At 45.9% G+C, this 118,967-nt stretch overlaps 1 long non-coding RNA gene across 1 annotated transcript; it reads left to right on the forward strand.

Annotated features, from left to right (window-relative positions):
* The first annotated feature begins 12,675 nt into the window (after positions 1-12,675).
* Positions 12,676-115,010, forward strand: LOC143441752 (uncharacterized). Its single transcript, XR_013109414.1, has 5 exons — positions 12,676-12,726; positions 23,346-23,412; positions 101,048-101,134; positions 105,351-105,430; positions 114,495-115,010. It is a non-coding gene; the product is annotated as an uncharacterized LOC143441752 (long non-coding RNA).
* The last annotated feature ends 3,957 nt before the right edge of the window (positions 115,011-118,967 follow it).

A 118,967-nucleotide genomic window follows, 5' to 3' on the forward strand; every position in this document is an offset into this window, starting at 1 on the left:
ATTCTAACACAAGACAAAATAGTGAGGGAGTCTTCCAGGGCTGGAAAGATAACTAAGAAATTCACCTGCCATGTGAATCTCCGGCAGCCACTCTGCTAAACATACTTCTGACTGCAGGGAACTCACTTCCACTCCAGAGGGTCCATTTTATTTGCAGGCCCCTGTGATCTTCACCCTCACCCCTGTGCTGCAGGCAATAGATATCCACACGCTCTGAGCCCCGAGCACTGAAGTGGAGGATAAATACACTTCACAGCATAGAAACTGCAGCTTGTGGGTATTGCCTCACTCCCGTCTTCCTGAAGCCTTCCATCTCAAGCTGAACTGTTCCAGGGCATCACAAGCTCCCTAATGTGAGCTCTGGTCTCTCTATTTTCCCTTCCATCTTTCTACTGTGCCACTGGATGATCTGGGCTCTTCCTGGCCTTTTACCTCTCTTTCCACTGCCCTCAGTTTCCCTCTGCAGGAAACTGGTCAGGTTGGTACATAGACTAACACTGGACCTCTGAACCTTTACACAAGCTTCTTCATCTACAGTGTTCTTTCTTCCTTTATCTGTCTGATGAACTCCTATAGATCTTGCAGAACCCTTGTGTAATGTGTGTCACTTCTATGAAGCTATCCTTGGTAGATTTCCAACCTCTGTTCTGGAAAGAATTGAATACATCTTCTTCCTGAAGTACTCCACTCTTCATAAGGGCGTGTTATCGTTCAATACAGTGAAATGGGGTACAGGAGGTATCCTAGTTTGCTTTCTGTCTCTGTGATAAGCAAATTGGGGGTGTGTGTTATTTAGCTTAAGGTTCATTATTGAGGGAAGCTAGGACAGGATTTTAGAACAAAAACTATGGAGGAACACTCCTTACTGGTTTACTTTTGTGGCTCCAATACCTTTCTTAAACAACTTAGGACCAAACTCTCCAGGAATGGCTCTGCATACAGAGAACTGGGTTCTCCTACATCAGTCATTAACCAGGAATACACTCCTCAGACACACACATGGGCCAATCTGAAGGAGGCAATTCCTTGCTTGAGATTTCCTCTCCCCAGATGTGTCTAGGTTTGTGTCAAGTTAACGAAACTAACTGTGACAAGAGGGGTTCACCAAACTTGGAGGCCCCCAGGGACGCCAGGTTAGACTGTTTTCTGACTACCATCATACAAATCTGTAGGTGTAAAGTCCAGCCTATAGCCCCTTCCCTTGATCATCAAAAGCTACAACACTGTACTCAGTCCTCCCAGACGAGATTTTTTGATATATCCAGTATTCATTGCCTAAAGAGGGTAGACTTACAGCTTTGGAGCAGGAGAAAAGAGGAGTGAGGGACAGCAGACACTCTCCATGTACCACAGGCTGCATTATTCTAAGCCCTATGAATTTACAACCTTTTTGTAAAGGAATTTTTATTGCAATTTATTTCTGGGGCCAAAGGCATTCACTTTGTGAAATATAAGCAATTGAAAATCATGTACTGTGACCTTGACTTGTCATTAAAGCATTTATCAATGGGGATTGGTGATGAGGACTTGATTCACATCATCGCTGATGAACTGTGTATGTGTGTGTGTGTGTGTGTGTGTGTGTGTGTGTGTGTGTGTGTGTGTGCGGTGGGTAAGAGGTCAACTTCAGATATGGTTCTACCTTGTTTTGAGACAGGGTCTCTCACTGTTCTAGAACTTGCTAATTCAGCAAGGCTGGCTGGCCAGCAAGCTCCAGAGACTTTTCTCTCCCTGCCTTCTCAGCCCTGGAACTATAGCCCATGTCACCATGCCTGGCCTTTTTTATGGGGGCAGGAGGTTGGAGCTCAAACTTGGGTTTTGTATAGTCCCATCTCACCCTCCAATAAATCTCTCGAGTGAGGTCTGTTGTATGTGTGATTCTGTGGCATTCCTTTCCTCTCAGAATGCTACAAAAAACAAACAAACAAACAAAAAACCAAACAAACCAACAAAAACAAAACCAAAAAAAACCCCCTTACAGCTTGGGCAAGTTCAAAATTGGCTTAAATAAAAAGAAATCCACTTTGATTCTAGAAACTCCTACTGGACCAGGAGTCATTAGGTCATCACTTCCCAGGACCTCACAGGGGTGGAACATTGATGTCATGCAGGAGTGGATGACTTCTGATGGGTCCATTTATATTAGTAACTCTGACACATTGAGTGCTTGCTGTGGGCCAAATACTCAGGTGAGCATATGGACCATTGTTTCTAGCCTTGACTATGACTCTAGGAGAATGGAGGTGGAAGGGACTCCTAGGATCCATTTTGCAGTTCAGGAATTGAGTAGAAATATCTCAAGAATCCAACTGGGAAGCTACACAGCTGGCATTCACACTCCGGCTACCTAGGTGAAGATTTGGAAAGGAAGCTGGGTTTGGTTGCTGTTGCTGCTGTTTTGTGGCAGATTGACCTGGATTGATTTGAAACTTATTTGTGGCCCAAACCGGCCTTGAGCTCACAGTAATTCTCCAATGTCAGCCTCTTCAGTTCTAGGATTACAGGTAGGAGCCACCATACCTGGCTAACACATGTTTTTAATTGGCATATTTTCCACCCTCTTTCCAAGCTCAATGTCCCTTATCTAAAATGCTTGGGGCTAGAAATATTTTGGAATCCAGACCCCTCCACCCAGATTCTGGGATATTTGCATACATGTAATGAGACATCCTGGGGATTAGAATCAAATGTAATCATAAAAGTAGCTGTTTTGCAGGGCCTCTATATGTGGCATTGGAGCAATAGGTCTGCCCATGTTTGTACTGAAGTCTGTCAAGAGAGATCAGGTGTGGAATTTTCCACACATAACATTATGTGGGTGCTCCAGAAGTTTTGCTTGTGGACCATTTTGTATCTCCAACTTTAGGATGTGGCATGTCAGCTTGTACTACAGAATCTAAATAAGCTCTGCCTCCAGCCGTGCTCATGGGGCCTCCTTGCTGGTCTTCTTGTCTCCACTCCTGTCCTCCAAATGACTCCCAATAAGCAGTCAGGTGACACTTCAACCAAAAGTGTCATTAGATCACCCCAGAAAACAGAACCCAGGTTTCCAATGACTCCTGGGGTTAAATCAGGATTCTTAAATAGTTTCTGCAAAACCAGAAGAACATACCGTTCCTTCACCTGCCATCCCCCATACCAGGGGCTAGAAATCAATGCTGTGCCTCATGACCTGCATATTCTTAAATCAAAGAAAGAGAACAGGCTCTCTTTCTCTCTCTCTCTCTCTCTCTCTCTCTCTCTCTCTCTCTCTCTCTTTCTGTGTGTGTATGCTTGTGTGTGTTATGTATAGTCACAATATGGGAAGGGTGACTGTCTCATCCATCTTTTAAATTACTTACATGCAGGTAAAAAGAGTGTGTGTTTCATGGGAGACACCAAACACTGTTCTCATGAAGGTATCTTCGACAGTGTAGGAGTCCAGTGGTCTAGAAGTTCCTGGTCTGACCTTGTCTGACCTATAGCCTGGACTCTCAACCTCTATCTACACTGATCAACTTGGAGGCAGCCTTCAGAGAGGCTTTTGTCTGGGAAGGGCTGTCTCTTTGTCTCTTTCTCTTTTCCATCTCTAGCTAAGCACCACTCCAGCTGGAAGCCCTTTCTCCCCTCTTCCTCCTCCCCCACCCTCAGCACCAGGGCCGTCCTCTTCAGCACATAACACACTATATTTCCTAAGTGTCTCCTGTGCTTACCATGTCAACGTCAGTGGCCTCCTCCAGACTGTATGCTCCACAGAGGGTGTCATCCTGGGGGAGGACATCTGTTAGCCCGACAGGTGTCAGGACAGGTTCATTTCTGCTTACTATTACTTCTTAGGTCTTCTTACCCCCACGCCTAGAACATGCATTGAGCAAACATGTGGAGAACATAAATTGTAAAAGGTAGATTACTGTGATTTTTTTATAAATGAGAAAACTGAGGCTCAAGTGGGCCCTCAAGTGTGTGTCTGAGGTACCAGGCAGGTGACCCATGGGAGTCTGGTTCTCTATGAAGGTCCCGGAGTCCCTGGTTTTGTTTGCCCTTCTCAATTTCCTGTTCATATCCCTTGAAGGTATCTCTGGGCCACAGGCTCACAGAGTGCATCCTCCCCCACCCCCTTCAGCTGAGCTGAGCTGAGCTGAGCTTGATGCACAGGGGTGGCTGGGGAAGACACAACTCAGACAGTGACAGCGACAATATTAGGAGCGAAAGAGATCAATTAAGCCCATCGAGCTGATTTGTGAAGCTGATTAAATTAGGAGCCTCCCTGGGGGCAGCTTCCCTCTCAGGTTGACAGGCCAGCTGCTTGCTGCCGGGATGGGGGTGCTCACCAGCCCCCAGAGAGCACTGGGGCCACTTTACTGTGCTTGATGTATGGAGAGAGGATGAAGAGAAGCCACAATGAGACTGCTCAGGGAGCTTAGGACTTGGCCCTCCCCTTGAGCTTCACATGGGATCTCTTGGAGGACCTGGGGAAATGAGGAAAGGGACTGGCCTGGCTTACAATAAGAAACTGGCCTTTTGAGAAGTATGCTAGTCTGTGTAGGACCCGCAGGTTTGGAGGTTCAGCTAAGTGGTGGAGTGGGAAAGGGAGCTCAGGACTTCTGGCTTCTTCTGAATTCTGGTACCACTTTGGACTTCAGCATCCTGGTTGGTTTATTTCTCCATTTTTTTCCATACTCAAGGCTCTGGTTCTCCCTCCTCAACCCCACCCCCCACTGACTGGATATAATCAGATTATCTCTCTAGTAACCTGACCCCCTCTGCCTGGCCTCAGGACTCCCTTTCAAGGACTGTCCCCAGGGCAGTTTGGCAAGAATATCCTTATATTTCAGAATGTACCCCCTCTCCTGGCCCCTGGGTAGGGGGCTGGGAAGTGAATTTGGACAAAGGTCTTGTGTGTGCATAGGGACAATGGATGGGGGAGGTTACAGAAATGAGGTCACAGGCTTCTCCAGAGCGTGAGGGCTGAGAAGGGAGATGCTTTAAATGCAACTGAAGAAATTGACCCCTTATCCTTAGTGACAGCAGAAGTTGTGACACTCTGAAACACCAGGTAGCCATTGTGTGCTGTATTTCTGGATGGAAATGGGATGGATGGTAGGTCCTGAGAGCCCCGGATGCCTGGAGAGGAGCACTCAAGGCACAGAATGATGGAGGACTTCCTAGAAGAGGTGGCCTGAGGCTGGGAGACAAAGATCAAAGCCCATGAGGGGAACAAAGTATTTCAAGAAGCCTGAGGGTCCCTTTAGTGAGTGGCCAGAGAGGAGTCAGTCTACTGGGAGAGCATCTGGCCCATCCAGAGCCTGGCTTCTTCTCAGCCATCCTTCTTTCTCTGTACAGGTCACACTAGAACACAATCAGTTGAAAAATATCCATGCAAGCCAAAAGATGCTCAGGGCAGTGTGTCCCCAAGTGGTAGCAGCAGGATTTGCACCCAGGTCTATGGGGCTTTGGGAGCCTCAGTTCTTTTCTGGGCTCACCACTCAAACCTCAGCTGAGAGTGTGTGAAAGAAGGGACAAACCTTCAGAGGCTCACCTGTCTCAAGAGGCAGGACAGGCTGAAGGTAAGAGCATTGGAGAGTCAGACAGGTCCATTCTCTGGGCAATGAGATTCACTTGGCCAACTGAATTTGTCCCCTTGCAGCTTACCCTCTTCCTCCATAAGATGGGCATATGGGAGTACTGGTATCCGGGAGCTATTGTGAGGATTAAATAAAAATACACATACAAAGAGCTTACAGTAGTGCTTGCTGCTCAGTATCTTAACCATTGTGGCTCAGGAGAGAGTCTGGATGTAGGGGGCTCAGGCCTTGAGAGAGCACACCACAGAAATTGCAAGACTCTGAATACCATCCACTGCCCTTCCCATGTTGGTGAATCTGCTCTTGAGTTGGCAGGACACTCCATGTTCTGCAGAAAACACCTCACGCTGAGGGTCACTCACACCCATCTCTGTGTGGAAGAGCCCCTCAGCCTCCTTCCTTGAATACATTCAGAAGCTGAGCTACTTAGAGCATCAGGGTTCTACCCTGGAGCCAGGCTCCTGAGTGCTAGGCCAAGGTCTCTTGGCTCTAAAACAGGTTGTTTTTTGCAGGCAGACACAGGCCTCACAGAGCAGTGTTTGGGCACTCGGATTTGCAACTGCTAATGAGAATCAGGGCTGTTCTCCCACCCAAGCCCAGTCTCGTTTTTTTTTTTTTTTAATCTGTTTCTAGAAACTAGGGAAGATCTTCCTGCCACACTGGTGAAATATTAACCATTATTTCTCGGTTACTTCCCATTGGAAGTCAGTTCTTTATAAGGAGGGCCACAGAGCTCCAGAAGCTGGGAGAAGCCTGGATAGTTAGCTTTTGATCTGTGAACCTTGCTAGCATCTCTGCTCTAAGCAGAGGGCTACACCCGGTGGCAAATGGCTTCATCTTCTCTTTCCACACCTGGCATGCTGCCCAGCTGGGCTTTCTCCACTCAAGGAAGTGAGACAAAGAGCCTCCACTATGGTCTCAGAGCCTCACCTCTATAGCACAGTCAAAGGCCTGAGGGTGCTTTTTCCATGCTGCAATGGCTGCTTCTCTCCCTGTAGCCTACTTCTTAGCCTAAGCTAAGCTTGTCACTCCCCTAGATTGTTTCATGGACATCTTAACTGGCCTCACCACTTCCACCCTCCGCTGCGGGCATAGAAGATGTCTTTAGGATTCTTCTTTAGCACAATCATGTGTCCCTTTCCCTGTCTGTGGGTTCAAATCCAAGGTCAACTAATTCTGGATCAAACATACTTGGAAAAAATGTCAGATCTCCTCTGGACATGGGTTTGTCTTTCTGTCCTCACTGTTTCTGGAACAATACAATGTAATAGCTCTTCCCATAGCACTGAGTCATCTGACTTTGTGTACCAGGGAGGGTGTGTCAGGCTGTATGCAAACACTGCAGCACTTTCATACAGTTGCTTGAATTCTGTAGAGCTTCGTAGCCAGAGGGGACCCAGAGCGTCCTGGATAACAAAAGAAAACAGAACCACTTTGCAGTTTCTGTGAGCCGATGCAGATGCCATAAAGAAGTGCTGCCTACTGGCATGTTTGCTTGCTTGCTTCTCATGGTTTGCCCAACCTTCTTTCTTACAGAACCCAGGACTACCAGCCCAGAGATGGTACCACCCACTATGGACTGGTCCTTCCCTCTCTGATTGAGGGAATTGAGAAAATACCTTACAGCTGAATCTCATGGAGGCACTTCCTTAATGGAAGCTCCTTCCTCTCTGATGACTCTAGCTTATGTTAAAAAAAAAAAAAAAAAAAACCAAAACAAACAAACAAACAAAACCAGCCAGTACACTGGGCAAGTCACATCCCCAGTCCAAGATGTTCCTTTTGAAATTTAAAATACAGAGCCACTGGGGTACCTCAGAAGGTAGAGATAACCTGAGTTTGATCCTCAGAACCCAAGCAATGCAGTGACATAAGCAATTGGGCAAGTCCTCTAACCACCCCCCCCCATACATGTTGTGGAGTGTGACTTCCTCAACTTTTTTCTTCACAGTCCTTACCTCTGACAAGAGTGCCCGTTCCTCAGAATTCTTTCCTGATCACCCCTGTGCCTCCATGAACCTCAGAAGATGAGGTAATTTGGACTCTGAGGCCACTTGAGACTCCTCCACAGAAGCATGCACACTTGTAATCACTGGCTCATTTGTTGGCAGTGCTTTGCTCTCTGACCTGCAGGGCAGTGAGAATGGGCTTTGCTTTTCCAAGCCTTCTGGATGCTTAGCATAGCTGTGATGCTCAATATATGCCTGGATGATGACTAGGGACCAAACGGGAAGGGAGGCACCCAAGGAAGGGACCTTTAAGAAGCCACTCTTGTGTGTATATCCTTATAGGAATACACACAAGAGTAAATAGGAATAGCATATCTCCAAGTCATTCCTGAGACATGAGGGCTCTGAGAGGAGTAGTAACCTGCCCAAGATCACACAACTGGGTGTCAAAGCTTGTAACATTCTGGTGGTAGCTCATACCAAGTAGAGACCCTTCAACAACTGTCCCCCTTCCTGCCTCCATGTCGCATGTTCTCCTTGTTGCAATAGGTAGCTGGAAAGTTGTTGGGGCTGCAGCTTTTCTTTCTCTGGTGTTTCCTTGGGGGTTCATATCTGGACTCTTGTGCTGGCTAGTTTTTATGTAAGCTTGATACAAGCTGGAGTCATCTGGAAAGATGGAATCTTAACCTAGAACATGCCTCTATATTATAGATTTTATACAGTCTACAGGATCAGCCTATAGGCAAGACCGTAAACCATTTGCATGACTGATAATTGATGTGGGAGGGCCCACCTCAACGTGGGAGGAACCATCCTCGCGTTAGTAGTACTGGTTGGTATAAGAAAGCAGGCTGAGCAAGCTAGTAAGTAGCATTCACCCATGGCCTCTGCTTCGGTTCCTGCCTCCAGGTTCTGTGAGTTTCTGCCCTAACTTCCCTCAGTGATAGGGTGTGACCTCGGAGTTCTTTCCTCCTCAGCTTGTTTTGGTTTGTTTCACTGCAGGAATAGAAACCCTAAGACAGCTCCTCTCATGGAGCAAAATGAATCATGTGACCAGCATCCTTTATATGGATTTTATTCTGTTCTGTGCTGGCATAAGCAACATCTAGATTGTGTACTTTATAAAGAACAGAAGGTTAGTTGACTCGTGGGCATTCTGATTACATGGGGCAGGTTTCTGATCTACATCTGGCCAGAGCTTCCTCATGTATCCAAATATGGTAGAGGGCATCACATGGCCAGACAAAACCTGTTGCTAGGTAGAGTATCTCTCCTCCCTTTCTAGGATAACACTAATGCCATAATGGGGGATCTACCCTAGTGACCTGGTCTAGTTCTTTTTCTCTCCTAAAGACCCCACCTCCCATCACCACCAACACACATGACTTAGTTCCACATATGCATTTTGGGGAGGCCTATTTGAACTATACCAATATAGCAATAGCATGAAACTCCGGGCCAGCAGAGAAAGGACTCAGGGCTCTTCTCCCCTCACCATGATTTCTTTATTGATTGCCAACAAGCCTCTCCCAGAGACCAGCTAAGCTGTATGAGAGCACACAGGAGAAAATAATAAAAACGCCCCACCCTCTGTCTGCATATTTTCCAACTTTGGGTCTTACGTTTGTCTTCTCAGAAGCACCCAAGAGGCAGAAAAACCTTAACAGTGAATTCAAATATCTCTTGCTTCTGATGGTACTTGGGTGGTTCATTCAACAGGCATCTTTCTGTAGGACAGGATATGATGCAAACATCAAAAAACAGTGATACGTTAGAAAGGATTGTTCAGACTGTGTTGTGTGAAAAGACAACAAAGTTTAAAATGTAGCCTATCTGTGAAAAATATTGATCTGCACACATAATGTATAATGCACATGTGACAGACCCTAGAAAATGAACACACAATAATATCACTGTTTTTAATGATGGGAGACAAAGTGATTTAAAAATTTCTATTCTATCTATTGTTTTATGTGAATTAATTTTGACAAAAGCTCTTTTAATGAACACCATCTTTTAAAAGAAAAGCAAAAGAGAAGGGTTTGATTCTCTTGCAGATCCAGAAAGCACAGCCATTCCCTGAGAGCCACTATTCTCCTTCTCTGGCTTCCTTGGCAGAAGGCACCTGGCAGGCCGTCAGCACCAGGAAGGGAGCACGAAGGCCTTGCTCCTGATCCTTGACCCCGGAGCCCTGGGGAAGGCTGGGGCCAGCAGACATCAGGCCCTGGTTGTATCTCCCTGTAGAGTTTGCCAAACATCTCAACGTTCAGTTTTCCTTGTTGCTTTCAGTTCTTTTCGTCTGTTCTATAAGGTTCCTGGCCTGCTGGTGATATGGACAGTCTGGAGTCCTTGACCTTTCTAGACAGCCCCATTTATACCTTCTCTGGGAAGAATAACTGAAGGGGACAGAAGAAGCCTGCCATGACATTGGGAACATTTAAGCACAGTCGGATTCTGCATGGACCCAGCTGGCATCGATGAACAACAGTTCACCATGGACAAGGACTGACACAAGCCACCTTGGTTTCCTAGCTGCTGATGTGATACAGGTCTGGGACGTATAGGCTACAATTACCCAACTCTGTCTGCTTGTGCCTGGTCACACATTATGTCAGGGGACATGGGCCCAGGTGCTGATATCTGGATCTATTTTTCTGGACATAAAAACTTGAATTACTAATTTTTGGATGAGTGTCTTAGATCTTAGACACTTAGAGGTCTTTGGCCTTATTTCAGCATCTAAATTCAGGTTCCAGGAAGAGTTCTAGGGTCATGGCATGTGTCATTTCTCATTGCCTGGAAAATTCACTTTAAAACTGAAAGCAAACGGAACTTCATGCAAGGCATGGTGGCACATACCTGTAATTCCAGATACTTCAGAGACTGTGGAAGGAAGAGGGCAAGTTTGAGACTAGCGTGGACAACTTAGGGCCACCTGGTCTTGACTAAAAGGAAACATTACAGGAACAACTAGAGCTTGGGACATTAGTGGCAGAACATGTGATTAGCATATCCAGGCCCTAGGCTCAATCCCAGCACTGCTGGAATGTGCATATATCCATACATAAAATTTATTAAATTTATTAACAACTTGTTTATAAAAATTATTTTTGATTTAAGGCCCCATGCCACAAGATTTCATTACACAGCCCAGGCTAGCCTCAAACTCAGCAATTCTCTTGCTTATGTTTTATGTTTTATAGGCTTCTTTCACCTCATCTGGTTCTGTCTGTCTGTCTGTCTGCCTGCCTGTCTATCCATATCTATCTATCTATCTATCTATCTATCTATCTATCTATCTATCTATTATCTAGCTATGAAGATGCTCAGCTCCTATGAAATGTGTGAGGAGAGAAGCACAGGCTTATGTAACAGAGGTACCTGGAGACAGGTGAGTAGAGGGAAAGCCTTTGACCATCTCAAGCCATGGGGCTCAGTTTTCAAGTGGAGGTGTCTGAGCCCTGAACAGTGAAGGCTCCCAGGTTCTCAGTTATTACCAGAAAAGCAAAACAGGAAGGAAGACATAGAACTCCTAGACCCAACTGAAACTTTGCTGGGTGTGTTTGGAAGCATGGGAGCATGGGGAGCAGGGCATCATGTCACTTGTCTTGTTTTGACTCATCTGAATTTTCTACGATGCAAGAATGACCTTTGTAATAAAGGGTATTGTATTTCCTGTAAAGATGTTTAAATCATCAAGAGTTCACCTGGTCTAATCTTGGCTGGTATAGAAACAGGGGAGCTCCTCTGTCCCTGTCACTGGGGATTCTTGTTCCTACGGGACAGCATAGATCAAAGCTTTCCCTCCTTCCCCCTTCAACTGTTTCCCTGACCTCAGGAGACCAGTGGCTCCATAAAGGGATAAGATTGTACTAGTTCCTCCTCCAGGCAGCACTCCCTGACTACATGGCCATCCTCCCTGGGTATAGAGCTGAGAGTCAGAGGACCTTAGGACCTAAGGTCATCTGCTTTTCTGTACGGAGAGCTCATATCACAACAGCTGCAGTGACACCATCCCCTTTGGTTTGTCATGTTTCAGGTCTGGTGTTATATGCCTTTCTGAGCAAGACCAACCAGTCACCCTGAATGTGTCAGGATAGGAGCAGCAGAGGCTCAGAAGATGTGTTATTTTCCTCAGGGGTCACATAGCCAGGCTAGCGCAAAGCTGGGATTCTACCTCCTATCTATCTGGCACAGGTGACTTGCTTTTCTGTGGCTGTAACTCAGTCTTCTCCCCTTGCTTAAGGTTCTGTGTGTGTACTTGAACTTGCATATAGCCCTGGGGGAGTGCCGTAAGGGATAAGTGGTAGAAACCCATGCACTTCTGGCAGATCTTCAAGAACATTCCAAAGCTATTTCCATGCCCCCTCCCTCCCCCCTCTCAAGGCTTGGTCAAGGTCATGAGCTGCCCAGGGACAAACTGGGACTCCAACCTGGGTGAGTCTGTCTGTTTCTGACCCTAGCCTACAACCATGCCAAGCTTCTTCCTTGAATGCTGTAAGTATGGCCAAGTGAGCTATGCATAAGGACATAGGAACAGAGAGCCCGTCTGTAGCTTGCTTTCATATGGTCTCTGAGCTAAGAATGTTTGCATTTTGAAAGGTTTATAAAAACAAAAATCCAAAGCTCTAGCTCAGATGCATGCTTGGCTGGCAGAACTTAGCCTGTTTACTTCCTGGTCCTCATATATAGAACTTTGGAGGGGGAGCCTGGGACTACTTCCTCACCCCACAAGCTAGTGTAGTAGCCTCAGCATCAGCGCTCCAGTGATGGCGTGGACATATTTAAAATGACCATGAAAGGTCTCTTGCTATGTCAGCCACCATACAAGGGTGCAAGACTCCCTTTTATTTAACTTTTTAATTTTTGGGTGTACAGGGGGGTGGGGAGGATCTGTGCCTAGCGGAGAAAAAAATGCAGCAATTTCATGTTTGGATTTCTGGGGTGAGGGAAGGATTTTTTTTTTTTCTTTCTGAATGGGGTCAAATGTACCACTGAGGAGATAAACTTTATCTTACAGCATCGAAGATCAGAGTTCTAGGTATCAGGCACTTTTCACAGGGCCATAAAATGGGAGTCCCTGTCACACCACACACAGCCCATTCTGTAGTCAAAACAGACATACACATTGAGAGACAGGTTCTGATATTGGAGGAGGGGCAAGAAGGCAAGCAGGAAACGCAGGAGGTGCCGCAGGGATCACGTACTGAAAAGTGAGTGGGCTCTGCCCATAATGGGAAGGGATGTGGAGCAGGTGGTGCTGGGGCCAGGCAAGGGAATGGCCCCAGTAAAAAGCTCCGGATTTGGGCAGCCTGAGTGTGGGCCTAGGGCAGTAGGTGTCAGCAGAGGCGAGGCTTTGGGGTTGGCCGGGTCCGCCCCTCCACCGCGCGGCCATTGTCTGAGCCAGCCGCCGCCTTGGCAGCAGAAGGTGACATCTGGTGACTAATGGCCGCGGCTGCGCGCCGCCCTCCTCCCTCCCGCAGCGCCCAGGGTGCAGCTGCCACACTGCCAGCTCTTCTCTGTTCCCTCCCATTTCCTCCCCACTGCTCCTCTTGCAGGGCTGGGGACAGAGGCGTGAGGGGTGGGGGTGGGGGACAACCGGGGCCTGGAAGCAGGACAGATACCAGGTTTTTTTCCAGCTCGCCAGGCACTCCCTGCGGGTGCCCTGTGTTTTCTGTTTCCTTAGCGCGCAGGCGCCTTGTCTTTCTTGCTGCCGCAGCCACTATCGTGCGCCTCTGTGGACAGTGCCAGCCCTCAGGGACATCTCAGAAAGCAGCTTTGCCCTATGCTGCACCTCTTACGGAGGGCGCAGCCCAGTGGTCATAGGAGTCCACATGTGTAGGCACCAACACACGGGTGTAAGACTCCTTGGTCACAAGAAATGTCATACATTAGATACCTGTGGGTCTTTTCAGTCTTTTGTGCTCATGCACATGGGAGGAATGGTGCTGGCTGACAAACTTGGGGACAGTCTATCTCTGCTTGTGTTTACATAGGCACAGACATTGTTTAGAGACTCCATAGCCCTGGACTGATTCTTTGCTCAAAATAGGAGCTCTTGGGCATGTACCTCCACACTCAACATAGCAGGGGACTGTCCTTGTTAAAGTTTGAGGACAATGACAACAACATAATTCAGATCCTAACCGCTATCTAAGCCAGACTACCTCTTCCCGTGTTCATACTACTGCTAAATTAGATGCACTTATAAAACTGTGTTTAAGTGGCTGAGAGGGTGGCTCAGGGGATGAGATGCTGGTTATTCAAGCATGAAGGCTCTAGTTTAGGTCCCCCCCCCCCCCCCATGGGCTTGTAATTCCTAGAAAAAAGAAAAGAAGAATCCATGGTGTTCGCTGGCAGGCTAGTCTAGAGGAATAGGGGAGTTTCAGGTTCAGTGGGAAGAGATTGAGGAATACACCACACACACACACACACACACACACACACACACACTCACACCAGGAAAGAAGAGATGGGGGGGGCAGGGAGGAGCAGTGGGGAGGAGGAGGACGAGGAAGTACATTTTAATACTTGGCTATATGTCTAGCTTCTCTTACAAGATCAGAAGAGACACCTTTCCAGCTGCTCATTGTGGGTTGTAGCTGGGTTTGAAGTTCTTCTGGCCTCTTCAGCTGCTCACCTCCCTGTTCTGGTAATCTACATCCCCTCCCCTGTGGATACTTGGGCTGTCAGTCCTGTGAGTGGCTGGGCTTCCAGGAGAGTTCTTGGCCTCTAGACAGCAGCCAGAGCCCCAGACCTTTGAAGCTGGTAGTGGAAGTAGGGAGCCTGGTTCTCCTCACTAGCCCCAGCTCTGAAGACCACAGTAAGGAGACTTTCCCCATTGCGTGGTGTTAAGGGACTTGATAGCCAGGGAAGCCCTGTGTCACCCACGGAGTGCCCTCTTCGTGTGATGTCATAGGGTCCTGATGATGGATCTGAGATGCAATACCATAGCTTCCGCCCTAGAGTGATGGAGGCTGGGGATGCAGGGGATGACCACCTAGTTGTGAAGTGCAGCTGCGCACAGCTGCAAAAATCTGTAATCTTGGTAGTTGGGAGGCTGGGGAGGAAAAAGAGTTCAAAGCCAGCCTGTACTATGTTTTGAGACCTGTCTCAACCACAAAGGACCCCATCCCAAACCAAGAAATCAACTAGTTGGAAAGGTAGAAGGACTTAGAGTCCATATTCCCTATATGTAGATGAAGGTGGTACCTCTTACTGTTCAGCTCCTGTGTGGGAGGTAAAGAAGAGCCTAGGAAACATTTTTTTTTTAAGATGTATTTATTTTATTTATATGAGTGGATGTTTTCAGACACACCAGAAGAGGGCACCAAATCCCATTACAGATGGTCGTGAGCCACCATGTGGTTACTGGGAATTGAACTCAGGACCTCTGGAAGAGCAGACAGTGCTCTTACCCACTGAGCCATCTCTCCAGTCACCACGAAGCATTCTTTGTGTTCAGGGAAATGAAGTACTGTCCTGTTTGCATACATCAGACAGTGCCCCTCTGATATGACTCTCCCTGGCCTCCATCTTGCTGAAGAGCCTTGCTTCACAGAGAAAGGTTAATGCCAAAGCCTCTACAGAAAGTACACATGGGAAGCCAAGTGGGTAACATCTCTCCACAGCACTCATCGGCCCTGTCACATTCCCATGTCCTCAAGGGCTCCAGCTGCCCAAGAGCTGACACTGCTCGATGGCTCACTTGTTCCTAGCCAACACATCCTTCTTTCACAGGAAGTCTGAGAGGTCACTGGCTTTCACACTGTCCAAAGTCAAGTGGAAAAGATGGGAGTGACTAAAAGGTTAGGTTTGGGCTCAGATCCCAGCTCTCTTGCTTTTCTAACAGTGCTCCCCGAGCATTGTAGTTTGTGCCTCCATGTCCTCCTCTGCAGGTGAGGCACTACACAACCCATTCTGAGGGCTACTAGCTGGGGACTAATTGAGATTAACTCAAAGAATTGACAGGGGGCGCCCAGAGCAGGTACTCAGTCCATCCTGAGCTTCTAGCCTCTGCCTCCAGTTACTGCTTGCTTTATTGCTCCTGGCCTTGGCTGGGTTTCATTTCTACCAACTTGTTCTTTATCTGGGGTCCCTCTTGTATCTCTCTGTATGTGTGTAGCAGGAATGGCAGGCTTCACTGACAAGGTGATGGCCACCTTTGCATAAACGTCACTATACAGCAAGTGGGGCCTCCATGAAGGCAACATTTGTATGAGGATCAAACTGAAGCCTGCCTGAGAGTCTAGAGATTGATGATGCAGACAGTGACAGCCAATGGGGAACTGCCACTTGGAGGACATGCTTGCTTGGGACCAATGGAATGCAGGTGGAGGGTATAAAGGGCGCTCCATGAGAATTAATAAACAAGCTTGCTGGCCCATTCTCACCTGCTCCCGGAGTCTGGGAGTCTGAGCCATTGATTTCATGCATGCCACCTCAACCCCAACCCCCAAGGGCGAGTCTGGCCCGGTGATGGGCAGTCCAGGGCGTACAGCAGCATATGTGCTCCATAGCTTCTCCTTCCAGCTGGGCCTCTCTAACGTTTCTTCACTTTCTTCTTGCACAAAGCTTGTGTTTGGTTTGGTTTGGTTGGTGGCACCCCTGGCCTGCAGGGATGGCTGTCTTAGCTGGGTTCATTGGTTATACTGACAGTGCTTCTCATCCATTGACCCATGAGTCATCCGTTGACCCCTTTGGGAGTGTCATGCCCCTTTCACAGGGGTCATCTAAGACCTTCAAAAAGCACAGAGATTTACACTATGATTCATAACCGTGGCAAAATTACAGTTATGAAGAGCAATGAAAATAATTTTAGGGTTGGGGGTTCATCACAAATATAAAAATCTATATTGAGGGGGTCACAGAATAGGAAGGTTGAGAACCACTAGGTTATGGGCCCTTTACATTAAAATCTAGACTCATTTGTGTGAATTTGAAATATATATATATATAAAGTGACACACAATACTCAATGTGTAAGTCTGGTCTTGTGAGTTTTATGCTTGGTGACCAGAGGGACACCATGCCTAGCACACTTCCTCCTCTCTGTGCCTTTGCTCAAACTGTACCCTAAGTCTGGATGCCCCTCCTGCATGCAACTTGCCTGATTTTTCTGTCCTGAGATTACCTGTCCAGGTCCTCCATGCTCCCTTCATATTAAAAGTGTTACTTCTCACCCTAGTCTCAGAATACCTTATGCTTTGCCTAGGTTCACTGAATCTCATTGGTCATTTGTCTCTGATTACATGCCACCTCACCCATGGCTGCTTGAAGTTCACTACATAAAGGGATCCTTTCTTAGTGATGACTTGATCCAACAGGACTAGAATGGGGCCCGAGTGTCTGTATATCCAACAAGCAACAGGTGCCATTGGTCTTGGCTTGGAGTTTAGTCAACAGGATCTTGAACAGAGTCTGTAGGAGTGTGGTGACTTGTGTTCAGTTCATGTCAGTACCACTGGTGAGCTTGGTAAGTGGAGAGCTGGGTTCATGTTTGTTGGAACAAAGTGAATGAGTGGGTGGATGGATGGATGGATGGATGGATGGATGGATGAACAGAAGGCATGTTGTCTAGATGGAGAGCCTTCTGAAGGACCTGATGCTCAGTTGAACCCTTAGGGTAGCCAGTGAGAGGAGACACTGATGGTTGGAGACATCCAGATAAAAATCTCGAAGATGTAGAGATGTCTAGGGGGTTAAAGAGCTTGGAATGGACACTCTTGAAGTTTGAATGTGAAATGTCCCCTCACAGAGTCTTATACTGGGTAAATGGCAGCTTGTGGATACTTGGAAAGTGTTTGGAATCTTGAATTCTCTAATCTAACCAATGGACTAGCTCCTTGATGGATTCACAGTTTTATGACATCATTGGGAAAGGATGAAAAGTAGGAGGTGGCACCTTGTTAGAGAAAGTTGGTCATTGGAGGTGAGTTTTAAGCATTACATCTTGACCTGTCATTTTCCTGTCACTCCTTTTCCACTTCCTGTCCACCATGATGTGAACTGTTTAGTTTTACCATACCCTCCCAAGCATGATGAAATGACATCCATGAACCTGTAAGCCACAATAAATAAGTCTTTCTTTTAAGGTTTAGGCTCTGTCAGGTTTCTTATTACTTCTACACAAAGTTAGCTAATTCAGAAGGCTTGAGGTTCAAGAGGGTGAGTGGGGCCAGGTCTCCAGTGGCAAGCAAAGGAGATTTCTCTGGTCTGTGTTACCCTATGCCTCTGAGGACAGTTTTACCTACATTTCTGGGTCAGTCATGGGGAGAAGAGCAGAGAGGAGACTTGAGACTTAGCATGTACTCAGGTGACGGTGCTGTCATCCATAGGGAGTACAGGGAGAGCAGCTAGGACAGTGGGTGAGGACACAGATTAAAGAGGAGCCAGGACAAAGGATGAACAGGCGTCTTTTGAATGGAAGAGAGTGCTTTTCTTGCTACGGGCATCTGACGCACTATGGAGAGAGCCCGGTGCATGGTAGGAGTAACTGGTTTGGGAACAAGAATCAGAGTTTAATTTCAAAGCTTGGAGTGCCCATGGGGCAGGCACAGCATCTGCTCGAGGAGCTCCAGAGACAGCTTGGGGTAGGGATGATGGTTGGGAGGCATCAGCTGGCAGATGCTCAGGAAGGCTTGGGAGAGAACCAGATCATCCTGGGAAATCTTGAAGAAGAAAGGAAGAAAGTGGAGGAGGGACCCTGGAGGAAACACACTCATTTAAAGAGCAAGACTTAATGGCAACCTGTTAGAAGATAAAATAGGAACAGAAAACATTTATAGCCGCAACGAAAAAGATGAAAAACCTAGGAATAAACATAAGAAGAAGTGTGCAAGATCTAAGTAGAGAAAGTATTAAAATGCTTCCAAGCAACAAGAAGCATTTGAATAATGTTCTTGGACATGAAAACGAACATCGTGAAATTGTCTGTTCTCCCTCGGATGATTCAGAAATTAAATAAGAGTCTCGATGGAAACCAAGCCTTTGTTGTCAGTGTTTAGACAAACGGATTCTAACGTTCCTATAGAAAAATAAGTAAGTATCGAGACGATTCTCCACGGACTCCTTAGCTGCTGCACTGGCTGAGCAGAGCCTACCCTTATTCTAAACTCTGTCTGCAATGAGCATGCTTGGCCGTAGACAGTGTTGTTCTCAGGCACAGAGAGAAACTTGCAGACTGCCCACAGGATAAAGATAATGCTTCTCTCTTGGGTAGAGTTTATCAGTCTAGTGGAGATCAGATTTGATTTCCCTGCTAACACAAACACTGCATGAGCAGTGGGCTGCTCATCTCTGCTGTGGCAACCAGGGCTCATGTGACCATCACAAATGTTGCTCCTCTGGCCCTGGCTGCTGATATGTATAGTAAAGCCCCCATGTATGTGTGTATACACATGCAGAGAGCAGAGGACAACCTTGGGTGTCAGCCCTCTCTTCTACCTTGTCTAAGATAGGGCCCTCTTGCTGTTTTGCTGCCTAGTCAAGCAGGCTTGCTGGGCTGGTTTCTGGAGAGGCTCCTATTTCCACCTTCCATCTCCCTGCAGACTGGGATTACAGATGCATGCTACTGTACTCATCATTTATGTGGGTCCCAAGGATTTGAACTCGTGTCTTCATACTTGTAGGCACCTTTACCCAATGAGCCATCTCCTCAGCCCTGATTAAAGAGCAGTCTCTAGCATCTTCTGCCAGAACCCAGGAAACAGGGCTGGCTTGTCTTCCGAAAGAACAAAACCCATGAACTTGTCACAGTCGTCGACAGGGAGAGAAGCTAGGACATAGCCAAAAGGGGAGTAGCCACGAGGGGAACTCACCCACCTGTCAATACGAAGCCACACGGCAACAACAAGATGCTGGGCAGCCTAGCAGTACAAACAAACCCATAACTTACACATGGGAACCTAGCCTAAGGTAATATACCATTTCAAATTGAGTGTGAAAAACATGTTATTCAAGGAATGAAGTCAGGGAAACTGGAGAAGAAAAAAGTTGGACTCACATCTCAAACTTAGTACAAACTCCATGTGAAACAAATACGAGAATGTAACAAAATGAAACCACAAGTGTGACAGAAACACAGAGGGAGGAAGGAGTGCTGCACTCGGAATGAGAGCAACCTAGAAACCAGAAGAGAGGAGACCCGTGACTGACTACTAATCTTAAGAACGCTAGAACTGAGTCGTTCGGGGTTGCACAAATCTGCAATCTTGTCATTAGACAGGTAGAAGCAGAAAGTTCTGGAATTCTAAGACTTAAACGCTTTGGCTACAAAGTGAGTTTGAGGCCAGCCTGAATTACCTAAGACCGTCTCAGACAAGCAATAACAACAAAAACAGATCAACAAACTAAAACTAAAACTCAACAACACAGCAGCAAGTGGCAGGCATGTGTGGTTCTTTGTAACCCGCACTGATGACCAAGGATACATTTCTCTACTAAATAATTTCTACAAACCAGAACAAAACATGTCAACAACTCAAGAGAGAAACACAAAAATGAAGACTGATCAAAGTTCCAGAGGAGATGTCCCCTCCCCATCCCCCAGTGAGAGAAATACCATCTAAGTCCCAAGACAGTGCTTCTCAGCCTTCCTAGAGGCTGTGACCCTAACCATAAATAAATTTCCTCAATACTTCACAACTATAATTTTGCTACTGTTATGAATTGTGATATAAATATCTGATATGCAGGATATCTGTGACCCCTGTGAAAGGGCTGTTCAACCCCAAAGGGGTCACAACCCACAGGTTGACAACCTCTGCACTAAGACATATTTATCTCTTGGAGTGGCCAGGACCAAAACTCTTGGTAACAGCCAGTGTGGGAGACAGTCAGTTGTGCATTGCTGATGGCCTTGGAAACCGTTTAGCTCCAAAGCAGAAACCTAGCAATTGCTACTGACTTTACACATACTCTTGACTTGATGATACAACTTCTAAGGACTCTTCCCTAACTTGAGAAAGGATGCATGTGAGATCCATTATTATACTGGTTTTAAAAGGAAAAGGCAGAAAGCAATAGAAATGGTTATCCACAGAGAGATGCTAAAATAAATCAGGTACGTGCATACAGAATTACATCATACAAGCAGAAGGAAGAGGGAGACACTCGTGATGTACTGATATGGAAAGACTTCTGGAGTGTAGTGTAAAGAAATTCAGATAGTCTTTCCTGTGCAGTGGAATGCTCTTATCTTGTGGGGAAGACAAGGGGTGTCTTTACAGGGGAGATCCGTAGACATACACATATATACATTATACACGTGTGTGTGTGTGTGTGTGTGTGTGTGTATAAGGTATCAGAAAGAACACATGAAGCTGTGTTGCTTGCCTCTGGGTAGGGAAATCTCATCACTGGGAGACAGACACAAAAAAAGGGGTGAGCAGTGAGATAGCTCACTGGGTTAAAAGTTCTTGTCTCTAAGTTGGACAACGTGAGTTCTGTCCTGGGGACCCACATGGTGGAAGGGGGAACTGACTCCTTCAGTATCTTCTCTAATCTCAGCGTGTGTACTTATGCTCAATAAATAAATAAATAAGTATAATTAAAAAATAAAAATAACTAGGAAACTTCCCTATCCACACACCTTTTGAAAGTTGGATGGGAACCTCTCTGTTATTCCCAACCCCCCAGCCCACCACGAAATCAGCACAGTGGGGAGATGATTGATGCTATGAGAGGAAAGAACATGCAGTTAGCTTAGACAGCAGAGGCTTGTTTGTGGAGCCTGCGAGGAAGGCCTTTTAGGAAGGAGGCAGGGCTACAACGTGGGACCTTACAAAGACACTAAAGACTCAAATTCGTGCAGGTAGCTGTACGAATGTGTTCATCAGGCCAACAGGACCCCTGGGAAGGGTGGGTGTGGTTCTTCTCAGTGTGAGAGTATGGAAGAACTCAATTCACAGGTGAGAATGGGGTGTACAAGACTGGAGGCCATCAACACTTTCAAAGAAGAAGAAGAAGGAAAGGCTCCATAAATGGCAAGATGGCGCATCCCCTCTCTCCCTCCTCTTCCCCCTCTCCTTCCTCCCATACCCTCTTCTCTTCTCCCCCATCTCCCCAGCCTTCTTTCTTTTTCTTTCCTATGAACTCCTCTCTCTGTTTTTCTTTCTCTCCTTCCACTTGTATCCATTCCTAATTTCCTTTTCCTTCTCCTGCTTACAGTCCTTACCTTCTAGAACAGAAAGCCATTTGTGCATGATTAATGATGACAAGTCAGCAAAGAAGAATCTATTTGAGCTCCCAGAAGCAGCACAAATTCTCTCAGGGGAAAACCACCTTAAAACTAAAATACACAACATGGCCAATATCAGCTATGATCTGAATTCAGTGTGTCTGTAATTCTGATGCAGCACAGTGACTTGGTTGTGTTGTCTCTGTTCTATGATATCTAGGCTTCCATTAGAGTGGCCTCCACAGCAAGAGATGGCTGGGGAAATCAGAGGCCTTACTAGTTCCTTATGAGTAAGATGGCTTCTTCATTGTCATGTGTCACACTTTGGCTGTGTGGCTGGGACAGGTGGGGTCCACAGAATGCTGAATGGATATAATTGCAGAACAGGAGTGGCTGGAGGCTCCCTGGGCTCCCTGGCTGACCAATGTAGCCAGTCAACAGGCTTCACATTCAGTGAGTGGGCCTGTCTCCAGAGCTAAAGTGGAATGCTATTAAGGAAGACACTGACACTCTACATACATGTACACACATCTGTGAACACACACACACACACACACACACACACACACACACACGAAAGAGAGAAAGAAAAAAGAAAGAAAGAAAGAAAGAAAGAAAGAAAGAAAGAAAGGGAAGGAGAAAGGGAAGGAGGAAGGGAGGAAAGAAGGAAGGAAAGAAGGAAAGAAGTATTTTAGTGGAAGCCAGTCAGTGCTTCATCAGTTGGAGACTAACTAGGCAGGAAAGGGCATCTCCAGTCTCTTTGGGAGATAGAGTAAGAGGAGAGGGTAGGCCTGGATGAAGATAAATGGTCTTAATGAACAGTGTCTTATGCTCCAGTTTTCAGGTGAGAGAGGAAATGAGAGCTTCTGCTTCCATGAGGGCTCATGAGGACCCCGTGGAAAATGAGGTTCGAACTATCTGGGGAGAAGTAGAAAGAAATAAGGGGAGAAAGGAAAAAAGCTCAGGGATAAGTGGTTCACACATTCTTAATGAGAGCCCAACTGAATCCCTGCTGTGGAGTTCAAGGAGTCAGAAAATGGGAACTGGAGATACAGCTAAGTTGGTAGAGTGCTTGCCCAGTGTCTTCCTTAGGGACTTTATCGTTGTGATGAAGCACCATGACCAAAGCAACTGGGAAGGAAAGGGTTTATTTGGCTTATACGTGTACATCACTGTTCATATCAAAGGAAGTCTAGGAACTCAAACAGGCAGGAACCTGGAGGCAGGAGCTGATACAGAGGCCATGGAAGAGTACAGCTTACTGGCTTGCTCCTCATGGCTTGCTCTTTCTAATAGTACCTTGGTCCTCTCCCATCAATCACTAATTAAGAAAATGCCCTATAGGCTTGCCTACAGCTGGATCTTACGAAGTCATTTTCTTAATTGAGGCTCCCTCCTCTCAGGTGATGTTTAGCTTCGGTCAAGTTGACATAACACTATCCAGCACACCTAGAATACACTAAATTCTAGATTGGATGCCATGTTTTGATGGAACTTCTTTTACCATGGAAGAGGGAGACTACAGACACAGTGTTTCTAATGGTTAAGTGTGTGAACACTCTAGCTTTGAATACTAGCTTCATCAGGTACTTCTTGAAGGATTTGGGCACACTGTTCACCCTCTGCTCTTTTCATTTTCCTATTTCTAACCAGGACCTAATGACAATATCTTTGGATGTATGGTTAAGGATCAAATGAGCTAACGACTCGCTGGTTCACAGTAAGTGCTAAAGTCATTTGCAGATATCTCTGTGTAATTGATTGCATGTACTCTGCCACAAAATTCACAGCCCCTAGGTGACTTCTAGCTTGGGGCAAAGAACACTAAGTGATGGGGACATAGAGAGGAGGCTGGTATGTGTCCCAGCCTTCACAGAGTTCCTAGGCTCGGGAGTCAGATACACATTACTAGGATGGCATCTGAAATCACCAACCCTGATCTTGGAGTGAGGGTGGGCTAGTGGAAAGGGTGAAAGTTAGCAGCATGAAGGACCCTCCTGGCTTTGGACATGCCAGGCATTTAGTGTAGCTAGGAAACGGGATGAGACATATTGAGACTCCTGATAGGAAGCAGTCTCAGGAGGACGTTCGTTGGCAAGTAGATGATCTGAGAGATTACTTGTGGGTGGCAGAATCAATAAGCCTCCTTTGGTGTCTGTTATGGTTAGAAGACTCCCTCTGCTCGTCCCCCAGAAGCTCTGGCACACCATATGGAAAGGCACAGGACTGAAAAACTTGGAAGCTCAAGCTGAAAGATGGAGATATACTGGGGTTGAAATCAACTCAAGTGGTTTAGATGAAGGACCTAAACTTGAACCATGTTAGATAGAGCATCATGACCAAGCCCATAAAGGGTACATGGGTGTGGGGGCCCAAAGATGTGTCTAGGATGCTCTAGTACTTCAGTGGTAACTTAGTTAAAGGAGTCATGAGTTATACAGACAGAATCAGAAGCAAGATAGCCCTGGGAAGAGAATGCTAAGGCTTGAATGTCTCCTCTAAAAATTTGTTTGTTGTAAACTTAATTCCCAGAGTCATATGTTAATGTTTTTGGAGGATGGTCGTGTGAAGGATCGTTGGGATCAGATGAGGGTCAGGCAGGTGGGGCCCCATGGCATTATTAGTGGCTTTCTACGAAGAAGGAGACCTGTTCTGGCACACTCACTCCAGCTCACTGTATGAGGCCTCTGCCATGTTTGGATGTAGTAGGAAGTTCATTATTACAGCCTAGTAATGCTCTCTTGGCCTTCCTTGCCTCCAGAACCATGAGCTCAATAGACTCTTATTTATTAATTACCCAGTGTGGGGGTGATTTTATAACAACTTGACATAAGATAGAGTCATTTAGGAAGAGGGAATCTCAGTCAAGGAGTGCATCCATAAGACTTGCCTGTAGGCAAGGCTGTACTGCAAGCTCTTAGTTGATAATTGACTGTGGGTGGTGCTGCCCTTGGCAGGTGGGCCTAAATGGTATAAGAAAATAGATGGAGCAAGCCAGGATGAGCAAGCCAGGAAACAGCTCCTCTGTAGTCTCTGCTTCAGTTCTTACAAGGTTCCTGCCTTGAGTTCCTGGCCTGCCTTCTCTCAGTGACAAATGGTGACCCTAGAGTTGTAAGCTGAAACAACAACACTTTTTCTTCCTCAAATTTCTTTTGGTCATGGTATTTTATCACAGCAACTAACGTCAAATAAACTACCTAGCTTTAGACATTCTGTCAACAGTCTTCTTCCTAGACAGAGGTCTACAGAGCATCCATTGCCCATATTTACATTCGCAGACAACCAATTTCCTTTCTAGGGAAGCCTCTGCTTTTCTCGGTTCCTGTCTGCCTGTCTTGAGTCTGAGCTGATACGATTGGGCCTCAGTGTAATGTAATAATCCCAGGGTTTCAAGTCTTCATTGCAACCATGTCATCCCTAGGCTCTAGCAGTGCCCAGGACAGTTTTCTTGTCTCTACAATGTTGTGACAAGTTGACATCAAAATCTCTCTCTGCTTCCACTTCAAACTTGGGTGCTTGTTCTGTTTCATTAATGTGACAAATACCCTGTCAGAACATGGCATAGAGGAAGAAAGGGTTTATTTGGCTTACAGTTCTAGGTTAGATTCCATAATTTGGAGAAACTCAAGCTCGTCATCACACAGTCAAGAGCAGAGGGAGAGGGAGAGGGAAAGGGGGAGGGGGAGGGGTAAGGATGCATCCTTGCATGCTTGCTGCTTGTGCCCATATGTTCCTCACCTCAGTCTCATATACTTCACTGTGAAACCTAAGGAATGGTAGCACCCACATTCAGGATGGATCTTCCTACTTCCTGTAATAATCAACCCCTCCTCCCATCCCCAGACATATCTATGGGCCAACCTGACCTATATTATTCTCTGGTAAGATGCTCTTCACAGGTGACTCTAGGTTGTGCCAAGTTGACATCTAAAGCTAACTACCACAGGCACAAGGCCAGAATCAGTTGCACGGCAGCTGCAGAAGGTATGCTAGCTAGCCTCATCTTGTAGGTCTCATCTAAACCTCTGTGTCTTTGAATATCTGGACATTCAGCCATTCTTTTATTTCTAGGTCCAAGGTCAATTGAGTGATAAAGAAAGTGAGCAGGTTTGGATACATCAAACACAATCAGGTAGTCCATATCCTCTTTTTATGGTTCACCCCAAAGAGATTGGCACATAGATATGAACTCTTCTGACTCCCATAAGGATCAACCAGAATTAGAGTGGATAGAGAGGGTTGAGGATGAAACAGGCTAATAACTCCGGTATCACCCAAAGAGAGATCTAGAACCAATGGGGCATAGTGGAACAAGTGACAGGGAGCAGAAAGTTCTCTCATCTCCCATACAAAATATCTTCAGAATAGTGTCTAGAACATAGTGGGACCTTGGGCCTGCTTACTAGTTATTTGGTTGCATTTACTGGTTGGCAATTTAGGCCTATGTCTCCAGTTTTCATGACCTTCTTTTAGTACCATGGGCTAGAGTCCTGAGAACTACATTTTCAAAGCTCTTTGAATGAATTTTATAATATTTCAATGGGAGGTAACGGTGTAAGATTCAGAGTTGGAAAGAAAGCAGAAGTTGTATCACTGTCTTCCTCCTGGGATGGGCAGATTAGTGGGACTAGGTAGATAGGATACATTAAAGTCACTGTAATACTAGGAGGGATGTCTGTGGTCACCACGGTGATGTCTGCTGGTCTTCTGCAATGTCTTCCTGACTGTTTGTGCAGAACCTATACGCTTGGGTGGATCAGCACTGTTCATTTGTCTGACCATCCCTAGTGTTCTGTATCAGTTAGAATGCTCTGCACAGGAAACCACCCTCATTCATGGGTGTTTAAAATGACAGTTATATATTTAACTCACCACACTGTGGATGGGACTGGAGCCTGGGCTAGGCTCAACAGGTGGCTTCTCTGGTCATGATGGAGCACACTCACACATCTGAATGTTACAAGGTGACCTAACTGCTGATTGGTTGGACAGTCTCTCATTGCATGGCAGCAACTGATCTTAGCCATGTGTACACGCCACTGTGCAGGGTTCCAGGAGGGCTGGTGTGAAAATGTCAGGTCTCTTGAGGCTTATGCTTATTAGTAATATGACATCTGTCATATTTTCTTAAGCAAACGAAGTCACATGACCTGCCCTCATCTAAATTCACATCCTGTTAGGTGCAGAAAGGAGGGAAATCATGGCCAGTGTTACAATTTACCCACTTCTTATATTAAACCCTTTCCTGCTTGAAAGAGCTAGGTAGTTCCTATTTTCCTGACAGGTACAGTATTAATCTGCATCCAGATGGCAATCGGAGAGAGGAGGCAGCCCCAGCCCTCTTCCCTCACTGTGGTTTTGTTTTGTTTCAGTTACTTGTTGGTTAATCATGTCTTAGAATTATTAGCTGGAAAACTCCAGGCATAAATATTTCAAAGTGTGTGCTACTCCAGGTAGCAGGAAGTAATCTTTCCACTGTGCTCCATTCTGCCTGGGATGTGACTGGTTCCTTTGTCCAGTGCATCCACACTGTGTACACTACCCTCTCACTAGTCACACCATCTCAGTGATCACATCGCAACTGCAGTATTGCAGAGCTTGTGTTCAAGAACTGTACAATGAGATGCCCTTGAAGAGGGAGAAGAACATATTCATGCAACATTTGTTACATAATGTTAAAAGTGCTGTATTTTATCATTAGTTAATATTGTTGATCTATCCCTGACTGGGCCTCATCTCACAGAATTCCTTTGCTTTTCTCTCCAAAGTGGATGAAGTTAAACTCACTGTGAACAGAGTAATGGTTGCAAAAGATGTTTGAATGAGTTCATGGCTGTGGCCTGTGTTTGTGTAAAACCTCCCACCCAGGGGGCTGATGGAGCAGGGCCAAGGGGCAGGGATCTTCTGATGGGAAAGAAACTGGAAAGATGTTTGTCAGTGTTTCTCTATCTGCCTGAGTTCCCTGGAACATTTGGGGACGTACAAGTCAAGAACAGATTGCCAGCCAAACCTTCCATTTGAGGCCTCTGTGTTGGACTCACCCCCAGAGTTTGGGAAAGGCCTAGAATTGCGAGAGCCAAGACAAACTGGAGGGCTGGCATTTCCTTTGCACTCCTCCCATCTGCCCTCTTGGCTCTGGGTGTGGTGAGGCCCTGCTGATCCTGGCTCACATCCTTCCAGGCCTCATGGGCATGGTCTCTTGCAGGACCACTCCCCAGCTCCTCGTTACACCCCAACTCAAGCTGGACGTGAGTCACAGGGAGAATGAGCCTGTAAATAAATTCCTGCTGCATCAGCTCATAGGGCTGGAGGTTAGGCTGGGGATGTGGCCAGAGCAGGCAGAGGGAGCCAGGCCCAGAGATGCAAATGCCCCCTCTCTTCTCTCCAGGGCACACATGCAGAGGGTGCTGAAAGCATCAGAGATCCCGCGACTGGCTCCTCCATTGGCATCTTACACAGGGACAGAGAGCCTGGACCCACACTTCTGTAGCCTAGTCTGTTTTCAGAGTCCAGCTCTGGGGAAGGTTGACGTCTGGCATCCAGGCTTTGCATATGCAGTAGGGTGTAACCAGGCAGGGTGGGGCAGGAGCTTCTGAGAATCAGGGGCTGGCTTTAGGATGATTGGTCTCTGGACTAGGCTACAAGGGAAGAGGAAAAAACCATCCGTCAGAGGCTGGGGAACCTCCTAAAGCATATCAAAGGGCAGAAGCATGAGGTGGGGCCAGGGGTTGATTGGTAATCTTTTGAGACCCTGTCACAATGCCCTTTGTCTCTGAACTGTGTGGAAGGCAACTATTCTGCCTTGGTGTCTGGCTTTGTTTACCTTCAAGTTCTTCCAGCAGCTTTTAAACAACATGCTTGGAATAAAACCATGGAAGGGTTTCCCATACCAGTAACAACACCAGTTCCATTTCACACCATTCCCCCAGTATCTGCTGTGCTTCATGCCCCCTACCTTTCACTTCGATCTGAAAACCCTTTGTAACAGGATTGACTGAGCTGGATCACAGTGACATCAGAGCCCTTGGTCTCAGTGGCTTGTGCCTTTCTGTATGTGTTTTTCCTTCACACAGAGCACTTGATGTGGGTTGGCTGGATGCCCCACATCTGGTGGCCTAGAGGTTCAGGCTCGCTCACTTACCTGCCCCATTTGCTTGTTTCTTCTTTTCCTGTCTGATATCACTTGGCTGCTCTGTTTTCTACCCCTTGACTCAGGGATCCAGGTTCCCTCCATTTATGAGAGTGGTTTCTCAAAACTGGGGCTTCCAGGGCCTGGACAGATGACAGCTCAGTTGGTTAAGAGCATTTGCAGAGGACCTTGGCTCAGTTCTCAGATTCTCCGTGGAGACTCACAATCACTTTTAAGTTCAGATCCAGGGGATCTGACTCCCTCTGGCCTCCTCAGGCACCAGCCACGGGCATGGTGGACATATGTACACGGAGGCCCCAAAGTGTATGAGGTGGTAAATGTGTTAGGTTCAGAACTGGCACTGGTCACTTATGTTCATAGTCGATTGGGTAAAACTAGAACCCAAACACAAAAGCAAAAGAGCCAAGCAGCAAAGTAGGGAGCAAGGGGCTTGGGGTAAACAGTCACCTCTGTTGTGTCTTCTTCTATCTGTCAGGGCTTTGAGTGGCAAGGAGTGGAAAGGAACTTTGGGTGTTCCAAATAGGGAAAAAATGAACCAAGTAACATGGAGGTTAGTAAGGGTTCTGGAGGGCAGAATTAAAACAAGGTTCAGGGCTATCCAGCTAGAGACAACATATGGTCAAGTCACGCTGGAAAGTACCTCTGACACTGCTTGTGAGCATGGTCACCGAGTCAATCCCTGCAGGCAGGATTGGCTCTAGACATGGACTCTGCTGGGAGTCATAGCAACAGCTTCCCTCTACAGACTTGGTTTGGCCACCGAGCTAGGTAGGGCCCCTCTGTCCTCCTGCAGCCTGCAGAGCTCCTGTTTCTTTGTGTCATTCCTCCTGTCCAGTCTGGAGAGGATGTCTGATGGAGGAGCCTGGTGACTAGGGAGGCTGACAAAGCTAGTATCTAGTACTTTTGTCTTATGAAAGGAACCAGGTCCTGACTCATCAGAGAAACCCTGACTAAGAGCAATCAATATTCACAACACAGTGATGGCCATGGCACTTGTTGTTCCCACAGGCTACAGATGCATTTCCTGGTGTCCCCAGAGCTGATTGCTTCTCTGCTCCAATGCCAGTTCTGATGCGAAAATCTCCTTAGCTTGCTTTGATTCCTTCACAGTGTTTATCCTTGCCTCATCCATGTTTGGTTACTCTCAATTGCTGTGAAGAGACACCATAGCCAAGGCATCTCTTTTGAAAGAAAGTATTTAATTGGGGGCTTGTTTAAAGTTTTGAAGGCTTAGTTCATTATCATCATGGCAAAGAGCATGACAATATGCATGCCACTGGAGCAGTAATTGAGAACAACATTCTGGGAGAGAGAGAGAGAGAGAGAGAGAGAGAGAGAGAGAGAGAGAGAGAGAGACAGAGAGAGAGACAGAGAGAGAGACAGAGAGAGAGACAGAGAGAGAGAGAGACAGAGAGAGAGAGAGACAGAGAGAGAGAGAGAGAGATCCTCTGGGCTTTGTATGGACTTCTGAAGCCTCAAGACCCTCTCCCAAGACACATTTCCTCCCATAAGACCATACCTCCTGAGCCTTTTAATCCTTTCAAATAGTGCCACTCCCTGGTGACTAAACCAATGGAGACCATTCTTATTCAAATCACTATAGTTACCCATTTCACTTATGTTAACCCTATAAGTAGATCAAAGCACAGGCCACCATGTCAGGCTCAACTCCTAGCCCTGTCACACACTAGTTATATGTCCTATATGTCCTTGGGCTGCTTCCTTGACTCTATGGTACCTCCTGTTCCTACTGTTGCCAGTGTTATGCACATCCATATCTGGGGACTTAGGGTTGAGTTGACATGTCTGTCTGATGCATACAGCTCTCTCTCTTACTGAATATCGTATGAACTCATAGCCCATTAGGGGTAAATGTCTCATTCTTGCACCTCAGCTTACCCTAAGCTGTGAGAGATAACACAATAGGCTTTGGAGCATCATGAGAAACAATGTAGAGTATACCTGTCTTACTCACAGGTCCCCTTAACATTAGGTCATAGATTTTGGGGGTTTTGGAATACACTGGCTGTTTCTCTAATGGCTGAGATTAGAAAACATCCTTTATGTTATAAATGGATATCCTGACATGATGTCTGGGAAGTTCTTTACAAACTTAGCCTTTGTTTCTTGCTGTGATTATATATCAGAAGGAAGGGACTCGGGCAGAGAGTGGCCTCCACTGACAGGGAGAAGGCAGTTAAGCTCCCAAAGGCTCATAATACCACTTAGAGAGGTCAGGATAAGGGCATATGGCAGGAATAAAGGTGTCACACAGGAAAGCAGGCATCCCTGGGCTCTAGAAATGTACATGGAGAGTATCACACCCTCCTTCTGCCTTTTATGCCTGGCTGTGACACCACAAGGAAAGGGGCTGTGGGGAAGACCCATGGGGAAGCTGGAAAGTCATGTACAGAAGGCCATCTGGGAATTCAGAAGAAGCATGTTTTCTTTGGCCTTATAGGCCTGGCTTCTTTTCCTTAGTGACAGGAAGCTGGATGTTTGAAAGCTTTTATAGGAAAACAGCACAGAGGTGTGTTAATTAGCTTTCTTGCTGCCGTGACAAAATGCCTGGCAAAACAATGTAAGAGCAGGAAAGATTTATGGCATCTCATCGGAGGTGAGAGGAAGGCACAGCGGAGCTGTGTCATTCACAGCCTCTGAGAAGAGTGAAACAGCTATGAGAAAAGACCAAAGCTCCAGGACACACCTCCACTGACATGTCCATCCAAGAAGATCCCAAGTCCACAGTTCTAACATCTCCCAACTATCCATTCAAATGTAGAATCCATCAATAAATCAAACCATCAAGCCATGGAGCCTTTATGATCTGAATGTCTTCAGAAATGTCAGGCACACCCCAGGTACTTTTCAGTCTGAACAAGGTGACCTTGTTCAGAAAGGTGAGCCACTGGGAGAGGAGAGTTTTCTCTGGGATTTAAGCTGTGGGATTCAGATAGGAGAAAGGGTTGAGAGTGAACCGAGGGCTACAACAGTCCAGCATAAACCTGAGTTTCAGTTTGGGACTAGAACTATAATTCTAGGGCCCAGGGAAGCCTAGAAAGAAAGCAGCCCTGATCCTGGACAACAGGGTCTGGAGGAATCACAAAGTCTTGGGCAAGTTTGAGAAGGATATACCTGAGCTTCATGTAAGTCTGCACACACCCTATGTGCAGAGGTTGCTGCATTCCTATGGCAGGCACCTTTGGACCTTGGAAGTGCCTTGCTGTTTTGGAAGAAGATGGAGGTGAGTAGGTAAGAAGCAGGAATGAGCCACCTTTGTATGTGTATGTGCTGGCTAATTTCATGTCAGCCTGACATAGTCATTTGAGAAGAGGAAACTCCAATTAAGAAAATGACTCCATGAGATCAGGCTGTGGGTAAGCCTGTGAGTCATTTTCTTAATTAGTAATTAATGGGGCAGATCCCAGCCCATTGTGGGTGGTACCATCCCTGGGCTAGTAGTCCTGGGTTCTGTAAGAAAGAAGACTGACTAAGCCATAGGAAGCAACCCAGTTAGCAATACTCCTCTATGGCCTGTGTCAGCTCCTGCCTCTGGGTTCCTGTTCTGTTTGGGTTCCTGTCCTGCCTTTCTTCAATAATGGATGGTGATGTGGAAGTATAAGCCAAATAAACCCTTTCCTCTCTAACTCGATTTGTTGCGGTGTTTCATCACAGCAATAAAAACCCTAACCAAGACAATATAGAAAATGCTTTGGCTCATGGGTCTTGGTATCTCTCTTGTACTCTTCAGTGCTATTGTAGATGGAAGGTGAGTGGCCTGATTGGGTTCCAATCAAACCCAGTACAGAGCATGAACTATGAGTCCCAGATTTCAGGAGATGCTCTTCCTGCCTCCATTGTAATTTAAAGTTTGCACAAAATAAGTATTGGGATATACCTGGCCAGCTGCTGGTGATTTGTAGATCTTTGGATTAGAGCATCTTTAAGGTTGGCTCATCTTGAATTTCCTACATCCACAGCAACTGATGATGCCAGAGGTGGGTGTTTGGGCGAGCTAAAAATAATAGAAAACCCGTCATCAACATTAGAGCCTCCCTGAAGTCATAGCTCTCCTGGATGTCCATGGACTGTCTGAGGTTGAGATGGCAAATCCTGGGAGTAGAATCCGAGACAGCAACTGATGGGTATAGGCTTGGCCCCTCCCCCGTCTGATGACGTAACAGGCAGCTGGTATCCAAGCTTCTCTCACTGGGCAGCCTCCTCTTTTCTCTCAACCTACTTGGACCACTGGACTTTGCTCACACTTCAAGAGTACAAGGTCGATGCTCAGCTGCTACATGACTTCTGTACCACAGTGCCTCCTCTCTATCCTCAGCCCTATGGACGCTCCCTTCCCCTGACCCTACCCTCTTGTGCTTCAGAGACACAGGACTCACCAGATCCTTACAGGTCTCAGTTCCAGAGTTCAGACACATCTGTCTGAAACCCAGAATCAGCCAGTTTAAAGATATCAGTTTTCTAGGGAGACAATAATAGCTTTAATTGTTTTACTTATGCTTTGAGTAAAGTTTGGGGGTAAAAAAGCCTTTCTGAAGGAGAAGCGGGATCAATCCCAGCTCCTTGCTAACTGTGCAGTTTTGGATAAGTCACTTGCTGTATGTTTCTCAACCAGTAATATCATAGCAGATTAGAGTTGGAAGCCTGGATTCCAACAAAGATGAGTGGAATCCTGACTTATCCATCAGTTAGCTGCAAGGACTTGAACAGAAGTTACTCGCTCGTGTTTTGAGTATGTATTAAATTCTGGACTCTTCCAGGTTTCCGTAGTAGCAGTGATAATAGCACTATGCACAGGACTCTCAGGCCCCTCTGTGCCCATTAAAGTAACAATAATGATCCTTTAGAAATACCATGTTCCTGCCTGCTCTGTTGTCCTGCTGCTTTCTGTCTTTATAGCTGGCTGGCACCATCATTTCCCTCTTTGACAGATGAACAAGAGGAATAATGTGGGGAAGGAAAGGAAGCTTCCTAAAGCTACAAGGTAGCTCCTGAGTGGGGGCAGGAGCTGAAGGCCCACCCAAGGGCCTAGCCCAGAGAAACACGCACAGTCAGAGAAAATGACCATTGGCTTCCTTGACTGTGAAAAGTAGGATGGTTTGGGACTGATGAGCTGAGCAGTCTAGATCTTTCTGTTCCCCTGTTCTTCCACTTTGAACACAGTGTGACACTTCCTGACTGCCCAGGCCTGTGCTCGGTACCAAACCTAAGGGCTCACTATCCTAGTTCCAAAGTCCAGAAAATTATCTATCAACTAATCTTTAAAATATTCATTTATTATCTTCATTATAGCATTTGCTTTTGAAAATACAGGCAAGAAGGAAAATAGAAGAAATTAAAAAATAGTAGTCATACCTTGGATTTTAAACACGTGAATCAACATTTTCTTACAGATTTTTCTAGATCTTTTTTTTTAATGTACAAATATGTCATAAATACATATGGACTCTTGGGATTCTTAGTTTTATTAATAAAAGAATTTTTAAAAATTCAAATGGAAAATCAAGTACGGTTTTATTAGAGTTTGAAAAAACAAAACAAAATAAAACAAAACCAAACACAAACGAATGGGCCACCTTTGCAGTTGCCTGAGGAGAATAGAGAGGAGGAGGGAAAACACCATACCATTTGAGTATGAAGTTAGCCATGCGGCGGACAGGCAACTGCGCAGCAGAGAGAGAGGCTTTAGAGAAAGAGTAAGAATGTTAAGGAAAACCCAAAGTATTAAGGAATGGATGCTTAGAGTTGAGATAGCAACAAGGAAAGGAGAAGAGATGCCTTTCTGAATGGTTTGGCAAAGTGCTGGGTGCAGATCTGTGAAGTACTGCCCTTGGGATTCCAGGCAGGAGAGCACAGTATCTCATTAAGGACTCACTACAGGATCTCAATATTCTGCTCATCTCTTAAGCATGGTTTAAGGTGAGTCTACTTTCCTAGGAAGTGGTCCCTTGGCCAGATGATCAGTATGATCCAACTGGAATGTTAGGTCTCAACTCAGGCCAGGAATTCTATTTTCATGACCAGAAAGATTTTTTTCCCCTTACTCTATAGTTGTGTGTTGAGACATGCCATCATATCTATGAAAAGTAGTTACAGGAACCACAGATGTAGGTCAGTTGGTAGACACTTGCCTAGCATGCAGGAGGCTCTGGGTTGGACCTCCAGCATGGCATAGACTGCGTTGTAGTGATGTACATGTGTAATAACAGCACTCAGAACAGGGAGACAGGAGGATAAGTAGTTCATGGTCACTCTTGGCTATCTGAAGAGTCAGAGGCCAGCCTGGGTTACATGAGACTGGGTCTCAAAAGGAAAATAGAAAGTAGTTACAGGATACTGCAGTTAGAATATGCTCCATTGCCCATTGAACGATGAAAATGCATTTCAAAGGTGAGGGTGGTGGGTGGAACTTAAAGGACAAACAGGGGTTGGAGACAGGTCTTCAGAGAGAGCTTGGACCAAGTGGTAGAATATATCTGCAGTAGGAAGCACGCAGCCCTGAAGATACCCAGGCTGGGAGCCTTGGCTGTCCAGGTTATAGAAAGAGTTCATGCAGAGGAGCAGCTCCAGAGAGGGTTGGAGGGAAGAGAAGTATTGCTCCTAGGGAGGACAGCAGGTGCCAGTCAGATGTCAGGGAATATGATGGGCAGTGGGGAACCAGAGAGGATGTTTGAGCTGGTAGGACATGAAGAGGTCTGGTATTAAAACATCACTATGTGAGCAGCTATGAAGGGGATGATCTCAGAGGCAGGGAGACCTATGGGGAGGTGGGGGTCAAGTCAAAAGGAGTCAATGAGACCTGAATCTAAGGGACAGGACCCTGAATGCACTGGGCTTTGACTCAGTAGGAGAGGACCCCGTTGTCCTATTTGCAGGGTTCTGGGGAGGAGTTCATAGACTAAATGTGGGTGAGCTAACTGGCCCTCCAGCAAGGCTGACTCCGCCATCCAGGGATCAGAGCCAGTTATTACTAGGGAGCCACGACCAGGGCCACAGGAATTCTCACTGGGTGAAAAGTTCCAGGGCTGGGTTCTCATCTCAGACAGCAGCTTTACATTCTGGAGAAGGGGCCTGCTGCCACGGAGGGACAGGGAGGGGCTGGCAAGGCATCGAGAGTGACATTTCCATGACCCTCCTGGAAAACTCTGTCACATTTGCCTGCTGGGGTGCAACTGGGAGGGATGGTATTTCCCCCAAACAGCCCAGGTTTTCCAGTGATACCCAGGAGGCCTGCAGGGTGGGAAGACTGAGCTTACAAATGTCAGCCTAGTGTGAAGGACACAGCCTAGGCTGGGTTGCCAGGACTTGCTGTTTGCTCAGAATTTGTTCCAAATCCTCATCCCTATGTAGTTCTTTGGTTTATTTTATCTTTTTGCATGTGGTGTGTGTGTGGACATGTGTGTGTGTGTGTGTGTGCGCGCGCGTGCACATATTTGTGTGCACATGTGCACTCATGTATGCCCGTGGAGCCCAGAAGTCAATGCTGGAGGTCTTCCTTAATTGCTTTCTGCCTTATTTTTTGAGACAGACTCTCGTTGAGCTCAGTGACTGAGCTAGACTAGCTGGAGCCCAGGAAGCCACAGAGAATCTCCTGTCCCCACCACACCTTTCTGCTTGGATTACAGGCACACACTGCCACACCTGGCTACAGGCACATACAGTCACACCTGACTTTTTACTTGGCTCTGGTGATCCAAACTCGGGTTCTCTTTTTTTGTGTGGTAAACACTTGGCCTCTCTGAGAGGGGTGAGGAAGTACTTTCCTGACACAGTGAATTGAAGCTTTGTAGCCGGAAGATGGTGCTGTATACTTCTGGCCATGGGATGGGAGACTGGTGGAGAAACAGCAGGGTGCAGCTGACTCTTCCCATGCTCCCCACTTTCTCCTTGGTGAGGGTTTTCCCCCCTCACTGTAACAGCAGTGGAAAATAACTGCTCTGGGCTTACCAGGCCTGTACTCACATGACTTCTTGAGAAACTGGCCCAGATATTTCCCAAATCAGGGAGATCATTGGTGCCTCAGTTGGAGGCTCTGCCTATTCATGCAGAATCAACCCCTCAACTATCTATCCCCTCTCTCTTGTGCAACAAGACGATTCTTCAGAGCTTGTACCTTCATTATTGATTCACTCACCCTGTGCCTACAGTGTATCTGTTATATGTCAAGCACTGGGTTAAGTATCAGGGATACCAAGGCAAATAAACTATACTCTATGAAGCTCACAGTGAGATAGTAAGCTAGAAGCTGCAGATGTAGACTACAGAAGAGATACACTGTGGTGAATGCTGGAGAGACCAGGACATTTGAGAAAGAATATTGTAGGGGATGCTTCTGTGGAGTTAGGAAGACTGCCCGTGTGTGTGTGTGTGTGTGTGTGTGTGCGTGTGTGTGTGTGTGTGTGTAAGAGCTGAGACTCACAGGATGATGGGAATTACTCAAGGCAAGGGTCTCAGAGCAGAAGGCACATGGGAGGGTGTGGAGCACATGGCTCAGTGCATTGGAGGACATGAGGAATGTTAATGGCTGGGTAACAGGATGATAGGGCCAAGATGGGGAGGTTCTGCCCTTAGTGAAGATGAAACACAAGGCAGAGAGGCGCCTTTGGGTGGATTTCTTTTTTCCAAAGTGCCAGAGGTAATCGGAGAGATGGCACAGTGGGTTGGGGAGCTTGCTGCCCTTTCAGAGGAATAGAATTTGGTTCCTAGCATTTATATCAATCAGTTTATAAAGACCTATAACCTCTTCTGGTCTCCATAGGGACCTGCACATATGTCACACACACACACACACACACACACACACACACACACACATGCACATACACACGCACACGCGCACACACACAATTTAAAAAGTCATTGAGAACAAAGAGCTAGAGCCTAGGCCTGATTTCTGACCTCCAGGACCTAGGAGAAATGTATGTAGCCCCATGGCACCAGAGACTCACCTCAGCCTTGGGGAGACCCTTGAGCCCATCCTGGGAAAGTGTCAATTATGCAAAGTCCCCTCAAGAGCCCATGTATTGGTAGCATGGTCCCCAGCCAGTGGCAGTATTTAAATGCTGTGGACATGTTAGGAAGTGTGACCTAGTTGATTAGATTGTTAGAGAAGGTTCTTTGAAGGGCGTAGTCTATCTCCTAACACATTCTCCTCTCTTTACTCTGCTATGGGTAGGTAAAGAGAGCTTATGCCATGATGCCCTACCCTCTGTGGCATCCTGCTCCATCACAGGTCTGAAGCAATGGGACGAAGAGACTGTGAACCAAACTCTCTTAAACTGTGAACTTATCTTTCCTTCTTTAAAGTACCATTTTTAATTTTGTCCTCAACACAGGCTAGCATGGACAGCTGCAGCAGGTATATTCATGACCACCCGAACCTGTACATGTGACCTTGCTTTGCACAGGTCATTAATTTAAGATGAGATTGCACTAGGTCACTGTGGAATAGAATCCAATGACTGGTGGTGTTGTTAGAAAAGGATGATGAAGGACCAGAGACACAGAGGGGAAGCCATGGGCTTAGACATTCACAGAAGAAAGCCATGTAACAATGGAAACAGAGGTTGGCTTGAGGATGCCATAGCCAAACAGTGCCAAGGGCGGTGAATGACTGCCATCATCTGGAAGAGAGGCTGGGGGAAAGTCTTCCTAGAGCTTCCGGGGAGCTCCGTGGCCCTGCTGGCCTCTAGGCTAGACCTGTAGTCCTGAGAACTGTGGCTGAATCTGCCTTGCTCTAGGTCCATGGTTCCTATAGTCCCAGGAAACAGACACATTTGACCAAGGAAGAGGCCCCAGTGTATCTAACCCATCTCTATGGCTTCATATATGGAGGTGCAATGATCCTCTAAGGCCCACAGAGACATAGTAGTAAAGCTGCAGAGTGTCCCCAGGGATGAATAGGTGTGTGTGTGTGTGTGTGTGTGTGTGTGTGTGTGTGTGTGTGTCTGTCTGTCTGTCTGTCTGTCTGTCTGTGTCTGTATTTGTGTGTCCGTGTGTCTCTGTGAGTGCAAGCACATGTACATGAAAACCAGAAGTGTCTCTCAGTGAACCAGGGGCTTGCTGATTCAGCTAGATTGGCTGGTCAGTGGGCCCCAGGAATTCTGTCTCTGCCTCCCTCCCCATTGCTGGATTTGCAGACCCATGCTGGGTTCTTGGATTTTTGCAAGAGGATCTGAACCTGGGTCCTCATGCCTTTTCGGCTTGTACTTTACTGACTGAGCTATCTCCTTAGCCCCTGACTTCTGCTTTTCAATGCCTGTCTGCAGAGAGGAACAAAGCTTATAACCTTGAGAGAACAGAATAAAGGTGATGAACTGCAGCAAGGAACAGGCATTTTGCAGATGCATTGTGACATTAACTTTTTCTGTTGAAGTCCCAGAGCTAGCGTTTATTTGAATCTCAACGTTTTGAAGCTAGGGGTTGGCAAAATACAAATAACAGGTACTGGAAATCTGACCTGTTTACATGTTTTTAAAATCTCCACAGTAAACACAAAGCAAAGCCACAGAGATCCTAGATTTACAAAATAATAATAATAATAATAATAACAACAACAACAACAACAATAATAATAACAATAGAAGATTGGGGCTCAAGTCTCTGTTTATTCTTATGTATGAGGTGACTTGGAAGAAGTCTCTTGACTTGCTATGAGCCTTGGCTTCCTCTGTTCAATGCAAGCTCACTCAGTCAGCCCCCATGAACTGCTGGAATTAAAGTGTACCTATGGGAGAGGCAGGTAGGCGCATAGTAGGCAAACTGGAAACATTCACTTCACATGGTTACTTTCCAGGTGCCTTTCAGAAGCCCAAGGGAAGACGTGCTTTCCTTCTGTCCAAACAGGGCTGAAGAGAAGCTCAGCTCAGGAGCGGACAACGTGTCCAAGCTTCCAAAGCTAATAAGCTAAACAGAGACGTACTTCCTGTGGTGTGTAGGGCCTTTGTCCCGGGAGGCAAAGGGGAGGAAGATGAAGGCGATGTGGGCTGACCCTGGTTAGTACTGGTCACTCGTGTTTGCTCAGCTGCAGAGTGCAGGTGGCAGGAGCTGGCGCTGAGTGCTGGCTGACTGGCTTTCAAAGGTGACAGGTCCGAGGTGATGGATGGTCACTGGGGGTTGCTCCACATGTATTGTTGGTTTAAGGACCACAAAGATCTGACACACTGAGCTGTGGAAGAAACCAGAACAAAACAAAGGGAGGCCAAGTGGGAACAAGCCTGACCTCCTCTCTCAGCCGCTCTGGTCTGGTTGGTTCCCAGAAAGCTGTGGCTCTGACTCCTGGCCAGGGTCCCGGTGCCCTCAAGTTCTGGGGTTAGCCAGAATCAAGGAAGTGCTCCCAAGGTGTGAGCCAGCATTGGCACGAGCCAGGGAAGAACAGAGAAGGAGGGTGAAGGGACAGATTTGTAGGACTCAGAGAAGAGGGCTGCATTCCTGCTGTCTCCAGCCTGCCTTCCCTTCCTGGGAGCTGAGTGGAGGTGAGCACCAGGGCTCTAGGCTATGTCCCACAAAGAAGTACCCGAGGAAAGAAGACTCAGGTCATCCAGACAGAAGATGGATAATCAAGGCAGAGCCTGGTATCAGAGGGTAGAAATTTATTTGAAGCTCTGACAGAAAGCACAGCTTACCCAGATGGTTCCAATGGAGAGAGAGCATCGATCGATGTAAGACTGGGATCCTGGCCACACTGTGAAGATGGTGATATCCTCAGACTGATGGCCATAGGGTGTCATGACTGTCCTGAACATTGATGGGACCAGAAGGGAAAGACATAGGTAGGGCAACAGATCAAGTAGAGCTCCACAAGGTCTGGACACTCAGAGGAGGCCACCTGCAGCCACTGCCTGGGAGGTGGATGAGCAAAAGCATAAGGAGAAGAAATGCCCCGCCCTACCCCCAACCCTAGAACAGCTGACAGGACAAAAAGGGGGAAGGGAAAGGGGGCATAGCAACCCGGGAGGTCAGACAGTAGCCAGAACACTTCTGCCTGTCCACCATGTTGACAGGCATTCTCAGAGAGATGGTTTATACGTCTTTGGAGGTTTCAATACCAGCCTACATGGGGTGCTGGCCTTGGCAATGGCTTTAGACTCCCTTTCTCGCTCTCTTTCTCACATCTATACACACTTTGTGTTTCCTCTAAATGACTGTCATAAGGAGAGACTGAAAGTGTTTGGGAAGGGCCAAAAGAAGAACAGGGGAAACACTGTGTAGCTGTCATAATGGATAGCTGTCATAACGTGACAGGAACTGGGACAGGCTGATCTGATCTGGCAGTGGTGTGTCCTGTGCCTGAGACCTGTGTTCCCTTGTGTATTCCTGTGTTGGAGGTCCCACCTGTGTTCATACACTGTCCTCCTTCTTACCAAGCTCTCAGCATAGAAGTTCTTACATCCCAGACCTGTGGTACATTGCTGGCCTCAGAGCATGAAGCCATCACCAATGGTTACCCTGAGGCCCAGACATGTCTAGCCCATCAGACTGGGATTTACCACTGAGGAAACTTGTAGACAGTGCAGTGCAGTGGGTCAACTCAAGGAAGGCTCAGTTCCCGATCATATAGCCTGTGTGCTGGAGATCGGCTCTCACTCTGCTCCTGTTTCTCCTCACTCGGGGATTCTGACGGTCAGAGCTACCACTCCTATAATGAAGGCATCACTGGCCACCAGGAAGAAGAGGAGAGAGGCCTTGGCGGAACCTTTCTTGGAATTATATGTCTGGCTCCAGCTTTGAATCAAATCTGAGTTCTGTGACCATGGTCACAAGTTGTAGGGAACCCTGGGGGTGACGTAGCCTTCTTAGTCATTCCTCAATGCACACCGAGAGACCCTGTGAGGAGGTGAAAGGCTAAGAGGTGAAGCAAAGCTTAGATCAAAATAGATTCTCTGTGGAGACACTGAAAGTTCATTTGCAATCTAGGGCTGGGGGTGGAACTCACAGAATACTCAGAATGCAAGAGGCCCTGAGTTAGGTCCCAAGCACCTCTGAAGCCAGGCATGGCAGTACTTGCCTGTAACCAGAACATTCTCGAGGTGGAAGCAGAAGATTCACCGATCAGAATCATCCTCAGCTACATAATGAGTTAGTACGGGCTACACGTGACCGTGTCTCAGAAACAAAACAAAAGAATTTATATAATATAGGCAAAAGAAGAAGATAGGGCTTATCTCGAACTGTTGATCCAGCAACCATCTAGTCTAGAAATAATCCTTACTCGCAGTTTGGCATACTGGTTTCCCTTCCCCCTGCAGGTAAATGCATGTCTATCTCTTATAGAAACACCACAATCATAGAATGAATATATTTTACTCACCCTTGTAAAAACACATTTGCGACAATGATACTCCCCTCGTTGATCTGGGGGAAATGAATATATATGTATACATATAACTATATGTAGTTATAGAAAATATAACTACTTAATATAGAAGCTTATATTTCTATAACTTCTTATAGAAAATAAACGTGATTTATGTTACTACTAAATGGATTTATTCTTGTAATGCTAAGTGAAATCTCAGATAAATATTAAAACAAAACAAAACACAACACAACACAACACAAAACAAAAACCTATATTGGCCAGTGGGGAAAGATGCTTGCTGCCGGAGCCTGACAGCCCGAGTGTGATTCCCAGAACCAACAAAAAGGTAGGGCGTGTAGAGAGTGTAGATCGCACAAAGCTGTCCTCCGACCTGCACAGGAACACTGCCGTATGCCCTACTCCTCACTAATAAAATAAAAAAATCTGAAAAAGTCGAGAAGACAGAACAAAAATGTATGTATAAATCTAGTCACAGTTTTCAAAGATGCCGTGGCTGTCCTGTTCTGAGACCCTCCATCGTAGAGCTGGGTGATTAGCCACTGTTTGTGGATCTGTACGCGTGCTTTTCCACATTACAAGCAGTGCTGTGAAGAGCATCATTACAGCAATGTATTTTTCCAGTCCTTAATTATTTCTTTCTGGTGGTGCTGGAGTCGAAGGGTTTGTGCTTCTTGTCTCGTCTTGCCAAATGACATCCTCCAAATGCTGACCAAGCAGATTGCATGTTCTTTCTTTTATCATCTGGGGATGTAAGGTCAGGCTCTTGCCAGCCACTCGAAGGGAATAACCTTCTCTGGTCTGCAGCTTTTCCCAAGCCATACACCTCAGCCTGGAGGTGACAAACTGGCAAGCCACCCATACCTTCTTTCAAACCTACAAGTGCTTTAAAATTTTTGACTCGGGAACCAATTTTATATGTGGGTTCATTTTTCACAGGCAAACCTGAGTTTCTGGGGGTGGCATGGTATTCACGTGCCCTCTAGCTGGGCATGTGTTCTCACAGTTAGCTGCAGTCACTGCCTCTCCCTGTTGTCACCCGGCCTTGCTGCAGTCATTTATTTCCTAGCCTGTCTCGTAGACTTTAGACTCTGCTAACCTGCACCTCTCCACTCTTTCTCCACTTAAGATTGGCCCACCAGCAAAGAAATGTCATGCTTTTCATTCTGATTAACTACAGAATTAATTTTTTAAAAAACAAATCCTATTTGTAATAATAACATTCAAGTTAATCATTTTGGAAACTGCCTCGGAGAAACCCCCCTCCCCCGCCACACACACCCTGAATGTCTTTAACCAATATAAAATACCATGAATCACTTTGGACTCCACAGTGCATTATGTGTTTAAAAACAGAAAATTGGGCACAGGAGAATTCATCTTAACTTCATTATATATGAAATATTAATTCTCTTCTGGCTTTCATATTATTTACATATTTAATAATGTGTTAGCTATAGTCTTTGACTGAGAGCAATTAGAGGCCAGGGGCTGTCTCCTGCCTCAGCCTTGAAGAGGCCATGACAGTGAGACAGTGGGATGCTGTAGGGAGGAAGGAGCCAAGGAGATCGAGCTGCTTGTGCCCATTCCTTTCTGCACATGTCATATTTGTTTAACCATACACATCCTGGTACAGTGGACAGCAATGACTTTGACCTCGCGGCACTGCTGTCTCCTTTTCTGCTTTGGCACAGAAGAGGACAGTATAGCAGTTTTGATCTAAAAACAAAGGCAGACAGTAATTCTGTATTTTGGTGTTCTTTTTTTCTTTCCCCCTTTTCTTGATACAGAGTCTCTCTTGTGTAGGTCTTGAATGCCTATGTAGCTAAGGATGGCTTTTAAACATCTGGTTCTATTGCTTCTGCCTTCCTAGTGCTGAGATTGCAGATTCACCCCACCACACACTGTTTGTGTAGTGCTGGGACCGTACCCAGGGCTCCGTGCATGCTAGGCAAGCACGTTATTATCTAAATTACATCCCCCAATCCTTTCTTTTGCTCTTCTTCGTTTCTCTTAGAACTCCAGGCTTCTCATCAGTAGATAGTGGGGTTCTTGTAATGGTGATAGGGATGACCGTGGATGAACACACAGGACCTCATCTAACATGAGCACTGACTTGATTGGCATGAGATCCTTCCTCAATGCTGTGACAAGTGGAGCCTTGGACCTCCATGCCACCCTTGGTGTATACCCAGAGCTCAGCATGTGACCCCAACATCTTGTTGGTGGGGCCACATGAGGAATGGGAAGAGGAACTGGAAAGACAGGGTGTGTGCAGTGTGCATGTGAGCACAAAGTTGGTGACAAACTTTCAGCAGAAGATGATGGTGAGGAAGCATGGCTCAGAAGTGAGGGCTGGAGAGCTGAATGAGCTTGTCCTGCAGACTTCTTTTTCTCAGGAGCATTGTGGTTAGAAGGGCCTTGGGGGATTGATAGAGAGGGAGTTCATCTGCTGAGGGCCCTAGCCTAGTAATTCACAAGTCAGATGACACCTTATCTGACCCATAATGGCGTTAAATATTATTGTCACTTCTGCTAACTTTAAAGATCTTTAGGTTCAGTCTGTTTTTTTTTTTTTCTCTCTCTCTCTACTCCCTTTCTCTCAACAAAGCCTTTCCTTACGTTTTAAGAAAGAGGGAGATCACTGGCTCTGGCTGCATGCAGGTACCCTGTGGTTTCCTTTCCAGGTAAGCCAAAATGAGACCCTTGGAAAAGCTAGATTTAGGACTTGGGGATTGACTGGAAACTCTTGTAGACTGCAGATCAGGCTGGAGAAGCCTGGGGAACCTGAGCATCATGTGAAAGGAAGCCATGGTCTGTGGCTCAGAGTGTGGCTGTAGCAGACACTGGCTCATCACAGCATCCCCTGGCTTCCATGAAGCCACTCCATGGAAGGAGGGAAGCTATGCCCATCCATGGAAAACTGAGATACTAACCCCACTCATACCTCCAGCTACTGCAAAGACCATTAGCTGCAGAATTCCTGGGGCTTTCCCAAGAGGACTAGTCAGTTATTCTGGATGAGAACAAGCAGTATGAGTAGTATCTTTGGAAGATGGAGCATGTGCCTGCTACCACAGAGGAGGCCATCAGGATTAATGCCCCACTAATGAACACAGAAGGAATTAGAGATGACTCGTCACCTGTTATAAAGTGCTTTCAGGCTTCATCAATCCATCACATCCATGATGAAAAGGAGACCTCAGAGATTCTGTGAGATGCCATGGGAGAGATCAGGCTGCCTTACCAAGGTGTCCTAGGCAGGGTTTGCAGGAAATAGGAACCCAAGGTAGATGCCCCACTGGTAGGGCTCTCAGATATACTGAGGAAAAGAGGATATCCCAAACTCTGCCATGGGCATAGTAATCCCCCTTCCCTGGGCTTTCCATGCCTTGGTTATAGATCTAGAGTTTGATGGACAAGAGGTGAGGAGTCTTCATGCTACAGATGGGTAAACTTAGTTAAAGACTCTGAAAGCTTAATTCTGTGGTACTCAGAAACCAATTCTAAGTTGGAGTCCTTATGTGCTGTGTGATTTGGGTTTGCTTGACACCCCTCCCTGGGCCAGAGTTTTTATATTTGCGAAATGACAAGAGTTGAAATGGGAAACGTCTCTTCTAAAGTCCCTAACTATCAATGATCAAGAGCAACAGTTTTCAATGTGTAGGTCATGAACACCAGAAATATGTGTTTTCTGATGGTCTTAGGAATTGAGACACTGCTCAGTAGCAAATTTACAATTATGAAGTAGCAACAAAAATAACTTTATGGTTAGGGATCACCACAACATGAGGAACTGTATGAAAGAGTCACAGCACTAGGAAGGTTGAGAGCCACTGCTCTTGAGGATATGCAGGCTTTTTCCATTTAATGTGAAACATTTTAAAAATATATTTGACATATAACTCATATGAAATCTAATTTACACATTTCAAGTGTACAATGCAATGATTTTTAAAATATTTATAGATATGGATAACCATCATTATAATCAAATTTTAGAGCAATTTTAGCACCTAAAACAATATAAACATCCCCAGGATATAACACCCCCCCCCCAAATTATATACTCCAGCCAAAGAAGAGAGATTCTGTGCTCTCCCCTAGGTCTGTGGTCCCTTTTGGATTCATTCACATTTTTGTTTGTGGTATTAGGCAAGGCTCTGAATTCATCCCTTGATTTGGGTATTCAGCTACCTTGGCTTTTCTGTTGTTATTTTTGAGGGCATTATCTTTCCCCACTGAATGGTCTAAGTACCCTTGATGGTTAATCTAAGTTGTCAGTTTGATGAGATCTAGAATCACCTGAGAGACGGCCCTCTGGGCATGCATGTGGGCATGTCTGTCTTGAGTAGGTTAATTGAGGTGGGAAGACCTGCCCACTCTGGGTGTCACCATTCCTTAGCTGGGATTATGGACTGCTTCCTGACTGTGAATATGATTCAATCAGGACTTCCATGCTCCTGCTGCCTTGACTTCCCACAGTGATGGACTGTCTATAACTGTGAACAAGAATAACCCTTTCCCCCATGAGTTGTTTTGTCAGAGTATTTTATGACAGCAACAGGAAAGAAACTAAGACAAGATCTTGGTCCAAAATCAGTTGAACACAAGTTCATGGGTTTGTTATGGATTCTAATTATACCATGTTATGTAATGCTTCCCCTTGTCGCCGATTCTTGATAAGCTTGAAATCTGCTTTGTTCTAGTTTTTCAAGATCATTTTGTCTCTCCAGGGTCTGGAGGAATTTCATATGAATCCTATTTCTCATTTCTAAGGAGTTCAGCTGAGAATCCAAAAAAGATTGTTTTAAAGATATAGATTAGTTTGGGACCTTATTAAGTCTTAATATCATCTCCCAATCTACAAATGTGGTACTTTAAAAATATATTTATGTAGACAGTCTGTAATTTATTTGAACAATGTAGTTTTTAGTTTTCAGGATATAAATTTTATATTACCTTGAAGATTTTATTTCTAAGTATTTTATTCTTTAATGCTCTTATAAATGGGATTATTTTCATAATTTCGTTTTGGGTTTGTTCACTGAGAGAACAATTTGTTTTTATATATTGATCTTATATCTTGCAACATTATAATTCAAAATAATTTTAACAAAGTTCTTAGAGTCATTATTATCTAATGGCAGGTCATCTATGAAGAGTGGCTGTTGTCATTCTTATCCTACTAAAATAACTTTTTCCCTCTCTCTTTTGTTCTCGCTCTCTCTTTCTGTCTAATTGCCCTGGCCACACTCATGAGCACAGTGTGTCAATAAGAGTGGTAAGAATAGACACCTTTGTCACATTTCCAGTCTTAAGGGGATGCACCATATTTATGACCAGGAGTATGAAGCTAGTTCATACTCCTAGCTAGCTATGCATTGATGCTCTTCATAAGACTGATTCCTCTTTTATTCTGAGTTTGTCTAATGTGCTTATCATGACTATTGAATTTTTTTCAGATGATTTTTCTTCATGTGTAGAGTTATGACCATATGCTGTTTGTGTTTTGTCCTCTTGAGGGCATTGGTTGACTTTCAAATGTTAATTAAGCCCACCTTGCATCCATGGGCTAAATCCTACTTGGTCACTGTGGTGGTTTGATTATGCTTGGCCCAGGGAGTGGCACTAGGAGGTGTGGCCTTGGAGTAAGTATGTCTCTGTGGGTGTGGGCAATGATATCCTCCTCCTAACCACATGAGAGCAAGTCTTCTCCTAGTGACCTTCAGATAAAGATGTAGAACTCTCAGCTCCTCCCACATCATTCCCAGCAGAGACTTTGTTCTCTGGTTTAGTCTCATGAAGAGCATTCTGATTAAGCATAGCAAGCTTAAAAAGAAAAAAATACAAAATGTATGGTTCAAGTAATAATAAAGAGGCACCAGAAAGTGAAATGGAGCTGAATCCAGTGTTCAAGGAGATAAAGGGATTAAGAGAGTGGTGATCTCAGGGCAAGAGCCCACCCAGCTAAGTTCATTGTTCCTTCGAAGTTGAACAAGAAACAGTTTGAATTTTTAATCTGGAATGAACTGCAATCCAGAAATGGACGGCACACGTGTGATCCAGATCTTGAGGCTGGAACACACAGGCTTTTGATCCGGATCTTGAGGAACAGTGGCCATGAATAGCTTAGGCCTAGTCATGGTGGTACACACCTTTAATACCAAGAGACAAAAGCAAGCAGATCTCTGGGTTCAAGGCCAGCAGGGACATAGCAAGTTCTAGGTGAAGAAAAGCTTAAGTCATGGTGGTACATGCCTTTAATCCCAGCATTCAGGAGACAGAGCCATGAAGATCTATGACTTGATGGTCTATCTACAGAGCAAGTTTCAGGACAGCCAAGCTTTGGCAGTGATGCAGTTGGAGAACAGAAAGCTGATAATAGAACAAGGGGACTATGTTTCAGAGCTTCAGTCATGTGGTTCTGGGTTTAGAGTCAATAATAGAAGGAGCTACTGGGACAATTAATGCTGGTTAGCTGGAGCCAAGAAATTAGTGGTGATTAAGAAGAAACCAGCATCATTGAGGTGAAATCTTCTGTGAAGTGTTTTCTGAGAGCACAAAGAAGCTGTGTTCCAGAGATAGGCAAGGTTGTGCTGTAGCTGAACTTGGTGATGTGTAAGAATTACCCAGGTGGTATTGGTTTTAAAGGTATGAAGAACAGCTGAGGCTTGGCATTGTGAGAGACCATGAAGGCCATTCGTGAAGGTACAGCCTCAGTTGTAGTTGACAGCCCAGGACTGAAGGGGTCATGCAAAAATGTTGAGGCTTAGCATGATGAAGAGAACCGATGAGCGGCTATTGAAGCTACCTAATTGCAGCAGAAGACCCCAGTGTATTGGAGATGCCAGTACCTTGAGATGCTCACCAAGAGCAGCAGCAGTAATGGAGTGGTGGCAACCAGAGCCTAGAGTGCTACAGAGTACAGAATTGTAGATGTGACCTATGCCCTTTGGAGGTGTCATGAAGATCATGTGTGGATCCTGTACATTGGAACAAGAAATTGTAACATTGAGTGCGGGAAAGATGGCTCAGTGGTTAAGAACACTGATTGCTCTTCCAGAGGTTCTGAGTTCAATTCCTAGCAATCACATGGTGGCTCACAACCATCTGTAATGGGGATCCAATGCCCTTTTCTAGTATGTTTGAAGACAGCAATAGTATACTCACTTATATTAAATAAATAAATAAATAAATCTTAAAAAAATTAAAAATGCCTAAAGAAAGAAAGAAAGAAAGAAAGAAAGAAAGAAAGAAAGAAAGAAAGAAAGAAAGAAAGAAAGCTGCTACGAGGGAATAGAACCAGTCAAAGAGAATTGTGCTTCAGTCAACCAAGCAGAAAGGAGTTGAACATTAGACATGGAGATGTTTGAGTTTGGAGTTTGCCCAGCTGGATTTTGGTCTAGCTTTGATCCAGTATTTCCTGACTATTACTTTTTCGAATGGTAATATATATCCTGTGATATTGGAAGTACATGATCTGTTTGTTTGATTTTGATATTTTAGGGGATTACAGTTAAGTAATTGGATAAATCTCAGAAGAGACTTTGGACTTTTATAGACTATAGGGAGTTTGGAAGTTGGACTAAATGCATTTTTTATTATGCTATGGCTAGGTACGGCCACCATAGAATCATGCGTTTGAACAAGCCTATGAGGACCAGAGAATGGAATGTGGTAGTCTGAGTATATTTGGTTCAAGGAGCAGCATTTTTAGGTGTGGCCTTGTTGGAGTAGGTATGACCTTGTTGGATGAAGTATGTCACTGTGAGTGTGGACAATGAGACCCTCTTCCTAACCACATGAGAGTGAGTCTTCTCCTAGTGGCCTTTAGATGAAGATATAGAACTCTTAACTCCTCCTGCATGAATGCTACCATGCTTCCACCTTGATGATAATGAACTGAACCTCTGAATCTGTAAGCCAGCCCCGATTAAGTATTGTCCTTATAAGAGTTGCCTTGAACATGGTGTCTGTTCACAGCAGTAAAACCCTAATTAAGACAGTCATGGTATCTGACTTCTTTTAGATGCTGCAGGATTTATTTTGCTAGTATTTGCTGAATTTTTTCACTATGTCCTTAGAGTATCTAACACACTTATGCTGTTTTGTTGTTCATTATCATATTATGTACTTTTCTCATGTGAAAGGATCCTCACCCTCTTCCTCCTCTTCCCCATCCTCTTCCTCCTCCTCCTCCTCCTCCTCCTCCTCCTCCTCCTCCTCCTCCTCCTCCTCTTCATTCTTTCAGCATTGGGAGATATAAAACAAGGCCTGCTGGGCAAGTGCTACACCACTGATCTTTATTTCCAACACCAATCTGATGGTAATGTGGTTCATATTGAAAGCATCTGTAATTTGGCCATTGGAGAGCAAAGAAGACCCTGTAGACCAGCTTGTATCCTGAGAACAATAGGAAAGATGAGAAAGTGGGGGCTAGGATTTTAGGGAGTAAAAGGAGGGGAGTAGACATATGTCCTGATTCTGTGTGAACTGATTGTTACCAAAGACTGCATCAGTTAATCCAACTGGGTCCTTCTTGGCATAAATTTACCTCTTCCATGTGCCGTCTTTCCCAAATAATGGCTTTGTCTCTGGTGTTCTGTGTCACAGTCAGCTCCATGTCAGTTCTCCAGCTTATTGCTATATATTCCTGTTGTTCTGTAGAGTATTCATGCTTATGGCAAAGGCTCTGGATAGTTCAGGGAGTTCTCAGGATTATTTTTGGAATGGAGCAATGGTCAGAATTGGCTCTTGGTTTGTGGCAGCCATCGGGTGGAACTGACCAAAACCAGAAAACCAAAGGAGTTGAAATGCTTTGTCCAAAATTCAACCTTTTTATTCCACGTGCTTCACGAATCTTCCACATCAACCAAAAACACACTAATATTTACTTGCACTCTGTATCATAGGCAAGGTTTTATGGAAGAAAATAAATAGGCAGTCCTTGGTACCTGCCTTAGACATACAAATGAAGCTGATGGAAAAAACTAGTGGGTTCAACTGTGGAATCAGAGATGTCTTCTTGCTGCAGCCTAAGGCTGATTCCCGTTGTTCTTGTCTTGGCAGTTCCAAGAAGAAAGGCTGGCACGTTGATGCTGACTGGTGCCTGGACTGCCTGAGAAGGTCCTTGGGCCCTCTGGGTTTCTCTTGTTTTCCACTTTTCTTCATGTGTGGTCCAGTTTCTGAATGTATGCCCAGGTTGGACCTTACATTTCTGCATGGTTGGTCCCAGCAAATTGAAATGTATCCTCCACCCTAATTTCTCTACCTTCAAGGGCCCTGGAACATAGTCCTGGCATCTGGTAGCCTCTGGCCTCAGCTCATAACCTTCTTGGGGAAGATCAAAACACACATACATTCACACACACACACACACACACACACACACACACACACACACACACACATTTGTATCTTCTTGTGGGAATTTGGTAACCTCTTTGTGAGGTTGCATTTTATACACTGGCCTTAGAGGGAGGCATTTTAGGAAAAAAAAAAAAAAAAAGCCAACAGATTTGGCTTAGTTTGAGATCACATCACAGAGCTGGATGTTTTCTTGGGTATTGCCAGGGAAACAGACTCCACAGGGGAGCTTAGTGGACACTGTTTTCTTAGGAACTGGAACCCAGGGTCTATAAAGAACAAGGATGCAGAGCCATGGGGCCAGAGGTGACATCATCATTGCAGGGCTGGGGTGAGAAATATTAAAGATGGTTCCTGCTTCTGAGTCTGTGTGTGTGTGTGTGTGTGTGTGTGTGTGTGTGTGTGTGTGTGTGAGAGAGAGAGAGAGAGAGAGAGAGAGAGAGAGAGAGAGAGAGAGAGACGGAGAGACGGAGAGACAGAGAGATAGACTGAGAGACAGAGACAGCATGTGGTTGATAAGAAAATGGTGGCTTCCTGAGCAGCAAGTCAGATTCTATAACATGTCCTTTGTTGTGCTGGTGCCTTACCCTGTGGATAGGGCATGGATGGGGCCTTATACTTTCCTGCATTTTCAGATGTGACTCAGGTGTCAGCCCCTGAGCTGGAAGTCTCTATGGACAAGCCAGAAATAGCACCTGGTGCTCCTGTGCTAGTCACCACTTGTCACTCTAGGCCTACAGATCTTAGCTCTGGGAACTTTTGCCACACCCCAGGACACACATTTATGATGTGGAGACATTTATGATGGTCACAACTGGAAGGTGAAGCTGCCACTGGCATCCTGGTTAGGCTAAGCATTCTCCTAACTATTCCACAAAATACAGGAAAGATCACATCCTGGTCCACAGTGTGTCTGTATATATGCAGTGAGCAGGGTCAGAAAACCTTCTGGTCAGGAACCCCCAGCTGGCCTTGGTCTAGTTCAGTCCCCACCCTCAGTAGACTCAAGTCAACCAAGCAAGGAGTGCTGTGTTCTGAAGACGGTTCAACAGTTAGTTGACGACTCATCCAGTTTTACCTGTTCTGTTCATGTCATCAACCTTCATGAGACTTGATCATGTGCCAGGCCAAGGCTCAGGCAGTGAGGACACAGGAATTACTGATAAAGTGCTTCCCATTCTAGTACCCTGTGTCTGATGGGACATAACACACACACACACACACACACACACACACACACACACATACCAACATGCACATATCCATATATCCATGCAGATACAGATCCCCCAGGATATACACGTACACACATATATGTAAACACACATACACCAACATATACATGTGGATATACCTATACACAGATACACACACACCAGAATGCACACAGACTTACATACCAGTATACTCATAAAGGCACACCCACCAACTCAGACATAAACACACATCTGTATACACATATATACTCTCACACACATACTTCAATGCACATATGTACAGTCCTCAACATAGGCATACGGCAAGTGTACTCGTAAAGATGCCTGTGCACATTCATGCACACAAAGACAAATGCACAAACACGTACACGCATGGTTTTAATGCGCCATGATGAGAGTCGAGGAAGAAAAGTTCTATGAGACTAGAGGGCTGAAGGGGTGTATGGCTCAGCCTGGAGGGAGGTCAACAGTCTCCCTGGGGTGGTGATCTGAATGAAGCCATCCCCCTCACCAGGAACCCTGGAGAAACCAGCTGGCCTGAGATTCCATCTCCCCTCTGAGGAGTGCCTGCTCCCTTAGCGGCTCCCACAATAATCCATTCCTTCCTCTTACAACAAAGGCCTCCCCTCCCTCTGCTCAGTATCCCCTCCCCCATCATATCTTAAAGTCCTCTGTAAAATTGCATTGCTAACCTTTGCTGCCTCTATCCCCTCCATCACTGCCAGAGGAGGCCTACAATCTTCTGACCCAGCCCAGCCCTCAGACTAGAGTCAGATGGTGGCTTTCATTAGTCTCCCAACAATCACAGGAGTTTGGGGAGGAGGTAAAGGAGGATGAATGTGAACCCAAGTCCCCAAGGGCTTTACATTAACCATTACCATTCTCTGCCTTCTATGTGGACTGCCTGGTCATCTCTCTCATATGTAAACAGTATGCAAGTTAACAGAAGGCAGGGCCCTGGAAGACCAGAGAGGGAATTAAAAGATGCTCACGGTTGACTACCCTGGAAAGGGTCTAGTGGACAATTCAAGGGATCTGGCGTCAGCAAGATGGATCTGTCATGGTTGTTTCATTATCTTGCTGAGTGACCTCATGGAAATTACTTCACCTTTCTGGGCCACATGGACCTTACATGTCCAGAGGTGGCCTATTCCTAGGCTATCACTTGATACACTAATAACACCTGGTGATGCCACTGACCTTTCATTGACAGGACCAAAGCAAGAGTTTGGGAAAGGATGCTGTCTGAAGGCCTTCCCTGCTCTATCACCAACATCTCTTGTGGTATAGTGATCACAGCTGACAGCTGAGGGAACCAGTTGAGGGCAATGAGATATGCCAGCATTCTTAGGTGAGCTCTGTTCATGTTCAATACACTTAACTAAGCTGCCTCTACTACCCACAAGCCCTTTCCACCATGGGAAGAGCCAGGGATTGGCATCAGAGTCAAGAGGTGGGATCTGGTCAGAGGTTCTTAGGTAGCTGGAGGCTCTACTAGGAAGGAGTACTGGTCTCCTGGTGTGAGTTCTTGTGCGCATGCGCCTGTGTCTCGGGGGGGGTGTGTGTGTGTGTGTGTGTGTGTGTGTGTGTGTGTGTAGTCAGAGAGCAACTCATGGAGGTCTATTGTCTCCTTCCATCATGTGAGGTTATCGGATCAAACTCAGGTGCTCATGCTTGGTAGCACACACCTATACTTGCTGAGCCGCCTTGCTGGCCTACCCCCAACCCCCATGTTTATTTATTATTTTTAACCTCTTTATTAATTTATCCTACCTTGGATGTTTTATTGCAGCAACACAAAGCCAATGCAAGGCTTAAATACTGGTTGCAGTAGATTGAGTATTTATATACTACTCTGGGAACTGAGACTTTCTGCTTTCTTGTGTTGTAGAAGTAAGTGTTAACAATTGCCCCATGGGGTAGTGGTTAGTCTGCTCATTTTACAGATGTGAAAACTGAGGCCAAGAGGTTTTAAGAAATAGTAAGAAATACATAATAAGGGCTTGAGCCTATCTGATGCCAGCTTTTGTCCATGTTCAGTCTTGGATCCTTCCACACCCCAATTTCATTAATCCCTTCTCCCATTCCGTACCTGTTACTTTTTTTTGGAGTTTCATATTTTTATCTTTATTATCTTGATTTACTTAATGTTTTACTTCAGTTCATGAAATATTCAGCTGTGACTTAGGATGGAGACATGGGGGTTTCTTGGTCTCCAGAGTTGGGAGTTTGTCTATCAAAGCTTAATACAACCAGATCCATGCAGAGTCTGCTGTTGTGGAAGCAGGAATCATTGTTGGGTCTAACAGCCTGGTCTGCAGTGACTGCCTAAGGCTGTGTTAGTTGACAAGAAGCTACTTGAGAAAGGAAGGGTTTACTTTGGCTCACAGTTTATAAGGATATGGTCCAGCATGGTGGGCCTTGTAGCAGAGGAGTAAGGTCTCTGGGTACATTATGTCCACAGTCAGGAAGCAGAAAGAGATGAAAGCTATCACCCAGCTCACGCTCTCTGTTTTATTCGGTCTAGAACCCCAGACCATTGGCCACTGCTACCACATTCAAAGTGGGTCTTTCCTCTTCAGTTTAAACTTTCTAGAAATGCCCCTACAGGCATACCCAGGAACATGTTTCCATGGCGATTCTAAATTCCATCAAGTTAAAAATCTAATGACGCGTCACAAACCACTTACCCTCTGGCCTTCTGCTCTGCTGTGGACAGGAAGGATCATCTTATTCTGCTGATCCACACCCAACCTTGGACTGACATATCACTTTGGCATCTGTATCAGTAACTTTTTTACATAGCTGTAACAAAATACCCAGCAGAAATGACTTGAGAGAGAGGTTTATGGTGGCTTGCAGTTACAGAGACTGCAGTTCATTGTGGTGGAAAGTCATGGTGGCTACCACAGTGAGGTAGAGTACACCTGTTTTCATCTTGGTGAGTCAGGTAGCAGAGAACAAGACCAGAGTAGGGCCTGGCTACACCCCTCAGAGTCTCATATCCAGTGATCATCTCCTCTAGCTATGCCTCCTATCCTAAAATGTCCCCTCTGGGGAACAAGCATTCAAACACACGAGTCTATGGAGGATGTATCACATTCAAACCATACGGCATCTTTCCGTGTCTTCAAAGCCAATCTTATTGAGTGTTCTCAGCCATTTCCTTCTCTGGCCTCTGGGGCCTTGACTCTCATCTTTAAGGTAGAGGTATCCACGGACTTCTGGGAATTGGAGCTGGATATGAGGGGTCTCAGGTGTGTTGCCAGGAGAACTACCTCAGGGGAACTTACTGCAGCCTCTTGTGCATACTGGCTGGACCTGAACTCTAACCTCTGGATGTCAAACCTCTAGTCACAATCCCAGATGTGTGTGGCTTTGGTGCCAAGCAGCTACACATTTGGGAATAACTACTTAAGTGCTTGCCAGAACTGGGGCTGTAATCACCCCACCCCCAAACCAGAGATTTCTGCTCCCTGACCAAGATCTATGAAATTGTCACCCTGTGAACAATTCCTTGGCATTCAGAGTCAGCTGGAGGTTTTTAGAGGAACATTTGGGAGTGATTTGGGAAGTGTTACTGTTTTCCCTGTCCTTTGTGAGCTAGCTAGTGAAGCCAGAGCAGGCAGGGAGGAGCTCCAGAGCCATCCCTCCCACGCATCTGGGAAGGTAGAACAGGCTCCACTGCCCCTGCCTCCTCCTGGCAGGATTTACAGCCCACAGCTTGCAGATTACTGAGGAGAATATGGAAAGCTGGGTAATGATGTGGGAGAGAACATTCCCCAGTGCTGACATGGGCTTCTCTGAACCAGAGATCTGCAGAGTGGGTAATTGAAGCACACACTCTGAATGGTTACAGCAACCACAATCTTCGTGACGGTACCTCAAGTCTCCCTTCATCTCCAGTATGGCATGTGGAGGCAGGAGGCATAGCTTGGTGAATGAGGCAGAACCATTGGACCAGGAGCTTAGACTTCCACAAGAACCCAGGGTCTCAGAAAAAGAAAAAAAAAATCCACAAGAAAGACAGAGTTTGCCCTCAACATCCCCTTTCCACAAAATGCAGTTCTGATTGGTAGTTGGAGTGTGGCAAACAAATGCTAGTCTGAAGGGAAGATGCCAGTCTGAAGTCTGAGCCGTAAGGACACACCATCTTTAAAACAGTACTTTATCTCTAGCTCCAAGTATGGCCTGGGATACTCAGGAGATCCGTGCATTCATTTTTAATGAAGGAGTTAGAAGATGACAGAGGTGTACATGAAGGGCTCTAGGGTAAGTTAGGGAGGTTCTGCCATCTTACCTGTATCCATCTCATGGCTTTGTGGCTCAGAAGGCAGCTATGGGAACAGTGCAATCTAAGCCCATGGGAGGAGAGGCAGGGAATGGACCTGGGGGTGTTTAGGTGAGCATTGATTTTCACCTTCAGGTTCCTAAAGGTGGGAGGACAGCATCTTAGCCCTTGAAGGGGGAATTAGATCCAAGGAGTAGAATCCATGTGCACATGTGGCATGTACCTCCTAACAGCGATTTACATCCATTGATGCTTACTTTGTACTGGGAGCTGTCGTTATTGCTGCAGACACTGCGGCTCATTCTTGAGGCTTCCACAAATGACCACAAACTTGGTGGTATAAAAATGACAGAAGTGTCTTCTCTCATAGCACCGAAGTCCCAACTCAAGTTTGGTATTAGTATTTCACTGCTGTGACCAAATACGTGAAGAAACCTACTTAAAGGACAGCTCAGTTTTCTGTGACTTCTGCTTGTACCATCATGGGTGGCTGGCTCTGTTGCCGTGGGCCAAAGACTAGGATGAAACTTTGTGGTAGAAACACATGGTGAGAGAAAGCTGCTGTTTCATGGCAACTGGGAAACAAAGAGACAGACCTCAAAGAAAGGGCCAGGGACAAAGAATACACTTCAAGTGCATACTCCCAATGACCTACTTTCCCAACTGAGGTACCACCTCTCAGTCTCTCCAACTTCCCAATAATATCATCAAATTAGGAGTCATCCATCCATGGACTCATCCATTGATAGGGTCAAGGTCCTCATGAGGCAGTCAGGTCCCCAAAGCCTTAACTCTGAACACTGCTTTAGGGACCAAGCTTTTACAACTTGTGACCTTTTGGTGGATTGGACAGCAATATCTTTGAGAACTTGGAAGGAGAATCTTTCCTTGTTCTCCCAACTTCTGGTGGCTTACTCAGTCTTTGGCTATCCTTGGCTGACCTTGGCTTGAAGTTGCTGCCTCTGTCTTCTCAATGCTGGCTCCACCATGACTGGCTCTGGATATAGGGCCACCTGACACCCTACAATGATATGGTCTCATGATCTGTAAGTGATTGACATCCCCAAGGACTTATATCTCTATCCCAAACCATGCCATGTCCATACATCCTAGTTAGACATTCATTTGAGGGGGAGGGTATTCGTGACTGAATGTTTACCCCCTCAAATCCATATATTAAAGCCTCAATACCTAGTAGGATCAGATTTGAAAGTGGAGCTCTCATAAGGTAATTTGTGTTAGGTGAAGTTACAGGGGAGACCTCTAGATGGACTGGTGATTTTATAACAAAAGGTCATGCACAGAAGCATTCCTGTGACTACACAGTCAGTACACAGTCTGAGACAAGTACATTACCTGGGAACAAAGTCTATCCAGCATCACCTTGATGTTAGATTTCTGGTCACTGGGATTGTGGGAAATAAATTGCACTCTTAAAGTACAATCTACAGTTGTGTTTTAATAGCAGACTACACTAAATAGTAGGGACCACTGCTCAACCAATGGTACAGAGAAGCCAGCAGCAGAAGAAACCAAGGGTTCTACCCCTTCCCCAGGGAGATGCCCTCAAAATTATTCTTCACTTAACAGGCAAGGTATTTGTTTCCCTGGGGATGGGGCCTCATGTAGCCCAGGCTGATGTTAACCATACAATGTAGACAAGGCTGATCCTGAACTCCCAGTCTTCCTGCCTCTATTTCCCCATTGGTATGATAACAGGCACTTGCCACCATGTTCTATTCATATGGATTTCTCTTGTGGTTTTACTGATCTGGGAATCTGGGGTGATATGTCAATCTCATTGAGTCCTGGGATTTCCCAATAGCTCTGGACCATGCTCATTGTATTCCATCTACCAGCGGTGAACTCAGAACCATCAGGCAAAGTTATAGCAATGGATGGCATTTATCTGTATTCACGGAGCCTGAGCTTCAGCAGAAACATGACCTCTGACCTCTGCAGGGAAAAACCAGGCCTGTGGAAAAGGCTGGTTCTATGCTGTAGTTATCCATCTCCCAGGATTAGAGGGCCAAGACAGAGGAGATAGTTGTAAATCATCTAGAGTGTGGTAAGTCAGAAGGTCCTTCCAGACCTTTCCATTCCTTAGGCAAGACTGAATCCAGAGAAAGCCCCGTTTCATGCTGAGGATGGGAGGGGGTGATTTCTAAGAGCTGGGGGCCTTGCCACTTAAGCAAAAGACAACCCCTACCCCTCCTCCCCACAATCCAGCTCCCCGCCCCCAGCCCCAGCCTCCCCTGGCATCTATAATTCCGTTTGTTGTGCTCGCAAACACCGTGTTGGAAGATTTCATGCTAATGAAAGGGTTTCTTGATTAGGTTACGCTGTTACTGTAAATGTTCCCTCATTATCTATGTTATGGTAGGAATTTGAAAAAGTATAAATTGAGCGTCTTGCATAATTTATAAAACTTGAATGTTTCCTAATTAGTTCGGTTAGGTTAATGATGGTGCCGGGCGTCACTTCTTCCTGGTCTCTGCTAATGACCTTTCCCCTCTTCTTTCTGTCTTTCCCTCCCCACCCCCAACCCCACCCCCATGTCCCCAGCCACCAGCTTCCAGAGCGGCCTCCTCCATCAGGTGGGAGGAAGCTATGCCTTTGCAAAATATGAATAGCTTCTCTCTCTCTCTCTCTCTCTCTCTCTCTCTCTCTCTCTCTCTCACTCTCACTCTCTCTCTCTCTCTCACTGCATCTGCCACCCTGCCTCCAGGCCAAGAGGCAGCCTGCTTGAGGTCGGCCAGCTAGAAATCTGGTGCAGGCCAATCCCCCAAGAATGCCTGCCGTGAAGTGCATTCCGTTAGCTTTTGCTTAGAGACTGGCCTCTATTAACAGCCTGAGAAGGGAAAATGCTGGAGGAGGTGGGGGAGGGAGGAAAAAAAAACCCTCTCCAAAGGGTTCTAAAATAACATTTGCATCCTCAAGTAATTCCCAGCTCTCCCTGGCAACCATTCATTTCTTCCAAACAGCAGAAATTTGCAATATGAAAGTGGATTGGCTTCTCCCTCCCTTGGGGCCTCTGTATCTCTTCATCCAGCGCCTTGGGTAAAAAGCAATGCATACGTTTACAATATAAATGTGATTTAATCGACCTCCCTGTCAGGGAGAAATGGCAAGCATATCAAACAAGACCAAGATGTTAGAAAGAAAAATCATAAATTATTCCTGTGACGAGTTTCTGAGCCGCCTCCTGGACTACTAGATGATGCTATATAAGGCTCTTCCTTGAAACGATAATTAAGATAATTCTGTATGACAAGGAGAAAAATGTCCAGCTTTGTATGAAATGTGCTTCGTGTTAGCAAGCTGAATGCTTGGTATTGATTACTCTCTCTGCACCCTCCCCCCAACCCCACCGCCCAAGATCCAAGGCTAAAATTAATTGAACGATGAAACATCTCATCTCTTGAATCCTTATTTACCGAACATGCTTCCTAGAAGCCATGCAAAGTGGGCTGGCCTCTAATTCTCTAAATTGATCTCTTCCTTTGGCGGTGTCTGGGAGAACCATGCACATGTGTACAAATGCACGCACGCGCACAACCCCCCCTCCTCTGAGTGCCCATTGTTCTCTCTGGAAGGCACCACATCTCCCCAAGGAGGCAGATTTGATGGACATATCACTGCAGCAGAGCCCTAACTATTTTGTTAGGAGACCACCAAGGGGCTCTCCTACAGAAATGTGGCTAGTGCCTGAGGTCCCTAACAGAGACAGCTGCAAATAGGACCTATGTTACTCTCTCTGACCCTTGCAATCTACAAAACTACATCTGGCTCCTGTCTAGCCTAGCATCCTTCCTCCCCTCCCCCTCCCAACCCTCCAGTGTGTAGTAGAGGCCAAGAGAAGCCACAGCTTCTCTTCTCCCATTCTGTCTGCTGTAACCTAGGCAGTCATTTCCTCCTGTGACAGGCACCAGGCAATTCTGGGCTGAGAGAAATGCTTTATGGGCTCGGCTCTGCTGGCTTTCTAGGGCTCTATTTCATCCTGACTGCGGTGCTGCTGCAGTGGTGCTGGGCCTCAGCTAGTTAATCCACTTCTGGGTGTCTGCCGCAGAGCTCATGTGTCTCAGGTCTGGGAAGATAACAGGGGCTGATGGCTGGGGCCAGACAGCAGCCAGGCTGGGGCTAGAATGAATTCAGCATTCCCAGGCTTGCTAGAGTATTTGGGTAGGGCTCCTTTCTTCTCTAAGCTGTTTCTTCTTCACAGAAGGTGGTGGCATTAAGTAGAAGCCAGTGATAATTTTGGCACATTTTGTCACACAATCATTTTTTTTTTTTTAAACCAGAGGTGCTCGGGCAATTGTGAGATAAATAAATGACTCTTTGGTTGCCAATCTTGTTTGTGACAACTCAGAGCCTTGCCCCAAGAGAGTCATCCTTCCAGAATGATGACAAAGGAGAGCCCTTCTCCACAGCAATGAATGCAAAGTGGGTGTGGTCTCACTGAGTCTCAGAAAACTGTCTTTTGAGGACAGGGCATGCAGGTGCTTTCAGATCCCTGTCCTTGTCACCTCTAGGGGACATGGGGACACCACAGGGCTATAGTTATAGGTCATGGAGGCGGACTGTGATAACTAAATCATTTTGGGGGGGCTGAGTGGGGGAGGAGACAGAGTTGATTCCACTGCTCAGCACCTAGTTCTACCTAATAAGCTCAGATTCAATGTGGGGGTGGACTAGAGGGCGAGTCAAGGAGACATAGCCAGCCACCTGGGTGCCCGATCTGTGATTCATAAGCTAAACTTGACCCTTAATTAGCTAATCATTGTAATTCAAGGAAGGAAACTCCCCAAGGACAGAGGCTATGCAGTATCTCGTCCACCCCTCCAGGGAATAAAGAGTAGAGACAGCCCAATTCTACAGGCCCAGGAATACTGAGGGGAGAAGGTGTTAGTCTGCAGTGGGGTGAGGTTGCTTGTACCTCAGGAATATGCAGAAGCTCTGTGTATCCAGATTCTTCCTGCTTTCCTTTTCTGGGTTGGTATAGCACTCTGAGGACTAGGGTCTCACTTTTGTGTGTGTGTGTGTTTGGAGATGGGGCCTCACCATATAGATTAGGCTAGGTTGTAATTCATGACATTCCTTCTGCCCTACCATCTCCTGTGTGGGTGATAGAATCATAGACATAAGCCAATGCACTGGGCTTGAGTCTCATCCTTTCTGGAAGCCTAACATCTGGCCAGAGGCCCAGCCCAGAAACATCTGAGTTAGTGAAGCTACCCTCCTCTGACCCCAGGTGATCCATCAAGTCCTCAGACATCCTGAATCCTGGCGCAGCCTGGTACACGGCAGGAGCCCTACAAGGACTGGCTGAGTGGTTGGCTGCTTGAAGAAGAAGCCGCCCTTTTCTGTTGATGAAAGAGCAATTAAGACTTTAGGAGTCTGCAGTCTAGACAGGGAGCTGTCAAGACTCACAGAAGTGGGTCTGGGAGCTATAATAGGAGATTAGGGGGGCTCGTAGAGACTGGCACTGTAGACATCCATCAGCAGGGGGCATCATAGTGTGGGGCTTGAGGAGCTGAGTGGATTCTGAGCATCGAAAGGGTTTCATCAGGGAAAAGCTGTGGCTGCTTTGCTAGCCTATGAGGTATGTCTCACAGGTTGGTTTCTACACTGTCTCCTTTACTGATTTTTCACCACAGTCCAGACGACTCCTCTACCAACATATCACCTTAAAATAGTTGATAAGATGACACCTGGGGAGAGAGCATTTAGAAAGAACAATCGCTTTCTCCCTGTGTCTTGTAGCTTCCCCTCAGTAAAGAGACTTCTGTTCGCAGACCGTGGCTTCATCTCAGTTGTCCCTGCAAACTCCTGGGTGACCTTGGCCAAATCATACTAACCCCAAGAGCCCTAGATCCCTCACCTGAAGGACGCAGTTAAGGTTCCTAGGTACAGGGGAATGAATTCTTTTAGTGCATAGCTCTACTGCTCTGTGCTTAGCCCATTCTCTCTCACAGAAGCTGGTAGAGGTGGCACAGCAAGGTGTTGCTGTGCAAAAGCCAGGGCTCACAGTTCAACTGCTGCATGCTGCATTTCTCTGAGACTCCCAGGCCCTGCTCAGCATGTATTCCCTGCCCCAGTCCCTGAGCCCTTTCACATCAGCCATCTTTTGTCCAGAAAGACTCTATTTCTTCATCTGTCTGTCTTGTTCCCCTAGTCCCCATGGTAGCACCTGCCACCACCTCCTTCTGAATGGGATAGGAGTGCAGCCTTGGCTTCTGGAATTTGCAAGATTGCATTGCTGTCTTCTGTTCATGGGCGGTTGGAGTGACTGCAGCTTGGAGACAAGACATTATCATTGGTCTCCATTTGCATGGTGCTGCCCTATGAGAAGCCCGGCTGATTTAATCAGGGCCGGTTAATGGGGGCACTTGAAGCTTCACTCAGCCTGATGGGTTCTGGAAACAAAGAGTGAATAAACAGACTGCGTATGTAGAACTCAGTGTCTCAAAGGACAACAAGCTCTCTGCGTGGCTCCGTGCCGGGTGATCTGCCAGGAGCTGAGGAACTCTGGAGAGGAATCATGGAGTGGACAGGGTGTCAAAGACCCAGAGCTTGTCTAGAGAGGGTCTTGTGGCTCCATGCCCATTCATTTTCCTTGCCCTACAACCGACCATAGCATCTTCCTCTTCCTTCTCACATCCCACCTCAAACAGGTTCCTGGGCTCCACATCCTGGGTACTTGATTCTGTGACTGAGGGAATAGGACTGATATCCAGCAGTTCTGACAGCTTCTGCTGCTGCTGCTGCTGGTGCTCCTGCTGCTGCTGCTGTTACTGTCACTGCAAAGACAACTGGGCAAGAGCCATGCTTCTTAGCATGCTTCACGTATTGAAGTCACAGGGAGCTTTGCAGCATCAGATCCCAGCCCACGCTCTATGCTGGTCTGTTGGGCTGAAACAGTGTCTGGACTGTATATTTCTTTACTATGTTTTCACTTTGATTATACACCCTCATTATCCTCTCCTCTGTCTCTGTCTCTGTCTCTGTCTCTCTCTCTCTTTCTCTCTCTCTCTCTCTCTCACACACACACATCCCTTTCTGTTGAACCCCCTCTTATTAACAAGTTCCCCACTCTCACTCTCAGTTCCCTTTTGTGTACCCTGATGCATTTAATGGGGGTCTCTTGTATGAGCATGGGGGCAGGGAGTAGCTACTGACTTGACTAAGGATAACTTACCAATGTCTACATCACTGAGGAATATGACTCCTTCACCTAGGATGGAATTTTTTTTAAAGATTCTTCCAGTAGCTCTTATATCAGCTAGGCCTAACAGGAGGCCCACTGTGTCATTATACAGAGGCTCTGAGTCCATTATCGGTGGCTGGTGGGAGGGGGACACTAGGTTGTTGGCCTTGGGACCTCCTATACTTAAGCCTATCTCTTTTCCCTTGTTAAACTACTTTAAGCTACTCCCTCTGCTTCCCCCACTAACTGGTTCAGTGAAGACACTTGGCATGTGCCCTGGCTCTTCCAGCAGCTGGAAGCTCCCATGCCTGGTGTAAGTAGTCTCACCACCAGGCCATAACAGTCTCCAGGGAGGCAGGGGAAGATGGCTTTCTCCTTCTAATTCTGCATCCCCCAGGTATGAGACTGTGCTTCATTCATACCCCGTGGCTGACAGCTCTGACTGACACAGCTCCATCATCCTGCTAGAGACTTCTCTTTTCTGGGGTCTCCAGTAAGAAGGCGAGCCTTGATTCTTGGGCCAGTGGTCATCTTTACTCTACCATACTCCTCACCTCTGACAGTGCCCTGAAGGGCCAGTTGTGTACCCTCACTTGGCACCAGTGGCCCATGCTTTCATCTCTGAATAGGCTGGATAAGCACACTTCATCATTTGGGTCATGACCTCTTACCCATCCTCTGATGCTCAACTTGTGTATATATAGCCTTGAGGTCTTCTTCAGAGCAGGACAGATGGGGTTAGTGGCTCCCCACCTTACTACTAGCCCTCTAATCTGGTTCCTCCTCACTATGCAAATTTAGGGCTCTGAAACAAGCCTCCAGCCTCCTTTCTGCAGAATTGATGGACAAGATGGTGCCATCTTATATTCTCTGGAGAATCCTTGAGACACATTTAAAGGCCACCAGGAGTTTCTGTCTGAATAAATGACCAGGCTGTGGGAACAGGGTGGTGGGATAGATGTCTAGAATACACAGACCAAGGCAAGTACCATTCACCCATTTGGTAATTTATAGGTTTACAGAGCAGGACACTGAGGGATGGATAGGAGTTCACCACTCAGATGAGAGGGTGCTGAGGCAGGGATGCTGACTGTGCCTGAAGTACATTGGAGGCACATCATGAACTATGCCACTCTGTTTCTCAGAGTCTTTTCTCTCATAAAATAAAGATCCTTCTCCCTGCTGCAGGTCTGTTGTGAGGTCTGGAGATGACAAAGTTGAGCTCCTCAGATTGATCCTGTGACTTACAACAGTGTCTAATCACCAAGCCTGGAGATACACGTGGCTGAGTCTCCTGTTTCCATATCAAAAAAGAACCCACAACCATAACTGTGTTCTGTCCTGACTTTAGAAGATGCAGGTGCCAGGATTCACATGTTCCTACATCAGATAGAGGGACATGAACCTATGTAACAAAGATAATGGCATCCCTGTCCTTGGTGGCTTTCTCCCATTTCTGCAGGTCCTGGTATCTGCTTTTCTCAGGCCTAGCTTCATTTTATTTTATTTATTTTATTTATTTTATTTATTATCTAACTTTCTACCTGGCTGGTATTGGAATACTCAGCTCTGCTCTGCTAGGGACACAGTAAATTTCCCTGCTGGTTCCCCCAGAAACAGTGACTATAAACTCTGAGCTGAAAGAGAACTGTGTTGGGGGTACCAGGGTTCTTGGTTCCCCAGGAGAGCTGTACTTTGTCTTCACTTCAAGACCAGCCAGTCCATACTGTGTTCTGTGCTTTGTTGGTAGATCGGATTAGTTTGGTAGCACCTTTGGCTTGTGCTGAGAGCAAGACATTAGGAAAGGCAGCACTGAGAAAGAGGTGGTGGTGTCTTTGGTAGGGGACTGTGAGACATTGGCCTTACTTCAGAACCAGAGAAAGAGCTCCACCGCCTAAGCATCCCCACCCCACCTGCTTTCCCTGCTCGAAGTCATCTTGGTAGATTCTTTCTTCTTCCTATGCTATCTTCTGGGAAGCTCAAGGCAAGGAACCCATCCCTAGGAGCTGCCCAAGACTACCACATCAGCAACAACATGTGCTGGCCTCAGATTTGTGTAGTGTGGATTGGAGCATGCCATCCCCAGGGTTGTGCTTTGGACTTTCCTTTGAGGCCTTGCCTTTGAATCTGAATTTCCAATCCCCAATGAGTCAGCCTAAAAGTAGGACCTCTGTGGGTCCTAGGTGCCTCTCCTTCTACCAGACCTCAGTCTCCCTAGCATCCCAATAGAGAGTGGCTGACATGTCACATTGTCATGGGAACAGAGTCTATAGCTAGACAACAGAACAGAGAGGTAGAGGAGAAGTGTGTGTGCCTATGCATGAGCATGTGCATGTGCATGTGCATGTGCATGTGCATGTGCATGTCTGTGTGTGGTGCTGCTCTGGGAACCTGAGGTCCTTGCATAGGTCCCTGTTTTCTACTGGTCTTGCAACCTCCTCCCGGTTGTACTTGAGCCTGTCTGCAGCTCTTTCATCCGTAGCTCTTATATCTCTGTCACTGACATAATATCGCACAGGGGTCCATTTATCTGCATAATCACCTTCACCTGTTCCCACAAGAGAGTTTAAGAGGTGCAGGCTGTTGGAAAATGACCATAAAGCCCTGCACGCAGATGCCTTCAGTGGCCAGACCAGCATCTATCATAGGATAATATCAAAAGGGAGCGAGGCTTGGGCTCTGTGCCTGGGAAAACAATGGGGCCATATTTACTTTAATTGTTAAAGGGATGAGAAGAAAGACAAAGGAAGTCTTCCCTTAAGGGACAAGAGGAGTTCTTGAGTCTTGAGTCTTCTGTCCACACTTGGATGGAGCATAGTTTTCTGATCATAGAAGAATGACTAGCCCATTTTCTTCCTACTATATCCTGGGTTGCAAATGCTTCTTTTGACTAGTGGTATGGCTTGGAACAAGTCTTTCTCCTCTTTTAAATTCCATTCTTCTAGCTGTAAAGTGAGGAGAATGGATACAACCATTGGTCTCCAACCTGTGTTGCATGGATCCTTGGGGTTCACTGGCAAGTTTGGGAAGGAGAATGTGGGTAGATGGGACGGAGTCCCTTAGACCATTCCTCAGGCATGCAAAGCATGCTGCTTTATTCCCATTGGTCTGTACTCAGGGTTCGAGAAAGCAGACAAATGAGAGATGGTTCCTTTCTTCAAGAAGGTGGGGTGCAGTGTTCTTGGGTTCAGGAGGCCATGGATGAGATTTAAAGATCTAGACTGGGTCACTTTTCTAATCGGTGCCTGCTCAGTCACTATCTTTATTTCCCTTCAGTAAAGTGGCTGAGTCTGGGCAGAGGGAGACTGCAGAGTGAAGACAGCAGTAGTCAGACACAGAGGGAACAAGGAGAGCCCTGGAAACTTTAGTGGCTGGAGTGTCCTCCCTAGGCTTGTGTTGGTTCAGCAGTGGCAAAGCTGGGGGCTCCATACCAAGCTCCATGGGGAAAAAATTCCTTTCAGCTCTTCCTTCCTGCCTCCATGCCACCTTTTTCTGATCCCCGTGAGTTTAGCTGTCTCCCCAAAGTGCCCAGGCTGATCCCCTTCTCCTCCTCCTCCCAGTAGGAGCCCTGCTGTGGAGCTTCTGTTGCTAAACACTCACTTTCCTGAAACTAAGTCTGCAGCTATCTGGCACCCTCCTCAGCCTCTTGCCACCTTCTGAGGCAGTGCCTTGGGCTCTCACCCTGTGGGTGCCACTAGCCTGCACCTAATTTGTTAGATTTTAATTTTTCCATTGCCCTCTATCTTGGCCCTGTCACCCTAAACTTCAGCCTGTCTGGACCCGCATCTCCTAAATGTAAAAAAAAAAAAAAAAGAAAAAAAGGCTGGGTTGAGTTGCTAAATTGTTTATCCCAGAACCTCAAAACTGCTGCTGGTGGACTCTCTGAATACTCCTGTTCTGAGAGTCTCTGCTGGTCTCCATGGCAACAGCTCCCAGCATGCTTTGTAGCATCTGAGAGTGGTTCTGTATGTGGCCATGCAAAGCAGGGATTGGGAAACATGAGTTTCCCTAGGTGGCTCACAGCAATCAATCAGCCCACAAGAGGCTTGTGGTGGAGCTGGATGTGTATGTTTTCAAAACTTTATTTTGGGTCAGCGGGTGGTTCCAAAGCTAAAGGTGGACTTGGGAAATAGGTGTCCCAGGGACTCTTCCCCAAAACGACTTCTTTCACTGAGCCACTTTGCAGCTGCCTCCTGAAGGGTGTGTCTAAGGCTGGGATATGTGCCGTGTTATTTATTTCACTGGGGAACCCTGGTTTTAGATGACTCTAAGCCAAGGCCCCAAATAAAAGACATTTGAAAGAAAATCTGTCTGCTGAGCTGCTGGATCTCCTTTCCCAAAATACCTAGCTTTGTACCTTCCCTCCCTCCTTCGGGGTACAGATTTCTGAGTGTTCAAGGTAAAGAGTGGAGAAGAAAGCTAGGTTTCCGATTCTCAGTCCTGTGATGCTCACCCCACCCAAGGGAGCCATTTTCCCTTCGTTTTGTTATGTTAACTGAGGAAACCTGTATGGCTCTGGCAGTGTGCCAATTACATGGAGGCACAAATAATTTTCTGCAAAGACACTATGGGGTACTAGAAGGAGTAACTTCCTGTGAATCAAGAGGCTTAGTCATTGTGTGGCTAGATATATGTCAACTTGACACAAACTATAGTCATCTGAAAGGAGAAAATCTCGGGTAAGAAAATGCCTCTCTAAGATCAGGTTGTGAACAAGCATTGCAGCATTTTCTTAATTAGTGATCAATCTGAGGGTGGGGGAGTTCAGCCTACTGTAGGTGGTACTATCCCTGGGCCAGTGGTCCTGGGGTTCTATAAAAAAAAAAGCAGGTTGAGCAAGCTGTGGGGAGCAAGGCAATAAGTAGCACCCCTCCATGGCATCTGCAACAGCTCCCACCTCCAGGCTCCTGCCCTGCCTGAATCCCTGTTCTCAGTGCTTCTTCTGATGATGGACTGTCCTACAGAACCATGAGTGAAGTAAACCCCTTTCTCCCCAAGTTGCTTTGATTCTGGTGTTTCATCACAACAATAGTAATCTTAAGACAATCATGGTTTTAGATTTGCTGGCCTGTGTGAAATTGGGTTAGGAACTTGTCTTTTCTGTGTTTTGGTGTCTGTGGTTGTACAGTGAGCAATTTGATTCTAGCATCTGCAAAGGCTTTTTCTGTATACCCCAATCAGGTTCATGTCACCCCCACCCCTGCCCCAGAGCTGAAAGACAGGTTGGACACAAGCAAAACTAGGGCCTGGATATCTCTAAGGAAAGTCACAGCTATCCTGCTGAGTTGTGTCTAGTTCTAGGGTAAGAGAAATCTTGGTCCTGATTCCTGCCTCTCTGGCTAATCCTTGGCCTGAACTTTGACCTGTGGATTTCCTTGGAGATCTTCTGATGGCCAGTCTCCATAGATGGCTCTCTGGCAGAAAGCGTCCTCAGAAGTGCATGAAGCTGGCCCTTTAATATAACAAAATGTCACCTGTTTTCATGGGTAGAAATTATCTGGGCAGAAATTAAGTGAATGGGTAAGGGGTTCATCGTATTGTCTCTCCCTGGGACTCCTTGCCTGATTTCCAGGACCTATCTTGTTGTTCAGACTATAGCCTGGGCCCATGCATTAGTTCCATGGGATGAATCATTTGCTCTATTTCTGAAATCTAACAAGCACCTCTTTGGCACCTCCTGGAAGGCTGATGGGACCTCATCACCTGTATTCAGCTAGGCATCTTCCTGCCTAACCCTGGCAGTTCTACCAGAGCACCAGGTGGGTTCCTTGTCTTTGAACAACAATTCTCATTCCCCTTCCTTTCAGTTTGGGATACCTCTTTTCGGTCTGGGAAGAACATTGCATGTCCAATCCATGCCCCATGTTGTCAAGATGCCTTGCTTCTTGCTAAGAGCCTAGTTCTCTCTCTGTCTCTGTCTCTCTCCTCTCTCTTTTTTTCTCTCTCTCCTCCCCATCCCCCACCCCAAGGCCTTTTTATTCTTCTGAAAAATTTGTGTTTTTGGAAGTAAATGCCAAGTTGTCAGGTAGGAGCCCCCACCCCAGCTGAGGAGCAGTGCTCTGGCAAAGCAAGCACACACGGAGAAAGGGGACACGGAGGGTGTTCCAGTTTTGTTCCTGTTACTTTGATAGAAATACTCTGACCAGAGGGAGAAACAGATTTATTTGGCTCATAGTTCTACATCATAGTTTATCATTTCTGCAAAGTCAAGACAGAGACTCAAGCTTGTCACATTGTATCAACAGTCAAGAACAAAGAGAGAATACATATCTTTTTCTGCTTGTTTGGTCTCACTAGTTTTCTCTTCCCTGACACTATTCAGGACTTCCTACTTAGGGAATAGTGCTCCAGTGGGTTGTATCTTACCATGTCAATAATCCACCCATAGGCTGATCTGATTCTAAGTGCTTCTAGCTTATGTCAAGGTGACAGTTTAAAGTAATGGTCACAAGGGAGACCCCTGGGGATCTTCTGAGTTCTTACCTCTTGAGTTGCTATTTTAAAGAAATCTCTGGGCACACCTTCTTGGAGGAAGCATTCTTAGATATTACTGCCTGCTGGCAGATTCCACCACTGAGTCCCCTAGGAAGTCTGGGAGCTCAGATGCCAGCTGGACCCTCCAGTGCTGGCCCAGGGCCTGGAGGGTACAGAACAGACAACCCTTTGGCTGTATGACTGCAAGGCAAGCATGGTGGTGAAATGGCACAAAGGCACACTTTGGCCACTGCTGCATCTACAAAGCTTTGGTCCTGAGGACTCTGCAAAGAGAGGGCAACTAGGTCCTGGGAGTGGGTGAGAAATGGAAGCCTGCCTGAGGACGGGAAGAGAGGGACCCTGATCTGATGCTCAAACCTAAGACATTAAATGGGAACCATGAAAGAAATTTGAGCAAGGGAATCTGTAGAAAGAGTCTAAGTCATTTTGGAAAGAAAGAAGAAGGACAGGGCTAGAGTCCCTCTGTAACTATGGTAGGCTCCCAGAGCAGACTCTTGGAGTGGACTGAGCATGCTCAGTGTAATGGTTTGAAAGAGTTTCTTCTTTCCTCCTCAGGACTCATGCATTAAAGTCTAAGTCCTCAGGGTGATGATACCCAAGTGCACAGGGATCTTTCAGAAAGTGGAGGCTTGTGAGAGGCCTTTCTCACACAGGGAAACATGACCTTGAAGGAGTAGGAGTGTAGGGTCTTAGTCTTTCAGTATCTCTCTCTTCTTGTCTCCTGATATCAACAACACCAACAACTCACACTGCCAGTCACTGTCATCTACACTGTCATCTACAAGATGTCATCATCTTGAGGAGCAAAATGTAATGAAGTTACAGATCTTTGGTGGGCAGTTTTAGAACCATGAACCAAATAAACCTTTTCTCTAGTTAAGTGGATTGCCTCAGGTGCTCTATTGTAGTACTGGGCAGCCGATTCTCACCCTCTGTGAACCCTTCCTTTATAATCACTTTAAGTCCTATCCACTAAGGTGGGCAAGATCACCCTGATCTTCCCAGATCAAAGGGGAGATTAGCTCTGAGCCGAAGCCATGTTAGATGCACTTCCCGCTCTCCGCTCTCCATGACGATGCCTCCTCAGAGACTGTCAGCCTTATATCTGCTTCTTTTTATCAATATGGGCAACTAATTCTCTAGACATTTATCATTTTAAACTGTCACAGTCCAGTGCCTTTCCCGAGGACCAAAATCAATACTGATCTCGGTGTGAATACTTTTCTGACAAGGTTCCTATTTGTAGATTCACAAGTAGAACTAATGTGTGTTAAAGCTATTCACTTTGGCATTTTGAAGCTCCATTGACACATTAAATATAGGCGTTCACCACAACGATTAACCTTACAACTATTAAGTAATAAAAATCCTCCATACATATTTATTAGCTGAGCAACCGGATCCAGCATGAAGCCTTTCCTGATGATGGGGAAAGCAGAGAAGGCAGAGAGGCTGAAAGGAGAGAAACTCAGGTTACAGAATGTCATGAGGGTGCAGAAGTCTCGGAGGTGGTCGTGTTGGTGAAAAGGGAGAGGAAGAAGTTTCTTTAGGGATGGATGCTCAGGTGAGTGAAAACCCATAAGGAACTGAAGTGGGTAGCAATGGTGTTGGGGTGACCTAGAATGAGATTTCCCCTTTCCTAATAGTTTTTGGGGTGAACATCTCTACGTGGACCTTAGTTTCCTATCTGTATAATAGACTCTTCCTGACCTGTATACAGTGCCATGCCATATACACAGGAGAGCATCTTTATACTCACTGAGCATGTCAGGCAAGAGCACTCATAGTCAGGAGCAGCCAGAGCACATGCGCTGGAAGCCACAGGGTTTGCTATAGCCATCCAGAAGGCTCAGAGGGTTTGTATCTCATCTGGGACCTTGCTTCCCTGTGGCACACCAATCGCAGCTGATAGAGATGGGCACAGATGTCCCTGTTGGGATTGATGGTTACTGATTCCATGTGCCAACCCTGCTCACTGATGGGCATTGTTTCCTGAAAGCGCCTTTCTGGAGCCAGCATTGTGAAGGGTCCTGAGTGGGCTTCTGATCCTGGCACACACTGTATGACTCTAGCACCCTGGGGGTGGGTTCAGGCTGCATCAGAGTAGATACCTATGGATGCCACTATTGTTCTGATGATCGTTCTGGCCATTCAATGTCAGTGTTCTGTTAACTCAGCATGCATATGAATATCGCCTCTAGCAGGGGGAATATGCAACAGAAAAAAAAAAAAAGAGGTGCTCTGGAATTGGCACATTGAAATCCAAATATCCTTGCCACCTCTAAATCATTTAGTCCTCATCATTCAGCAGTATTCATGAACTCTGGCCCAGGTGTTGGAAAACATGGAAAACAGTCAAAATGGGAGAGCCAGGAGCAGGAAGGACTGCCTGGAGGAAGAGACTATTGAGTTTAGCAAACCACAGTATATCAGACAACAGCACTGTAGGCCAATGGATGCCATGGGAGTTGAGACTCTACACCGTGGCAGCCAATGGCCTTAGAGATTTTCCAGGGTAGAAGTATAGCCCTCACAGGGTTCCATCTGAGCTCCAGGGACATCTGTCCTCCCAGTGGGGCTAACCACAGCAGTGAGAGGAGGAACTCATGGCCACTACTAGTTTAAGCTTTCCTAACCTTGCTTGATATACATCTCCCTTTGCTTGGGGTCAGCCCCATGCTGTGATCTGATGAGCTCTCTCAGGCTGAGATTTCTCTGGAATGTTCATCTCTATGACAGATTCCCTGAGCATTGAATTCCATCTGGATTTATGCTTTCTGGTTGACCCTGGGTAACATAAGCCAAAATGCTTCAAGAACCCTAGAGTCAAGCATGAAAGTAGAAGTTTGAGATAGAAATGCCTTTAAATGATGACATGATGCATTGAAGGGGGCGTGGCAAATGTAGTGGACAGGGCCATTTCTCAGAGTTACAGATTCCTGGGAACCAGAGTACATGCTGGATATATTGTAAACTCCTACTAGGAGAGAAAAGCTGGTGGGTTTTTGTTTTCTCTTTCCATGAGAATTTAAGGAGAAAGGACCACCAAGTGTGCAGAGCTTGGGCTGAAGGCAAATGAATGAATCTGGGTTTGCATCAGGTCTATGGACTGTAAAGTACCTCTCTGCCCCAAGCTGTCCCCATGGGCTATCTAAACCAGTCCCTTCTCTGCCTCTGGCTGGCAGGATAATGCTTTTGCCAAGACCACCAAAGGAAGCCTGGAACATGGAGCTTTTTAGAGAAATGGGGACTTTAGGGGCCTGGAGAGGTGGCTCAGAGTACTTGCTGCTTTACCAGAGGACCAGAGTTTGCTTCCCAGTGCCCCTAACAGGCAGCTTACAGCTGTCTCTAACTCCAGGGATAGATGCCTTCTTTTGGTTTCTGTGAACAGTCAAACACACTGGTTTTATACTCACACAGACACAGACACACACAGACACACACAGACACACACAGACACACACACACACAAATAAAATCTTGGGGTTTTTGTTTGTTTGGTTGGTTTTTGTTTGGTTGTTTTGTTTTGTTTTTAGAGACAAGGTTTCTCTGTATAGCCCTGGCTGTCCTGGAATTTGCTCTGTAGACCAGGCTGACCTGGAGTTTGGAGATCCGACTGCCACCTAAACCCCACCAGTGCTGGGATTAAAGGTCTGTGCCACCACTGTCAGAGAAAAAAGTAAAATTAAAGAAAAAAAAAAGGAACCCTAAGGAAAGTAGCAAGAGATCCACTCTACAAGAGATGCCAGCAAGAGCTGGGAGACAGTGGACTGCCTTCTCAGCACTGCAGTTCCTTGTTGACCTGCCTTACTTCCTCTTACTCTATAGAGAGTGGTCCCTACTAGCTTTCTTATGATCGCAAAGGGAAGAAAGAGGGCCTGATACTACTGATACCTCTTCTACCGCCGAGTGGCCCGTGTGACACCTGATCTCATCCTCACCAGACATTTTCATAAGCTTAAAGAACTAGCATCATGGAAGAATGACGTGCCAGAGGTAGGAGCACAGGAGCCATACACATCTATCTTCTAGTGTGGACAGTCTGAAAGAACTGGAGTGGAGGGCAAAGGTCACGATGGCTCAAAACTGCTACAGGGGCTGTTCTCCCATCACTTGGACCTGCTTCTGGGACAGCCCCCACCTCCAGCTCGGTGGGTTAGGCTTGCTGCTGTCAGAGGACAGATGCCAAAGTGCTTTTGGCTTTCCTCTGTTTCTATTTTCTATCTTGATGGAAAAATTGTGATTTTCACACTGTCACGAAACCAATAGGTCTCTGACATATGTTTTTGTAATCTGTGTAGCTGGTTCCCTGTGCTTCTGACAGTTCTATTACATGTCTGACAGTTATATGAAATTTTTCCTCTGGGAAGTTGAGGGGGGCAGGTGTCTCCCTCCCCAACCATTGTAACTCCTCACCCTTACTCAAATTTATATTTGGAGACTAAAGAACAGCCTGCATACTTTTCTTGTTCCCATTCTAAGTTGGATGCCAACATCCTCCTAGGAGGGAGAATGAGATTTACAACCAAAAGCCCTGTGGGGGAGCCCTGAACAACATGGGATGTGGGAAAGTAGAAGACCAGAGGACTCCGGGGCCAACTGTGTTAACTCCAAACTCCAGGAACAAAATAAGCGGCTTGCCCTGGAGCATCCTGCTTCCAGCCCTCTTAGACCGTACCGCCCTGAGCCAAGGGAAAGAGATGGCTACATAAGGATGCCACATAAAGATGGGCTGTGTTGCTGGCCCTGGCATGTGGGCACAGTGGTGGCTGTAGCCAATGCATGCGCATGTTTGCATGCCTATGTAGCTTTGTGCTGAGTTCACTGTCTCCCCATGCCAGGTCCTAGGGTGACAAGGCCATGCATTATTTCCATATTTGGAAGTCCCTCAGCGCTATTCACCAATTTAGTGCTATAGCCATAGATAGAGTTCCTTCCCTGGGAAGGCTCATTCTCTAGGCTGGGATTGCACATTGGAAGCAAACATGTCGACAGGCACATATCGAGGGCAGTCTGTGTCTAAGGGGAGATGCTGGGATGTGTTTTGATTTAACTTGGCTGCTGCTGCCTGCTGCTGAGGGCCCTATCTATCTTCAGGGCAAGTAGAAAAATAATAGAAACGGTGATGGTTGAAGACACTGGAGGGAAGAGAAAGATGGCCAGTCACTCCTGCCATGAGCACTGTCTGCCTGAGGAGGTGGGAGTCTGGCCACAGTGGCCCTGTCACTGCCTTGCTGGGTGGCTTTGGGCAAATCCCATTATCTCTCAGCATCTGACCAATGAGGAAGCTCTGAACATTACCTTGGGGATTCTCTGTGAAGCACATATAATACGCTACTTGCCCCACAACGGCACCCCAGGCGCTGCAAATGCAAAAGCCGATGCAGCATCTCAGCCTGCCTTCGAGATGTTATTTGGGTCCTCTCAATCGACTTAGCCACTCTGATTTTCCTGTCTATGGAAAACGAGGTGTTGCCATGGCAACTGCCACATTACACGGGTGCCGTACTGACGATGCCTCTGAGATACAGAGCGGCTTCTCAAAGAGATACACTTTTCAACATGTCATGTAGGATTCTGTACTTGTTAGGGAAAATCGCATTTCCAGCAAAATGACATGCTTCTCTTGGGCTTGCCGATGCGCGGCTTGCGCCTTCCTTAAACAAAGACTTTCATTCACTGCCTCTCTCCTGCCTGTCTGGCCTGCTACCATCAGCCACCCTTCGTGAGCCCCTAGTGCCCTTTATATCAAGCCTGAAGCTGGAGGCAAGGTGATGGAGGGTTGGGTTCTGCTCCTCAAGCCCAGCCTCCAGAGCTGCTGCCTTCCAGGTAACACAGAGAGGCTCCCAGGCTAGGTTTCAGGTAGTAGGCAGAGGTCAGTCAGTTTTTAGCAGCTCCTAGATTTTGACCTGACCTGATTTCTCCAGGCAGTGTTTGGAAGATGGTTTGTTCATGCTCTGGCCTTACTCCAGGATTAACTGCAGAAGGCCTTAGTAAGGAGTTGCTGTCCCCTCTGTGGCCACTGTCCTTACTGTATGCATGCGTTTAGCAGGCACATACTGGCTTTCTCTTCCCTGTCAGGTGGTGCATTAGGATAACAGTGGCCTTGGCCCTGTCAGCCTGGTGGTCTAGGGTCCACAAACAAGTTCATCTCTTGACATTGGTTCTGTTATATGCCCAGAGAGCAGGTCAGCTGGATACTCTGAGAAGAGGGAGTCTCGTGGCATCTACAGATCCATCTTCCTTGGAATGCTGTGTGGAAGACCAAGACTCTCCTTTCCTTCAGATATCAGGATGTAAATGAGCTATTAGGCTACCCCCAATGAAGTCAGTATTGATCCATGGATGAGTCCTGACTTGGGGGATGCAAATCAGTAGCCTCTTGCCCTTGAAGTGAACTTGTATGCATTGACCCATGTTGAAGGGTTATATGGACCATGTTGATAAGGGGACAGGGAAAAACCAGAAAGCATTAATGCATCCTGATAAATGGACATCGTAAGGGGCCTTAAACATCAATGTTGAAAGGGTTAATGTGGGCTCTGTCGCGGGCAGTGTGCTTGGCATTCGCACAGGCCCCTTGGGAATAACTGGCCATGCTCTGGGACAGACATGGCAAGTGACTCTGAGATACCTGGCTCAAGTGTGACTCTGCAAACAGTTCAGGAGAAGTTCAGATCAGCTTGTCAAAGAAACGTACGCTCCTGGAGAACCACTGCAGGGTGCAATGGGCTGGTAGCAGATCCTGAACAATTGTGAAACAGTGAAGTATGTGTCAGACTAAAGTCAAACGGCCTCTGCCCTGGTCAGTGAAGGTGGTTCAAATGGAGGAACTCATTCCTGACAATAGGGATGTACAAAGTTTTGCCCTGAGGTTATGCTGGTCTCCATTGGGAAGAAATGGATGGGTACTCATAAATTACACCCAATGCTAGGCACAAGTAATTCAGCTTTGAGAAAACCAGTGTTGGCTGTTAGGCTTTCCCGATGAAGGAAGGAGACCGACACTATAGGTTCTGGTCAAGTCTTCAATTTCCCTGCAGACAAGTCCTTACTCAGAGTAACACTGTTCTACCATCCCTCATCCCTCATGAGACACAGCACCTGCATAGGGCCTCAAGCCAGCATCCTTTCTGTTTCTGTCTCCAAGAGCCTCATAAGGGGCCCTGGCTCCAGTAGCCTAGCCAGTCTTCCACCTTGCAACATGATTGCGTTTTCTAACCTGCAACCCTGGTCGAGTTACTATCCTGTCAAATACCTTCTGATGGGTCTCTTTTAGAATGAAGTCCAGGTCCCTCAGTGTGGTAACAGGTCCTGAATGACTGGGTCTCTAGATATCAGTTCCAATTCACCCTCAGCCGTGTACTCTTTGTGTCTAGTTAGTCATGTGGCATCTTTCAGGTCTCAGAAGGTTTCTCTTCTCCTTCTGGGCTGCCTTCCAAGCTGGCAATCCTGTCTGTTCTCCATCTCCAAGCCTGGCTGCTTCCTCTTTCTTATTTACAACTCTTCTGCCCTAGTGTTAACCCACTACTTTCAAGAAAATGAGGATTGTCTCTGGGGTGTCAGAGACTGTGTTTGTCTCCCAAAGATCTTTCTTCCTTTCTTCTTTATCTACAGGATCTCTTGCGCTGGTTAAACTCATGTATGCTAAAACAAAACAAAATAAAACAAACAAACAAACATAGCTCCCAGGCTCTCCTTCAGCCAGGTGTGGTCATGTTGGTAAGTTTTAGTCCACCGCATACAAATAGAAAGGCTCTTGGGAAGTGTCCCAAGAAGGAACATGATTTTTCTACTCCTCCTCCTTCCTGCAAGCTGGAATGCAAACTGATGCTGGAACTTGGGTATCCCTCGTTGAGCCAAGACTGGAAGCTACTCCCCAAGAAAGGCAGAGGAGAAAGAGGAGAGGAGCTTGGCTCTCTGATGACTTGAGCGCCGCTCCCTTCCCGACCCTCAGCCGGCCCAGATTGCTTATTTCAGACTTCTTTTATATGAGAGAGAAATAAGCTGCTATCTTGTACTGTTATTTCTTGTAGCTCACTCTAATTGGTGCAGGTGCAAGCAACTGAATACCTGCCAGTCTCAGATCTCCCCTTTAACCAGACATCGGGAGGGGCGGGTGTTTCAGGGTGGGTGCCTCTGCCAGCATCTACAATTCTCTCAGGCTTTTTCTCACACAATCACAAGATGGCGTCAGCAGTTCCAAACATCAGCACTTCAAGAGGCTCTTTTCACACACTTGAAGGCACACCTCTGGCACCTCAGTCTGCCTCCTCAGGGCATCTTCTCAACCAGAATCTTAACTCAAGGGAGGTTGAGGCAGCACAGCTTGGGTTGCTTGACCTCTAGGTTGGGAAAAAAAAAAAAAAAAAAACTATTTCTGAGGATAGTTCCTTATTGGGTGGCACCTGTTCATTGACGCCTTTCCAGAGCAGGACCCAAGCCCCATGATTGGCACCAGGTGGCCCTATAGTGGAGCTTCTAAGAGTACAGTTTTGAAAGCTCTCTTTTGCCGCTCTGCCTGGGTAGAGTCAACATCCTTGTGCCCTGTTACTGAGAAGGAGCCTGAGACTATGTCAAGGTCATCCTTACTTGCCCCAGGGCAGTACTGGAGAAATGAGCTCATAGGTTTGAGATACTCTGGTTCCCAGACTCAGCTAAACTTCAGAGTCCCAAGGGGACTTGTGCAAATTGCCTGAACTACAGAAACCAATTCTAGGTGGTCCAGAGTGTGGCCTGAGTCGAGGTTTCTAAATGCTTGTGCATCAGTTCTGATGCTCAATCAAGAACAGCAGCAGCATAGAGTAGGAGATGAGTTAGCTTTGTCTTAGTGGTCCCTGTCCACCCAAGCTCTGCATTTGGTGGAACTTATGTAATAGTTTGGTGAGTAAAACAATGTTGAGAGCAAGAAGAAGGGTCCAAGGGGGTTTGGTACAGCCTTTGGGCCCAGGATCACTACTCTGTCTCCTTGGTTGCTGCCTCCATCAGAGCTTCTCCCCAAGGGCTCCTGGAGTGCCTGATGACTCTTTCTTCTGCCATGTGAACCCGAACACCCACTCCCTCCTCAAGGAAAGCCAAAACCAACACTGACCAGGAAGACCCATGTGTAGAACCCCATACACAACTTTACCGGCTCTGACAGGAAGCCTGGCCCTCCCTTGAGGCTCTCATCTGGCCGCCAGCTTTGGTCCCAGATGTGGCATCCTGAGAGACGTGTCATCCCTGAGAGATGTGTCATGGTCCTGAAAGGGGGGGGGCTGTCCTTTGTTGGGAGGTGGGAGGGAGGAAGGGATCCTGCCATCTTGGTTGGGTGGCATGGATTTCTGCTACAAATGCAGCCCGTCTGGGAAATGCCCAGGTGCCGTGTTTCAACAGCTCTGAAACCTAAAGCTCAGAAGGCTTTGAAATGCAAATATTTTGAAGGAAACATAAGGTAAACATGAGTGCTTATTTCTCCCTGATGAAAACAATATGCTGTTTGCTCTGAAATGTAAATAGGGTCTAGATGGCTTTTAAAGCAAGCCGTGGCTCACAGTTTTAGGGCCAGGGTAATAGTGTCCCTAAAAATACTCTTTTAATAGCCTTCCCGCCCTCAACCAGAATCTACCCACCCTCCCCTATCCCAGGCACCCTCCTTCCCAGCTCTGCTGCCTTCTCCCACAAACACTCTAAATCTACTTCCCCAAACATCCAGACTTGAATACTGCCCTCTCCACAGCTTTCCTTTAGTTTTTCCAATATTGCCCCAGAGTTCCTTTTGGATAGAACTGGGAGGAGGGGGTGCGGTTGTTTGTATAGCCAAAGGCATTTCACTGACTTGAAAGAGATTTTATGGTGCATTGAGCTCTAATCAACTTTAATAAGTGTTTAATGCAGGACGAACATTTTGCCCTGTAGCCCCAGGGTCCATGCTGACCATGCCTGCTGGTGGCCCTCTTCTGGTCATGGGACAAGGACAGCCACTGGGGTCCGGTGGCTTGGGTGGGTGCAGCGAGTGACAGCTGCAAAGAAAGGAATAATTAGCAATCTCAACCCCCCATAATGAGTAGCTCCATGATCCTCCTTGGAGCCATTAGGAACATCTATCTTATTAATGATCGCACTCGACAGCCACGGGCCTGGGTGCCCGCTCCTCTCTGATGGGGCTCACGTTCTTCATCTATGCGCTGATGATCAGAGATGGAAGGTGGTCATTTGTCATCTCCCTTAGTAGAGGGGGTCTGGGCTTTCTGGGCCAGCCATGGCCCTGGGGCTGCCTAAAAGACCTACAGCCATACCCCATGGGCCACTAACATGGCTCTCTCTGCTACCTCCAGCAAAGGAGATGACACCCTACTGTGACCCTCATTGCCATTTACATCTGGAGGACTGTCACCTGTGGCATCCTTCCTCCTTTCTCCCTGCCATTCACCTGGTCTCCTGGGGTGTTCTGTTCTCTTCAGCATAGCACAGGTGCCCATAGAGGGGCTCCGGATGCTGTCCTGGTCCACATACCTGACTCTCAGGACAGGAACTGAAAAACAAGTGTTTCTATGCTTCTTTGGGGTTTCTTGTGAGTCTGGGCTGTGCCAAGGAAAGTGTTTAGGGAAACAGCAGCTCTTTGTGGTCTGGCCCTTTCCAAGGCAAAGCTTAAGCCATGGGTTGCAGACAGCTATTTGTAACACAAGCTGCTTCTGATTCTCAGATAGGAATCTAATTGGTCCGTAGATGCCTAATAATTTTAAAAATCACAAAAAATTCCATGTTTGCTGAAAAAACACAATTCTTGAACCTGCTAATTGGTTATTTCTCATGGTCAGATCACATAGATGCCTGGTTTAATTTTTTTTTTTTTTTTTAAATTCTGAAAGTTCACCCCAGGCCACATCACTCCCCACTGTCCCGCGCCTTGTTTGACTTGTTCATTTATATTATCTGCCTCTTCCCATGTTTGAGTTAGAGGAAGCTACTTAAACCTGTGGGGATTTTTTTCATACCTTACCTATAGAGTCATTTTCTAAAATCAGCTTTATGCCTAGTGCAGACCTCATGTGACCCACCCACCTTCTACCTCAGCTGTTTTCAAGTTTGTAGCAACTTTAAACACAGTTTGTAAGTTATTCTCATTGAGGTCAAGTAACAACATCCTAGAGGTCATGAAACACAACAGAGCATGCCCTGTCGGAACCAGAGGGGCCATGGGACTCAGCAGAGCATCCCCTGTCGGAACCAGGGTCTTGGAGTTCCAGATTAGCAAAGCAAGAAAAGCTACAACTGACGGCTGTTCTCTGGAGGAGAAGCTTGGACACAACTGCCCACAGTGCATGTGTTCAGACAGCAGCATGTCCATCTGATCAATGCTTGGACCCACTGTGTGGGTCTTCTCCCCTTCTCATCCTGTTCTCTGGAAGAATGGCAAGCACGCAGCTGCTGATGTGCCTGCCCACCTCTAGCCACTCAGCCCCCCTCACACTCCAGCCTTTGTTCAACCTTCAACTCCACACCCTGGAATCAAACTTTAAGAGGCACGGAGATTCACTCCTGCTCACCAACCAAACAGAACCTGTTGCTATAAGTGGTTCTTCCAAAACTGGTGTGATCCAGATCTGGAACATCTTTAAAGTTGTGAGCATCTTCCTAATGGTTTTCTTCCACTGAAGGGTCAAGAGTTTTAAAATAACTTTTCAAAAAATACAAACACATGGGCATGTAAAAATAGCAGAACATCTATCTGAGCCTTCAAACAAAACAGGATTTTTTAAGGGAACTGGAGACTACAGCTTTGCCTTGGATGACACCTGTTCTTCTGTTGGGTCATTAACATTTTGCCCCTAAAGAGAAATTATGTAGGGTTTTTCCCCCCCCCCCAGGGAGTGGATGGATATACCATTTCTTTTGCAATGCTTCACTATACTGTTTTAATTTGAAAACACCCATAGTTTTTTAAGTTGTGGCCTTGTCTCAATAAAACTTTATTTGTAAAATTATAGTGGGTTAGCTTTGGCCACTGTGGCTGATCATTGCTCTATGTTAAGTACTCTGCATTGTACTTAGAATCCCCTTAGTAGACACATTGACAGCAGTGATGGGGAGGCTTTAGAACTTTCTAGTATTAGGTCTCTGATGACTGACTGTGCACAGACTCCACTAATTAAGGTCTCATTTCTGATTTCAAATACATTTTTTTTTCCAGTCAGGAGCCACCCAGGATAGGCTAAGGCTAGCAGGTGGCCTTCCTGGAGGTGGTTCATCATTTTTGCATAGTCTACAATGGGTGAGGTTGATGGCAAAGTTTCAAAGAGAATTCATCTCAGGATTGCTTCTTGCAGCTGATATGCCTTGCCTGTCATTATTAAATTACTACAATAATCCCTGGGCATTAGCTCACCCTGAGGATCAACATAAAGATGAACTTTGATAGATTAATGATGTTTAGATGAATCAATGATTCTATAAAATTCCTGATTTGATTAAAATAAGTTTAGGAAGAAAATTTAAAGAGATGATCTTTATTGCTTCGCTAGAAAGATGTAATAAAGTTAGAATCAACAATAGAATGTCCCCACTCTTCATAATAGTAAGTAAAGACTGCATAATAAGAAATAGAATGAACTTTCATAGTTACACTAAAAAGAGAAATAGACTTGGGACAAATTTGTGTTCAAGGAAAAATATTTAGGTCCAAGGATGAAGCCACAGGTGTGCACTATGATAGAGCAAGGCCATGTGAAACTGTTGCTCTGAACTTATAATGAGCTTATAGAATGAAACACTGCTTTGAACTTACTATCAACATCCTCTTTAACTCCCATTCTATGTAACACTGTGTCTCTGCGGTAATTTTTTAAAAGAACTTTTTGTCTAAGAAGGTATAAAAAGGCCAGAAAAAAGAAACAAAATTGTTGGTTGAATGGTTTGGCTTGGGGAGCTCTGCCCATCCATCCATCCATCCATCCATCCAAATATATATGTCTATTTGCCTATAATGTACATGGATAGATATATGTGTTTATATAAGCATGCATGAATACTTGTGGAGTGTGTAAGACAGGTGGTTGGGTCCAACAAAAAATGTGAATTGTTAATATGTAAATGAGAATGTAAATGTGTGTATGAATATATATGTGTTTGTGCATATTTGCCTGTATAAAGCATCTTAATTCTTTTCCTTTTTCTCCTCTCTGGTTCACAAAGAGTTAACCAGTCTAGCCAGAGAGGCTTCTGGCTTCCTGAACAGAGAAGGGAGTAATAACAATAAGTTTTTATTTAATTCCCCAATGCTAGGCAGCAGGTGTCAGTTGCTTAAGCTGGTAGTTTTTAACCATAGAATAAGCAAGAAAGTTTTTAGGATTTTTTTTAGAAGTTATTGGCAAGCATTCAGTATAGAGATCTAGAAGGCCAGAGACCATCAGTCTTTAAAGCTACCTCTATGTCCAAGGTTGTGTCCCACTTCGAACTACTCCAGACAGGGCTGGCTCCCGGCACTGTCAAAGCATTTATTTTTTCCAGAAACCCTTGTCAGGTGTTGAGAATTTCCCTATATTGTTCTTAGTCCCTAAGAAAGATCTGGATCTAAGAAAAAGCTATGTTTCAATACACTTGTAAAGATTGCTGAACTCAGTTGGTGATGACTGCCACAACTGATGCAGGAAGACTTAGCAGTCCGTGTGTTGTGTGCTGGCTCTTCTTAAAGGGTATATCTCTATACCTGGTACCCTCTTTTCCAAACAGCATCTAACCTTCCTGAGTTCCCCCCGCCCCCAGCCTGTGATTGTCCTGTGACCTGTCTTGTCTAGTAAGAAAGATGTTGCTCTCTCAAGTATGGACTAAGTGAGTTTGGAGGAACCTTCCCTGGTCCAGTAAGTCCCCATGACGATGTTTAGTATTTATTGCATTAAACTAAGGCATAACCCTAGTTCTGGCCCCAGGAGGATGCTATTGGTCTCCCCTGAGTTGTCAGTGTTATAGAATGTGGGATGGACATCAGATGCTAGGCAGGTGGTAGAGAGCAGTGAGCAGATAACTAGGAGGGTATATTCCAGAAGGGATGGTCCACAAAAGGGCATTTCTGATAAGGGGGGTAGTACATGTGAAACTTTCTGTCAGGGAAATGCATATTTGGGAAAGTCAGACATGAAGTAGTAGGCTGACAGGAGAAAGGTTGTGAAATCTGACAGGCAGGGCCTAGTACACCATGTGGAGGAATGGGTTCTCTTTCAGACAGAATGTTTCAGCAGAAAGGAGAAGGCATTCCTTCCTGGACTCCCTAGGTGACCCCATCTTTGTCATCTTCATCCACAATGCATTGAGCTCTGTACATTTGGCCAAACCTGACACTTATATTTCCCAGAACCCTTTTCTCTGAGTAAGAGTCAATGTGGAGTAGATATGTGTAAGGTATTGAAGGTAGAAGCAGAGAGGGTTCATCACTCTCAGTAGGTCATGGCCACAGAGCTGCAGAGCAACCCAGCAAGCCCTAGCACTGAGTTTTTTCTGACCCTTGATCTTGCTCACTATGGCAGTAGTGGCCCAAGCCATCTCTCCAGCACTAAACTGCAGATATCTACAGGTGGCAGCTGCCATGAAGTCCCCTCTTCACCTGTGTGTGGGCCCTCCCTGGAACCACTCCAGATTTCCACCTACCCAGCCCACCTGAGCTGGCTAGGTTTATGTCAGCTTGACATAAGCTAGAGTCATTTGGGAAGAGGGAACATCAGTTAAGAAAATGCCTCCACTAGATTGGCCTGTGGGAGAGTCTGTGGTGCTTTTACTTGATTAATGATTAATGTGGGAGGGGCCAGCCCACTGTGGGCAGTACCACTCCTAGGCTAGTGGCCTTGGGTGCTACAGGAAAGCAGGCTGAGAAGCAAGTCAATAAACAGCACTTTCCCATGGCCTCTGTTCCAGGTCCTGCCTTGAGTGCCTACCCTGCCTTCCCTGGATTATGGACTGACTACAAAGCTCTTTGATGAAATAAACCCTTTCCTCCCCAAGTTGTATTTGGTTATTATGTTTTATCACCACAATTGAAAAGTAAATAAGTCACCACCTCATTGACGTAGGCCTCTATGATGGTTAGTTTTGTTGTCAACCTGACTGGATAAAGAGAACCCAGAGACTCATTTTCATGGTGACTGTAACGTCAACCTCCTCACAGCCTCTTCATGCTCAGGTCCTTTCTAGCCTTGGACCACTAGCACCTGTGGCACTAAACTGTGGAAAACATGCCACTTTCCCATATTGACCAGGCCCTACTTTTTCCCTCTGAATCTTTCCACAGGTTTGTTCTTCTGGCTGGAGAAGTCAAGGAGACTTCCCAGAGGAGGTGATATTTATATCAGCCACTGACGGGGATTATGAGACCATAGGGAAAAGGCATATAAAATAGCCTGAATGTTCATCTTTTACAGGAGCAGAGCTCTGGTTGCATAAACAGTCCTGCAGAACTGTCTTCAGTGCCGTGTAAGAGGAGGCATGGGCTCTCTCTGCTGTCAGCGATGTTCAGGCTGCATCCAGCTTAGACAGGCTGCAAGGCTTTGAGACCTTCAGCCTTTCTAGCTGTGAGTCACTGGCAACTGCTGAACCACAGCTATGTTTGACCTACAAAGCTAGCAATCTCAGATGTTCCACCCTAATCGCCTCTCTGTGACTCCGTAAATGGGGTTAATAGCAGTGCCGCTCTCCCAGGATTGCAGAGAGAGTAAGTGAATTAACACCTGTGTGGACACCTGGGCGGGAGCCTAAGCACAGCAAGCAGGCAGTGACAATAGCAAACACCCACTCGGACTACCTACTACGTTCAGGCGCTGTCAAGCACCCTACCTTGTTAACAGGGAGGCTCTTGGGCATGCTTGCAGGTCCAATCCGAGCCCTCCTTGTCAGGAGGCTGAACTCCTGAGAGGCGGAGGCACCCAAGTTAGCACAGCTGGAATGTGGGGAACCTGGGTTTGTATCAAGCAGCACTCAGAGTCAGTAAAAACAATTCTGTTATCTAGTGAGTGGAGAGGTGTTAGGAGATGTAGAAGTCCCTAATAGCACTTGAGTGTGGGGAGCCACATTACTCAGGTTCTTGAGAGAGAAATACATACTCATCTGCATATACATGCACACACACAAAAGAGAGGTTATTAAATTAGCTTTTATGATGGGGTCTGGGTAACTCAGCAATGCTAGTCTGTACATGGGAGGGGCAGAGAATCAGGTTTTAGATCTAGGAAGTGGGTCACCTCAGCAGCCTCCAATCCAACACTGAAAGCCTGGAGCTCCCTGGAGAGCGCAGGTATGCAGTCCCTTGTTGAACGGTCAAAGAAGGGACTGGAGTGATAGATATAGCTCAGACAGTCAAGTGCTTGCCATGCAAATATAAGGGTGTGAATCTGATCCGAACTCACAAAAAAAGAGCCATACCGAACTCACAAAAAAGAGCCAGATGTGATCAACACACTTGTGTCTCAGGGGAACTAGAGAAATGGAGGGTTACTGGAGTTTATTGACCAGATATCACAGCCTACTGAGCCAGCCCCAAGTTCTAGGAGCACTGTCTCAAAGAGCAAGGTAGATGACTCCCGAGGAACACCACACACGATGATAAATATTTTTTTCCTATTTTTTCCCATGAAGAAAACATAACCACAGCAAGGAAATCAAGTCCAGACTTGTAACCTTCATCTACGTCCATAGTGGCGTCACCAAAGGCGGACTTGGTAAAAGATGCTTGGTGGCCACCACTGTGCTGTGTTTCCACCAGGCAGACGCTATTGACGGGAACAACTCCGAAGCGGCAACAATGAGACCCAGAGATAATGGGGAAGCGAGGAGTTCTGAGTATTTCTTACTTTTGTTTTTAGTATAACTTATTTAATTGTGGGTTTATATAATCTAATTTTTAAATAATAGTGGTATTTAACACCCAGATTATAAAACTTCTGAAAATTTAACAACCGGCTCCTGTGAGCTAATAGAAGCCGGCTCCAGCATGCCACCCCAGGGTTATTGTGGGAAGTAAATAATTTAATGCTTTCAAAACACTCAGGAAACCCTGGCAGACTGAGTCAGCCCTCCATTGTAATTAGCTGATTTTCTGATGGACTAATTTTTTTCCTGATTAGACCTCGAGTGTCAGAAGTCAAGGCCCAGGCAGATGTATCTTCCCACCTGAACCTGTTCTTAGGACAAGAGTCCTGCTTCCAGCCAGCCAGCATGGAGCCTGGCATGATGGAGCTGGGCTTTCTCCTCTTTGGCCTAAATGGAGGTGGCTGCACCTTGTCTGAACTACGACCCTCTAGAACCTTCTCAGCATCACAGGTTATAGATGTGCCCCCTCCAGCACCCTGGCCTTCCCTGGGGACTTACCTGAACATTGTCACATGGGGCTTGTGGCAGGAAGTGCCTCTTCTTTGGTGCTGACATGGGTCAAACGGCTGATGCTCTGTTTGGCTCCCCTCTGCTTTGGTTTACTACAGACCAGGATGTTTATAGCTTTAATCAAAGCCAAAGACACTGAGAGGGCAGTGGGTGCAGAAAGAGGCACATTTTGTCTCCCTGCTGAGCTGAATTGGCTGGTGACTCAGTAGAGGGAAAAGCCCTGATCATTGCAACATAAATTTTGTTTAAATCCCACTGGGGGAGGAATGTGTATGGAAGGAAGAGTGGAGAAGTAAACTTGAAGTCTGACGGAAGCAGTAAGAATGCTTATTTTACTAAGCAAAGGCCGATGGGTCAGGGTGCTGCTACATTCTGGAGCGATAGAGACAAAAGTCCACAGAGTTTGCCCTCAGGGAGATGTCATTGTGGCAAAAAGGACAGTACACAGCAGCCAGACTACCACCAACCGTCACCTACGGCCACCTGTAGCAGCTGATAGTTGTTGATTGTGAAGAATGTTGACAGACTCCCAGAAGGGATGGGTAATACATGGTTTACCCATCTCAGAAGTGAGCAGAATGTTTGCAAAATGGTTAAGGGGCAGAGGGAACAGAGCTTCTGGCACACAGTGGTGCCAAGCAGAAGGGATCAGTGTGGTTCAAGGGCCTGAAGTAGGGCTGAGCAAAGGCACCAGAAAGCAGGAAAGTTAGGTGAGTGGTCCATGGAGGCTGGACCTGAATGGGTCAGGGGTGAAGGGAGACAGCAAGACAATGATGGCACTTCCTTCCGCCCTTCCCCAGTGCCGCCTGCATGAGGCACATGCACTCTATACGTGATGACTCAGAAAGCTAGAAAGGAGGAAGGGATGGGGGTGGGGGGGGGAGAAAGGAAGGGTCAATTACGGGTGCAAAATCACTTGATAACTGTGGTTCGAATCTGCAGGACCTCTGGAGAACCATGGGGCAGGCCATAGAGTCTCCCCACTCATACTCTGGTCACCCCTGGGACCATTGCTTCATCTCTGCATCTTGTCCTTGTCTGTGTGCTGAAGCTCCTGCTTAATGGACCCCTAAGGGCAGAGAGATTCAGTGATTCAGCTTGGTCCACTGGTTGCCAAAGTGGGAGGACACAAATGAGACACCAAAAACTCACAGAAACTGTTTGCTAAAAGGGTCGAGGGAGAGTGGAGATGATTTCATGAGCCTGTGATCCCAGTACTTAGGAGGTAGGGGAAGGGAGTAGCCTGAGTTATATACTAAGTTTGAGCCAGCCTGGGCTCCGTCATGAGACTCTGTCTCCAAAAAGAGGGGATGAATGAAAATGAGTTAGAGGAAAAGCACACCTGAAGGAGGAGTGGAGTGAGCAGGTCTGTACAGGAAGGCTCAGACCACTGGGCTCAGGGTGAGGACATTTTGGTGACCCTGGAGTTGGCACAGTTCGGTAGAGCAGGTTATACCAGGTAGCAAAGAGGACAGAGAAGAGTCAGAGGCAATAGCACAATGAATGGTCTCTGGATGGTTAGCCATGGTAGACTGGAAGATATATGACCCCAGGAGCCGGTTGGTGTGGGTTGGAGAGCCCACTGAAAGATGCAGGGAGATTCCGCTTTCCTTTTTTCTTCACTGTTCCTGCTTGTGTGTGGGGTTGAAAAGAAGGAAGAGAAGCAAGAGAGGGAAAGAAAACTTGTCCTTTGGTGAAACCTCCAAACTCCGGGGTGAGTACAGGCCTTGGAGCTGGAAAAGGCTGCTGTGGGACCCTTTCTCTGCTATGATGGAATGGGATCAAGGACATAGCCTCTCTCAGCTTCATCCTTGGCATCCATTCAGTAAAGATAACCATCCCTCTCTTCCACTGCACTGCGGACTTAAGGACGGAAAGATCAGGTGAGCTGGTCAGAGCCACCTCCAGATCAGAGACTTTCCGCTGAGCCACCCTACCTGGACAGCAGCCCAGCTCTCTAAAGTCCACATGTCAGAAAGATGTGGAGAGGAGCAGGGGTGAAGGGTTATACTCTGGGCTCTAGGCTGCTGGCCATTTCTTTCTCCTCGGGGCTGAGTTTTCCAGTCTTTTGAGAGGAAATGATCTGAACTGTATTTAATGGGCAATGCCTGATAGTCTGTAACCCTGTGGATCATCTTAGTGGATACGGTGTTCTCTTGGGGGAGTTCAGGCAGTCTTGTCCATGTGCTCCCTGACTTGGGTTCCATGTGCTCCCTGTAACTCACTAAAAGGCTCCATGAGGTCTGAGATTAGAACTCTCCAGATAGGATACATTCTCAGGCTCCTTGTTTTGCTGTGCTTTCCTCCAAGAGTCCAGAGCACTGCAGTGGCCTTATCTACTTTCTTGAAGTTGGGGTCTTCTCACACACCAGGATGGCTGTGCCTGTGGGCACAATCCATAATTCAAGAGCGAATTACAGAATATATTGGTATTAAGGGGCAATATGGTGGTTCTAGTTTGTAGTTTCCTGAAGGTACATGATACTAAACACTTTCATCCATTCCTATTGACCTTTTCCTATGTGGTCTTTTCTAGGAGAAATGCCCATTCTTATTCTTTACTGCTTTTTTGCTTTTAGCTTGTTATTTTATTATTACTGAGTTGTCTGAGTTCTTTATATATTCTGCATATATATCCCTTAGTAGATGTCTGATTTGCAGATATCTCCTCTCATTTAGTGGGTCTCCTCCCCCCCCACCTTATTTTTTGATGATAATCTTTGAAGCACAAAGCATCATTTTTTAATGAGGTTCAATTTGTCTATTTTTTAATTTTGTTGTTTCTGTGTTTGGGGTCACATCTACAAAAAAAAAAAAAAAGAAAAAGAAAGAAAAAAGAAAAGAAAAGAAAGAAAGAAAACTATCATCCAATCTGAGATCACAAAACATTTCCCCCCACGTTTTCTTCTAAGAGGTTTCTAGTTTTAGCTTTTAAATTTGGAATTTTGATTCAGTTTTGGGTACTTTTACATATGGAGTGATATAGGGATCCAATTTTGTCCTTCTGCATGTTGTCCCAGAACCATTTTGTTGAAGACACTATTACTTCCCCATAAATTATATTTTGGCACCCTTTCCAAAGATGAATTGACTGTGAGTGTGAGGACATCTTTCTGGATTCTCAATTTGACTCAATTCATCTCCATGTTTGTTCATATGCCAATCTCACACTGTCTTGATTACTGTAACTTGGAAGTAAGCTTTGAAATCAGGAAGTGTGAGTCCTCCAACTTGAGTTATTCTAAGCCTCAATGAATTTCCAAGTGAGCTTTAGGACCAGCTTGTCCATCTCTGCAAAGAAGCCAGCTGAGATTTTGCTGGGAACTGTGTTGCAGCTATGGATGGATGGGTGTATTTCCACCATACCAGTATTACATTGCCCTATCCATGAGCATACAATGTCTTCCTGTTCATTTGGAGCGTTCATTTCCTTCAACAGCTTGCTAATATCCAGAGTGCAGACTTTGTGGGTTTTTTTTTTTTTTAATGAAATGAGTTCCTGAGTACTTTAATTTTAAATTTAAAAAAATATTATTGGGTATATGTCTGTTATAAAAGTGTGTATGTGCATGAAAGGGTGCATGTGTGAAGTTCAGAGTTCAACTTTATAGAGCCAGTTCTTTCGCTATGAACACTGTGTAAGCTCCATGGATTGGACTCAGGCCACAAGCCTATCATGGCACGCATCTTTCTCCTCTCAGCTGTCTTATGCACCCTGAATTTCTGAGAATTTTTTTTAGATACTATTGCAAACAGAATTGTTTTACCTAGTGTTAGGGTTTCAATCTGAAATGTCTGCTATAAGATCATATGTTTGGACACTTGTGTCCCAGTATGTGTCTATGTCTGTGTGAGAGTATGCCACATGTTGGATGGGTGCTCATAGAGGCTAGAAGAATGTAAGATCTGGAGCTGGAGTCACAGGCAGTTGTGAGCCACAGTTGATATAGCAAATCGTGTTTACTATAGCTAAACATCCTCTCACCTGTGTCTGCTTCAGGAAAACATTCTTTCTCGTGTCTGCTTTAGCAAGACAGCCTTTCACCTGTGTGCCCCAGAAAAATGTCATTTGTCATAACTAACTTTCCTAAGAAACTTGACGTTTCCACTTCACTTCTATAGTAAGAAAACATGGTCAGTGAGAATGTACCAGACAGAAGCCTCAAGCACTGAGTTTGAAGACACAAGATCTGGCTTTGGCATCCTGACTCTAGCAGGATCTACTGGGCTTAGCTACAGCAGACACCTTTATTAATGAGGCTCCTAGCCCCTAGTGAATGCCAAAACTGTAGATAGTACCAAAGCCTCTATGGTATTTGATGTGGATCCTTGGTTCGTTCTACCCTCCATAAACCTTAGTAATCCCAGCATACATATTTTCATTTTATTATTAGCCATAGAACTTTTACCTTTTTATTTGGTGGCATAGAGCATTCTATGGCTTTTCTTTGGCACATTTGAATTTCTAGCATCACTACTATTCTGTTTGGGGCAACTATTAAATAAACTGTTACTTTTAATACAAACACCATGGCATTTTGACTGCCAATCTGATAACCAGGAATTAGTAATGAGTAGACAGTGAAAACTATGGATACTCTGGATTAAAAAGGTGATGGGTGCCCAGGACAGGATGGGGAACAGTGAGCAATCTCATAGCATCACTCAGAAAGTTGCTTCATTTAAAACGTGGGGGTTGTTCTTTTCTAAAACTTATCCCTCAATAATTTCCAAGGCCATCATTGACTGAAACTCTGGAAAGCAAAACTTTGAATGGTGATGGTGAGGGGCTTTGCCTCCTGTAAGCCTCTCTTATGTCCTTATTTATTGGGAGAGCTAAATGGCAGCGATAAGAGGTCCAGGTGCTGTGCAAAAAAGCTCTGGGCACAGAACACATCAGGCCGTTCTCCGGTACACTGAGCTGTATATTGATGCTTCTTGCAGAAAGGAATACAGGAAAGCAGACAGCCAGAGAGCCGTGTGACAGGTGGGACATCAACTGAGGATTTACTGAGATGACAAGTTAGGCTTTTCCAATTCTTGATGCCAACCAGTGCCTCTCTGTATGCCCGAGACAAGACTGTGCTAACTGCCTGTGAAGTGCAACTTGTCCCTAGCCAGCATCTGCTTTTGCTTCTTTCAGAGCCAGCCCCTCAGGAAATTCCCAGCAGACCCCATGTATGTGCCAAAGTATGCCTTCACTGCTCAGCTGCAAGCAGCATTCCAGCAGGGCATCTTGTTCAGGGGGCCTCCTGCAGGTGCTCCCCTTAACACTCTCAGCAGGGACCTGAGGGGGAAGTCTGGGTTGAATCACAACCATGGTTTGGGGTTCCCACACCACCACAGATATGGAAAACCATGCCTGCCCCCTGCCTGCACAGGTCTTTGAAGAGGCTCACTGGTCAGCCTGCAGACCAACCCTGCACCTTATTTCTTGGTGAGTGTCCCCTGCACTAGGTGGGTTGGCTGTGGCTTTGAAGAAGCACAGACAGCACACATGCTGTTTCAGGGCCAGGTTAATGGTTGCAGGGATGTAGAGCAGCTCGTGTTTTGACACGTGGCCCTTTACTGACAGGGGCTGAGTGATCAGAAAAACAAGAACCATCTTTTTCATCCTCCCCTGTGTTTTCTAGATCTCTGCTGTGTGCACCTCTCACCCGGGGCCTAGCCACAACAGGGTAAGTATTGTGGGGACAGTAAGCAGGCAGGCCCTAGAGCCAGAATTAGCAGGATTCAGCCATCAGTGCTGCCACCCCAACCTTGATTGCTATTGTGGATAGGACATTTGTCTTTTTTCGTGCCTCTGTGTTTTTATCTGTAATATGGGATAGCAACTGTCCCTCACTAGTGTTTTACAGTGATAGATAGGTTATGGGATACCAAGAGCTTGGAACAGAGCCTGGATGTCAATGAGCTGATAATCAGACTAAAGATGTCTTGATGCCTCTAAGCCATGCTCCACAACATATTCTGATGATCTTCTAGAGAGTAGATCTGTCTCTTTGTGGAATAGCTGCCATTCAAAGGTCCCTCTGCATTTAGAGTCTAAACGTTTCCAGAGCCTGTAGCCTGTGAGTCTTACATCCTCCCCTTAGCCACATCTCTTGACAGTTTATCTCATGTTTACTCCTCTTCTCTTTCCACATTACAATCACTGAGGGCCCTGCCCCGTATTTTCACTCTGTTTTACCTGGGGACGTTTTCTTTTCTTCCAGTTCTTCCACAGGTCCTTCCACTTTGGTCCTTCAAGGCAGCATGAACATATTCAGAGTTGTAAATAAAGTGGCTGTGGACATAGTTGCTATAATTGTTTGTTTGCTTGCTTGTTTGTTTGTTTTTGAAGTAGTGCTATGCCCTTAAAGGAAAAATGTATATTTTCATGGACCCAATAAGACTACGAGCTTGAGAGTGAGACCCCAGTTCTTGTTTTCAGACAAGAAACAAACTGAAAACTTGTTTGTTTAAAAAAAAAAAACAGTGCCAGGCTGGAGAGATGGCTCGGTGGTTAAGAGCACTGGCTACTCTTCCAGAAGTTACGAGTTCAGTTCCCAGCAACTACATGGTGGCTTACAACCATCCATAATGGGATCTGATGCTCTATTCTGATGTGTCTGAGGACAGCTTCAGTGTATTCATATACATTAACAAACAAACAAAAAATAACTCACAGTGCCTGGAAATGTAGAGCTAACAGGGAACCACGTGGAAGGATGGGTACTTAGGGAAGTGTTTTCCATGTTTCAGCCTCACAGCCATATTAAAGCTGCTTCAATCTTGCCCAAAGGGTGTGGCTTCGTCTCAGGCTGTCGACAGGAGTCTGGTGCTTTCCACCTGAAGCTGGTTTTGTAAGCATGCGAATGTAAGAGTTAAGGCTTCACTGAGGTTTGCACCAAGCTTCCAGAGAGAAGCAGACAAGGTTGACCGAGTTCCTGGATGGAGCTCCTTAGAAAGTTGTGTGTGCCCCTGAAGCTGAAGCCTAAATCACTGTGAATACCTCAGGATAATGCTGATGCCAGAGCCACAGGAAGCTCACTGAGGGCGAGGGAAGGTGCTGAGGGGAGCCAGAGCAGGGTGGACTGTAGGCAGCAGGGAGATGGGGTGAAGCCACCCACCAAGGCTGTTGGAGATCAGATGGTAATACCAGGTGCCCCAAATGTGGGACATGGAACTGCAGGGGTTAATGTTTGCCCACTTGGGATTTGGTCTTACGTTGTTCTGATTTATCATTGTTGTTATTATCATCTTCCCTTTTGGAATATGAATTTATACACTGTACTACTGTAAAACAGAAGTATATAATCTAATTTATGGCTTTTACAGAGGCTAACAGCTAAAACAAAACCAACCAACCAAACAAACAAACAAAAAACCAACCAAACAACTTCCTGAAACTTGGTAGAGATTTTGCACTTTGAAAAGTGATGGGTCTGTTGAGGTTATGGGAATATTTCTATTTAGACCAGATGTATTTTTTTATTGTTCAATAGCCATGAGCCAATGGGGACCAGGGGCAGATTATTGTGGCTTAAATGTGAAGGGTCCCTCACAGGCTCTTGTTTTGTGTCCCTAGTTAGTGGCACTGCTTTGGGAGATTATGAGGCATTTGAGACATGGAACTTAGCTGGTAGACATAGGACACTAGGCCTTTAGGGTTATAGCCCTGCCTTGTTTCTGGTGTTACTGGCTGCTTTCTGATTTGCCACCCGTGAGACTCAAAGTGCCTGCCAACTCAGACCAAGCCACTCTGCCATGCCATTCTGAGAGCAGGAGCCAAGCCAACCTTTCCATTTCATCAGTGATGAGAAAATAACTCACATACACACTTCTGTTATGAGCCCATTCTCTAGGGTACTCTCTCTGAGTTGCAGCTTGGCCTGGGGAAAATTCTAGAGGGCTAGTTCTGACAATTTGAAGATCTACTCCCATTTGGGAAATAACAAAGATTTAAGGACAGTGGTAAAATGCCTTGACTCACATGCTTGATCCCGCTCCTTCCTCCATGGAAAATGGCTGAGATGTGCAAGAGGGAAAGAAACAGCCATGGAGTACCCACTCAAAGCCAGGAAGCAGCCTTCTCTAACGTACTTGAGCTTCACTGCACTTGGCCAAAAGTGGAAGCATCATCTTCATTGCAGAGCTGAGGGTCAGAAAGGATCGGGGTATGTCCAGTGAGCCAGCAAAAGCTGAACACACACAAGCCAGCCTGTCTTCTTTGAATGATGTCAGGAAGGTCTTAAAGAGTTTGCTTTAATAGAAGGAACTGGGGCAGGAGGTGGAGGGTGCAAAGGAACAACCTGCAAGAGTTCAGAAAAGTAGCATCAGATCCCAGCACAAGCCCTGCCTCCTACCTAGCAATGTTCTCCCAAGCTCAGGGGCAGCTCTAGAGAACATCTGCTTGCTCACTGAACGGAGCCTTTCGCTGGCACAGAGATAGGCATAGCCATTCTCCCCATCAGCTTCCCCTACATCTGGCCAGCTTTCCTCCATGGTTCCTGGGAGAGTTATACTGAGTTCTCAGCTATGAAGAAAAGGAGCTGCATTAACAGACTGGCTGGAGGCCAGAGCAGCAGCCAGGGTGGGCAGGAAGGAGAATACAGCTTCCGGATGGGCAGCTCTAGTGGCTCCTGAGGGAGGAGACTGACTAGGTTGGGGGTAGCTGGGGAATTACCTCCCACTCAGGGTACTGGGTAGCCTGTGCATGTCCAAGTTCAGCCAGCACTGCTAATTCTCTTATTTGGGATCACCTGAGTCCTGGTGAGGCACAGGTTACTCAGCATGGTTGACGTACTAGGAAGAGGACACCTATCACTGGAGGTGCCCAGTAGAAGAGCTTCTGTCTTGCTCACCTGGGCTTTGCAGAGAAGTACCCTCAGGAGAAGGTACTGAGTGACCCTTGAGAGCACTTACTGTGATTTGTCCCCAGACTCGAACAAGGAACAAACCTAGCCCATCCCAGCCAGATTTCAAACACCTGGCCGCAAACATGTTATTGCTCTCCTCCCAAAGCTCAGCCTCTCTTCACACTGCAGAGCTCGTCACCATCTCTCATTCCCTCTTCACTCAACCCACACACGTTCATTGAGTGCCTATAGTGCCATGTAATATGCTAAGTCTTGGGGGGCCTAGGGGCGAGCCACATTAATACAGTCCTCATCCTGATGGCAGAGCAAGAGGGAGCCCCCGGAAGGGAGTACTTTGTGTGTGTCAGACTATAAGGATCCTTAGCAAAAACTAGAAGTTTAACTAGGAAGTGAGGATGGTATCAAGGCAGGAGATGATGGGGGTGGACTAGGAGGGTGGCAGGATGGCAGAGAGTAGAGAGATCAAAAAGACAAAGGAACAAGCTCCTCCCAAATCCAGCATAACTTAATGAAGAGGTGTCTTGAGACCTGTGTAGGTAAAGAGTGAAAGGTATCAAAGGACACTGGAGAGAGTAAGGTTACTTCACTCAAAGGATGCCAAAGGACTTCCTGGCTGACTGACACTGGCAGCCCAATAGTGGGCAAAGGCTTTCTCCATGAATGTTATATCCTGGGCAGTTCTAGAAAAGGAGTCGGGTGCTTTAGGGCAGCTAGCATAGTGGTCCTGAAGGTGAAGGACAGTATATATTCTCAGAGTCCACCTCCATGTTGCTCTCCCCAACAGGTCCAGCAGCCAGTCTCTTTACTGCACTCGTGAGTGTCTGTCATCCCTCCTGGGGCTTCACTGTTTATTGTTGCTGAAGCAGTGACAACCTCGGAGGCTGATAAACATGGCAAACTAGCTCAGCTCTTTCTCTTCTTCACGATCTCTCTCACATTTTCCAAATACCTGGAACAGATGCTCCATAACAGGTCTGATTTCCACCTAGGGAGCCCAGCTGGGCTTCCTCACAACAGCCTTCATCTACTCCACCTGGCTCCCTGGGTACTGCAGGGGAAGTGGGTGAAGCCTGGTCTTCCGGGGGGGCCAGGGTCTGCAGGCTGTAAACATTCCTGCCCGCTTTAAATGTTTGCCAGATGGGCTTGGAGCACATAACAGCGTGGGGTGGAGGGACTTTGGCTGGGCCTGTTTGTTTGATTTTGAAGACTGCCCACTCCACTTTCTTACAACCTGTCTATACAAGGTCCGTGCACCCCTGGGTCTCTTGTTCATGAGCAAGAATTGATGCTGGAACCCTGGATCCTTTTGACATTAGTACAAAGCTAGTGTACCTGTAGATCCCCTACTCTGTGTGCATAAGGCCAGCCCATCCTTAGCTCCCTTTAGTAGAAATGTGAAGTTGATATATCTCTGGGTACCTTCCTTTGTACATGATGCCTAAGGCAACCCCTGCTCCTCTCACTGTGAGCAAGACTTAGGTGCACTGCTTGGTTTTCTCCCTGCCTTTGAGATATGATAGGGACCCACTGCATATTGTATACATTTATAGGTGATACATTGGGCACAGAAGGGCTCACCATCCTGGTAGGGAGAGGCAAGTGCTACCTTTGTTCTTTAGCTTTGGTCTCCAGTTGGTCTAGCCTGCAGTTTGCTCACATTGATGAAAACTTAACACTGACTCCCTGGCTCTGGCCATACCTGCTCTGCACCTGGGCTCCTATGTGCTCTGCTACAGTCCAACCTGTGAAGTGGGTACCTGGGATTGTTCTGGTACTGGAGACAGACCATCGAGGGAGATGAATGTATCTAGGGCAACACAGCTGCTCTGTGTTAGAACCAGAGTTGAAAAACATATCCTTTGAGTTCTTTTTCTGATACCTGCTCCACTATGGGCCTCTTCTAGTTGCTTAAATAAAGCTCTCAGTGGCCTTGATGCCAGGTCAGGAGAGCTGGATTGGGTGCAGGAAAAGAAGGGGGGCAAAGAAGGATGACGCAAGAGGTTGGGCTGTGGGATCTGCCTTGAGCCAGTAGAGGCCCTGCTAGGAACCTCCATTGTCCTGCATGTCAGATGAGGACACTGGTCTGTGTCCAGCTTTCCTTCAGCAGTTTTCCTGAGGGCAAAACTGCGGTGTGGGAACTGGCTTTACTTACAGGCAGTGTCCATCCACTAGGAGACCCCTGCCCTGGATTAGCCTTGGCCAACAGCTTCTGGACATCTCTTTCTATACTGTGAACTACTGAGTATCAGGGCCCACAGTGGAGTGACCTGTGCTTCCCTACGGCATGAGTACTCAACTCCCAGTGACAGAAAGTGGCCTTTCTCACAGGGACAACCTCATACAGGGTGCTCACTCCTTGCCTGTGTGGGTGTCTCAGTCCGGTTGCCTGGCAGGCTCAGAAAGCAGGCTGGCCTTATCACAAGCTTAGTCTCTAGTTTCTGGGAACGGTCTACACTCTAAAGCTTTCTTTCCCAGGGGCTGATGCCAAGTGGGCTCAGCCTCCATGTCTGGCAGGACTCCAGGTATTTTTCAGAACGCTTCTCAGCATCAGCAGGAAGACCAGAGTGGTCAGGTCTCGAGGACGCTCAGCAGGGCCCTCTGTCGGCTTCGCCACAGCTATAAAATGGGCTCATGCAAGCTTCACCTAGGCCCTGACAGGAGTACAACTCTGCCTTACAGAGATGGAGCAGGCTCAGCTAGCATGTCTGCTACTAGGAAAGAGTGGATTGCCTGTGAGGAGCCATTAGGGCCCTGGGATGGCTACAGATAAGACCTGCAAAAGTTGCGTGCTAGATGACTAGGGAGTCAGGATGGAGTGTAGGGCCTCAGCCCTCTGACCTGGCCCACTGCATGGATAGGCTGTGCTAACTGTCCTGAGGCCTAGAAGTGTGTGTGTTTGTGTGTGTGTGTGTGTGTGTGTGTGTGTGTGTGTGTGTGTGTGTGTGTGTGTAGTGAGAATATTGTCCTGGGTATTCTCAGGAGTTGCCCTCCACAGAAGCTGTCTGATAACCATGAGTGCCTAGCCACACTCTGAGCTTATGCTGAGCCAGCCCTTTTGCATGGTGCTCTTGCCTTTGCAGCTGCCCCCACCCAAGTTGCTCACCATTGGCTCTTTGCTTCAGGATGATTCTTCCTACTCCCTTCCCTGTTGTCCCTCTGTTGGCCTTGGTTCTAGAAGCTTCTCCCAAGACAAGCCTTCTCAGAGTACCTTTGAGAAAGGGATCACCTGTTTTCCTGAGCCCCGTCTCCTAGAACAGCTTTTGGGAAGCTCAACAGTGTGGGAGAAGTCTCCGGGGCTCTTCATCATGAGATCTAAGATCTAAGAGGGCAAATTCCATGGCCCATCTGGCTCTTTGGTATCTCAGAACAAGTGTGGATTACATGGATGCAGAGGGGAATGCACAAGTCAAGAGCGAATGCCATGGGAAGGCCTGGTCTGGGTCCCTTCGCCTTTGGCAGCTCTGTGGTGAAGTTTGAATATGCTGCGTTCCTCTGTGATGGTTACACTTAAGGTGTCTATATGGACAGGCTTCTGGAAAATTTCGGCAACTTAACAGGGCCCACATAGCCTGGAATAGAAACCAGCATAAGAAAGGGAGCAGTTTCAAGTACTGTAGCTGCCTAGTTGGGGCTATCTGGCTTGTCCCACCCTTGTGAAGAGTGTGACCTTGCATGGGTGGCATATTCAGATATGAGCATCTATTCTCTGGTGTTAGTGTCCACCAGAGGCCCACAAATAGATCTGCTCAGGGAAGTATAGTCTCATCTCCTCAGGGTCACCATCAAGGCTGGTGACATTTTAAAGTATTAACATATATACACTGTCACATGCATCTCAACAGCATTGTGGGAGATGGCAGGCCAGCCTGTTTGGTTTGACCTGGGTTCCCTCATTTTTGGCTATGTCTGGCTCCTCTCCAGAAATGTAGTTTTATGGGTTGTGTGACAAATGTCCCTCATGGTCCCATGTGCTTGAACACATTGTCACTGTCTTGGAAGGCTGTGGTTTCTGACTGGTGTTAGTATGTCTCTGGAATAGACCTTTGAGGGTGATAGTCAAGCTATGTTCTGATTCCTGATCAATAGGACATGGAGTGTCTCAAGATCTCATTGCTGGAGGCAAGCTGTAACACCGAGCCAATCCTGCCATGATGAACAACAAACTCCTGAATTGTGAGTCAAATAAGTTCTTCCTCTCTTACGTCATCCCTGTCTTAATACACTAATATGGTAATAACATTAGTAATAACTACTTAATACAGCAATAACACTGGTAACTAATATATGTGGCTCCGCCAGGGTGGGATACACCTGATTCCTGACCCTGGAGACAATGTGGGTGTCTCATGCTGCTTGGTTGAACATTGGTGAATGAGGGGAACCCCATAGACCTCAGTGAAGGAAACTAGTTTGAAAATGTCAGTTTCTGGTTCTGTCATCTTAAGCAAGAAAGCAGGAAGTGAGTGTTGTGTGCTCACAGGAGTTCACATGCCTGCCTGCGAGGAGTAAGGACTGGTACTTGTTTGGCCCTTGTCATACATGTCTCTATACAACCAAAATCCATGCACTGTTTCTTCCCAGAACAGAAAACAGAGATTTCGAGCTCATCCCATAACAGTAATAAAGCAGGAGCAGTGGTCTCCCCATTTTAGCTACTAGAAGTTGCAGGCACAAGGGCTGTAAAGATGACTCAGTGCTTGATGCACAAGACTGCGGATCTGAATTTGAATCCCCAGGACCCACATAAAGCCAGATAGTGCAACAGTGTGTCTCTATAATCCAGGTACGTTTACAACAAGATAGGAGGTGGAGACAGGAGCTCTTGGGCTAACTAGCCTGCTATATATACATCAGTGAACAAAAAAGACCTGTCTCCAGCAAGGATGCTCACCAGAGGTTGTTCTCTGACCTCCACGTGCACCTGTGGCATGGATGTGCCCCCTCCCATACCCATACTCTCATTGCAAACACAGAAGGAAGGGAGGAAGAGAGGGAGGGAGGGAGGGAGGGAGGAAGGAAGGAAGGAAGGAAGGAAGGAAGGAAGGAAGGAAGGAAGACTGGGTGTACAGACAGGCTCAATGACTTGAGCAGGGCCCCAGAAACGTGTGCTTCATCTGAAGCTCCTTTGGTGTCGCCCAACCTAGTGGTACCTTTGGTTGCTAGCAAGCCATTCTGGGATCAGTCTAGAGTCTCATGTCCTTAATTCCTGATGAGGAAAAATGAGTCCAAGAAAATAAAAGCTGAGAGGGCTTTTGTGCCGTGTTTAAGGTCACAGAGCAGAGTTGGAGCTGGAATCCTGCTGCTTGATGCCGACATAGGAAAGTGTCAGGGAAGAGCCTTGGAAAGGACAGATCAAGGGAGAGCAGAGGGATGGGAAGGCGGAAACGAGATTGCAAGTACTTCCTGAAAGAAAGTGCAGCCCGGAGCCATGTTCAGAGCTTTTGTGCTTGCTTGCATGCTCCCAGATCTATGCCTGGTGGTGCAGCATGAGGGGAGACAGAGGGTGGCAATGAGAGTCGGGAGTGGGCACAGGGAAGGAGAGGAAAGAAACAGATGGGAAACCTCCATCAGACGACCAGCATTTGTTTTCATCTCATGTTGATAACAGGGACAAATGCTGATGGAAACCCACAAATAGTACCTGCCAGCACCAGTTCTTTAGCCCCTAGCAGGCAGGCTCTGATTTGGCTGGCAGGCCCCAGCATGGTGAGATACCTGCCAGAAACCTGCTTAAGGAGCCTGCTTCCACAGAAGGAGTGTTGGAACTGGAACCTGGAACTAAGAGCAGAGGCCAACAGTCTACTGCTTAGGGATCTGCAGCTCTGGGCCTCAGGTTTCCAGTCTGTGGAATGGACAGAGCCATTCCCAGTCTGACCAGTTATGAGAATGGGAGTGAATCTGACTTTGTACCAGAAGGGATTATCAGATACTGTATCTACTCTCCTGCCCCAAGCAAGCACATTCTTAGCTTCGACCACAGTATCAGATAAAGAAAATCTGGGAAACCCCAGATTTGAAGGCAGGCTGAGAGATAAAAAACAAGCAGATTGGGTGCCACACTGCCCACCCACCTTCCTAGAAGGCACTTCCAAGGTTTCTAGAAGACACTGTCAATGTGACCTTGCTTTTACTCCTTCCCAAGCTATCCAAGGTGTCACCTTCCCAAAAGAACCATGCCATCCTGACTGGTCACTCACCTAACATGTCATAGCCCCTGGCTGTGTTTTCTAAGCCTTCATCCTCCAGCCTGTGGACTTAGCCAGACTCCCTCCATGCCTGTCTTTTGTCTTCTGCCCGAGACTCACCTACTAAAGCCTATCTGTGCCCACTTCTAGACTGACTTTCAGCAAATGTCTTCCTTCCCCTCCTTTATTCTCCTTAATGGCCTCTCCTATATATCACCTCCCAGTCTAGCCACCGGGGTCACCCAAACCCACACAGACCAATCTCTTTTCTTCTAGTTGATATGTGAGTCCCTGGTGGGTTGAGATTACCATGACTGTATCAGACTCAGAGAACACCCACTGGTCTTCTATGCATACCTACAATTCCTGACTCTCCTGCTCAAAGCTAAGACCCTGCAGCTGGTTCTAGATTATAGACAGAAGTGCTGGGTGTCACTTCCTGGAGGAGGCAGCTAAGGTTGGCAGCAATGCTCCTTTAGACCCCTTTCTCCCTGCTAGAGCCAACAAGATGCTGTGGCATTCAGATGGCATAGCTTCAAGATGGCACATCATCTGCTAGCTGGTATCCTGATGCATTGCACAGATCTGAGATTTCTGCTGCGCTGTGTCAGGCATGTATGTGATATGAGCAAGACCCAAATGACACCGGTTTGTTGCTGAGATTTGGAGACTTTTCTGCTGTGGTTGCTACATTGCTTAATGGTACAACACCATCACCTTTCCATTTCTTTCATGCCTGATACTACTGAACTCAAACTGGGCACCCAGGGCAGAGTCAGCAAAAGAGGCCTTTTCATCTAAACAGCACCTCTTATGAGCTAGTCAGACATGGGTTGTATAAATGAAACAACTGAAGAGGATGCTCTCAGCATGTGACCGGTGAAGACAACTCTTGAACTTGACCTCCAGATATCCTGGTTTCATCAGCCAGACTGTGCCAGCTGTAAAACCAAGATGGCGTCTCAGAGTTGTATATCTTGGGGATAGTCCTGTTTTCTCTCAGTGCTTCCAGGTTCCACCTTGGTAAAGAGGCTGAATAATTTCAGAGTTCCAGGGGCCTTAGATCCCCAAGGCTGTCTTTCTGCAGAGGCTCCAAGAGGGCCAAACACTATCATAGCTTGTAAATCTGATCTCCAGCTCCTCTGGTCTTTTGGATATCTGAGATAAAGGTGGCAAAATGATGGTGCATCAGGGAGAAGATCTCTTTAAACCTGTGACCCTGTGACCCTATGACCCTATGACCCTGTAACCCTGTGACCCTATGACCCTGTGACCCTATGATCCTATGACCCTGTGACACTGCCCAGACATATGACTGATCCTTGCTTTCACTTGGTTGGAGAGGACAGGTTGACCGTGTAAAGCTCAAACAAGAAATGAGAGGTCCCTAACTTCACCAAAAGGCACTGTGGAGTTCCCTCTGGGAGGTTAGTCCTTTACACAATCTCATTCCTGGCACCCTGCTTACAGCCTGATAGAGAGAAAGCTCTGGAAAGATTATTTCTGTCCCAGAGCTGGAAGTCCCTATTAGTGGTTAGGTGTGATGGGGCTGACGGTTACTAGGGAGGATGCCATGGTATGTGTTCAGAACAGGTAAATAACCACCCAGGTTTGTCTGGGCTAAGATCCCTCAGTGGCTCCCAGAGTGGGGCTGAGGGGCAGCTGGGAAGCAGCCTCCTGGGCTGAGGGCACAGGAAAGGCTAAGATGAAGCTGGGCTCCTCCAGCTTCCATGTGGAGGTGGGACGCCTGCAGCACATACATAACAGCATATGTTAACCTTGGCGCTCTGTCCCTGCCAAGAAGCTGTCACTGAGGTATTTAGCAGAGGAAACGGCTTAGGAAGCGTTCCTGTTGTACTTTGGGGCACTGTGCAACTAATGGGGCGTGTACGATGAGGAGCCGGGGGGCGGGGGAGGCGAGGGGCCAGCTGACCCTGCCAAAGCTTGTTTGGTCCAGCACCAGAGGAGTGGGCATTAATACAGTCTGCCAGCCAAAGCCCAGGTTCCTCCACTGTCAGATGGGATGAGGCCCACCTGCCAGAAGGAGCACCTACTGTGCACCCATTGCTGGCATTGAGCCCCACCCATCTGTGTCTCCCTCTATCCTCATAACCTATCAAGCAGGACCATCAATCAGGGTCAGATGAAAGAGGAAGCCACTCTAAGCAACAGTGACTTTATTACAACTCTGCTGTGTTTTTCAGGTGCATGCAAATAGTGAGCCGTCTAGGACCTGGGAGTGACATGGATATGACTTCTGCATGCAACCTCTCTGATCTTTGAGGTACAATGGTTATAAGAGGAAGTAGCATTGGGATTGGGCCATGTGGTTTTCTCCTACAAGGAACATATTAAGTCTTCCCTGCTCCACCTGTGTGGACCCACGTGTTCAAATGCACAGTAGGTGAAAGCACACATTCACTCTCATTTAAACAGGACTATTTTTTTTTTTTTTTAAACAAAGCAAGTTTGTATCTGAAAGGGGAGGCAGGAAGGTGAGCCAAGAGTTCTCAGCTGCCCTCATTGCTCTCAGAGACAAGGAGCTCTTTTATTCAGAAAAACAAAGGCCAAGGGAGGTAGGCTTGGGGCCTCAGGCCAGACTGAGTGTCTCTCAGGGGATGAACTGGTCTCTGTCTATTTCCCTTGGATTTCTGTCTCCTCCAGAGTCAAGTGAGGCAAAACCACAGCCCCAGCCTTCACACAGCATCTGCTGGTCAATGCAGTTCAGCAGAAGCCATTCTGATAAACCCCGAGTGGGTCTGTTCTCAAGGGCAAGTTCGCCATGCCAAAGGACAAGCAAGATGCTGGCTTTTCCTAGGGAGATACAAACAAATGTCTTTTCACCTCATATAGGGCACTGATGACAGACCAAAGAAACGAGGCCACACTAATTTGGCTCTGTGAACCAGTGAGTTTATTACTTATAGACACGTGGGTGACTCTAAGCAGCTGCATCTCCTGGAAACCCATCCCAGCATGGGTGACAATTCATAAAAGTAACATTTCTGGAGCTGTCTGCTCAACTTAGAGAGAGCTCTTACATAACCCTGGAGACTGCTCAGGATTTTCTGAGTTTTCTGAGCCTGCTCGGTTGTATGAGCTTCCCTGCTACACAGCACATGGTTGTGGTGCCTTCCCCTGCTGGCTCAGGTGGCAGAAGGGGGCTCCAACTCCTGCAGGAACAGTCACAAAGGTCAGACTGTCAGAGACGCAAGGCCCTTTACCCTCAAATGTTTCTCCAGCTTCACAGTTGGGGAAATGGAAGCTAGACTAGAATTTTCTGGTTCCTTGGTGAGTGATTGTCACATGCTAAGCTTTTATCACTTTTTGATCCCTCCCTCTCCCTCTTCTCCTCCCTCCCTCCCTCCTCCTTCCTTCTCTCTAAACCTTTGTGTGTGTGCACATATATGTATATATGTATATATCTACAGACACACATATGAGTGTCTATATATATCGTCCACATGTGAATGGAATATTCACTTGAAAGCACAGCAGATCCCAATGGAGTAGACAATAAGGAGTCTCACTTCCTATGCAAGGTGTTCACACAAGGGGAAACATGGTTATTCTTACCATAGACACTTTTTGCTCTTCACAAGGTGTCCTGTGTGCAGTGGCACTTGTGTAGAGGTCAAAGGACAACCTAAGGGGATGTTCCACATTTTCTACTTTGTTTCAGACAGGGTCTCTTGTTTTCTGCTAAGTACACCAGGCTAGATGGTTTCCCAGTTTTCAAAGATTCTCCTTTCTGCCTCACATCTTGTCATAGGAGAGCTGGGATCATTGATTTGTGCTCCTGCATCAAGGTTCTAGGGAGCCAGCTTAGATCCTCACACTTCTGCAGCAAGCACTCTGCCCACCGAGTCGTCTTCTCAGCCCTCCAATGTACTACTAAGCCTTGAGACTGGAGGGACTAGAGGAATGGGGTTGTAGGACATTTGGATGCTGGCATGATTCTCTGGTCTATGGTGAGAGTAACCATGTTACCCCTGGTGTGAACACCTTGCATAGGAAGTGAGACTCCTTATTGGGATCTGCTGTGCTTTCAAGTGAATATCATTCCATTCACATATTGATGGTATATATAGATAGATAGAGATAGAGACAGATAGAGACAGAGACAGAAACAGAAAGAGATAGAGATAGATATAGGTATAGATATATACACACACTCACTCACTCACATGGGAAACCCTGCTAAAGTTGGCGAGGTTTCCAGAAAGAGCAGGTATAGAGAGGGTCCATGGCACTTCCTTGGGGTGCCTTCCCTGGAGTCCCTAGAACAGCTCCAGGCTGCTCTGTGTTGATATGCATAGTTCTTACTTATTTTATTGTATGTGTCTGTGAATCCTTTGGCATTGGATTTACAGGCTGTTGTGAGTTACACAGTGTGGGTGCTGGGAATTAAACTGAGGCCCTTGTGAAAAGCAGAAAGTGTTCTTAACTCCTGAGCAAGTTCTCTATCCTCTGGCTGGTTTTTTTTATTTCATTTTTTTTTAAATATGTTAAGCTGTAAAGGATTAGCTTTCATTATGATATTGTGTATATGTATCACTAGACTTCATTTTAACTTATCTTCCTTCCACATTCTTCCCTCCTGTATTCTTCTTCCGTTCCCACATTAATTCCTTGACATGAGTCCATATTTCCCATTATGCACCATGTCCCATGTTCTTCAAGAAGATCTGGTCCACCACCTTACAGAGCTTACAGTGAGGTGGAAGGTCATCATGTGGCCACTAGCACTTAAGTGACAGTTCAGAGGAAGGTGACTAGGGCCCTAAGCACTGCAGAAGGCTGTGGGGTCCAGTGTCACCAGATAAAGGAGTAATAGGACCTACAGAGCAGCCCATGTCCAGCCAGAGGGGAAGCCCATGGTGTATTTGAGAAGTGGCTGCTGTATTCAGAACCTTGGTGGGGAGAAGCCAGAGAGGCAGTGCAGGGACAGATGGGGCAGGCTTGTCTTTATATTCTGAGTTGGGAATAGGTCGTCAAAGAGAGAAGGGATGATCTCAGGTGTGTGGCTAGGCAAATGGCCTCCAGGTGCCCGAGAGTGCATGGACGTTGGCATCTAACTGAACGAATGCACTGGAGGTTGGAAAGGCAGCAGTGAGTTCCTCTGGCAGGAGTTCCAGGTTAAGGCTCAACTGCAGTAGTACCAGGTGGCAGACATATTGGAAGGACGCTAGGAAGAATTGACACAGGGTCCTGGGGACAGAGGTGTGAAAGACCAAGGACCATGTTTGGCAGAGTGTGGGACAACCTCAGCGTTCTCATCCAGCAGATGTGGCAGGTAGGGGTCTCAATCCTTCCCAGCAGGCAGCCGCGGGGCGGGCAGCAGCCGGCCATTGTTTAGCAGCTGAGCTGTCCTGGGAAGCTGCGGGCCCAGAATATTAATACCTTTCCTAAGGTTTATCTCCACCCCATCTCCCTCATTTGAAATCCCTGCGATCAGAGAAGAAAGTTAGTTTAATCCTCTGGTTCCTATCAGCCTAATTACAGTTTCAATAGACAACGGGCAGGGCTCTCGATGAGACCGGAGGACATAGGAACGCATTATGTTGGTGCTAATAATGACCTGTCTTTGTTTTTTATCATTTCATGTTGTTGCTTCTCATTTTGGCTGCCTGAATTCTTAATGCCTTCAAGTGTCTCGTGGAGATTGCTTCCTCTTGCTGCCAGGCCGGGACACAGTGGCAGACTTGCATATGAAAATACCCAGCCTAGTTGCCTGCAGCTAACAAGCCAGCCGCCATTTAAATTTCAATCAGCCCCTCTGTTTGTGTGTGAGTTTCTTGGATGGATGAAATTAGCAATTTTGAAAAATTGATTAAAATTGCTGGTTTCACGAAGCTTCAAAACACCAAAATCAATCTTTAAAAAAAAAAAAGATCCAAATTCTCATTGAACTAGTCACGTTTGCACTATGAGAAGCAGTGAGTTTTGCTCTCTCTCTCTCTCTCTCTCTCTCTCTCTCTCTCTCTCTCTCTCTCTGTGTGTGTGTGTGTACGTGCATTTGTGGAATAAAGGAACTTGACTATGTAAGAGGTTTCTAGAAGGCTCTTCTCCATATATAATTGTAAGTTCTAAATCAAGTTTTAACAAATGAATGGCTCTTTGCAGGTAGAACCTGTGTTCAGATGAGGTTAGCAATATTAACAATAGAGGCCATAGTGTTCATACTTTAGCACCAAATCAGGCCTTTGTTTGTTGTTTACAGCCATCTGTCCCGTCACGAAGGCTATGAGAAAATACACTGACTTCCAAGTTTAGATATAGAAATGAAAGCTTATATTCTCCCCAAATCCAAGTGAGTAATGCCAGGTACAGATCTTTCTGAGCTGCCCAGCAGAGGGCTCTCCAAGGGCCTTCAGTGGCGCTGGGGTGTCTAGCATACGTTGAGTGTATATGACATCCTGACTCCAACTGTGGCAGTTGATATGGAAGCATCCTGGGTCCTCTCTGTGAGCTTTGAGCTATAATCTTGCAAGCTGTGCAGAGCTGAGTGAGAAGAGGGAAGTCAGCAAAAGGCAGAGCTGTCTTATGCCTTTCCTACCATAGAGACCTGCTCAAGGGCACACACCATGGTCCTGACCGTGGCCGACACAGGTGAAACTGTCCTTAGTGGTTGGTGTAAGGAAAATGAAAACTCTGTCCTCTGCTGTGGGCAGGAGTGCAATCCCCTGTCTCTTCTGGCCTTCATGTGTCCCCAAGGAGAAGAACAAAGGCTGCTCATCTCCAGGAACAAGCCTGCTCTGCTCTTTCTCCTTCAGTCCCAGTGAGATGGGTGTCATAGCCGATTCTGTCCTTCACAGGCCCCCGAAGGCACAGCTGCCAACAGCCCTTAATCACAAGAATCCCCGCAGCTTCCTTTTCAGGAAGCAGAAGCCCAGATGCACCTTAGTGAACCGGAGCCAGTTCCAGAGGCCCCAGCTCTCTCAGCATGCTGAAAGTACAAATTTGAGCAAGATCCCTGCCCTCCAGTGTGTGGCCAGATGGCCAGTGGGCTGCCCGAGGAAGCTGTGTTCACAATTCTGTACAGGAGTCGGTAGGAAAGGGCAGAGGTGCTCTGGGAAAAGCAAGCTTTCCAATTCTAGAATTGAATGCCAGCTCCATTATCCCCATATCTGCGGCATTGGGAAGTCACATAAGTGAATTGGCCTTTGGTTTTCTCTACTGTCAAGATGGGGATACCCATCCCTCATTCAGGGCCAGAAAGTCTTGAGGCATCACCTGTGGTGTGTAAGTGGGTCCCCTGGTGTACAATGCTTAGAGCAGAAGCAAGTGCTTGCACAGCAGTGACTTCTGCTTTTAACAGAGGAAACACAGACTCTTATGGCAGTACCCTCAGTGAACTAGTCAACAGACCCTCAAACTGGGGATTCCACTCTGTATAAACTATCTTGTGCTGTGCACCTACAGGGAGCTCAAAAATGGTTGGAAATAAACATGGCAATAAATCTACAGGGGCTTTCTTTAAAGGGGAATTTAATAAACACAATCTATTGTGTTTTCTTTAAAACTCATGGGCAAGAACATCTGAGTCTTTTTCATAGTCCTCCCCACCCCATGGGTGAGGGCAGACAACAGGTTGGAAGAAGACAAGAGTCCACAAACTGACCTAGGTTGAAGGGACACATCCCTGTCAACCCCAGGATGTGTCTACAGTACCACATGGGCACTGAGCTGGAGAACCTATTGACCCTCATATTGGTTGGCACTTGTCGTCTGTTAGGAAATGAAACCCAATTCGCCCTTGCTCAAGCTTCAAGGGAGTGTTTAACTCTCAAGGCAGGGACCAGGCTTGGCTGGCCTCAGGTGCCAAGTGCCACCTCTGTCTTCCTTCTGCTCTGTTGACTTCATTCTCAGGCTGTCCCTAAACAGAGGGCAGAAATGACCCTCTGCAGCTCTGGGTTCACTCCTATCAGATGAGCAGTCCCGGCTCGATGGCTTTGGATAAGCCCTTGATTGGAGTCATTTCTGATTTCCTGAACAAATATCTACTGCCTGGGGACAGAGATTGATTGCTAAAGCTGGTGTACTTGGCCACAGGCAAGGAGCAAGGTCAGGTATAGATGGCCCTCCAGGAAGAGGGGCCAGAGGCTAAGTGTAAAGTACAAAACTCCAGCTCACAGGTCCTGAGGCCCCATTCTGGAAGAACTGAAGGCACCTCCTCATCTCCCTTGACACTTTTCGCTTCCAAATACCTTATTTTCTAGGTCAGATGTTTTGGATTGTTGGAGACATGGTGATTGAAATAATAGGGTGAATTTGAATTATCTTCATTTGAGGCCAGACTCCCCAAAGTGAATGATGAGATCTGGGGAAATGACATATTTACTTGGCAGTAGTCCTAGGAAGAGGAGCCGTTACCAGAGGAAGGGGCTTATGGCTGCCGGGACAGTGAGAAAAGGCTGCTTCGAGTGAGCTAGCAAGGGGATCTCTACTGAAGGGTCATGGGATTCAGTCACACTGGGTTCTCTTAGTGACTGAAGAGGGTATATTCAGAGGGGCTCTCCAAGGGCAAGCTAGAGGGATTACCAGCCAACTCTTGTCTCTCTTTGGTTGTAGATTCCTTTGAGGTTGAGGGCTACTGCCTTTGCTTTGCTCCTGCCCCATAGACAGGAGGGTGTGACGGTACAGGGCTAGCCTTCACTCCCATAGAAAGACAGTTGTATGAGAGAAATACATGGGTATGCAGGTATGCTATACACTCTGCTGAAGCTGATGCCTAGTGAAGCAAGTCAGGAGAGGCTAGACAGACATCAGCAGCCTCTGTTGCACATAAAGATGGGACCCCAGGGCCTGTGGAGAGATGGTGGAGTTCAACCCGTAGCACCCACATTAAAAAGCTGAGTACCATAGAACACATCTTTAATTCTAGCCCTGGAGAGGTAGAAATAGGAAGATCCCTGGAGCTCACTGTTCCCCTAATCTAGCCAAATCAGTGAGCTCCAGATTCAGTGAGAGACCCTGTCTCAAAAAAGATAGATAGACAAATCAACCAACTGAATAAGACTCTGAATAAGACATTGGGCATTGTTTTCTGGCTTCTATGTGCACATGCATACATACACACATGGACATGCATACTTATGCACCTGTACACATACATAACACATACATACATACATACATACATACATACACACACACACACACACACACACACACACACACACACACGCCTGGACGCTGAGTGTTAAGAAAATAGTCATGGTTTTTAGATACCTTAATGCCACTGTGATTATAGGGGCCTATGAACTTTAGAAATCCTTTTCTGAAGAATTTGGGAGCAAAATGTCACAGTGTCTGCAATTTGCTTTAAAATATTTCAGGAAAAAAGTGATATGAAGTCAGGAATACAAAATGATAGAGGTTGTTAAGTCTACATGACAGATATATGGGCGTTAATTATACCATTCTGCCTTTCAGTAGGTTTCAGAATGGTCTTAGTAAAAAGAGAAACCCAGGGAGAGGCTAGGCCCTGTTTGGTTTTGGTGGGTGGGAAATGAGTGGTACTTTTCTTGGTCCTGAAGTTTAGAATGGCAACTGAGGCTTCTGTTGTGGCTTTGACCTTGAACTGAGGGTGATAGGTGACCTTCAGAAACTCACTAGTTCCCAGTGTCTCTGACTATATAAAATCTAGAGGATTGGCCTGGGTTCTGCCAGACTCTGAGTCCCTGAAAGTCACCAAGAAGCCCACCTGAAGATCTTCACATCTCCAACTCCCCGTCCTTCTGGGAGTCCCAGGTGAAGGCAAATAGAACCCTTATGAGATGCTGTAAGAATGGCCTTCATCTCACTGTGCCATGGCCAAATTCAACACATGGCTACCAAATGCAGTACAGAATTGTGAGCAGGTACAAGACAGTTCCAGCAACACTAGTACTATGGTCTATTGAGCGAGAAGTCCAGGTACACAGAAAACAACTGTTTGCTGTTGCTGCTGAGTTGGGTGTTCATAGTGCCATATTGGGTTAAGCTTCTTAGTGGTGTGGTTCAAGTCTTCTGTATCCTTGTGAACTTGGAAAACTTTGCCATGGTTGACTTTGGGTCAGTGGTAGCAGGCTGAGTCGTTCACATCCTGGAGATAAGAGTCCACTCAGAAGGAAAAGTGTATGTGTGTGTGTGTGTGTGTGTGTGTGTGTGTGTGTGTGTGTAATATAAATACTTATAGTACAGAATTTTTTTAATTTAAAAATTTATTATAAAAAATTGGAAATAAAACCTATCATACTCTAAAGTTAATCAGACCCAAAGTCTACCTCTCTGTAAACTTCCAACACTTCTTCCATATGTTCTGAGGCTGCCATAAATTATCATAAAGACTAAATAGTATCTCTTCTTTGTAAAATTCTATTGAGATAATCAGATCATTTTACTGGCAATTGAATATTAAACTAACTTTATATTCCTAGAGAAATCACAGTGGGTCATGTTGTTTTATGCAGTCTATATATTGTTGTTTTGTTTTTGAGATGACTGGGGAACAAACCTACAGCCTTGTATGTGCTACACACATCCTGTACTTCCCAGTGATATCCCCAGACCTTGTTACTTCAACACAAGGTGTTATTAACTTGTCCACTCTGGCCTTCAACTTGCTGGTTGTTTTTCTACCCCCACCATGCTGATTGCTTGGCCACCATGACCCACTCTTTTTTGCATAGCATTGAATTGCATTTGATCATATTTTTAGTGTTTTCAATGCATCTTAGCCTGTGGTTATTTTACTATATTATTTCTATTATATTGCTAAAGATCTCTTTCTGATTTGGGATTTGGTAAGTCCACTCATCAAAACAAAATGGAAAGGGTTTTCTCTTTACTTCCTGAAGGAGTTTAATGGTCTAATGTTGGGTTTTTTTATGTTTTGTTTTTTTTTTTTTCTACCTAATTATTAAAAGCAGAATTTACCAGTGAAGCTGTAGTAACTGACTAAGAAGGTTATAACTACAGGCTTAGTAGATGCAGGGCTATTTGTGCTTTCTGTTTCTTCTGAGTGAGTTCTCGAAGTCTTTGTATTTCGAGGAGTTGGTGTATGTCTTCTGAGTTGTTGAACAACTTGTAGTGTAAGATCTCTCATGCAATTTTATTATTAGCCTTGTCATTGCTTCAAGTCCCCAGCATGTGATATCATCTCTTGATCCTTGCTGTTGATAAGCTGTGTTTCCTTTGCTCCTGGATCAGTCTGGTTAGATGCTTACTGCTCACCATTAGTACTGGCAGTTGGACCTTGTATTCTCTCCCTTCCGGTTTCCTTGGGTTTATTTTACACTTTTCTCCTTTCTTCATGTGGAGATATACATGCCTGATTGGAGACTTTCTCTTTTGTAATTCAGAGTTGTCGTTACTCGTGACTACTTGCAATCGTCACTTTTCTATTGCTGTGATGAAACACCGTGACCAAGGTAACTTATCCAAGAAGAAAGGATTCATTTGGGCTCACAGCACCAGAGGAATAAGAGCCCATAATGATGGAGTGGCAGCTGGTGCAGCAGCTGAGAGCTCACATCTTGAGCCACAAGCAAGAAGCAGAGAAAGAAAACCAGAAAGAACACCACGTATTTAGTGACATACTTCCTGCAGTAAGGCTCTACCTCTTACATGAACAGTACAACCAAGTGCCAGAGAATATAAACAACAATTATTATTAAAACCACCATGCTTACTACTTATTGCTACAGGTTCACTGAAGATTCAGAAATGTCATTTTTTATTTTTGTTTTCACTGAGTTAAACATATTTAAAGATTTTCTTTGTAATTCATTTTTTGACTTATGTATTATTTACACTTATTATATAAGACATATATTATTAATATATGCAATATTATTATATAGTAAGACTCATTATATAACCAGTTATTTGTTCTCCAAGAATTTTGGCTTATGAACATGTCTTACTGTTACTTATTTATAAATAAATTGCCAGAGAACATATATGAAATGACATGATTCTTTTAAGTGTTTTGGTACCCTTTTTGTTTGTTTTTGTTATGTTTTTTATTTGTTTGTTTTTGTTTTTAATGTGAGATGACATGGGTGAAGCATCAGACTCTTCAGTGATGTTCAAGGCAGCACACTTTCTGAGAAAAGTTGCCCGGCTTGTAACACCAGCCAATCTTTAGGATATAAATCCTTTCATCATGGTCAAACTAAACTCAGTGCTGCTGAATGCAATGCTGGAAAATCAAGTACACAAATTTTGTGAGCTGGTGTGAGCTGGTTCCAGCCAGTACTGAGACTATGGCTGTGCGGTGAGATTAGGAGGCATACTATAAAATGATGGATGTTTTGGTGTTGTTGGTTAGAGAGTTTATTTGGGAGGGCTTCTTGATGGTCTTCTTCAAGTCTTCTGTGTTCTTAGAAAGACTTTTTTATCAAGGTGTTTGACCAGTGAAAAAGAAAAGCATTGAGGGTGCCAACAAGCCTTTCATTTCTCTATCCCTTTCAGTTCTGGCAGAATATTCTTTGCATTTTCTGAAGTTTCATTAGGGGTTACATAAACATTTACAAATATTTTGCCTTCCAGATAAACTGACCCTTTCTCAGTGTGCTATATTCTTTTTTATTTGTGAAATTTTATTTAACCTGATGTGAATATAATCAATAGAATTATATGTGAATATAATTACTGTTTGTATAGTTTATTTTATTCCATCTGACCTAGTTTCATTTCTCTTGCTATGATAGAATACCCAGGTAAAAAGTAACTTAGAGAAAATTGTTTAGCTCACAATTCCAGATTACAACCAATCACTGCAGTGAAGTCAAGGCAGGAACCTGAACAGTCACAGCCAAAGTCAAGAGCAGAGAAAAAATAAAGTATGCATTTTTCTTATGCTCAGTTTTCTTATGCTCAGCTTACTCTCTACATATATGCAGTCTAAGATATCCTGCCTAAGGAATAATGCCACCCATAGTGGTCTTTGTCTTCACACATTAAATAATATGTAATCAAGAAGTCTACCATAAAGATGTCCATAGGACAATACTTTCTAGATAGTCCCCCATTGAGATTCTTTTCCTACGTGACTCTAGATTGAGTCATATTGACAGTTAAACTATCAGTTCCGATTCTCTAACCACAATGGTGGGCTCCTCTGGCAAACAGCCCTCATCCTGTGGTTATCTTAGGGCTTTCAAAAAAAGCTCACTCATAAATTCTGCCATGATTGGGGCTTGCTATGAAAGATGTGTCATTAACTGTTACCACTCTGAAGCTGTTTTAGGAACTGAAGCAGAAGTCCAAGATTTATTTTGTAACAAAAAAAGTCTTCTTGCTCTAGTCATTTAGGAAGTGACAAGGAATTCAGGATTCATAGATGAAACTAAAATGCATATTTGCTGTTATATCACAGTGTTACATAGGAACTAATAAAGATATAAGAGGTATAAATTTTCTAGATTAAAAAAATTAGATGATATACTTAAAATGTCAACATACCTCAAAGAAAGATAATAAAGAAAGAAAAATCACATCCCTGCATTTCTTAAGCAAGCTTATGAAAATCAACGAGAAAGCCAAGGCATCCTTAAAGTGCATAAAAGGTACTAATCACAATGTAACTGAATTCCTGAATGTAACAGGAATGTAACTGAAGAAAAACACAAGACTGACTTCTCAACTATGCCAGCCAGATGATGATGGAAGAGTATCACTGATGTATAACGAAAGTGGGAAGCCCACCAACCTGGAATTTTATACCCAGTGACAATATCCTTCAAAAACAAAGGCAAAAAAATATTAAACTGATAAAGCTTGGAAAGCCCATTTCACTAGGAAAGCTGTGTTGTGTTATTGATAAAACAAAACCCTTTTGGCTGAAGGGGAATAGATGAGAATCAAGGCTAGAGTACCAGAAGGGCTTAATTTTCAATTAGAGGGCTTTTTTTTTTTTTAATTTTGAGTATTTTAATGTTTCATTTTCTTAAAAGAGTAGTTGACCTGTGTGTGTGTGTGTGTGGGGGGGTGCACGCGCGCGTGTGTGTAGAGAGGAGAGAATAAATGACAATAATGGCATAAATGACAAGAAGTAATAAAGGAATTGTATCCTTGTAAAAATTTTACACCATATAGAAACTAGAACAAGACTAGTGGGAAGTAGACTAGGAGAAAGTAAATATGCATTATAAATCCAGAAGCAGAAAACAGAGAGGCATAGCTTATACTGAACATGGAACAGAATTCTAAAAAAATACCCAATCAGTATGAAATAAGGAAATAAAAATAGAGCAAATAATAGATAAAAAATAGAAAATAAGTACCAAAATAATATATTTGAATATACTATTATTCAAATGATTAGAAATTGAATGAAATTAAATGAAATAATTCATTTAATTATTAAATGAAAATTGGTTACACATTGAATTTAAAAGGTCAAAAAAAGTAAGACCCAGTTATATACTATCTATAAAACATACACTTTGTTTTCATTGTTGTTAGAAAGACTCTTTCTTTGTAGCACAGACTAGCCTCAAATTCATGACAATCTTCCTACCTCATCCTCCCAGGTACAGGGATCAAAGGTGAGAGCAACCACATCTGTCACAAAAATATTTATTTTAATAATGCTTGGCCCTAGGGAATGCCACTATTAGGAGGCATGGCCTTGTTGGAGTGGGTGTGACCTTGTTGAAAGAAGTGAGTTATTGTGAAGGCAGGTTTGAAGGTCTCCTATGCTCAAGTTATACCCAGTGTGGCACACAGTTTCCTTCTGCTACCTATGCATCAAGATGTAGAACTCTTGACTTCTCCTGCACCATGCCTGCCTGAATACTGCCATGCTTCCTGCCATGATGACAATGGACTAAATCTCTGAAACTGTAAGCCAGCCTCAATTAAATGTTCTTTTTTTATAAGAATTGCCTTGACCATAGTGTCTCTTCACAACAATGGAAGCCTAATTAAGACACCATCTCTACTGTCACACCCTTTCTCCACCACAGCGCTGTCTCACTACAGTCCTGTGGTGACAGGCCAACAAACAGATCATGAACTAAAACCTCTGACACCATGAGCTAAAATAAAACCTTCCTTGCTCAAATAATTTATGTCAGACATTTTGTCATGGCAACAAACTCTGACTGACATAGTGGTAACTGACATCTGAAGTGGGGAGGGCAGTGTTGTGGACGAGAAGCATTCCACCTGTGGAATATGATCCTACCTTCAGGTAGATGGTGTCAGAATTAAACCATAGGACACTCAACTAGTGTCCACTAGAGATGGGTTGTTAGTATAGAACAATCTCCAGTTTTTAGACAGAGAAATGATCTGTGCTGTATATGAGAGTGGAAATAAAAACAGCTTCCTTTTTCCTTCAGAATAAAGGCTCACTTAATGTTTTTTCTCCATGGCAGTGAGGCTCCTTTACTTGATTGTCTCTAAGAAACTTTCTCTGCTTCTATTTGAATAGTCTCTCTGTTCAATTTTGCTTATGATTTCTTTGTGCAGTGTCTAATCTGCTTTTAAGCTTGTCTAGTGATTTTTTTTTTTCATTTTATATGTTGTAATTCTGGGCTCTAGAAGCTCCAGCCGCCCTCCCAGTCTTTTCTCTCTTTGAGATGCTTATAGTTTTCTCAGACCTTGAAAATATTTATAATAGTTGTTTTAAAATCCTTCTATGCTAATTCCATCCCCTTCTGTGGTTTCTGAGTTTGGCTGTCTAGGTTTATTTGATTAAAATGCCTTGGGTTACATTTTCCTGTTTCTTTAAAATAATTTTTTTTTGCATATTTCGATATCTTTCCTTGGGTGCCAGGCATTGAATGTGGTGTGGCTGAGTGTCTGGGTTTGGTTTTCCTTCG

The sequence above is a fragment of the Arvicanthis niloticus genome, chromosome 3, assembly GCF_011762505.2.
Source record: "Arvicanthis niloticus isolate mArvNil1 chromosome 3, mArvNil1.pat.X, whole genome shotgun sequence".
NCBI lineage: Eukaryota > Metazoa > Chordata > Mammalia > Rodentia > Muridae > Arvicanthis > Arvicanthis niloticus.